Source organism: Mesoplodon densirostris, chromosome 4 (genome assembly GCF_025265405.1).
Source record: "Mesoplodon densirostris isolate mMesDen1 chromosome 4, mMesDen1 primary haplotype, whole genome shotgun sequence".
Taxonomy (NCBI): Eukaryota; Metazoa; Chordata; class Mammalia; order Artiodactyla; family Ziphiidae; genus Mesoplodon; species Mesoplodon densirostris.
The window spans coordinates 124,700,248-124,844,426 of NC_082664.1; the positions used below are offsets into that span (position 1 = coordinate 124,700,248).

The window sequence follows — 144,179 nt, forward strand, 5'->3', positions numbered from 1 at the left end:
TTCATTCCCACATCCCTGGCCCTTAGCAAAGTAAGTGCCCCAGATTTGCCCAGCAGAAAGTAAGAGACATGTAGAACTCCCTGAAAGTAAGCTCTGTGAGAGGAGGGCCTGTAGGTGCTCATTCGAATGAGTTGAATGAATGAAGTTCAAACTGCCATGTAAATAATCATAGCTCCATTTCTTGAGCCTCCAGCAGGAGTCAGGCACATTTACATACTAGCGGCCCATTTAATACAGTAAGTAGTTTCAATTTACTTAACTTGCCCAAGGTCACTAAGCTGGAATCCACACCCAGCCTGCCTGACTGCCCAGTGCACTTTCCCCCTAAGCCAGGCAGCTTCTCATTAGGGGAGCCAGAGAGGGCAGCTGTCCAAGATCTTCCACAGGCAGGAAACCCACGCTCTCCCTTCCAGGTGAGGGATTACAGATACCACATCAGAGGGGCTCTGAGTAAAGGGGGGGATAAAGGTGAAATCACAGGCACTCTTCCTCTTATCCTGCCTACAACCTCCCTCAGGCTCTACATCAGCACCTTCCTCCCTCCCTCCCTTCCTTTCTGCCACACTTACTGAGCACCTACTGTGTGCCAGGCCCTGTGCTAGGACCAAAGTGAACACAATAGACACAAAAATCCTGCCTTCATGCAGGTTAGGCTCAAGTGGTGAACACAGGAGACAGTCATTAATCAAGTGACTACGTAATCAGGAGTGGAAGGGATGGTGGAGATATTCACACGAGCTTGCTCTCCCTGCGGCAGACACTGCCCCCAGCACCAGAGGAAGCCCAGCGTTGGCGAGTTCTGTTCCCAGAGGCCTTTGTGTTGCTGGGTGAGCCTGAGCTGCAGGCTGCTGTTGCCAAGCACCCAGAAGACACCCCTCCCCTTCCTGGCTTTTGTTTTGTGAAAACACGTTTCCTTCGGAGGAATTATGCTGCATTGTCTGAGACAGGGAGGGCTGGGAGGGGGCAAGATAGAAGCAGCTGGAATAGAGAATTGGGGAGCTTCTCCCAACCAGAAAAGGGGGCAGGTTTGGGAGGTGGGGACTGTGCCCTGGGGGGACCTTGGACAGGAGTGGCCTTTGGGCACCCTACTTGTCACGCAGGCTCCCAAGCTTCGCAAAGATGCAAATAGTCCCCTACACACACACACACACACACACACACACACACACACACACACACGCTTGGCAGGGACATCCTAGAGATTCCAGTCTTCAGGGTCTAGGAAATCTGGACACAGCCATTACCTGTGGCTTCCAGGGTAGAACACAGACCAGAGGACCTAGCCTGACCAATGTGGATTCTCTAGGCCCCCTTGAGACGCTTGAGTGGGGAGGAGCCCCAGTGTCCAATGAGATGGAGTTTCTCGCGCCCGAGATCACCCCCGGCTCCCCACCTGGTTCTCCCCACTTCATGTTCAAACTCTTACCTGACCTCTGGACAGTCTTATTTCGTCTAACCTTCCTCACTGATCCTCCATCCATTCCCTAACTCCAGGGTTGACCTCAGTCCAGAATCCATGTCTGCTTTTCCAGCATCTTCCCCCATGTCTGAATCACGGTAGACAGGGGTGACACTCTGGGAGCAATGGGGGTGGGAGAATAGCGCTACACGTGGGGAGGTTGGGAGGATTCAATGAGACGATCCACATGCAGCATGTCGTGCTGTGCCTGGTCCGTGGAAAGTGCCCCCCAAAACGTGAACTATTGTTACTAACGATCTCTCCAGGCAGAGGGAAACAGGCATGCAGGCGCACAGGCGTGGAAAGGCATGGCATGTTCAAACCGTTTTATGACAAACGGTGCGGTGCTGGACTCACGTGAAGGTAGCCAAAGAAGGAAGGGACCTACCGTCTAGACCATGTACGTGACCACATGCACCATGCTAAGGGGTTTGCAATCTATTCCAGCGGGCCATGGGAGGTACTGGTGTCTTTTAGGCAGGGATGTGTATTTTAGAGGGCCCACTTGGCCACCGTGTGGAGGATGGATGTCACTGGGGAGAGACTCAAGGATGTGCCATTGCACACCACTGACCCTGGTTGATGAGGATGGCACTTCAGTCTCTGGGCAGGCAACATAAAGAGAAGGGGAGTCTAACCTATTTTCCAACAACGCCTCATTTTTAGTGAGTAAGCAACTTTAGAAGCATGTTAATTGTACTGTCAGGGAGGTGATACAGCAGGAGAGGGGAAAAAAACTGTAAAGAGATTGCAAAATAGAAAATCCACTGATGTGGCTCTGTAGGTGATACTGATTCAAGGACACAGAAGTGTCAAAGTTTCTGAAATCCTGACACCTCCCCTCCCATCCCATGCTCCACCCGCTGACCTGAGGAGGTCTATTCCTCAGCTCGTGTATTAATTAGGACTCTGCTTTGCAAGCAGCAAAACAAACAAAACTCTGCTCAAACTGACCTAAACAGTAAAGGGAAGTGATTGACTTGCATAACTGAAAAGCCTAGAAGTATGCTAGCTTCAGGTGAAGCTTGATCTAGTGGCTCAAACAATGTCATCTAAGACCTGGTCTCTCTCTGTCCTGCTACCTACAATTTAGGCTTCAAACTCAGGCCTCACTTAGAGGACCTCCAGCAGCTCCAGGCTTTCCCCTCACAATTTTAAATGGCTGCGTTGGGGCCTGACTTCACATCCTTACCCTACTCTTTCCAAGCCAAGGAGGAGTCTCTCTTCTGGTAGGAGAATTCCTCTTTCCCCCAAAGCCTGCCTTTCCCCCATGCCTCCTTGCTGTTGGCACTGAGAGCTTATACACCATCCCTAGACCAATCAAAGGAGGGGGGGCTGGGATACAAAGTTGCCTAAAGACCAAGCCCCTCCCACCCCAATCACTCAAAACCACATGAAAGACAAAGGAGGAACGGCGGCTTATCAAAGAAAACTGCCCTCAAGAAGTAGGGTATGGACATGGGGCCACCATGATATCACCTCCTCCATGTGTCCTCCTTACTTTCCATGCCCCCTCCTCTCAGACTCTGGGGCTCCCATCCTTTAAGTATAGGGGCCTCAGAATGCTGTCTTAGGTCTTCTCTCTCCCAAGCTGTCTCTTCCGCCTTCCCTGACCAACCATTTATTGATGACTACTGAATCCCCATGGCCAGTCCAGATGTCACTCCTGTGCCATGAAACCATAGCTCCAGCTGCTTCTGGGCCTGTCCACTTGGAGGTGGCCCAGAACCCCACATGTCTAAAACCCAACTCATTCTCACTTCCCCCAGCCCCACGGCCCCCCCACCTGATTCCCTGTTTGTGTTCTTCATCTCGGGTGGCCTCTGCCTGCAGTGGCTTGAAGCAGGATTTCGGTTCCCAGCCAGAGATTGAAGTCAGGCTGCAGCAATAAGAGCACTGAGTCCTAGTCACTAGACCAGTGGCCAGTGACAAGGCCCTGGTCCGTCAGCTCTGTAGAAATGAATTCCCACAAAGATGGAAAGTAGTGAAACAAGCAAAGTGTTTATGAGGAGGAAAAAGAGTACATGTGGATAGACACAAGGGCGGGCTGAGAGAGAGAGTCTTGGCCTCATGGTAGTTTGAATCATTTATATGGGGCATTTCTTCTGGGTTTCCTTTGGCCAATCATCTTGCTTTGCCTGGTTCTGTCTGTATTTGGTATATCTCGGGGTCCTCCCATGTGTGCGCACGCAAATCTTAGCCAAGATGGATTCCAGCGAAGAGGCCTATGGGTAGGTTGACATCACTTACTATGAGGTGAGGCCCCCTCCCTTTTGACCTCCAAGGAGACTTTCTGTGCATGTGTAGTCAGGAGGGTCTGCTTGACCTTGAGAATAAGAAATATGTGGTCTCTTATCTGGGCAGAGCTTAGCCCTTCCTCCTCTTCATCTTGGAGTATCTGCCCACCGAGGGCAGACTCCAGCTGTTCAGCCTGGGGCCCATCTATCTCCTGCATCGTTCTCACCATCACCACTGAGCTGGATCATCCCTGACTCCTTCCCTCCCTCACGCCCCAAATTTAATCAAGCCCCAGGCCATAAATCTCTCTGGACTCCATCTCCTTCGTTCTAGCCCTACCACCTTGCTCATGTTAGGTGCTCAGGAAGTCCTGGGTGACCATTGGTCTCTATTTTAGCCAAGGCACCATCCCCCATGCTGCAGGACCTTCTCACTGCTCCCTTCATCCTCTTTGTGAATGAAAACTATTGTCTACCATATCCGTAAACAAAGGATGTTGCAGCCATCAAGCCATCACATTACAGCTGCCCTGACGGTGCACCCTGAGGGGACTCAGGATGAGAAAGCACAGGATACTGGCCCCAGAGAGCTGAGGTGCACATCGAAGGAATGATGTCAGCCCAGACTCTTGCATCTTCCCATACATAGAAAAGCGCTAAATTCCTTAACTTGATATATCTGGTTTCTCTTAATTAACGGTAATTTTTTGATGTTCTGACTACTTGATCCCTGTTGCAAAAACTCCTATGTATCCTGGCTCCCTGCTTGCCTCTTCAGAGCCGTCCCTTAGAATTATCTGAGATGCTGTGTCCCAGGCTTAAGTCCTCAGTTTTGTCTACTGAATAAAACATAACTCTCAACTCTTAGGTTGTGCTTTTTTTTTTCAGTTCACACCTTGTGACTTTGTCCTGAGGGCAGGGTCTGTGTCATGGTCACTGCTGCACTGACCAGAGCCCAGGACTTAAAGATTTCCACCAAAATGTGTAGATAGAATAAATAAATGGATGAATGATAGAGAAAAAAGTGAGGGAACTCTTCTTAGGCAAAAGAGTCAACCTCCCTGTAGGCCTGGACAACAGGACGGGACTCTGACCGACAACCTGTGCAGTCTCCAGCGTTTGGACACCCCCTTACCCATGCTCATCATGCAGAGGGTTGCCCCCGATGGTCAGGGCATTGCAGAGAGGCTTCTGGTGAGAGGTGGCCACCCAAGCAGAGGATTCCTGAAGACCCTTCAAATCTCCAGATTCTGGAATTCCAAGACTTCAGCTTCTCCCGTCAGCTCAGTACAGTTTGTCCCAGTTACCTCTTGGAGCAGCTGTAAGCTGAATTTCTCCATTTCTTGTTCAAATTCACCAGAAAACTAGCATCTCTACAGGGGCCCTGGGAACTAAGTGTGCTTGTTTCTGTCCCACCCTAGTCACGGGTGGTGGGCATGTGAGCCAACGACACCTAGGATTTCAGCTGCTGCAGCAACATTAAAGTTGTGTCAGGGAGAAGGCAAAATGTGCCTGCTTGGCTCTCAGCAACTCACAAAGTTCATTAACCTTCTGTGACTTGGCAAAGACGGCAAGCTGGTGGCAGACACACAAATGTGGAAATAGGTATGTGACTTCGTGACTTGGTTTTCTCTATGAGGTTGCTGTACTTTTATAGGCAGAGACTTGCTCTTACCTCTCTCGTTAAACAGGGTGTCCTTCAGCCCTCGACAGGCTTGGAAAGAAAGGTAAGGAAGGAGAAGAAAACTTGGTTTTCTTCTGTTCCTGCCTGGGCTGGTCGCTGCACTGGGCTCTCCCAAACATTGTCTTATTTAAGCCTCATGGAAACCCCGAAAACGAACATCCTCGTCATCCTGATTTTACAGATGAAGAGACAAAGGCCCAGAGAAGTCCTCTGACTTACCCAGAGGTGGAATGATTAAGGAGTGGCAACACTGGGACCTGAATGCAAATCTGTTTTCCCCATAGCTCTAGAGGCACCAGGCTGACAACACAATCATGTTTAGATCTGAGGGCCTTGGTAACCCATGTCCTGGGGATTTATCACACTTCTTTTGACTGTCCCCCAAGGAAAAGCCTGAGTAGCAAATCTTATAGAACAGCCCAGTGCTTCCTGTTTGCAAGAAAATAATACATATTGGGTTGGCCAAAACGTTTGTTCGGGTTTTTCTGTAAGCTGTTATGGAAAAACTCGAACGAACATTTTGGCCAACCCAGTATATACCATACTAGATTCTCTCAGATTTCTCCCTATGTGGTCCACCTTTTATTGTGCTGGGTTTTTTTGGTTTTTTTTTAACAACATCTTTATTGGGGTATAATTGCTTTACAATGTTGTGTTAGTTTCTGCTGTATAACAAAGTGAAGCAACTATACTTATACATATATCCCCATATCCCCTCCCTCTTGCATCTCCCTCCCACCGTCCCTATCCCACCCCTCTGGTGGTCACAAAGCACAGAGCTGATCTCCCTGTGCTATGTGGCTGCTTCCCACTAGCTATCTATTTTACATTTGGTAGTGTATATAAGTCAATGCCACTCTCTCATGTCATCCCAGTTTACCCTCCCCCCCCCCATGTCCTCAAGTCCATTCTCTACGTCTGTATCTTTATTCCTGTCCTGCCCCTAGGTTCTTCAGAACCATTTTATTGTTTTAGATTCCATATATATGTGTTAGCATGCGGTATTTGTTTTTCTCTTTCTGACTTACTTCACTCTGTATGACAGACTCTAGGTCCATCCACCTCACTCAAAATAACTCAATTTCTTTTCTTTTTATGGCTGAGTAATATTCCATTGTATATATGTGCCACATCTTCTTTATCCATTCATCTGTCGATGGACACTTAGGTTGCTTCCATGTCCTGGCTATTGTAAATAGTGCTTCAATGAACATTGTGGTACATGACACTTTTTGAATTATGGTTTTCTCAGGGTATATGCCCACTAGTGGGATTGCTGGGTCATATGGTAGTTCTATTTTTAGTTTTGTTTTGTTTTGTTTTGTTTTGTTTTGTTTTGTTTTTTTGCATTACACGGGCCTCTCACTGCTATGGCCTCTCCCATTGCGGAGCACAGGCTCTGGATGCGCAGGCCCAGCGGCCATGGCTCACGGGCCTAGCCGCTCCACGGCATGTGGGATCTTCCCGGACCGGGGCACGAACCCGTGTCCCCTGCATCGGCAGGCGGACTCTCAACCACTGCGCCACCAGGGAAGCCCCTATTTTTAGTTTTTTAAGGAACCTCCATACTGTTCTCCACAGTGGCTGTATCAATTTACATTCCCACCAACAGTGCAAAAGTGTTCCCTTTTCTCCACACCCTCTCCTATGCTGGGTTTTTTGTTTTTTTTTATAATGCAAAGAGGTACCAAGAAACAAACCAAACATGAGTTATAACCTCCTTGGTCAAATTAGCCTTTGTTGACATTAAAAAAATTATTAACTATACTTATTTCATCATTTTATAATATATACATGTACCAAATCATCATGTTATATATCTAAAACTAATACAATGTTACATGTCAATTATATATCAATAAAACTGGAAAATAATTTAAATTTAGAAAATTCAAACAGCAGGAAATTTAAAAAATTAAATGCCACTCCCCTCTATTCCTCTCCTAAAGGCAATCTTTCTAACATTTTCTTGGGATTCCTTCCAGTAAAAAAGAACATATGTAATATGATATGGATGACTCAGTTTTGTTTTTCACACAAATGGGATCGTATGATACTCCTGCAGCTTATTCTTTTTCACCCAGTAACACATTTGAGAGAATCTTTCCATTTCAGCACAAAGCCATCTGCCTTTCTTTTCCTTGAACACATAGCATTCATCATATTCTTTGCTCATTGAGAAATCTGGTTTAGGATCTTTTTCTTACCAAACTCTTTATATATTAATCAGTTCTTGGTCAACTTTATGGGTTCTAAATATGTTTTCCTTGTTTTTTACTGTTTAATTTCAAATACATGTTGGCATTTCTTGTTTCTAGAGGTAGGTCAAACGATTGCCTCACAGGGACTGCAAGGGCTGTATTGGTTTTCTGTTGCTGCAGTAACAAACTTCCACAAACTTAGTGGCTTAAAACAAATCAAATGCACTATCTTACAGTTCAGGACATTGGCCGTCTAAGACGGATGGGCGGGGCTGCATTCCTCCCTGAGGCTTTGGATGTGGTGCGGAGAATCCACTCCCTCACCTCTTCCAGCTTCCAGGGATCACCTTGGCTCGTGGTCCCTTCCTCCACCTTCAAACCCAACAGTGCAGCATCTTCTTCCCTCTCTGGCCTCTGTTTCCACCCTCACATCTTTTCTCTCTTTCTGAGCCTCCTGATTCCCTCTTATAAGGACCCCTACCCCTGCATTGGGCCTATCCAGATCATCCAGGATAATCTCCCCATCTCAAAATCTTTAATTTAATCACATATTCACAAATTCCAGGCATTAGGACAGGGAATCTGTGTGTGTGTGTGTGTAGGGGGGGCATTATTCAGGGAAGAATTGGAGGAGGGGCAATAGTATGGCTCCAAAGAAAAAGCATAGCCATCCCTCCATCTCTAGAACTCTGGAATGCTCTACACTTCGTGTGACCTAAGCCTCATCACAGACCTCTTCTTGCAACCCCACCTAAAAGGCGACATCCTTGCTCTTCAAGGCCTGTCACATCGCCATGTGTGTTTCATATTTGCCTCCCCGCCATAGGGCACAGGAACAGCTTACGGAAATCAGGCACCTGTGCTAGGAAATTAACACTCCCGCGTGGGTCTTCCCTCCTCACCAGGTTATAACCTCCTGGAAGCCAGGGGCCAAGACCTAGGCTTCCATTGGTGTTGTAGTCCACTCAACATGCCTGGCACAGCACCTCATGCGATTGCTGAGAAAAGGAAGGAAGGAAAAAAGGAAGCGAGGGAAGCAGCTGCTTCGCGCAGGCCCAGCAGCTCTCCTTGCTGAGTCCTGGGCAAATTGTGCTCCCTCCCTCCTCACCTGGGCTCCCCCTGCCCTGGGGCCCAGCTTGACTCCACTTCCCCCTAGGGTGACTGGGTCTTCTCAGAGGACACTGCCCACAGGCAGGTCCTAGAGCCACCTGGGAGCAAAGACTCTGCAGGAAGATCATGCTCTATTTTCTATTTAAGAGAATGCTGGAAACATGAGAGTGATAAAGACATTTACCATGAAGTTGAACCTCTTTGGGGCTTCTGCTGGAGCTGAAGGATGAGGGGGACAAGGGGCAGTTTCTGACACGGGGAAGAGGTCCAGCTATTGTGTCTTCTTCAGTTCCTTCATCTCAGAGGCAGGGGAATGGACTGGATGACTTCGCAATATTCTTTCCACCCTGACATGGTCCATATCCCCACCCCTGCAAAGCTGCCTCAGGCTTCTTACTCTGAAACCTCCAGCCTTGAGACCTTCCTGGGAAAATGGCCATGACATTTTTTCCCTCCTGATTGTAAAAATAGCACTTATCTCTTATTACCAAAAAAAAAAAAAAAAAAGACTAATTTTGAAAAGCTTAAATAAACAGGAAGATATAATAGCCATAATCCAGATATTCAGAGGGAACCATGGTTAGCATTTAAGCCTATTTCCTTTTGTGCAATTGTGACTCCTGTGAAAGCCTTCTTTCTGGGGTCTTCTGGGGAAAGGGTGTCAAGAGATCAACTTGCTACCTCTGCGTGTCCCCAGTGAGCGCATGCTATGCATGACCCATGTTGCTTCGGCCCAGGGCTTTGTCCAAGCCCAACCTTTCTCCAAGGTGCCCCAGGGATCTTAAGAAAGACTTCAGTTCCACACTGAATGAGAACAGATCTGGGGTCCTATTTGGCGGGGATGGGAGGGAAGGTGGAGTAGGTTGTTTCATGAACCTCCCCAAGGTCTCCTACTGGGACCTCTTGCCCCCTCTCCTCTCTTCCAGTTGCCCCTCTGACTCTTCACCTCTTTCTGCTCAGAAATCCAGCTCACCCGCTTCTGGAACCGACCTCTCTCCCTCAAACAAATGAGGAATTCTTGAAACGACTCCTATGCCTCCCGCATTCCCAGCCTCTGGCTTTGAATGGCCATGTCTTTTTCCTATGCCGAAAGCTGCTGCTGCTCCAGCAGAGGAGAAGCAGGTTTTCTGGGGAGGTAGGGTGCAGGGGGGGAAAGGGGAAGCACTGTGCTCTGGGGTACAAATGTGGGAGGCGGGGAATGGGGGGCGTCTTCCACGTAAATGGCAACTGCTTCACCCAACAGTGCATCTAAAACAGAACCTACCTTGCTACCCCAAGATTAATTTCTTCCAGGGGGAAAAAAAAACCCCACAACCATACAAATAATATTTGACCCGCATAAGAAATTAATATTCTTCCTACCACTGTACTTGTAACTCTATTTCCTGTGAGCAAACACCCTGACCTTACTGGTGGAAAGAACATTTACCTCCTCTCTGTCAAGGTTAGATGACAAGATATCCTTCATTAACTTGACAAAAAAGCATATGGCTTTAATTGCTTGGAAGGGATATAGGGGTGGGTGTGGGGTAGCAGGGAGGGCAGGGTGAGAAGCCTCTTTTCACTCTATCACACATAGTTTTTAATGTACTTGAAATTGTACAATTTTGTAGCCTGCTTTTTTCACAATATGGTAAGCATTCTCTCAAGTTTTAAAACCCTCCCTAAACACCGTGTCTTATATAAGCCCCATTTTATTTTATTTTTTAATTTTTTTTGGTGGTACGCGGGCCTCTCACTGTTGTGGCCTCTCCCGTTGCGGAGCACAGGCTCCGGACATGCAGGCTCAGCGGCCATGGCTCACGGGCCCAGCCGCTCCACGGCATGTGGGATCCTCCCGGACCGGGGCATGAACCCGTGTCCCCTGCATCGGCAGGCAGATTCTCAACCACTGCGCCACCAGGGAAGCCCCTATAAGCCCCATTTTAAATGATTGTATAACATTCCATTGTAGAGCAGAGCGCAGCCTGGGATTTTTAGGGGCAGAAAGTCAATGTTCCAGGATTATTCTTGCTAAAGTAAATCCTTATGAGGCTTAATAACCAGCTTAGGAACTGCTGAAGACTTGCCAAAGAAACTGCTAACAGGCAACAGCCTTTTTAGGTTGGGAATGAGGCTCTAAGTTACTGAACTGTGTGCAGAAGGTGTTGATGCCAGCCCTGCTGTAACACGTGAGCCAGGTCAAGAAACATACCATAGGTGGAGCCAAGGTAAAAGTGTAAAACACAAAAACAAAAACAGATACAAAAGACACATTACCTGGGTGATTGTGTCAACAGCCATCAATCTGTCCCCAGGGACTAGAACTGGAGCCATTTCATCTCGGACACAGGCAGACAGCTGTGTTACTGGATAGGAGTGGACAGGCCTGGGGCCAGCAAATTCCTAACTTTGAATGAACTCTGACCATCTCTGAGACTGTGTAGCACTTAGTTCTCAACCCTGACCACATTAAGGGAAAAAAACAAAGGAAATTCCCAGGACTTATCACATTCTGATTAAGGAAAAAAATCTGATCTTTTTGCTCTGGAGAATCCTAGAGAAAGACAATGCTCTCTGTTCATTTTTTCCAGTTTCAATAACTGAGAAAGCATTTCTGGAGGCAGGAGACGGGGTGGGCTCTAGGACCTCTAATTGGCTCCCACCCTCACCCACCAGAAGTTAGGAATCTATGTTCCTTAGTCAGAGCTTGGCAGGAAACACTGGGATATCAAAAATTTTACAGAGCATTTTATGCCCAGTTTTTTTTTTTTTAATCTTGCAAGCCCTATTTTCAGGTCTCATCATCAGGGAGACTGGGTTAATAGGACAGAAATTTTGGAATGGCAAGGAACTCTGCTTCTGATTGCCTCAGGTCTTCTCGGAGGTCTCCATCAGAGTTTCATACAGATATCTGCAGGGGACCTCCCAGGGAACGGGTGGGAAGCTCACTGTCCCATTAGGACCCTCCTACACTCTTCCCAGAGGGCCCAGCCTAAACAGAGTTGGTTTGGAACTTGGCAGGAAGCTGCAGAAGAGGAAGCCCAGCTCCATGTTACATCACAAGCAGCTTCCAGCAGCCTGCCTTAAAATAGTCCACCTCCTTCTGGTCCACACCCCCTACCCTCACTCAAACATCTAATCAGCCAGTCAAAGTTATCAATGCACCTCCTAAGTCTGTCTTGGGTCCACTTCTCTTCCTCGCCAACATCAACTCCCAATGCAGGAGCAATCTCCTCTGTGGTCTACCAGCCTGCCATCTTTCTGCCTCAGTCTGTCTCACTGCCACAGCCAACATGGTCTTTCTAAGCTGAGAACTTCTCAATCGAAGATGGTGTAAAGTTAGCAATCCCCTTTTCTTTTACTGGAAATAATCTAAAACTGAAAAGAAATTGAGTAATTAAAAACTCCATTTTTAGTGAAAGTAGGAGATGCTTAAAACACAAAATAGGTAGAAGAGTTGCCTCCAAAGCAGAGACACTCAGGGAATTCCCTGGCAGTCCAGTGGTTAGGACTCTATGCTTTCAGTGGATTCAATCCCTGGTTGGGGAACTCGGATACTGAAAGCAGGGAGAAAAAAAAAAAAACGCAGCAGAGGCACTCATAGGAGGAAGGTGGAGTGAGGACAATTTACTGCAGAGTCTCAGGGACAACCTGCAAAACGCTCACCACAGGGCGAGGGGCACACCTAGAGGTGCAATACAGAAAACCCTTGTTTACAACAGCAGGAAGCAGGCACACATGCTGGTGGCATGATTTCTGCTGGACCAGGACTAAATGAGGCATCACCCAAACAAGCCATATTTGTAGGAAGTGGTCTGTTTCTGTGGCAACAGGGGAGGAGAGACTTTGCACTGGAAAAAGCATCACCATTGGCTGGAGACAATTCAAGGCTAAGTGCGCTTATATTAACCCTGGGTCATAAGGAAAATTTAGACCACCTGGAAGGCAACCTTGGCCACTCTCATACAGGAGGTCCATGGGCAAGGAAAAAAATAAATCACCAGCTTCAATGATGAATCATCTATACAGAGATTTGACAAGAAAAAAGGAGGGAAAAAAAAAAAGCAACAACAGGCAAAGGCACATCAAAAAAATGTTGCCACAGAACACATGAAACTTCTAACCAGAAAATTAAGAAAACATAGTGAGGAGACCTCAGGGAAGAGGTCATGAAATAATAGGAGGAAAAGAATCCTGAGCAGGCAGGGCTCAGGGAAGAAGTGGAAGAAAAAAAGAGAACTGTTTAACCTTCATTCTTAAAATGAAGTCTAAAATCTGAAGGAGAAGAAACAGAAATTCAGGAGAAAGCAAGAGAAATAAGGGAAGTCAGAAAATTAAATGAAAATTAAAAAAGGATTAGAGAGAAAATGATAGAAACAAAAGACAAAGAAGATCTGTTTGTATGTGCATTAAATATCTCTGAAAAGACACACAAGAAATTGGTAACATGGTTTGCTTCTAGGGAGGGAAATTAGGTCGTAGGGGCCAGTGGGTCGGTCGATGGGAGGAGGGCAGGGGTGGAAGGGAGAATTCTCAGTCTTTTAACATTTTGACCTGTATGAACATGTTAGCTCTTCAAAAAAATTATCATTAAGCAATCCTCACAACCCCCCCGACACACACACGCACACATTCACAAATCTGATTGTGTTGCTCTCCTCACTTAAAACCCTGCAATCTTTATCATCGCTGTCAGGATAAAGAGCGTCTCAAAATGGCTTATTAGTAGGGCAACAATAGAACCTACTGCCCAACAGGGCACTTCTGAGGTTGAAAGGAGGTGGGACAGATGTAACCCGAGACTAAGGTCACTTACACGGCGGGTCACAATGTGGCGCTTGCTGCCCACTCTAGCCTTACCTCCCACCTTCCAGCCCATGGGCTCTCAACCCAGCCATACTCCAGACCTCCCCGCACATGCTGCTCCCTCTGCGGTAGTCTCTCCTGCAGTCCTCCACACTGTCTCAGGGAGGGATGTGCGGAAATCAAAATTAGGAACTTCCTGCCCTCAGGCTATCCTCCCCCCACCCAGGAATCAGGAACTGAGCTCTAGCGTACAGCTGCCTGCCTGTGTCCAAGATGAAATGTCTTCGGATCTCCACCCAGGGACAGGCTGATAGCTAGCGCGGGGACGGTGTCTTTTGCATCTGGTTTTATACTTTTACCTTGACTCCTGCTTGCCTCTACTTCCTGTGCAGAGCCAAGTCTGCAAGGGGACCCCTCCTATACCATCTCCATCGTGCCTGGCCTCAATACCTTCTGTGCACAGCTGTGAGAACCTGGAGCAACATTTCCAATCTCCCAGCACAAGCCACTCTCTATTAGCAATTTCTCTGGAAATTGTGTAATTCCCAGTGTGTAATTTCTATTAGTAACTTCATTTTGCAATCCCATCAAGTTACCAGGTGCTATCCCAGCATCCCAATAGGCAAACACCCTAACAGCTCCCCCTTTAAAAGAAAAGAAAAGAGTGTCCTCCTTCAGCTCAAAATTTCCAAAATCGTTACATCCCTACATGTGGTCTCAGGAGAATTGAAGAGGGAGAAGAGAAGATTAGGGTCCTAGGAGCACAGCTCTCCTCTTTTCCTGTGACTGGCCTCTGAAGCCCCACCTGCTCAGAGAAGTTGAAAGGAAGACCCCCAACTGCCTCAGCTGGAGCTGTGTGACCCCTGTGAGCCTCAGCTCTCCATCGGTCAGTGATATCGTGAGGATCAGAGGCGACATAACTGAAGCCACACGTCCTGCACATTGCACATAGTAGGCAGCTGTGATGGCTATTCCTTCCCTTCTGCTTTCTGGTGTTTCTTGTCTAGAGAACTTGATTGTGTTGGGACTTTTCTACAGCATTGCTCAATGAGCCGGAAATGGCAGCCCTGCTGATTGGGATGCTGGTTTGCTGGGAACAGAGTGGTAGTGTTGACATTTGCAGAAAGCTTTCTTGCTAAACTTTAAACACTTTGCAGATCTAATCCCGCTGGCATTGCCTGCTAGTGATATTTCTATGGCTATGATGGACATGCTGAGTTCAATCAGACACCTGTGGAGAGGGCAGGATAATTGGTTTCCTTTAGGGTTCCAGCAAAGTTAGGTGGACACCAAGTCCATTTTAGTATGAGGAAACTTGACATATATTGACCCTTATCTGTCTGGCACATGGGAGGAGTTCAGTAAACATTGACAAGCTGAATAATGTGAAGCAATAAATGAATTAATTGCACAGGCCAGAATAAATTATGCAGTTCTACTTTGTACTGTATGTTTTGCTAGGTATGAGTGGCTAATTTCAAATGTTTATATATTTATTTGGGCACAGTGGTGTGTCAGGCCCTGCCCTAGGTTCTGGGGACATAACTATAAGCAAAACCAAGTCTCTCTGCCTTCTGAGACCTCTCAGTGCAGAGAGGGTGACAGAGAAGAAATGGGAGTATTACCTATATTAGTCTTCTGGGGCTGCCATAACAAAATACCATAGACTGGGCAACTTGAACAACAGACATTTATTTTCCTGTAGTTATGGAAGCTGAAAGTCCAAGATCAAGGTTCAGCCAGTTTGGTTTCTAGTGAGCACTCTCTTCCTGGCTTGCAGATGGCTGCCTTGTCGCTATGTCCTCATATGGCCTTTCCTCAATGTGTGCAAGAGAGAGAGTTCTCTGATGTCTCAACATCACTCCTCCTCAAACTCTTACAAAAATTTGAGGAGAAGGGAATACTTCCAAACTCATTCTATGAGGCCAGGGTTACCCTGAAACCAATGCCACGTAAGGACACCACAAGAAATGAAAACTATAGATCAATATACCTGATGAATATAGGAACAAAAAGTCTCAACAAGGTAGCAGCAAACTGAATTCAAGAACACTTAAGAAGGATTATACACCATGACCAAGTGGAATTTGTACCTTGTATGCAAGGATGGTTCAACATATGCAAATCAATAAATGCAGTACATATTAATAAAATGAAAGGTAAAAATCACATGATAATCTCAATAGATACAGAAAAACCATTTGACAACATACAACATCGTTTCATGATAAAAACCCTTAGCAGGTTGGGTATAGAAGGAACATACCCAAACATGATAAACGTCATGTATAACAAATGCACAGCTAACATTATACTCAATGGAGAAAGATTGAAAGCTTTTCTTCTAAGATCAGAAATAAGACAAGGATTTCCACTCTCACCATTTTTATTCAATATAGTATTGGAAGCCCTAGTTAGAGTAATTAGGCAAGACAAAGAAATAATAGGCATCCAAATTGGGAAAGAGTAAGTAAAACTTATTCTTCCTGTATGTAGAAATGCAGGTGATATGATCCTGTATATAGAACACCCCAAAGACTCTACCAAAAAATGGTTGAAACTAATCAGTGATGTCAGTACAATATCAACATACAGAAATTAGTTGCGTATCTATACACTAAGGATAAAACATATGAAAAAGAAATAAAAATATCCCATTCACAACAGAATCAAAACAATAAAATGCTTAGGAATAAATTTAACCAAGGAAGTGAAAGATCTGTACAACAAAAACTATAAGACTTCTGAAAGAAATCAAACAAGACAAAACAAATGGAAAAATATCTGTGCTCATGGATCAGAAGAATTAATATTGCTAAAATGTCTGTAATACTCAAGACCATCTATAGATTCAATGTGATCACCATCAAAATATCAATAGTATTCTTCACAGAAATAGAAAAAAAATCCTAAAATTTATATGGAACCACAGAAGACCCCCAAATAGCCAAAGTAATCTTGAGGAAAAAGAACAAAGCTGGAGGTGTCACACACTTCCTGATTTCAAACTGTACTACAAAGCTACAGTAATAAAAACAGTATGGTACTGGCACAAAAATAGACACATAGACCAAGAACAGAATAAAGAGCCCAGAATTAACCCCAGCTTATACTGTCAACTTATATTCAACAAGAGAGCCAAGAGCACTCAATGTGGAAAAGATAGTTTCTTCAATAAATGGTGTTGGGAAAAACTGGATAAACACATGTAGAAGAATGAAATTGGACTCCTATCTTACACCACTCACAAAAACAAACTCAAAATGGATTAAAGACCTACATGTAAGACCTGATACTATAAAACTCTTAGTGGAAAACATAAGCAGAACACTCTTTGACATAAATTGCAGCAATATCTTTACTCTCCTAGAGTAATGGAAAAAACAACAAAAATAAACAAATGGAACCTAATTAAACTGAAAAGCTTTTGCACATCAAAGGAAACCATAAACAAAATGAAAAGACAACCCACAGAATAGGGGGAACTATTTGCAAATGATGCGACCAACAAGGGCTTAATTTCCAAAATATAAAAACAGCTCATACAACTCAACAACAAAAAACAACCCAATCAAAAAATGGGCAGGGGCTTCCCTGGTGACGCAGTGATTGAGAGCCCGCCTGCCAATGCAGGGGACGTGGGTTCGAGCCCTGGTCCGGGAAGATCCCACATGTCGTGGAGAAGCTGGGCCCATGCGCCACAGCTGCTGAGCCTGCGCTCTGGAGCCTGCGAGCCACAACTACTGAGCCCACATGCCACAACTACGGAAGCCCGTGTGCCTAGAACCCGTGCTCCACAACAAGAGAAGCCACCACAATGAGAAGCCCGCACACCACAACAAAGAGTAGTCCCCGCTTGCTGCAACTAGAGAAAGCCCACAAGCAGCAATGAAGACCCAGTGCAGCCAAAAATAAATAAATAAAATAAATAAATTTATTAAAAAAAAAAAAACATGGGCAGAAGGCATAAATACATCTCCAGAGAAGGCATACAAATGGCCAAGAGGCACATGAAAAGATTCTTAACATTGTTAGTTACTAGAGAAATGCAAATCAAAATTACAATGAGATATCACTTTGCACTGGTCAGAATAGCCCTCATCAAACAGTCTACAAACAATAAATGCTGGAGAGGGTGTGGAGAAAAGGGAACCCTCCCTACACTGTTGGTGGTAATGTTAATTGCTACAGCCACTATGGAGAACAGTATGGAAGTTCCTTAAAAAACTAAAAATAGAGCTACCATAGGATGCAGCAATCCCATGCCTGGGCATATATCCAGAGAAAACCATGGTTTGATAGGATACATGCACCCCAATGTTCATTGCAGTACTGTTTACAATAGCCAAGACATGGAAGCAACCTAAATGTCCATTGACAGGTGAATGGATAAAGAAGATGTGGTACATACATAAAATGTAATATTACTCAGCCATTAAAAAGAATGAAATAATGCTATTTGCAGCAACATGGATGGACTTGGAAATTAGCATACTAAGTGAAGTAAGTCAGACAGAGAAAGACAAATATCATATGATAGCACTTACATGGGGAATCAAAAAAAAAATGATACAAGTGAACCTACTTACAAAACAGAAACAGACTCAGACCCACAGACTCCAAAAACAAACTTATGGTTACCAAAGGTTAACCAAAGGGAAAGATAAATTGGGAGTTTGGGATTGACATATACACACTACAATATTTAAAACAGATAACCAACAAGGACCTACTGTACAGCACAGGGAACTCTGCTCACTATTCTGTAATAACCTAAATGGGAAAAGAATTTGAAAAAGAATAGATACATGTATATGTATCACTGAATCACTTTGCTGTACAGCTGAAACTAACATGACATTCTTAGTCAACTATACTCCACCCAAGCACCCTGGACGGGGGACAGCACCCTTCCCGGGCTGATTTAAGGGGACTGATTGAATCAAAGGCAATCATGTGATTTAAGGGGGCTTATTGTTTTAAGGGTGGTCAGGAGATTAAGAAGGCCCATTGATTTAATGGGGTACAGGAGAATTAAGAAGGCAGAATGGGGACTTCCCTGGTGGCTCAGTGGTTAAGAATCTCCCTGCCGATGCAGGGGACATGGGTTGGAGCCCTGGTCTGGGAAGATCCCACATGCCGCAGAGTAACTAAGCCCACGAGCCACAACTACTGAGCCCACATGCCACAACTACTGAAGCCCACGCGCCTAGAACCCATGCTCCACAACAAGAGAAGCCACTGCAATGAGAAGCCTGCGCATTCACCGCGAGGAAGAGTAGCCCCCCTGCTGCAACCAGAAGAAAGCCTGAGTACAGCAACAAAGACCCAATGCAGCCAAAAAAAAAAAAGAAGTAGAATGACTTAATGGGTGTCTGGAGAATTAAGAAGGAAGATTGATTTAATGGGGGTCAGGAAAAGTAAGGGGTTTGATTGGTATAATGGGTGTCAGGAGATTTAAGAAGGATGGTTGATTTAATGGGGGTCAGGATATTTAACAGGGCTGATTTAATCAAGGGGAGTCATGTGATTTAGGGGGCCAGTTTAATATATGGGTGTCATGTGATACAAGCATGCTGATTGAATCAATGGGAGTCACCTGATTTACGGGGACTGATTTAACAATAGGAGTCACATGATCCAAGGGGCTGATTGAATCAGCCCAAGCACCCTCCCAAGGAGGACAGCACCTATGTACACAACTGTGTGTATAATATGTGTCCACAAAGGAACTTTGGGTACTCAATGCATATATACAACTGTGTATATACTAAGTGTCCACAAAAGGCACTTTGGGTACACAATGCATATACACAACTGTGTACATACTATGTTTCCACAAAGGAACTTTGGGTACACAATACATATACAAAACTGTGTACCACAGGGAGTGCATCTGGGGCCTCCAAGCACCCTCCCTGACCTCTCATCACAGACATTTCTGGTATTTCTAACTTTTTTTGCTATTACAAGCAAGGAAACAATGTCTATTGTATTAGTTATTTACTGCTGCCTAACACATTACCCCAAAACTTTGTGGGTTAAAACTATAATAAATATTTAATATGGCTCACAGTTTTTGCCAGACAGGAATTTGGGAGCGGCTTGGCTGGATGGCTTCCGGCTCACTGTTTTTCACTGGGTTGCAGTCAGAAGGTTGGCTAGGGCTACAATCACTGAGGTTTGACTAGGCTGGAGGGTGTACTTGCTCCAGGGCTGGCAAGTGGATGATAGCTGATGGTGCAGAGCCCTAGTTCCTAGTTCCCCATGTAGCCCTCTCCATGAGGCTGATTGAGTGTCCTCACAACATGGTGGCAGGTTTCCCCCAGAGTGAGTTATTCAAGAGAGAGTAAGCAGAAGCAGCAATGCCCTTTATGACCCAGCCTCAGAAGTCACACACTGTTACCTCTGCCACATTCATCAGAAGTGAGTCACCAAGTCCAGCCCCTTTGAAGGGAGGAGTGTCAAAGAGTTTGCAAACATATTTGAAAGCCCTCAGTACTAACCTTATACATAATCTTTATGTACTTGTGTGAATATTTCCTTAGATTTTTTTTGAACTAGAATTGCCAGATCAGGTGATATGTAGACTTTTAATTTGGGTAATTCCTGTATGTGTCAAAACTGCTTATTTTCTCCCAGTAAATATTTTCTCACTTCTTCCTTTAGCAATGAATCTCCTGAGTTCTAGCTGGGCACAGCTTGAGAATGGATTTCCCAGGCTCCCTTGCTGCATGGGGACAGGTAACTAAGTTCTGGCCAATGGGAAGTATTGTGTGAAATTCCTGGGTCATGCTCTTAAAAGAAGCTGTCGGCCTACTTCCTCTTTCTCCATGCAGAAGGCTGTTTGGATATCTGATGTGGTGGCAGTGAGAACGAGCTTCCACCAGGTGATGAAAACAGTACTTTTGGGGATGGTGGGGTGACGTATAGAAAGAACCTGGGCGTCTGGATAACCCCATGCAGCCAAGCCACCCTTCTTCTCAGGACTTCCTACCGGCTTAGATTTTTTTTTTTTTTTCCGGTACGCGGGCCTCTCACTGTTGTGGCCTCTCCCGTTGCGGAGCACAGGCTCCGGACGCACAGGCTCAGCGGCCATGGCTCACGGGCCCAGCCGCTCCGCGGCATGTGGGATCTTCCCGGACCGGGGCACGAACCCGTGTCCCCTGCATCGGCAGGCGGACTCTCAACCACTGCGCCACCAGGGAAGCCCACCAGCTTAGATTTTTGAAGAAAAATAAAACTTCTGTCTTGTTTAAGTCACTGTTGTTTACTGATGATTTGCCTTCTAAAAAGGCCTCACCAACAGTATATGAGTATCCATTCCCCCATCCTTGCCCACACACAGTATTATCAATCTTTAAAATTTTACCAATCTGATGGACTTCCCCCTTTTCTTACAACTTTATCAGCTCCCTCCTTTGCTGCTGGACCAAATACTAGGAACAGGAGGAGGGATACTGATCAGAAAGCTCACCACAATCTGGGTTAATAGAAAACACAAAGATACAATGTTACTCTCGAAAAAGATCCTCCTACAACTCTAAAAGTACACAATCAACAAAAAATGCCTCCGCGGAGATGCTATGCCTGCCCTCAAAGGCATTACAGCGGTACTGGGGAGAGGAAGCACCTGGAAAGAGACAACTAGCTGTGCAAAGTGGAAGGGTCTGGCTGTCCATTTATCGGGGCTGACCCAGGGACCTCGGGGAGGGAGCTGTGATGGAGGACGTTAGCCTCCCCCGGGCCGGGCCGTGGTTCACGAATTTCTCATGCTACTCTGGCCAGAAGTGGGGAGGAGGGAGTGGGTTACCTGGGGGAAAGTTACGGCAAACAGCGAAGAGCACGGGTTCTGGATTTAGAGCGCCTGCATCACGTCCCATGCCTGGCCCTTCACTCTGTGGACAGGGATGCACCGAGTGCCTCCTGAGACCCAGGCACTGTTGGAGGTGCTGGGAGTCCCATGAGAAACTCTGCCGTATCCAGAGCTTACCTTTAGAGTGCTGAGACGGACAAGCCAGGCTGGGCCACGGCTCCCTCACCTGCAGAGTGAGAGGGCTGCTGGGAAGACTGAATGAAATAACACGTGTGTTAGATTGTGCCCACAGCACCTGTGTAGCAAAGGCTCAGTATGGGCAGCTGCTATAATTAAGAAAAGCTGTGAAATATCATATGCTATCACATATCTTGAATCTAAAAAAATTATACAAATGAACTTATTTACAAAACAGAAATAGACTCACGGACATAGAAAACAAACTTATGCTTACCAAAGGGGGAAGCAGGGGGAGGGATAAATTAGGAGTTTGGGATTAATATATACATACTATTATATATAAAATAGATAACCAGCAAGGACCTACTGTATAGCACAGGGAACTATACTCAATATTTTGTAATAACCTATAAAAGAAAAGAATCTGCAAAAGAATATATATCTATACATATATATGTATAGATATATGTCTGAATCACTTTGCTGTACACCTGAAGCTAACACAACATTGTAAATCAACTATACTTCAATTTTTTTTTTAAAGTCATGAAGGAGAGAACCCTTCCATGAAGTCTCCAGGACCCCCAAATTTCCTCTCTGTGACCTTTCGTTCCCTCACTGGTGACTCCTGTAAACTTTGCATTAATGCCCATCCCTGCCTAGGAAAAAGAAAAAAAACAACCACCCTGCTTTCATAAAACATCTTTCTCACTGAGAAACAGTTGGTGTGGTTTTATGCACTGATCCTGTTACATTTACACTTTAGTGGGGGACATGCTGTGTTTGATTAAACCAGAGGAATGAAAGTCTAATTATGAAAATTTTGGCATCAGTCAAGCTAAATGGGGACACCTGGCCCAATTGGAGGTGCTTCACTGATGCTGTTGAAATCATAACGTTTAGGAGATGGCCCCGACCTCCTTTCCTCTCCTCTCCTCCTCTCTCTTCTGCTCCCCTCTCTCCTTCTCTCCTCTGTCTCCTGTCTTTTTCTTGCCTAAATGGCCATCTGGGTCTCTGATGATTCAGTGTGATGGCGTTTCCATAGGCAGGTGTGTGTCTTGTTTAGTCACATTAAAAATAAATCACTTGGCCACACACAGTCAATCTGTTACTCTTCTCTGCTTTCCAGGAACAGACTGCTCAAAAAGCACAGGACCGTTGGATGAAATGCGAGCAGGGAAAGGAGTGAGGTGGAGTGGACAGAGCCCTTCCAAGCCGGCCATCTGACTTCACATCTTATCAGAGAGTGAATCAGTTATGCCTGCAATTATGCCAACAACTCAGCGTCGTGGCTGCTGCTGGGGACCCAGGATGGCGAGCTGTGGAAGAAATAGGTTTGGGGTGGAGAGGTGGCGCTCATATGTTACTGAATACCTACCGTGTGCCGGGCCCCGTGTTTACTGGACACCTACTATGTACCAGGCCCTGTGCTTGCTTTTGCATCTGTTTTCTTCCAAGGGAGGATCAGGATCCTGGTTGAGGGACCCTGGCCAATTTCACCTTTCAGGGTCTTGTTTCTGCAGACTAGAAACATTACATCATTCTCTAATGATTCTATTTGGTATGATGGAAGGGTCTTGGGGTTAGACAGACATAACTCCACCACTGTGAGCAGATGACCTAACACTTCTGAGCCTCAGTTTCTTCATCTCTAAAATGGGGATGAAGATCAGGATTGAATGAAATAATATTTAAGACACCTCATAAATAGGCAGCTAAAAATGATAGTGTTTAATCTCTCCTTCATAACATACAACTTCACCCTCTTAGAGATTTTTATTTTTACATGTTAGGGTGGCAATGTTCCCAGAGCTCTGTGTGTGTGCGTTTCTTATTCTTGATAAAAAGACAGTCTGAGGGAGAGAGAGCTGAGTCTTTTGTAGCAATCTTGGTGCTTTAGAAAACCAGACCCCCGCCTCGATGAAATGCCATTGGGCATTCCGTCAGCAGGCAGAGTGTCCAAGACACCTCCCAGTGAACCAGGCCTCCCCATGGTCACGCCCTGCATGGTGTCCTTCCACATTGGATCTGGGCTGGTCTGTGACTTGCTTTGAACAATAAAATATGGTGGAAGTGACACTGGGCCTAAGCCTTAAGAAGCACTGGAAGCTTCCACCTTTGTGCTCTGGGGGAGGCCTTGAGCCAATGTATAAGAAATTTGGTCTCTCTGTACTGTGGAGATGTTAGGCCAAACCAACCAAAATGTCGCAGTTTGGAGCAGAGAAAGGTTTATTGCAGGGCCATGCAAGGAGATGGGTGGCTCATGCTCTGGGCAGCTCAGGCCCCCCAAAACCCCCGAGCTCCCCAAAGAGACTCCCCTAAGGGGCAAAGCATTTTTAAAGGCCAGGTGAGGGAGGGGCGTTGCAAGGTATGTGATCAACTCATGCACAATTCTCTGATTGGTTGATGGTGAGGTAACAGGGAGTTGTCACAGGGGTTAACATCATCAATCCTTAGGTTCCAGGAGGCCTGGGCCATCAAGTAGTTAACATCTTCCATTTAGTGGGTGTTTTTCACATCTGTAAAACAACTCGGGAAATGTACATTAAATACTGTTATCTAGGTACTGAAGTACCTGGAGAGGAGCTAAAGCAGAGGATATGGGGGAAGGCCGGTCCCGGGAAGGTCCCATAGGGTCCTGCTCCATTACAGAGACAGTATAGAGAGCTGGTGGAAAAGGAGAGACCCTGAGAATCTATGGGAGGAGAGAAAGAAAGAGAGGAAGGAAGAGAGAGAGAGAGAGAGAGAGAGAGGGAGAGGCCCAGCGGTCCCAGCTGAGGCGGGCCTTCCAGCCACCCCTCTGTCGACTTAAAAAATATCCACAACCTAAAAGTTGAGAGTTATGTTTTACTTGGAGGAAATTTTTAGGACTTTGAGCCACGTAGGCAGCATCTGCAGTAACCCTGAGAGAACTGCTCCGAGGAGGTGAGGGAGCAGCAAAGTTATATAGGAGTTTTGCAACAAAAGGCAGGTAGTCTGAATATCAAAAGATTATTGTTAATTAAAGAAAACCAGATATCTCAAGTTAAGAAATTTAGCGCTTTTCTATGCATGGGAAAATGCAAGAGTCTGGGCTCACTGAAATCATTCCTTTGATACGCACCTCAGCTCTCTGGGGCCAGTGTCCTGTGTTTTCATATCCTGAGTTTCCTCAAGGCTCACCGAAATCATTCCTTTGATACGCACCTCAGCTCTCTGGGGCCAGTGTCCTGTGTTTTCATATCCTGAGTTTCCTCAAGGCTCACCGTGGGGAGCGACTGCAGTTTGATGGCTGCGAGAGGGCAGGTATTCTTTGTTTCCTTCCTGAGTTCCCTCAGGGCTCACAAGCTCATGCAATCTCTGATGACTGTGACATCCTTTCTTTACTGATGTGGCAGGCAATATTCCATTTCTCACCTCCAAGGCACCAGCCACGTGAGTGACCCATCTTGGATGCCCCAGCCCAGTCCAGCCCCCAGATGGCTGCAGTCCCAGCCGATATCGTATGCAACAGAACTACCCTGCGATCCCAGTCAACCTATGAACTCATGAGAGACAATGAAATGGTTGTCTAAGCCATTGACTTCTGGAGTGGTGAATTACACAGCACTAGATAATTGAAGCAATCAGCGAAAATTTTGAACTTTCACTATGTACTACACCTGGTGTCTCACTATGAGAGATACAGAGAAATCACCCTCAGGAACTTAGTTTGGGCAAGAAGATGGCGCATAGGCGAGTATAAAGATTTGAAGCATTTACTAATCCACACTCAAATGTGTGCTTAGAAACATGATGCAAACAGACTATTTGATGAGAGGGCTGGGAGGCTGAGGAAGGTAATATTTCTGAGAGAAAAATATTTTGAGCTGGATTTTGAAGGAAAGGGCAGATGACATTAGATGACATTACAGAGAATGGGGGGAGAGCGGGGCATTTATAGTAACGTGGCAAGAAAATAAACTGGGAGCCCCAGGAGGAGAAGTAGAGAAGCTTAAAGTTTGATATTAGCTGTGAAACTGCACAGCTCAGATTGGGACTTGAACCCACCGTCTTTTAATTGAGATCACACACCTGGTCTCAGGACTTAATGAAGCTCAGCTTCCTGATGTCTCATCTCAGAAAGAATTCAGTGAGAGACAAAGCAAAATGTAAGAAGTGGATTTATTTAGAGAGAAACACACTCCACCAGCAGAGTGTGGCAAGAGGCCCTGAAATAAGAGGTGGTTAGTATTTATGGGCTGGGTAATTTCTTAGGCTAATGAGTGGGAGGATTATTCCAACTATTTTTTGGGGGGGGTGGATTTCCAGGAATTGGGCCACTGCCCACTTTTTGACCTTTTATGGTTGGCCTCAGAACTGTCAATGGGTGTGTCATTTAGCATATGCTGATGTATTACAATGAGTGTATAATGAGGCTCAAGGTCTACTGGAAGTCAGATATTCTGCCATCTTTGACCTAGTTGGTTCTAACCAGTTTTTGTCGTGTCCTATGCCTGTGTCATTCCTTTAAAGGTTGTGCCCTGCTCCCTTCCCTCCTGTTTCAGCTGGGTATAAAAATAATGGGGCTATTACAAAGCCAGGTTTTAGGTCTGCAGTGAGGACCTCAGAAAAGCTGGTCATCTCATGATCTTTACTTTTTCCTACCCATTTGGCAGAAATACAACTTGCTTCCCTGCTGACTTATAAATGCTCGTGATTGTGGAGTCTCTTGGGGGAAGTTCTCTTCAGCACCCATTGGAGTGGGTGCAGGAGGATGTTCAGAACCTGTCTGCAGAGGGCCCTTTTAGGTGCCCCCCAAGAACAGCTTATGGGGGGTGGGAATTGAGGTTGTCAGGGCCCTTTGTGTACTGAGGAGGAGCAAGGCTTAAAAGACTGTGGAAGCAGCAACCTCACCAGAGCTAATTGGTTGGTAATCAGCAGGTTAATGGCTCACATCGGGGATAATGCAAGGCTGGAGCCATGGGGCAGGAAATGACTCTAAAGCCTCCCCCCTGCTTTGCTCCCCTCCCCTCTAATGTTTGGTGGGGCTTTGAGGTCTCCTACCTGGGAAGGGCTGGGTCCTCTTTGCCTCCTCGGCTCTGGGGGTCGGGACAAGGCCAGAAGGTGATGTGTAGCACCAAGACACTGACTCACAAAACAATGAGTGACTGCCCTTCCCTTGAAGAAAAGGAGGGGTGCAAGTGCAGGTTGGAGGGGGGAGAGGGGTAAGTGGTCCCCACTCTAGGCAGAGAAAGGTTGAGGGCCAGGGAGCCAGCTGGCTCATCAAAGCATCTTTTTTTCAAATTTTAGGGTGCCACCTGAGATTGTGGGTCCACCCAGCCTACTCCATTGATAATCTTAGCAGACACAGATTTTTACAGATACTGAATCAGTTAGGAATATGTTTAGTTGTAAGTAACACAACTCCTAACAGTGACCTTAAAAATAAAGACATTCCCTCAATCCACAGAGAACTATTGAGAGGTGACCTCATGTGCAGCACTGTTCTAGGAGTTGGGGACACAGCAGAGTAAAGCAAACTTCCTGTCCTAGAGCAAGAAGGCACTGGGTGAGGGCAGAGGCTTGACACTGCCTGGAGTGCCCAGGGCTCTCTACCTTTGTCCTCCATTCACCCTGTGTATTGGTTTCTGCCTCCTGGTCATAGGATCCCTCGGATGTCCAGGAATCTCGGCCAAGACAGGAAGTAGGAGATAGAGGGGGCACGAGCCTCTCCTGTTCCTTTTATCAGGAAAATGAAAACTTTCCCCAAACCCCCAGCAGATTCTCACCATCATTGGGGAGAACAGGCACATGGCTACATGAATTCTCAGGACTAATTAATCTGGTCGTTATTTTCACCTGCGGTTGCCCAGAACACCATCAGGGGTCAGTTTGCAGAGAAGAGGGAAGGATGTCGGGGTCAGGTTGTTCACGGGCCTCGCTGTTCACGGGGCGAGGCCCTGACAAAGGGACAAATATCCTATTGCAAATCTTAAGTAAATAGTAAAACAATTAAAAATGACATTGGATGCAATCCAAGATCAGGCAAAAAGTCTTTATTTATTGCTGTTTACTAAGCTCTTTTCCAAGTGCTCTGTAGGAAATGTGAGGGGTGGGAGAGAAAGGATCCAGCCTCAGGGAGCTTTCAGGCTAGCTGGAGATGACAACCACACAGACGAAACAACCTGGGACCACGAGAGAGTGAAAAGGCTTTGGTTGGGTCTGAATGCACAGTATCGAATAGAGGCACAAGTAAATGCCGTCACGGTAGGAAGCACGATCACCGCCTGCCCTGCCCACACCCCTTCTGGGGAACCTGTCACAGCTCCTAACCGTGCAGTCCTATGACGTCCAGGCCCCTCCCCAGGCCCAGCCATGGCTGATGGGACCAGATGTGGACCCTGAGCCCAAGGCAGCCAATCCACTGCCTGGCAGCAGGGACATGTGAGCTGAGTCACGCAGATGTTCCCTCTTGAGAATCTGAAGTAAGAGATGCAGAGACTACTGCCCAGGGTGAGAAGTCCTGACACCCGGCAGGACGTGTCAAGAGACCACAAAGGACCTCAAGAAGGGAAGGGCAGGGACTTCCCTGGCGGTCCAGTGGTTAAGACTTCACCTTCCAATGCAGTGGGTGTGGGTTTGATCCCTGGTCGGGGAGCTAAGATCCCACATGCCTCGTGACCAAAACATAAAACAGAAGCAGTATTGTCACAAATTCAATAAAGACTTTAAAAAAATGGTTCACGTCAAAAAATGTTAAAAAAAAAAAAAAAAAAAGGAAAGGGCAGCCTCACTCCTGACTTGCGTCCATCCTGAACTGGAGTTGGTGTTGCCCATTCCATCCTGACCATCAACATTCCTTTTACTAGGGCTGCTTTGAACAGGTTTTGTGTCTCGACTTGAATGGTACGGTGTGGGAAGGCTTTGTCCTCAACCCTCATCCCTGCATCCCCCTCTTACCCATTCCCCAATCCATCCCCCGCCTCTGCCTTAGTCCAGGTGCTCTTCCACCAGCTGCTCCCCCTGCATTTGCTCTCCCCTTCATTTCATTGTCCACACTGTGGACAGTGGTCTTTCCAACATGACCCTGTCATGCCCTTGCTTTACATCTGTGGCTCCTCATAGCTCAGCCTCCAGGCCTGTCTCCACTGTGCACTCCCTCCCTGGTTAAGTTCCTGACCCACCCTCCAGCCACCCTGAGATTAGACAGTCACACCTCTGTGCCTTTGCACATGCCCAGCCTTGTGTGTACAAATACACCCTCCACCCCTGCTTCCCATGTCTCCTCCAAGATCAAGGTCAGGGGACATCTCACCCCCACCCTGACCTTGATTCCCCTCTCCTTTGGCCATGACAGCAGTTCATGAGGCCCTGTGCTGGCATCTACTTCATTGTGTTAGCACCACACTTTGTGTCCTTGTCACCTGGCACTGTGCTTGTGGGGTGGATGAATGAATCAATGAATGAATGAGTGATTCTCTAATAATAAACCTCAGCTGACTTGATAGGATTTTGTTGGGAGATTCGGGTGTGAGGAGGGGGCTTTCCTTCCTGGGAGATTAGCCTCGGTCTAGCCTGGATGGGGGAGTCAGGTTGCTTTTTGAGGCCCTCCTGCCCTTAAAGACCATCCCACCTGCCTGCTCCCCTGGTGACGTGGGGACAGCCTCACTGAAACTGGCCTTATTGTCCTCAACACTGAACAGAAATTCCCCTGGAGCACTTCTCTGTTTTCCTCTTCTCGAGAAGAGGCACACAGACAGAGCCAAAGAGCAGAGGGCGACGAACCCCTCAGATTTGAGAAACAGGCAGGAGATTTCAGAAGCTATCAGGGGAGAAAAGAACCTACATTATCCCCCAAATTCACAATGCAGCCCTAACAAGCTGGAGCGCCTGTGATTTGATCTTCCCATCTTCCCGTGTCTCCTGCAGCCCAGGATTAGCCAGTTTGGGAAAAGATGCAGTGATGTCCACACAGCTAGCCAGGGCTTCCCCGGGGACGTGTGAGGGCGATGTATGGGGACTCCTGGGAGCCGGGTGGTCTTTCCTGGGAGGGGAGGGCATTTATCAGGCCCCCAAATATGTCTGGTCATAAAGGACCTGAAGATAAAGGGCTGCAGAGCCCTTCTGATGGCAGAGGGGCAACTTGGAAGAGAGTCCTCACCAGAACCCGACCACACTGGCCCCCTGATCTCAGACTGCAGCCTCCTGAACTGTGAGAAATAAATCCTGTTGTTTATGAGCCCCCCATTCTATGGTATCAGGCTATAGTAGTCCCAACGGACTAAGACAGAAATAACCAGCATCTGTTAAAACTTACTACCTGCCGAGCACTGTCTTAAGGATCTCATGCACATTTATTTATTTATTTAATCATTTTACCATTTCTCTATCTAATAGATACCATTGTTCTTGTTGTCCCCATTTTACAGATGAGGAAACTGAGAGCAGGGACTTTGACTCTTTTGTCCACTGTTCAACTCCAGCACCCAGAACGGCAGGAATTCAACAAACTCATCCACTAAACAGCATCAAAATGTGCTCTAATGTGGAGCCTGGGGGCCAACAATCTCCCAGATGATGATGTCGTGGGACCTTGGAGATGCACGGAGGCTCTGCCCCTCCCTCCTGCCCTCTTTCCTTCCATACTTATTTTTCAAGGGCTTCCTATATGTAGAACTTGTGCACAGAGAGGAATCAGATTTCCCTTCTGCCCCCAAGTGGGTTATAATTACAGTGTAATAAGCAGCAATAACCTATGCAGAAAAATTCCAGTAAAGTAATAAAAAACACAAAGAGAAGCAAACAATGTGCTGTAACAAGTTTGTCATCCATCCATCCATCCATTCACTCATCCAAGGAGAATGCATTGAGCTAAGCCCTGGGATGCAGGGATGAATGTGATTTAGGTCCCCCTTCTGGTGGGTGAGGCCGTGGCTGCCTCCCTCAGGGAAGCAGAGGCTTGGGGAGAGCAGGCTCCAGGCTTGAGGTCCGCCCCCTCCATCTAGCTCTGCTCTGCCCCAAGGGGTGCTTTCCCCAGAGCTGGCCCAGCCCAGAGTGCCGGCTCCAGGGCTGTGGCCTGTCGAGAAAAGCAGGTCAGTAAGACTTGTCCCCAGGCTTCAGGCTGACTGTCCCCTTTCAGTGTCCCTCTGGGCTCCCTCCCTCCCTCCCTGTGGTGCCTGGCAGAGGGCCTCAGGCTCCCGGCTGGGCTACTCACTCACGCACTGAGCCATCCGCACACAGATCGGCCATCTCCCCCCACTGGCCCCCAGAGCTCTGCGGGGTGATTGATGGGGCTACTCTGTTCCTGGTCCCAGAGAGCTCCTTTGAATAATAACTTGGCAAATTTACTCTCTCTCTCTCTTTTTTTTTCTTTCCCTATTTTCTGATTCATTGGCTCTAAGTCATTCATCTCTTTTGAATTAGAGGAAGAAAGAAGAAGAATGAGGAAGAGGAGAAGGACGTGTCCCAGAGGTACAAGGGACCCTGAGCCCCACCTCCTCATTCTACAGGGGGAGCTGGAGGTGGAGCCCACCTCTGCCGTTAGGATTTCTATATTAATCCTGAGCTCCGCTTGTAGAAGAGAAGCAAGTGTGGGAGGGATGGGAGGTGGGGGAGGCAGGGATCTTTCTAGGGCCCCTGAAGTTGCACCTTGAAGGCAGCTGCCCACTCTATCTACATGTAAGGCTGGTCCAGTCTGCCTGCAGGGATATTGCAGTTTGCTCATCCTTGAGGGGGCACAGGCAGAGCAGGTAGGGAAAGGAAGGAGACACGGGGGTTCGTTCAAGTGAGTTATGTCAGCTCATCAACACCAACGCTTGATCACCTACTATGTGCTAGGCACGGGGGAGACAAAGATGCCTAAACCCTGTTCCTGCTCTCAAGGAGTTCACAGACATGCATAGGTAAAGCCAATGCCTGCAACAGATGCTCTCGTGGAAATAGGTCCCATGCAATCACACCGAGGAGGCTGTTCTTCTGCACTGAGAGGGATCAGCAAGGAAGTCTTCACAGATGAGCTGATAAAGTGTTCTGAGATCTCAATCTGAAGGCGGGGAAGCGTGCTCCAAATGTTAGGCACCGCAGAAGCAAAGGCTTGAAGGTGTGAAATTTCATGGTGGTCGGGGAAACTCTGAGTTATATGGCATTTTTAGAGTATGAAGGTGAGATGGATGTTGGCAAGACACAGGAGGAAGGGCCAGTAATGATACCGGCTGCAGATCTTAATCGAGTGCTCATGCGGGGAGGCCTGTGTGCAGGTCTCAGGAGTTCGATGATTGCGATAGGACAGTTATGCAACAGGAAGGGGTGCAATCAGATCTGCAACAGTGTGGAGGATGGATCAGACCCAGAGAGACTGAAGAAAGGAAGACAGCCAGGAGGTGAATGTAATAGTCCAGGCAAGAGGCAATTGAAGGACTGAACCAAGGCCAGGTCGATGCAGGAGGGAATGGATTTTTGAGAAACATGTTGACAGTGCTTGGTGGTTGGCTGAGGCTGAGGATGGGGAGATAGAGGAGTCAAGGGTACCTCATGGGCCACCAGCTGAAACAGGGATCATAGCACAGAAACATTCACGAACAACTGCCAAGCACCTATTAGATGGTAGCTCTATTCCCGGCACAGAGGCACAGAGACAAATAATTCATGTCCCTTGGATGTACACTTCACGGTTTTTTAAAGACAAGCTTAATCTGTATACACAGACATCCAACCAAGTTTGGGGGAATCTCAGAACTTTTTTCTTTTACCAGAAAAATAATGCACCCTTTCCCCTCCACCACACTGAAAATCCCTCCCTATTTTATTTTGCTTTCTCCAAGAGGTGACACTCACAGAATTGGGATGATTCCAGGTGGCCCCATTTGTCCCGGGGTAGGATCAGGGCAGCTCATTTGGGGCCACTGCCACGTGGCTGAGGTTGGGAGCGGGAAGCTTCCTTGAGAGTCGAGTCTTTCTCTAGCTATCTCTGCCTTTCAGCTGGAGCCTTCTTCCCCCTGGGATGGATTTCCCCATAAAATAAATGTCTTGTCTGAATTAATCTTATTTTTAAAAGGAGAAAGTCATCATATCGTAAAGACAGATCATAAAAAGACGCATCAGTCTGTCAGGAAGACTGGTTAATATGAATATTTGTTTAGCAGAGACAGTGCACCCGAGGCAGCCTTTCTGGACCAGCCCTGGGCCTGGAAGGGGCCTTTTATTTGAATACTTAGAGCATCTAGGGCTGGCAGCTTTGCATTCTGAATATGGGCACTGTAGCAGCCACACTCTGCAGAAGAGTCCGGGAGAGGCCCCCCAGCTGGAGGGATGGCTCCCTCAGTCCCAGCCATGCCCCAAACACTTCCATTAGAGAACTAATCAATATGAGGGATCTTTAGAAGACACCTCAGACAATCTCTCCATTTTGTTTCATTCTTTAAGAAAATGACATAGGCCATCACATAAGTATGTACATAAAAAACGAGTAATATATGAAGTGCATGGTATAAAAATTCTATGCTGTGAAACATTACCTGGGTAACACATAAACACACGAAACAGAACAGAGAAAACCACAAAAGTGCTTTTGCCTTCTCCACAGTTGACCACTGTGAACTGTTTGGTGTGCACCTTTCTCAACGTCTTCCAATACATTTCTATCTATTTGTCTCCTGCATGATACACATACTGTTTGGTTTTTGTTAGATGGAATAGAAACATATCAAAACTCGGTACTTGAATTTTTTTTTAAATTAACATTCTACTTTGGGTTTCTTTTTAAAAATAAAGCTATAAAACGAATACTTGTTTATCATAGAAACTTCAAAATCGATAGAGGGGTAGAAAATAAAAAGTAAGAAAGAACCCTAAAACCCCAAAAAGAAAATCTTTTCCTTCCTTTCTCTTCATTTCCACTCCCCAGAGCAAACAGATAAAATATATTTGTGTGTATCTTTTTGGAAATGACTATGCATGTACAGGCGTTTAAACACACACATCCTCCATCTGTTCATTGAGGAAGTGAGAGCTCGGAGAGGTCACGGGGCAGATCCAAGGTCACACAGCTGACTGGGGCAGAAGCAAATGCAGAGCCGGGCGCCCCAACTTCAGAGGGCAAAGGCCTTTCCACGGCACATCTCCAGGGAGTTTGCCCAGAGCCAGTCTCAGCTGGTGTGGCTAATCCTAACCTCCACCTTGTCTGCCAGGTGGTGACGCTTCTCCATACCACCCACGTCCCCCCGGCCCGTCCCCCCAGCACTGCTGCGTCGCAGTGTATTAACGGACTGCACTTGTGGGGCTTGTCCGGGGCGGGGGCCTAACGGTTTGTTTCACTAACTCTGCTGTCTCTGCCAGAGCTGTCGTCACAGCAGAACAGCGTCGTGGAGCCTCCTGGCAAAGCGATTCGTTCAGTGGGCTTGTGCCTGCGCTTTTGTTCCCCAGATTACAAGTGACAGTTACAGGCAGAAGACCCTTCCCGAGGATGATTCCATTTAAGTAACCCCTTGCCCTGGTGGGAGCCGGTATCCGGTTAGGGCTCTTGCCCCTCCCTCTACAGGAGGCTATGGGGCCACAGGCCTGACCCCCAGGAGCTCACAGCTTGGTGGAGGAGGGCAGCACACACCCTGATACACCCACCGCTGATCTGCAGTTCGCCTGTGTTCCCGCTGTGTTCTGTGTGTGTGTGTGTGTGTGTGTCGACCTTGGCCATCTTGGGCCCAGATGTGCCTACAGCATTGCCAACATCTGGGTGGAAGGAGAAAAGTCAGCCAGCCATCGGGATGCATTTGTTTCTGGTTGACGGCAGGATGGCTCCCATCTGGGCATCTAGGAAACATCCAGACGGACAGCCCGAGTAATCTGTATACCCACATATTTGATCCTGCCACCTGTGACAATGTGAGGTGGCAGAGCCTGGACCAACAAACTCCATCCCTCCAGCCAAGCCAGGCCTGTTCTGACCTTGCAGACAGAAAAGAGGGAAGCCCAGAACCCGGACACTGGGTACAGGGATGGGAGGTAGGGTGTGTGTGTGTGCGTGTGCGTGTGCGTGTGTGTGTGTGTGTGTGTGTGGGCAGGGCAGGGGGTTGGGAGAGGAGGGTTGTGTGTGCATTTGTGTGTTGGGGTAAGGGGCTGGCGGCTAGAGAAACCCTGATCTAGAAAATGAAGTCTCTGGACTTCACGGTTCCGCTCGAGTCTGGGGCTGGAGGTGTGGCCCGGGGCGGGAGCTTTGGGGTGGGGCACGGTCTTCCCTGGCTCTTCCTGATTCACTAAGGTTCAGCAACCAGTGTCCCTCCCAGCAAAACAAAACCTCCCGAGATCGCTGGTTCCGCAGTGCCCTCTAGTGGGCAAGAAGAATATGTCTGGAGAGAAAGCCTTCGCTACACGTGGTCACAAGTCACACGTGTGGATCCTTCAGGCATTTTAGAATCGAGGTGCAAGTTCCTCCACGTGCTTCCACACCCTTTGGAAGACAAGATTCTACATGAACAGTTGGCTGTTTGTATAGAGGAGTGGGAGAACGGTAGAAGTCTGTAAAGAGAGAGCAAGGGACTGAGGACTGGGGCACCCGTGTTTTAGGGCATTGTGGACAGAGACTGGGCAAAATGTAAAACAATGGTGACTCGTGTGTGTGTGTGTGTGTGTGTGTGTGTGTGTGTGTGTGTGTGTGTGTGTGTGTGTGAAGTCCTGTGCTAAACAGACTCTGCCCTGCCAACTCCCCCGTGACTTTGCTATATCCTCTTTAGATACCCCAGCCCATCAGGACCTCTTAGCTTACCTCTCTCTACCCTCCATAGAGTGAAGTTGTATTTTGTTCCTGTTCTTGTTTTTGTTTTTGTTTTTGCTTTTCCAAGCCTTCCCAAGTCTGATTACGAGGGGAAAACACAGACTCAACAGGAGGAAATGGGTTCCAAGAATGTTGCCAGTTAAGCTGGTGACAACTTCTCTTGGTCTGAGTTCCTCCACGTGAGTTGGGCGCCTATCCCAGGCTTGTTGAAAATTAAACACGATCATGCACAAGTGCCCCAACATAAGGCCTCCCAGATATGCTGGCTCCCAGCCCCAGGAGAGGCTCCTTGAGCCCAGTTCTCTGTCTTCCTGCCCTCCACACAGCACGTGGTTGCCTCCTTCACCACAGAGCTGACAGCTGGGTCCCAGTCTTCCTCTTGTATTCTTCCTCCAGCTCCTCCCACATCTTGGATATGACGTCCTGTGTCCCATCTTTTCTCTGTCTCAGTCCTCACTGTGCATTGCACCCTCTGCCCCAAGATGCATTTCAACATCCTCATCCACCATCCCCTTTTCTTGCTGCTTCTTTTTGAAAAGAACTTCTCCCACCGACTTTGTTTCATTGTCATCTGCAAGATGACTCCAAGGGTCCTCTCTGCTCGTCCTCTGCACTCCCCTCACTGGCTGCATCCCAGCCGCCCTCCCCCTTTGATGCCCAGCCCTTTACAACGGGTGTCACCATCATGGTTGTCACCAGCTTCTTTACCTGTTCTATGCCAAGTACTTCCAACCCACAGAAAAGAAAGGTACAATCTACAATCCCATTGAAAAGTGCCTGATTCCAACCCCCTGAAGGCAGTTTTGGGGAGAAGAGTTTAGGCTGTCACAGAAGAGATGGAACCCAGCAAGACCAGCTGCAAGGCAGAGGATGCCCGGGAACAGTGGGGTCACCAGGGGCTTGTAGTGTGGGGCAGAGAGAAAATGCCCAGCTCGGATCCGACAGGTGAGGCTAGCCCTCCTGTGCCTGCCTGACACCTAGGACCTCTCCTCCCCCAAGAGTCTCCTAGGGGGGCTTTTGTATTTTCTGTCCTTGCCATCCACTCCTACCCGGACAGTGACAGATGCAGACAGAGGCTGGAACACAGACCAGAGGGAGCTACGGTGCAGAGGGAAGATGCAGAGACTCAGATGCCTGGAGCAATAAAGAGCCACCCAGGGACGGAGGATGAATGTCCTGGGCACTAATGGTGGTATATCATTTCACCCTCAGCAACCGTGATCAGGGAGGACGGGGCACCGGGCCCATATACTCCAGATGAAGAAACAGGCTCAGAGAGGTTGCCAGGGCCACGTCATTGGGGCATGGCTGAACTGAGCGTCAAGTCACAACCTGCTAGATTCCTGGGCACAAGGCCTTTCTGTGACCCCCCATGGAGAGACACACACAGAGACGCTGTCTCCATACTGCTTCTCTAATGACTCAGTGTGTGCAGAGAAGGGAAAACCATCATGCAGAGCAAGGGAGGGACACACACAGGGGGGAGACACAGGGAGAAAGGCAGACAGAGATAAATAGGGAGAAAAGGGACACAGATAAATAGGGAGATGGGAAGACAATGACATAAGGAGAAGGGAAAATTAGCTGCTTATCTCTCCCTATGGGAATGGATTTGGGATAAAATACACATTCCAGGTCTCACCCCCTGATCTTCAGAATCAGAATTTCTGGGAGTGGGACCCAGGAATCTACATTTAAAGAAAGCTCCTCTGAGTAGCAAAGTATGCTTTGAAATGCATCAGATCAATGGGATAGATTTGTGGACGGCTAGAGGGAGGGATAGATGGAAAACACACAGTAAAGCAAATACAGCAAAATGTTAACTGAGGAATCTAGAAAGTGGGTAACACTGTCCACTGCACAATTGTTTTAACTTTCTGTATGTTTGAAAATTTTCATAATAACATGCTGAGTGTGTGGAAGTTCCTGAATGATCGTGATGATTAGGCAGGTCTGGGACTACTGTAGTAGGAAGGGAAGGCATCCTCAGAGGACTTCTAGAGAAGCTATTGCCCTGAGAAGGCCCCCTGCACTCCCCAACCATGTCCCCTCCATCCCCCGCCCCCAGTCTGACCAGTCCCACAGCAATCTCAGAACTCACAGCAGCACCGCACAAGGCCCTGCCCTTCTCCCTGGGCTCTGAAGGAAGTCCATCTGTCCCCTAGGGCCTCCTGTTCTGCACGTTAAGGAGGATTTTCTGGGTCATCTGAGGCTGGTCTCTGCAGGGCCCTGGTAGCAATCCGATCCGGCTGGCGGGCAGTGTGGGTTTGGGCAGAGCTTGGAGAGGCGGGGCTAGAAGTTCCCTTGGAAAAACTTGAAGCTGAACTGCTTACAATGGCCCTTGAGCACCTTGGCCAGAGCTGGGAAGCCACAGAAGAAGACCTGCTCCTTGCCCTTCTTCTCAGTGGCTAACTTCTGGAACACCTGGACTGCACACGGTTGGGGGAGAGCAGAGGGAGAAGAGGGGGGACCGTGGACCTGCCCAGTGACACACCCAGTGGAGCCGAAGACATGATGGGCCAGGATGGCTGTCCTCCCCATGAGGAGCCCCAAAGCACAGCTGCTTGGCTTCAGCTATTAGTTTAGGGGCCGTTTGCTCAGTGAGTAACCTGACTCTGACCCTAGGGAGAGGCTGGACCAGAAAAAAATAAGACCCAGGCCCTCGGTTCAAGGAGCTTCATCCATGGGGGAGATGTGCACTAAACCAGCTGCAGTGCTGTAGGGCGATGGCAGCGCCCAGAGGGCACACTGACCTCCAAAGCCCCAACCTCATGCTAGCCCACGGGCCTCCATCAAAATGCCGCTTTCCTGAAGGCAGGCTTTCTCCCCCAGCGAGGACCCTTTTCCACCCCAAGTTCTGCTTAAGAATTGCCTTTGCCTAAAGTTCTCTTGGTGCCGAAGCCCCACTGGCATCCCGTTCCCCCCAGGCTCTCACTATCTAAACATGGATCATCTATAGCAGTTTGAAAAGCAATACCTTCTGGTCACTTCAGGCAAACTCTGCACCCCAACTGTTAAGTGCTCAGGGAGGAAAAATAATAATAAAACCAATATGAGGAATAAAATAGAAAGACTGCAAACTATTCTGTGGCTCTGGGCCTCAGTTTCCCTGTTTGTACCAGGAAGGGATAAGACTTGATGCCTCCCCGGGGCTCTGTCCACTGGGGCCTTCAGACTCTGGTTTGTAGGGGGTCAGGGCTGGGAGAGGCCTTGGAGGTTATATGGGCAAACTTCCTCTGTGATCAGATGGGGAAACGGAGGCTAGGGGTGGAACAGAGGGAGCTAGTGATAGAGCCAGAATGTAGGTCCCCTGCCTCCAGTTCCAGCCCTGAGATCCTGGCTGGACTTGGATGCTGGCCTCAAGCTTTGCCCCTGCTTGTTTGGCCCTAATCTCACTGCTTCAGGCTCTCAAACCCACTAGTCCCTGCAGGCTTCAGGGCTCCAGGTGGCCTTTACCTTGTTCAATCTGGCCGCCCAGGCTGGCTGCGTGTCTGGAGGCCCGTGATGGAATCCTTCTTCTCCTTCTTGGCCTGGAGGTCGAGGGCCATCTGCAAACCAATGGCCTTCATGTCATTCTTGCCCAGCACGGAGGTCATATACATGCGCAGCTCCAGGAAACGGCCTACGTTGGGGAGGAGAGGGCAGGGTTGAGAGGCCAGCACCCATGATGGGGACAGGGCAGGATGCCAGCCACCTTGCCCTGTGACTTGAAGGGGGACTCACACTGTCAGCCAACCATATTCACCCAGTACCTCCATTTGACCAGTGCTGTAGAAAGGAAAGATGGCTATCTTGAGCTGCTCGAGCTGGGTAGGCCCTGTGCACGGCATAGATGAGTTATCGTATAGCCATTGTGTAATGTAAGTCTCACAACCACCCCAGGACCTGAACCTTATATTTACAGAAGGTAAATGAATCCCAGGGCAGCGTGGCTGTCCTTGGTCTCTGAACTCATGCCCTTCTGTGCCTCATGGTGTCTGCTCAGCCTAGTTGGGGAACACAAGCCATACACATATGGAAAGACCACTGGGACCAGAGAGTCAAGGGTTGAGTGAGTGGATCAGATGGCAAATGCTACTGATATACAGGGAAGGCTGGAGCGCACGCAGCCGCTTCCTGGGACAGTGGGGATTGGGCGAGGTCTTGGAAGAGGGCTGAGACTCAAAGGGGAGGTGAAGGAAGGCACCCTAAGAAGGGAGTAGCATGAGACAAAGGTGGGAGGCTGGAGTTTGTGGGGCATGATGTGACTGCCCAGCTGGAGCACAGCATCCTTGAATGGGTACAACAGCGGGTAGGACTGGATACACACGGAGGCCAGAATGTGAAGAATCTGGAATGCCCAGCTAGGGAACGGGGGCAGGGAGAGGGTACTGGAGCAGGGCATGATGAGATGAAAAGAGCATTTCAGGGAGGGGAGTCAGAGGACTGAAGGGACAGAGCAGAGACTGGCATCTAGGAGACGCATTAGGCCTGAGCATCCACAGCTCTGTGTCTGCAATGGGACAGGTTTGTGAGATACTGATCCCACCAGCTCTAGGGCAATTGGTACAACCAGGTGGGCACCTCTGTGCTCAAGCAGTTTCCTCCATTCTCCCAGAGGTGGCAAACAAATGTTGTCATTTTCCCGGTGTGCCATTACGGGGAGAAGACTGGCCAGTGCCGCCCCAAACCCCTGCCACAATGCAGGCCAGGAACGGCGGGGCCTGATCTACCATGTTGGATTCATGAGCTGACAATCCTTTATCCTTAAAGGATTCTCTCTCACTAAAGGATTCAGGCCATTCCAGCTTGTTCTCTATTGTTTCATATGCCACGATTAGCCCACTTTTCCTTTGGCTCAAGATCTCAGCCATTGTTAAAATGCAAATGGCCCTAGGAGGGACACCACATTTTATTTCACACATCACTGAACTTGAGTAGTGTGGTGGTGCAGGAGGGAAGAAGACATACCGTAAGGGATGCCCACCTGAGAGAGCCCTGGCCCTTCTCCCTCAGAGTCACTGCCCCCCACCCCCCGTTCCCCCACACAGGGGTAAGAAAGGAGAGAATGAGACATCAGAATGGGAGGGAGAAGGAGGCGCTGTAGAGGTTTTTGCTCTCTCCAAGACAGCGTGTTCCAGACAGTCCTCCCATTTCTGGGACACTCTCTTAAGGAAATCATCCAAAGGAAGGGGAAAACAAAACTATGTGCTCATGCATATTAATTGCAGCTTTACTTATGATAGTGGAGAATTAGGAATAAACAAAATGTTCAGTAGTAGGGGCATGGTTAAATAATTTACGGCAAACCACTGTATCATTCATTACATAGCCATTAAATACTACTAGTACTGGTACTACTATTACTATTAAATTTATGGAGCAATTACTACTACTACTATTACTACTTCTGCTACTACTATTACATTTATTGAGCAGTTACTACTACTAGTAGTACTACCACCTCTACTACTATTAGTACAACTTCTACTACTGGTAAATTTACTGAGCAGTTATTAAGCTCCAGGCCTTGTTCTAAGTGCTGTACAGATGATCTCTCACCCAATCCTCACAGCAATCCTACGAGGTAGGTACTTAGTAGTATCCATATTTTTCAGATGAGAAGATAGAGGCAAAGCAATGTGCCCAAGGTTCTATAGCTATTATGGGATAGAGTAAAAGACTCAACTCAAACAGCACAATTGAAGCTTAAGCTATAGAAATTAAAAATTATAAACCACAAATTATTTGACTCAAACCTCGGTATATGATTAAAGTTGAAATCAGAGGCCATGTGCTTCAGCTGCAATGAGAAACCTTGGAAGAAATTTGAGGTAACAAAGCTGTTGACTCAAGTGGCTTTGAGAATGCAAAGCAGTGGATTGGCTGTTACCCTTTGCTTACACAGATTAGGAAGAAGCAAACCGCAAATATTTATATACCAGTAACTAGAAAATTTAAATTAAATCTAAACTTTTCCCTTAGGCTGTCATCATAAAAGCAAGTTTCTTATGAATTAATATACTTAAAAGCGTTTAGAACAAAGTCAATGCTATATAAATATTTGCTTTAATTGTTATTTACAAGAAAGAGCAAGAAGCTTTACTACAACATTCTAGGGTTTATTTGTTCTCTTCCAAAGACTGTTGACTGGTGCTTTAAGGCTTTGGATGTTTCTTATAGTAAACTATATGTGTTTGAATGTTTTTTGTGGAAAACTGTGTCTGATTACTTGAACTTATAAACTATGTTTAGCATAGGAATTTGAATTTACTCATGGCAACCTTGTGATAATTAACCAGCCAAATAAGATCTAGTTCCAGTGAACTCAACACTATAAAAAAACCTCACCAATTCTCTCGAAGTTAGAAACATATCTAGAGATATTCCTCCTTATATAAGATCTTCCGTAAGTAAAACATAACAAAACAAAATAATGACTAACAGATTAACTTTAAACATAGTACCAAACCTCAGTATTCCACAAAGATGTCCCTTGAGGACTATTAAATAACCCAGAGAAACATGTTATCATGCAATGCTTAGTAAAAAATGTAGTATACAACACTTGCTGGGCGGGGAGGGGAGGCTGCAGGGACTGGGGGGAGGACATTTAAACATTCCAGTTTAATGAATGCATAAAAGAAGGGACCATCAGCAAAAGAATTCATACATGCCAAGCTGTATAATTTTTATCTTAGACTACTTTCTAAACTTTTTGATTGCTACCTCATCAGGAAACATATTGAGCACACCCCCCCCAATAAATATATACGTTTGTTCACATGTTCGTTTCTACTTACAGATTACGTCTATTAAAAATTTATGCTTGAGTAAAAAGAACCATATTACTCTCTCACCTTGAACAACTAGAAAAATAAGCAAGATATATAAAACAATGGTTTCCAGACATTGGTCAACAGGTCATGTAGGACTGTCATTACTGAGGGAGGAAACACTGAAGTGAGCCTTACGATTGCCTGGTGTCGGCCTCACTGAATTGAGGAGACAGAAATTGGAGATCAGGGAGCCAGGACAGCTAGAACGTGCCAGGCACAAAACTAGAAAAAGGGCAACTGCAGAGAGGAAGAGAGACCGAAGGAAGAAGAGAAAGAGGAAGGGAGGATGAGGGCTCACTAGCTCTGGAAATCTGCATAAAGTTCCCCCTCAGTCTTTGGCTCAGTGTTAATCTGTACACATGTGAAAGAAAATTACCAGAAAACATGAGGTTTCACAGTACCTGGAGCTCAAAACAGAGCTGGCAATAGTTTGTGTTCCACCATCAAGAGTGCAGAGACCTTCTAATATACAAGGCAGTAGGATGAGTCCTCAGAGGTGCAGCACCTCAGCCCTGGGGCTGAATTAGCCCCACAATAAAGGCTGCTCTGGACTCATCCTAACAAAACTTAAAAGCAAGTCTTGAAAGTATCCAAACCATCCTAAACAATGTCACTGTGCACCAAAGCAAAGTACAGTACTATTTAAAGAAATACCACAAAATCCAGAACACAACATGAAATTCACAGTACTCGCCATCCAGTAAAAAATTATCAAGCATGTAAAGAAACAGGAACATATGATTCATAACTAGGAGAAAATTAGTAATTAGAAACAGATGCAGAAATGACAGAGATGATGGACTTAGACAAAGATGTTAGAGCAAATATTATAAATGTGCTTGAGAATGTAAAAACAAAACAAAGCAGCTATGATGAGAAGAGGAATGGAAAACATAAAAGATACCCAAATGGAACTTCTAGAGAAGAACAACACAATAAGAGAAATGAAAAATACAATGGATAGGATTAATAGCTATTCTAGGTCCTTTGGTTTTTCCCTATAAATTTTAGAATAAGCTTCTTGATATCTATTTTTAAAAACCTGCTGGGACTTTTATTAGGATGGGAAGGATAGATAAGTTACTGCAGAAGAAAAGATGAGTGAACTTGAAGACATAGCAATAGAAACTATCTGATATGAGGCACAGATTGAGAGGAAAAAACAACAACCATACTCACAATAACCTGTGAGATATCAAACAGTCTAAGATCTGTGTAATTGAAGTGACAGGAAGGAGAAGGGGAGACAGAAAAAAAATATGTAAAGAAAGAATGGCTGAAATTTATCCAAATTTGATGGAAACTATAAGCCCAGATGTCCAAGAAGTTCAATGAACTTCAAGTAAAAGAAATATAAAAAAACAGTTTCTCAGAAATGTTTTGTAGTTTTTAGTATACAGATCTTGCCCATATTTTGCTAAATTTATCCTTAAGTATTTCATGGTTCTTAAAATACTATTTAAAGATTTTCAAATACTAATTATTTGTTGTTTGTAAATAGAAATAGAATTGACTTTTGCATATTCACCTTATAACCTGGACCTTGTTGAACTCACTATGAGACTGATCTAAATAAAGAGCTAAAACTATAAAACTTCTGGGAGAAAACCTAAGAGTAAATGCTCATGAATTTGGGTGAGGCAAAGGTTTTAGTTAGGACACAAAAAGCATGAAGAATAAGAGAAAGAAATCTGATAAACTGGACATTATTAAAATTTCAAAATTTTGTTCTTCAAAAGACAGTTTAAGTAAATGAAAAGACAAACCACAGACTGGGAGAATATATTTATAAAATGTACACCTGGTAATGGACCTGTTTCCATAATATATGAAGAACTCTTACAATTTAATAAAAGGAAGAAAAATACCTGGATTTAAAGAGCAGACAAAATATTTGAACAGACACTTTACAAAGAAGGCATACAAACAGCAAATAAGACCATGAAAATATCTTCAACATCATAATTAATTAGGGAACTGCAAATTAAGAACATATTGAGATATCCCTATACACCCACTAGAATGGTTAAAATTAGAAAGACTGCCAACATCAAGTGTTGATGACTTGGTGCTTTGTGACCACCTAGAGGGGTGGGATAGGGAGGATGGGAGGGAGGCTCAAGAGGGAGGGAATATGGGGATATATGTATATGTATAGCTGATTCACTTTGTTATATAGCAGAAACTAACACACCATTGTAAAGCAATTATACTCCAATAAAGATGTAAAGAAAAAATGTTGATGAGGTTATGGAGCAACTGGGACTCCACTGCTGATGGAAATACAAAGTGGTACAGTCATTTGGGAAAAATAATTTGACAGTTTTTAAAACTTAGCACATACCATACGACCCAGCAATCCCAATGCTAAGTATTTACCCAAGAGAAGAGGAAACATATGTCCACACAGAGACTTTCATAGTCAAAAATGGATAAAAAGTGGAAATAACTCTAACATCCATCAGCAACTGAGTGGAAAAAGATTGTGGTATATACAGAAAATGGAACACTTCTCAGCAACAAAAAGGAATTAACTACTTACTTTAATTTAACATGCAACAGCATGAATAAATCTCAAAGGTATTACGTTTAGTGAAAGACGTTAGAAAAGACTACATACATATTATATGATTCCATTTTTATGAAATTCTAGAAAAGGAAAAACTATAGTGATCGAAAGCAGATCAGAGGTTGCCAGGAGCTGCAAGTGGAGAAAGGGTATTGATGCAAAGTGAGATGAGGGAGCTTTTGGGGGTAATAGAAATGTCCCATGTTTTGATTATGGTGATGGTTATACAACTGGACACACTTGTCAAAATGCCATTGTCTTTATTGGACACTTAAGTTGATGAATTTTATTGTATGTAAATTATCCCTCAAAAAAACTTTAAAAAAAAAGTGTGAATACAAATCGTCTGAGAATTGTGTTAAAATGTACCTTCCCGGGCCCTATTCCCAGACAATTGGACTTGGAAGGTCTGGAATGAGGCCTGGTAATCTAACTTTTTAATAAGTCCTCATTTTGAATAAAAAGAAATGCCATAAAAAAGAGAAATGGGGTGGGGGAGGCTATACATTTTTATAAAATATGAATAAGAAAAAATATCAGAAGGAAATCCTTTAAAATGCCTGGATACCTGGATGGGATTATAAATTTTTTTTCTCTTCTCTCTTTTAAGTTTCACAAAATATTACATTTTATTGGGGGAAAAGAGCAGCCCCCTCTCCCCCACATTTTTGATAGAATAATCTAAACACTTTCTTAAAGAGACCCTGAACCCCGCTGCCCCACCTCCATCATCCTCAGGCCCCGCCCCTCTCCTACCCTCCTGAGTCTCCTCGGCCTGGTCCATCTCCAGTCTGGTCAGCAGGCTCACAAACCACTCGAAAGACCGCTAGTCTCGGTTGATCCAGATGAAGTCCACCTACGGAGAAGGGTCCAGTTCAGAGGGGGGCCTACCTCATTCACTCGTATCTGTGATCCCCAGGGCTCTGGTGTAACCACCCTGCTGTTAGCAGGGCACACGTTATCGCCCCCATTTAAGGGAGGGGGAGACCGAGGCTCGCAGAGGTGAGGAACATTGCCCAGGCCACAGAGCAGCATGGGATCAGAGCTCGGGGTCCTGACAGCCAGGTCAGGATTTTCTCTAATAATCTATTGTTTACAGCAAGCAGTATTCTGAGATCTTAAGTTTAGGACAGCCAGAAAAACATTATTTCATTATTTTTTTTTAGAAAGTCTTTGAAGTGGCCTACACAGAATAATAAATTGTCAAACGGCAAACATTTTCATTTTTAAAACCACCATCAGGTCACGACTAGCAAGCGTCATGGCTGTAACTGAATTCCGGCTGCCTGATTTTCAGGCTCCGTGTTCTTTAATGAGATGCCCGCCTTTAGGGCCCAGAATGTCTCTCTGGGGGAGCCCTGAACACAGAGACTAATGGATACAAGCCGGGGAGAGGTCATCTATCCTTCCCCTGCCTCTGCACAGGGGGCACCTAGCTCTGGTGTCTGGGGAGCTCCCCAGTCCTTCCTGCAGGAGGCGATGCTCACTCACCTTGTGGAATTTCATGTCAGCATCCTGCACACCCTCCCTCCCAGAGTGCTGGCAGTTGGGGCAGATGGGCGTTCTCTTCTGGTGCCTGAGGGGAGAAGAGAGGAGGGGCTTTTGAGTTTGGGGTGAGTATGAGATTTCTCAGGACCCCAGAGAACAGTGCAGGGCACAGGGAGGGAGGTGGGGTGGCAGGGCCCACCCCATGAGGAGGGGGAGGGGTGAGACCCGAAAAAGAGCAGGAGAGGAAAGAGAAAAGGGGAGGGAGCCAGGTGAAAGGAGGGAGAAGGCAGGGCGGGGAGGGGAGGCCGTCTCTCAGGACTCTGCCCTGGGATGCAGGCAGGGCCACAGCCTGTCCACCCACCTGTACAAGATGCTCTGCAGGATGGAAGCAAAGGGGGTGATGCCGACGCCTGCCCCGTCGAGCACAGCATGCTCGGAGGTGAAGATCCTGCGGTTGGGGGTCCTGTAAGGGCCATCGATGTAGCACTGCATGCAGGAGGGGTTAGAGGAAAGACAGGGTGGGTGGGTGAGGGAGAAGTGGACCCCGACGCTTCAGGACCTCCCTTTATATGCAGGCAGTTATCTCCTGGGCTGGAACCCAGGAGTAAGTGGCTCCCACTCAGAGCACATTCTACACGCTGTGGTCTGAGCCCGAGTCTGGGAGAGCCCTAGAATGTTCGCGTGCAGAGCTGGTGAGAGCAGGGCCCAGGCAGCATGCCCCGTGTGCCCTGCGAGGGCAGGGGTTTGGTTCTGTTATCTGGAGACCTGGGAGTCAGACCGTGGGGACTGTGAAACCCGGGCACCAAGAGCCACAGCAAGCCCTCCCCGTGGGCAGAGGCTTCGATTCCTCTGCTTGGGGCCACCCCCTTGAGCCTCTCCCCTTGATGTTACAGAGCCGGTGGTTCTCAGAGGACACCTCGGAGACCTGCGGGGACTAGAGCAGAGAAGGTGGGTCTCTGGGAGTGGGCGGGCCAGGCATTTCTCAGAGGCGTCCTCGACCTTGCCCATCTGAGCAACCTTACGAAAAGGGAATTGCCTTTTCTGCCCCAACCATTCCAGGGAGCATGGGGCACTTTTGAGGGAGAACATCAGTGGTGTGATGGTACACGGACTCCTCAGAAAAAGAAAGCACCACCACCAGCAATGACAAACTCCTGATTTTTAGTGTCTAGATTTCCGGTGTAAACACTGCCGTCATGGCTCTCACCAATGACTGTGCTTAATAACTGGCTCTCAAAATTCCTGAAAATGTAACAATCACTCTAGAGGTCCAGCACAAGTCAGCTTCAGGGTGTGATGGTAGAACACTCACCCCAGCCGCCTCTTGGGCTCAGCCACTCCCGATAGCTTTCATGTTTCTAGACAGCCCCGGCCTTGAACGTTCTTTCCCTGCGCCTAGAGCTCGCTCTCCTCTTGCCCAGCTGGCAAATTCCTGTGCCTCCTTCAGTGTGCAGCTCACTTGGAGTGGCTGCTCCTCCTGGAAGCTTTGCCCAGCTGCTCCAGGCAGAAAAGCCACGCATGGGCCTGGTTCAGAGTTTGCCCCTGCCCTTGGGACCCTGCTCTGGGCTTGCTGACAGGGAGCTGCCTGAGGGCAGGGAGCAGGCCTCCTCTGCTCTGCCTAACTCCTCCAGCCCCCGAGGACAGGCAGACCAGATTCCCTGAGGTCAAAGTGCTTCCTTCCTGAAGATGAAGGAAACAGGACCCCCCCCCCCCCAAAAGGGCTGCAGGGGCCTGTGATAGTTTCTCTCTGGTGAGGAGTGACCTTCACAATCATCCAGGCAAATCCCTTATTTCACAGAGAGAAGCCAAAACAGGAGAGTGTGGAAATGACTCGCCCAAGTTCCCATAGAGCTCTGGGTGGAGCCTGGGTCTCCAGCTGCCCATCCTGCGCTCACCACGTCACATCACGTTGCTTCTTTGGGGGCAACCGAATTCTGTGTCCTCCACAGTGCTGGATGTGAACTGCTTGTGAGGATTATTTTAGGAAGTACACTGTGAGAGGGATACTTCTCTTACAATTTTTTAAAATCCTTCTGATTGCAAGGAGGAAGCCTCACATCATGGTTATTGTATCTTTAATCTCTCTAACACTTACTAATCCCTCCTCCTTCTTTTCTTTTAACAATCTGAGAAAGAAAGAGATGGAGAGCATGACAGAGAGAGAGAGAGAGAGGGAACAAGCAGTGGATGCAGCTCAGGCTCAGAGCCTCACTTAGCAGGCAAGAATTTAATTACATTGTTTTTGCTTTCAGAGTTATCTTCTGTTTATGGCACATGATAACTGGTTCTTCATTAAACATGGCAATCTAAAGAGTCCTTTTAAAATACGATTAAGTTGAAAGTAATGTTGGGATGTAAGGAGAAAGATTCAGTAGGAAATATTACCTGTGGGAAGTAAATATGGCAAAAGTTATGAAGGTGCCATGCAGGTGACTGGCTACAGAAACACCACATGGTGTGTGGTCCTTCCTGAATGTGGCCTGCCCTTGAGGCCTTCTCTTCCAACTTCCAAGGACCCACCCACCGTTCCTGGGAAGAAATATCATTGGCTCTCCAGGCCCTAGTCCCAGCTTCCTCAGGCTTACCCAGCCCAGGTCCTCAGCTGCAGCTTCCCACTGTGCCTGAACCCCGTCCTTTGTCCCCACGTACACCAGGCCTTCATCCCCCTGCTGTGGAGTTCCCTTGGGCCTGTAGGGCATCATCTCCACAGAGACATCCTTGTTGGAGGCCACTGCACCTTGTGCCAAGGCTCCAAAGTGGATGGGCTGGGGCTGCAAACCCTGTTTGGTTTCAAAAAAAAACAGTGCTTTATGATTAAAACCACAAGATCAGTATGTGTTAGTTTTTTTAAAGATTCAGAAACTACAGAACTTTAAAGAATAATGTAAAAAAGTACCCTGAATTGGAAGACACAACTTCTCTAAACATTTTCTCTGTCCTTCCAGATCTTTTTCACACACACACACACACACACACACACACACACATACACACACTTTCACATAAATGGAACGTACTGCTTTGTAACTTGCCTTTTCCACTTACTACATCTTGACCAGCTTTACGTGCTAATGCATATACATTCACATAGTCTTTTTTAGGCAACTTACTATTCTATTAGATGGGCGATCAGTAATTTCTTTAACTGCTTCCCTATTGTTGGGCATTTTGGTTATCCTCATTTTCTCATTCTTGTTAACAACCACAATATATTATATAAATTAGCTCTTTCCCTTTATCCTAACTGATTTTCTTCATAGCGTTTATTACCACGTGACACATTTTGTATCTATTTGTGCATTTACTGTCTATCTCCCCCTCCAGAAGGACAGCAGTGCCAATGGCTATTTTGCTTATTGACATATCTCCAGCATCTAAAACAGTACCTGGAAAACAGTAGATCCTGTGCTCAATAAATATTTGCTAAATGAATGAATGAACAAGGTGGTTAATGTACTTCTTGTGTACGTGTCCAATTAGCTTTTTAGGCTAAATCCCTAAAAATGGCATTGCTGGGCCATTGGGTATAGATATTAAAACGCTGACACATATAGCCAGACTGCCCACCAGAAAGATTGTGCCAATTTATTCTCTGGCAGCGGTGCTTAAGACCCCAAGGAAACGCCGCTTTTAGTGTATCTACCCACCAATCTCAGTGTGCCAAGACTTGCCCAGTTTTGAAAATCAGCTTTCTCCTTTGGGAGGTTTCCCCTGATTAACAGGAAAGAACACTCTGCTTGTTTCTAGCTACCTCTCCATTTCCCGGAGCTTTGCTCTTGGCACTGTTCTAGAAGGTCCCTCTGGTCTGACCAGGCAGGATTCCACATGGTTTTCTCCCCTGGACTTTAAATTCCACAGGGGCAAGGCAGGGCTGGGCCAGGCCTGGGGGCTTTCTTCCTTTGACCTTCAACAGGGTTTCCACATATTAACCTGTCTCCCGGCTTAGTGGTACAGCCTACTAAGTGTTCAGGAATCCTCAGCCTCCTACATCTATCCCTGCTTCCTCAGGTGCTGCTCTGATCTCTCTGTATTCCTCCCAAACCTCCCAGAACCTGTATTCACTCCAGGCACTGGCAGATTGTCAATTTTGTGCAGTTCATCAGGGCTCAAAAGATAACAATGCTGATGGTGATGGTGATGATGATGGTGATAGTGATGGTGACGGCGATGATGATGATGATGTGATGATGGTAATATGGTGGCGGTGATGATGGTGATGGTGATAATGAATGATCCCTCTGGACCACGTTGCTCAGTTCACTCAATACTTGACATGCATTCATTCCATTGGTCCTTAGAAGAATCACGTGTAAAAGGAAAGTCAACGGTGGGAAGCACGTCCAGTTTGTAGATGAACAACTCGAGGCTCAGCAAGGCTAAAAGATGTGCCCAAGGCCATACAGTTAGAAAGCGTTAGAGAGCAGAGAGGTGGGGGTGGGTTTTTCTCATCTCAATTTCTCCGTCTTTGCATTGTCCCCTTCTTTCTAACAGAGCACACTGGAGGGGGGAGGATCTGGCGTGGTCAGGCTTCGAGGAGGCTCTTGGACCACACAGTCTGTAGTCGCCTCGCCCTGTGTGCCACCATCCAGCCGGTGTACACGACAGCTGCTCAGTGGTTGCCAACTAAGAAGGCAACTTGGTCCCCATGGGTTTGTCACCATGGTGGAGACTTACTTCCCTGCAGTCACTTCCCTGCGGCTTCCTCTGACTCCTTCTCATCTTCAAACTCCTTGAGAGCCTCTCGGAACCACAGCCCACTGGGTCTGATTTCTTGAAGGACTCATACAGCCTGTTTGTCCACTGGCCCTGGGACTGGGTATGTAGCCAGATGGTGTCTGAGCAAGAGACAGGGAGGGAGAAAAGGGTTCAGCACTGTTCTCCAGCAGGGACAGGCCCGTCTCACTTGGAGGGATTGGGACTGCGCGTCTGCCCCTTAAGTCCTCCTTTGAATGTCCTTCCTCAGGCCCAAACTAGCAGCCACAGTCATGGGACTTGGAGAGCCGAGCTCTCTGTGCAGACCTGGCAATCTTGCTCAGTGAGGTCAACCTAAGGGTTCAGTCTCCTTTGCCAAGGCAGGGGTCAGAGTGGACCTGAGCACACTGGGAGCTCCCTAGGGGTGAGGGCCAGGCCTCCTCCATCAAGCCAGGGTCTCACCAAGGTGGGGACCCTCTCCCTCCCACATTCAACCGGGTGCCTGACAACGGCTCTGCACACAGTAGGTGCTCAATCAATGGTGGGAACAACAGCTTGCACTGCCCTCAGTGTCTGGGACGCAGGGGCTGCTTACTAAGGTTCTCTGTTGAGTGGATGACTGATGGAAAAGCCTGTGGGGGCTATCCCTCTGTTGAGGGGTACCAGAAAGAACCCACATGAGAGTAAGGAGGCCCCTAAGAGATCTCCTGGTCTGGGGTTCTCATCCTTTTTCTTTTATTTTAAACCATGGACTCTTTTGGCAGTTGTATGAAGGAAATGGATAGACTCCTTCTCAGAATATGGTTTTTAAATACATTGAATAACATATGTAGAAATTACAAATGAAACCAATTATAATGAGACAGTTATCAAAATATATTTTTTAAAATTTTGATTTAAGAATACATGTGCATTTTTGTTAATACATGAAATAACGAGATGCAGCAGGAGTCACATGGCCACTGGAAACGTGAATTGGCAATGAGCATGAATGATAACCCAAAGTATGGACAGCAACCGTAATGTGATATGAAGAAGAATCCATGGTTTTCATTTTGAAAAAGGCACACGGATTGGTAATGCTACTATGGTTTGTTACCTGCATTCACACCTGAAGAAAATGCTAAATTTTAGTTAGCTGTTAGTGAAAACAAAGATGTCACATTTTTCTGTCCACCTAAGTTCCTGAATGAACTGGTTGGACCCTGTGTTTACAGAGAGGTGAGGCATGCTCTCCCAGCTTTGTGAGGAGGGGACTGAAAAGTCACGTGCTTGGATCCCTACTCCCACGCTCCTTCCTGGAGCTTCCTCACCCTTCAGAGTGCAAAGAGGCAGGAGGGCTGGGCTATGCCCTGTTGCACAGATGCACGCTGAACTGCCTCACACAGTGACTCATATGGAGAAGGCCTCTTAAATGTCAGCTGAATTCAATCAGCCACACCTGCCAGCCTGAGTCCCACTCCTTATTCTGTAAGCCAGCTCTGCAAACAAAGTTGGAGGATTTACCAGCCCCCGTATAGACTCACTCAGCTCACTGCAGGGGACTCAGGCCCAAGATGTGGGCAGATTCCAAGCTGAGACCCTGAAGAAACCCCTTCAAGAACTGGTCAAATAAATAACACATCTGTAAAATAAACATGGTCATTATAATATTAGTATTGATACACTGGAATAGTATGCAGCCATAAAAAGGAAAAGTTCTTCTTTTAAAAGAACTGACATGCAAAGATTTTCATGACATACTATTCACGGAGAAAAAGTGGGCTTCAAGACAGTGTGAACAGTGATCCCTTGCATGCAGAATTACCTCTACTTCTGATTATCCATGGAGATGTATCGAGATCTGGAAGGCAATGGTTTTTTTTTTTTTCCTTTTAAAATTTTATTGGAGTATAGTTGCTTTACAATGTTGTGTTAGTTTCTACCGTACAGAAAAGTGAATCACTATACATATACGTATATCCCTCTTTTTTGGATTTCCTTCCCATTTTGTTCACCACAGAGCATTGAGTAGAGTTCCCTGTGCTATACAGTAGGTTCTCATTATGGAATCTATTTTATACATAGTATCAAGAGTGTATATATGTTGGGCTTCCATGGTGGCGCAGTGGTTGAGAGTCCGCCTGCCGATGCAGGGGACACTGGTTCATGCCCCGGTCCCGGAGGATCCCACATGCCGCGGAGCGGCTGGGCCCGCGAGCCGTGGCCGCGGAGCCTGTGTGTCCGGAGCCTGTGCTCCGCAACGGGAGAGGCCACAGCAGTGAGAGGCCCGCATACAGCAAAAAAAAAAAAAAAAAAAAAAGAGTGTATATATGTCAATCCCAATCTCCCAATTCACCCCATCGCCCCTTTCCCCCTTGGGACAATGGATTTCTTTGGGTGGAATTACTTGAGGGATTTTAATTTTCTTCGGGACATGTTTCTATACTGTCTGAATTTTCTGGAAGCATATCTGTTCTTTACAAAACAGCAAAGGAAAGAAAAATAGGAAGAAGATAACCCACCCTCTCTAACCCACACCCTCACCCCATTGTACATCCAGGCCACCACTCACATGATTCCAGGGCGGGTGTTGTGCAGCTTCGGGTGGGGAACCCTGGACTTGGGTCTGCGCCCTGAGCTGAGGGAGATGGGCCAGGGGGTGGGAGGCATCCTGAGTGAAGCTACAGCTTTTAATGGGGGTGGGTCAGAGAACCCTGGCAACCAGAAGCCTTTACTCCTCATGAAGCCGAGCAAGGGTCTCGCTGTAACAGGCCATGCAAGACCTCCTCTGTCAGAAGCACCGCTTGAGGTGGGAGGGCCAATGCCCGGCCAGGAGGTCAGAGGTCCAGCTTGTGGCCCAACCAACAACTCAGGACCAGAAGGCAGGCCCACACATGGTTGCGAGTCAGAGGACAGCTGGGCAAAGGGAGGGTCAGCTGAGCAGTTCTATGGGTGCTGGGTATCCAGAGGGAATAGGGGTGGTCCAGGGATAGGTGAGAAGGGTGCCAGGGCTTCTGCTGTCTTGGCACCCCACAGGGCTCATGCCCACATGGAGTGTGGAAGCCTGGCTTCCTGTCACAGTCCCGTTGGAAACGACCTGGTCCCCTCTCCTCTGAGCCACTGTTCCTCCACGTAAGACCCCTGCGGGCTCCCAACCACCTGCGCCATCCTGCGTTCCACTCTGTGTTCAAAGTCTTTCACAGTCCCACCCTGGTTCTCGTCGACTTTGTCAGCCACTGCTGTCTGCCTTTGGTCCCTTCTCTGACCCTCTCTCCCGCTCCCACTGCCCCTACTTCCTTCCTCCCTACTCCACCCAACCCTCAGCCCAAACTACATCAGACCCTCCTACGTTTCCACGTTTTCATGCTTCTCCCTCCGCCTCCACCCCCTCGTCCTTCCCTACCTAGGAAACTCCTATGAACCCTTCAAAGTTCAGCTGAAATGCCACCCTGCCCACTTCCCCCACCAGGCCAGGCCCTCCCCTGTGACCCTCACGGCAGCCGGTACAGCCCCAAACACCCCATTCGGTCAGCTTCCGCACGTCTGCCTGTGTGTTCCAGAGGGAGCTTTGGGAGGTCGACTTTGTGTGTCTGGTCTTGTTCACCTCTGTGTTCCTGGTTCCCAGCCTTGCCTGGCACTCGGCAAGGAGTCAGTAATACCTGCTGAGTGACCGGTGGGGCTGCCGCAGGCCTACCTCTCTGCTCGGGAGTGCTGCTGATGGTGGAGGGGTACCACTCATGGTGCGCGATGGTGGGGATGTTCAGATACAAGTAGTCACCAGGCCTGTAGTGGAAGGAGGGGGCTTCTTGATGAGGAGATGAGTGACCTGGGGAGAGAAGAAAGAGACCAGGGTCATCTGTGCAGGCCCAGAGCTGCCGGGGGCCCCAAGGCCAGAGGATGGAGGCTGGGCCGTCTTTCTCCACCATAAGCCAGGCTGGCCCCAGACATGGGACTCTTCTGTGCCTGTGAGTGGGGTCTCGCCCCTGCAGCACATCTGCCAACCAGGGGGTGGGCAGTGATCAGAGAAGGGAAGTCAGGCTGTGTCTGAAGTGGGGCTCATGGTGTGATCCCACTTCTTGTGGTGTAAATACTGCTTCTCAGTGGCCCTCCCCCTCTGTGAAGCCCCTGACTGCTCCAGCCCCTTTCTTGGAACTTCTGTGGTACTTGGGTGGTATTCCAACCGTGAACGGGCATCTCCCCAGGATATAATTGCCTCCTGGATAGTAGCTTTGGTTTATTGAGCACTTACTGGGTGCCAGAGCTGTGTGGAGCTCTTCTAGTGCTATCTCTAGTCCTCACAGAGACTCTCTGAGATGAATGTCATTCTTTCTCTACTTTACGCAGGAGAGGCTGAGGCTCAGAGAAGTTAAATGACTTGCTCAAGGCCACCAGCTAAGAAACCACGGGATTTGAATCCAACCACTCTGTCTGATGTCGGGGTCTAGACAGTAACGTCGGCCTCTTAGTCAGCTTCCGTGTCCTCACTCTCAAGCTGTCCAGAGTCAAACCCACCCAGAACTGCCTTCCTTTTCTCCAAAAATGGCCCCAGTTACTCAGGCAGCTGCAAGACAGCCTAGAGGCCTTCCCCACCTCAGCCGCAAATGCAGCCAGTTACCTCTTGAGTCTTTCTGTGACATGCCCCCTCCCCACCCAGTTCAAGGTCAAGGCTTTTGTGAGCTCTCATCTACATGTATGCAACAGCCTCCCCAGTGGTCCCCTCCAAGCCATCTTCTACAGAGAGAGTAAAGAAATGCAGCTGGAGTATAAAGCAGCTCAATACCACCGCCCGCCCGTCCCCCACCCTGCTCAAGGGTTCCCCGTGGCCTGCAGAGTGAGGCCACTCACCCTTAGGCCCTGCCCACCCCTCCAGCTTCTCCCTGGCACCTTGGCTCCAGCTGTGCCAAATTACTTGTAGTCCCCCAAGCACAGTATGCTCTTTCATAACTCTGTGCCTTTGCCCATGCTGTTCCTTACCCAAGCAAACCCTTCCCTGTCTTGTCTATCCAACAAACTCCTATTCATCTTTCAAAACCCTGAAAAGGAAGCTCCCCTCTCATTCTGAAGATTCTCTGATCTCTAAAAGACAGAGTTTTAACACCTCCTGGGATTCTTCTTCTCTTACCAACACAGCCCTGCACTGTAATGGAAGGGCTGACTCTCCTAATAGCCTGTGTGCCCGTGGAGAGTGGGACAGTGCCTGAGCCTTCTCTGCATCTCTGTCACCTAGTGCAGGGCCTGCCAACTTGTAGACACTAATATATACTTACTGAAGGTATTCTGTGCACACTGGCCTTTAGTGGTACCCTGCCTACCTGTCATTCCCCTTCCAGAAGTGTCACTCCCGGAGGGCTGGATCGAGTCTTGCACTTTGCTTATCTTCTCCACCGTGATGGGGTGCCCCATTTCCTTGGGGGCGGGGGTCTAACAGAGTACTCAGCTGCTGCACCCCACCACCTGTGACTCCCCTTGGCTCATCAGGCCCCCTTTGAACCTTGGAAGGGAGGAGATTGACTTCCATGATGCACGGGGCCTCCATGAGGGATGCGGCCAGGCTGACGGCCTTCTCCAGGAAGAACAAGGTGCCAGGGACCAGCAGCCACTTCCAGAAGTTGGGCCCATGCAGACATGGGAGGTAGGACAGGTGGGTCCAACAGAACACCTGTGGGGGTGGGGAGTAAGTTGCCAGAGTCAAGGCCTGGGGGTGGAACAGAGCCAAGGTTCACGGCCATCCTTAAAGCCAGGACTGTGCCCAGAGCCTTGGCCACACACAGCCTCTCCTGGGAACAGGCTTGGGTAGGAGATTGGGGGTGGGAAGCTTCGTTGCCTCTCTGTTCTGGGGGCTTGGTCCAGAAAGTCTGTAAGGGAAGATTCTTGGCGCTACTGGCAAACATCTGGAACATCTGCCTGGGGGTCTTCTGGGCAGAGTGAACTGCCCCCTCTGATGGGCTCATGAGCATCAGTGTCTCAGCCCACTGACCCTTTCTCAGCGGGAAGGACGGAAAGACAGCAATGGTGTTCTGGGAGTGGAGGAGAAAGAGTAAAGCCCTGAGGTTTTTTTTTTTTTTTTTTGCGGTACACGGGCCTCTCACTGTTGTGGCCTCTCCTGTTGCGGAGCACAGGCTCCGGATGCGCAGGCTCAGCGGCCATGCCTCACGGGCCCAGCCACTCCATGGCACGTGGGATCTTCCCAGACCGGAGCACGAACCCGTGTCCCCTGTATCGGCAGGCGGACCCCCAACCACTGCGCCACCAGGGAAGCCCAGCCCTGAGTTTTAATACCTGCTCTGCTACTAGCTGTGGGACCTTGGCCTCGTAAGTTACTTTTCTGAGAGTCAGATTCCTCATGGGTCAAATGAGGATGCTGATTCTGACTTCAAAGGATCATTGCTGGCCCCAAGTAGGTGCTGTGTATATATATAATATATATATATATTTCTGATGTGACCAGATCAGTCCAAGGGACAGTTCGGGTCTCCCAACCAAATCCTCTGTGACCTCTTGTATCTCGAGGAGGCTAGAGAGAGGAAAGCAAAGCTAGACCTAATACTTTTGGACTGACCATGTGGCAGGTGTGTGTAGTTATTGGCTTCACATGTATTATCTCATTTAATTCCTAAAATATTAATAACTTCAAAGGTAGAGAATTATAGCTCCGTTTTACAGATGAGGACAATGAGTGACCCGTAAGTAGTGGGGTGGGGATTAGAATCCCGAAAGCCGGTGTTCCTTCCCCTCCCTGTGCCCAGTTTAATCCAATTAGAGCAAGGGGATAAGCCAGCAAAAAAGCCAGAAGAATCTTCTAGAGCAGAACATTTTCACTCAGCAGACATAAACTACAGCCCAATGGCAGAACCCCAAATCACATGTCCATAGTATGCAGACCGCCTGGAGCTTCCTGGGCTCTGGAGTAATTTAGAGGGAACGCAGCATGAAATGAAGTTGGGAGCCCAGGATGGGACAGGCAAAGGGGTAAGGGCTGGGGCACCTCACAGTGGCCGCTCCTGCGGACACAGGAGCTGGAGCAGGCGGACATGAGAAGCAGCAGTAGCAGCAGGGCCACACCAGTCAGGGAGGCCGAGCCGTGGACCTAGCCAATGCCAGGTCTCGTGGTGAGCAGCAGTTCCCAAAACTGGAAGGGGCTGGCCTTGGACTGAGCCCGGAGTGCTGGAGACGAGCACAAGACAAGCTCTGCCCACTGCACTTTCCCTGTGGGGTTCCCACCCCTCCCCCTTCTCTGCCCATCAGGCTGGCAGGACACACAGGGGCAGGATAACCGAGTGGTTTGTGGAAAGCCCAGGTGCCCCCCCCCACCCAGCCTCAGGCTACTCACCGAAGTTCACCACATGGGCCACGGTGTGGACGAGGGAGAGCCCGACCACCATAGCCCATAAGCTGGTGGAACTGGAGGTTGTGGTGCAGCAGCAGGACCTGAGCCAGCCACGTGGCCTGCAGTCACGTGAGGCAGTGCCTAAGCATCAGCACCTGGCTGGGCAAAGCGGTAGAGAGCCCCACCTGGCTCGCTCTCCACCCTGTCCTCTGCTCCCCAGCGGCTGTTTCCCTACCCTGAGCCTGTTGTGCTTCCTAAACGGGGCCCTGTCACCACCTCCCCTGCCCCCAAGCCTCCGCTGCTCCCCTAAGTCCAAAGCTAGGGGTCTGCAAAGTATGATCTCCAGAATTGGCGAAGAAAAAATGTTACAGAATGTCTGCTAGTATCACTTTTATCTCAACACGTGGGAAGCACATAAGCTTTTACTAATATTTAGTATCTGTGTAGACATGGTGCCCTTATTTAGTCATATGTCAGACTGGCACCATGTCACATGTGGTTCTCGAGATGTCCTGGGGGCAGATGGGGCTTTTTAAGGGGTTTATGATGAAGGTCCCCTCACTTGCTCGTTTACTTCAATGTATTTATGCATGCCCTGATACGTGGATTTGCAGATTACACTAACTGCTTTTAACTTAAGTAAGCTAACCATCCCTCAACAGGGACAAGTAGCTTAAAAAGATTCCCTACAGAGAAAATGCAGACTGAAAATAGTGTTAATAAGGCAAGAGCAAATGACCACAAAAATGAGTCACATGTCTCCCACCCCTGGTGTGAATTCTTTGTAGCCAGTTATGAGGTTATAAATAAAACCCACTCTAATAAGAAGCTGATATTGTCAGGAGGAGTATTTGGACTAGAGATGTACATCCCTGATCATTAAGAATGAACCTTGGGACTTCCTTGGCGGTCTAGTGGTTAAGACTTCGCCTTCCAATGCAAGGGGTGAGGGTTCGATCCCTGGTCGGGGAGCTAAGAACCCACATGCCTCGCGGCCAAAAAACCAAAACATAAAACAGAAGCAATCTTGTAAAAAATTCAGTAAAGACTTTAAAAAATGGTCCACATCAAGAAAATCTTAAAAAAAGAAAGAAAAGGATGAAGCTTGCCTTATAGTTATATTGTGCCATAAACCTATTGGCTAATGATAATAGGGCATGCATATAATTATAAGTAAGTGAGCATATACTGGGTAATTGGGAGGGGGTTTTGTATTCTGTTTATTTTTGTTGTGTTTTATTCGTTCCAGTTGCTGAAGTGTGTCATCAAATACACTTGGAGACCTCAGTCTCTGGTCCCCAGGATCACATTCTGGCATTCAAGTCCTCTGGAAGTATTCTCTTTCTGGTTGGAGCTCTGCACAGGAGCCAGCCCACCTCCTCTGGGTCCACCATAGGGTTATTGTGAGGATCAGATGGAAAGTGCTTAGCACTGTGACTTGTACATAGTAGCACACAAAAGTGCCAGCTATGTCATTTACCTGCTGTGTGACTATGGACAGTTCAGTGCCCCCTCTGAGCCTTAGTCCCCACCACTGAGTGTTGGCCCAGTTGAGTTCTAAGGTGCCATCCTACCCTGACACTGCAGGTGTCCACATGTGGGTCATTTTGTCTAAGAGGAGCCTACATCAGTCCCACTACCCGCTTCCCTGCATTGTGCCCGCAGAAACCTACCGCGATGAAGCTGCAGTCAAAGTTGAGGCATTGGCCACAGTCCTTAACCACCATGACACTGGCGCTGAGGGCCCGGTGCGCACTAGCTGCCAGGGCAAAGAGCAGCACGTGGAGGCCCACGTAGGCGGCCAGGCAGGGCAGGTGGCTGTCGTGGTTGTGCCAGTAGGCAGAGGTCAGCTGGCGAGGACGGTGTCGGGGCAGCCCGGCGGCGCAAGGAGTCAGCCAGTGGGCAGCACTGTGAGAGAGAGTTCCACTCAGAAGGCCGCGGTGTGGCGGGGACCACCAGAGTCTGAACCTAAAGATCCCATTCCCTCTTCAGCCCACTAACCCTCGGGGAGCCTCGTGGCAAACAGGCCGGCTTTCTTTTACACCAGGAAACAGAGAGGTCAAGTGACTTGCTTATAGTCACACAGCTAGGTGGAACTGGGATGAATCTCTGGTCTTTCGGATGCCATACGCACGACTTTTTTTTTTTTAACTACCTCTCCTTACTTCCCAACTGGGGGCGGGGCAGGGGAGGTAATCGAAAAGGATGGAAGAATCTGAGACATTTTGTGATAACCCACAAGAAAGTTAATACACAAAAAGAATGAACTACAAAACTGGCACTATTTGGAGCTTGGAGTCAGACAAACGTGGGTCTGTTGTTACACCCTTTTTATATTATTTTCTCCACAGCGCTTATCAAATTTGTACTTATCTAGTTTATGTACTTGTTTATTGGTATCATTTACCTGTCCCTCAGTCTGGAACTAGCCCCAGCAGAGCTTTGCCATTACTGAGAACAAGGCTTGGTACACAGTAGCTGCTCAACCAAGTTGAATAAATAACTGTCTTTGCTAACTATCTGTGTGATCCTAGGCATGTTACCTCAGGTGAAGTAACTTTAATGTCCTTTTGGAACTTCATTCCTTTTGTAACTTTAATTTCCTTTTCCATGCTATGCACTGGTATATTTGTAAAAATGCCCAGCACTTAATATTGTGAGTTGATTCTAAAGAAACACTGTAGAAAATGGACACATGACAACAGCTGCCCTGCACTACAGACCTTTGTCCCCAAGAGAAAGCAGGTAGAGGGGAGGGGCTGGGCGTGGCTTATCTGGGGCGGGGCCGACCTGAGGGCTCCTCCGTGTGTTCAGGCCACACTTCACACCTGGTGTCTAATCCCAGCACTGGCAGTGCCCCTGCGCGAGACAGGGCAGTACCTGATGGTCAGGTTCTCCATAACCCCGGGGAAGCGCTGCAGCTGGTCTCGAAGCTCATTGAAGGTGATGGCGCCCCTGCAGTCCTTGTCCGCCAGCTTGAAGAGCGCCAGCGTCAGCTGGTCCAGCTTCTCCTCGGGCAGCGAGATGGCGCTGTCACGCACGCACGACTGCAGTGCGATGCGCAGCTCGTCCACGTTGATGGAGCCGCTCCCTGGCCCAAGTGAGGATGAAGCCGAGTGGGGGCCTGCCCCCAGACCTCGCTCTGTACTTGCAGACTCGCCCTGTCTTGCACAACCATTGCATCAGTGGTTCGTTCATCTTCATCTTTCTGCCAACCAACTCTCTTTAGGAGCATAGACCAGGCAATCGAAGGACATATGGCACCTTCCGCTCACAAACCTTCCATGGCTCCCTACTGCCGAGCTCAACAGAGGTGAACATTTCCCCAAGCATGGAGAATCTTTGGATTCAGTGCATGCCTTCCTCCAGAATCTGCAGCCTCCTCTCTAAGTACCACTCAACTTCCAAGATCATCTGCCCAGAAGATACACTTGCTTACTTAATCTATAAGGAGCTACGTGCCCAGAGCTTCAATTATCCAGAGGCGAACTGTATATGAGGTGGTGGTGAAGAAGTTCCCTGTTGTTCCCCGACTTGTAGCAAAATTTGCTCATCCATGTTGTCCTGAGAGGCTGCAGCTGGGCCCTCAAGTCCAGCCTTGTGGCCTTATGTGAACATGAGTGGCTAAGAGTGATGTGAAAAGGAAGCCAGAAGTACTGTCGACCCTCCGAAAGGTTGCGTTCTGCATCCGGGGATACCACCTGCGGTTGATTGAATCGGTGGATGTGGAACACACGGATACTGAGGGCCGACTGTATGACTCCCTTTTATCTAAGGGACTTGAGCATACACGGATTTTGGTATCCACTGGGGTCCTAGAACCAATCAGAGAAACTACTGTACCAACAGAGATGGAATCTGGGGCACTTTTTTTTCCTGTATATATTTTCATTCTTCATGAGCAGTAGGACTCGTGATTAGTGATTTCTTGGCCTGTTTTGGATATAGACACACCTGAGGTAGCAACATGCTTCTGCCCCTTACTGTGTGATGGTGGGCTATAAGTCCCTTAGAGTATTGCACCTTACTTTGCTCATCTCTAAAATGGGGCTAATTATTCCTCCCTTTCAGAATTGGTTCAAGGATAATAGATAATTAATTATAAAGCACTTAATGCGGTATATGGAAGACGGTAGTTGCATATAAATGAAAAGTCTTATTGGTATTGTGATCATCACTTGGGCCAAAGTCAAAGTCTGTAATCACGTACAGAGTCTAATATGCCACTCTCCAGCCACACCTCCCTTCAGTTTTCCTAGTCAAGAGCCAGCATGAAGCATACTTTAAAGAAAACCTTAGCAAAGCTCTGCCAAGAAACTCATGCACCCTGGGCCAACTTGCTTCCTATTGCACTCTTCAGGGTCCGTGTAGCCCCCAGGAGTGGTCTGAGACTTAGCCCATTTGAAATGACCTATGGGAGGCCTTTTCTTACTACTGACATTCTACTGGATGAGGACATGAACCAGGCCCTGAGATATATTATTAATCTAGGACAAGTTCAGAAGGTAATCCAGGACTATGCCCACAAGACGCTGCCAGCTCCCACTAAAAATACAGAGGAAGGAGCAGTTCCTTCACAAATAAACCCCGGGGATCAAGTTCTTCTTCAAACCTGGAAAGAGGGGGTCCCCCCAAGACCAACTATTGCACAGGATGGGTTGAACCCTTTGCCACCCAATTGGAAAGGGCTATGGAAGTCTTTAAGTCCCTTTTAAAAGAAATACTTCCTCGGTTTGGACTTCCAAAGTCCCTGCAGAGTGATAACAGGCCTTCTTTTTATAGCCAAAATCACACAGGGGTTCACAACAGCCTGTGGGCGCTCTGACCACATCCAGAGCGCCCATCCCTCCCCGCCCCCTTCACACCCTCTCACCCATTCAGCTTTATACTCTCCTTAGCCAATTTCAAATCCAGGGTTCTCCTTCACAATTATTGTTGTGCACATTTTTATTCCTTATCCCTCTGTCCTTCTATTGCACTGACCCTAAAAATATCTCATCCCTAGGTGAATCCAAGTACCTGTTTTCTCCTTTCCTGCACCAGGGCAGCTAAGTGAACATTGCTGAAGAAAAGCACCCAAGAGAGCAGGAAGGGTCTGATCCCAGCCATGGCAAGGCCTTCAACTTGCCCGCAGTCATCTCATGCTTCTCTAGCAAGGTCACGGTCCCGCTGTCTGCCGAGACCACTTCTCACCTCCATGCCCATCTAGTCCCTGCCTGGCTCTCAGAGAAAACTGGAACCCCTGGAAGCGAGTGCCCTCTAGTTCCTGCCTTGAAACTACAAACCTCCTCTCACCTGCTGTCTTCTTCCCCACCTCTGTCTGCAAGGAGGAGGTGAGTGTGCTGCTTCCTCCTGTCACAGGCCAACCTCTCCATCTGAGGTTGTTGATAAGCCCCAGGTGTGGGCCAAGCTTGGTGGTCAGAAAGCAGTCAGTGAAGAGGGTCCCATGGAGATTGGGGTGGGGTCTGAGGAAGATGCTCAGGAAGCAGGGTCAGTCAACTGCCCATGTAGTGGTGGTGGTGTGGGTCAACTTGGGAAGTGGGTTCCAAGAATGAGGTCTGGCTAGACTGTCAGGCAGGAATGGGAGATAGAGAAACCCCATAGGCCAGAGGGCCTTGCCCAGGAGCAAATCTGCAGCTGGGTTGAGTTTTCAGGATGCATATCCAGCCCTGTGACTCCCCTGCTCAATGCTCTTCAATGGATCCCCATTGCTCGTTGTACTGAGACTCCAAACCATGGCCCCTGGGGCCTGCCCCGTCTGGCCTCACCAACTACCCCAGTCTCACTGGGTGCCTTTTTCCCACTTCAGCCTCCCTTCCTTTGATGATTCTGGGTCTTTAGACACCCTTTAAGCCACAAAGTTGCCGAAGAATGAAGGTCATTGCAGTGTCACTTACAATGCCAAAAAACGGAGGGGGGAACAATGAAATTCTCCCTTTTGGAAATGGGGTTTGAGTAAATAGTAATAAATAATAGCTGACACCTGTAAACATGGTACCCCAAACTAGGCACTTTACTGAGTTTACATAAGTTAACTAATTTAATCCTCCTAGCAACCTCACGAGTATGTGCTATTATTATGGTCATTATTTTTATGTGACACGTGAAGAAATTAAAGCAGGGAGAAGTTAAGTAACTTGCCCAGGGTCACATGATTAATAACTGGTGGAGCTGAGATTTGAACCTGGGTAACCTGGCCTCAGAATCAGAGACCTTAGAGTATATACTAGATGATTCTATTTATTTGAAATTCTAGAAATGGTATGGTCATAGAAAGTGGTGGAGTGGGAGACATTGATAGCAAAAGGGGAGGGAACATTTCAGGCTAATAAATATGTTTTCTTTCTTGATTGCAGTGGTTGTGGTTTATACAGATGTATGAATTTGTCAAAGCTCATTGAACTCAACTCAAAATATTGTATTAAATATTTCAACAAAGTTAATTTTACAAAAAAAAAAAGAAAAGAATCAGAGATCTTAACTATTAGGCTGTGCTGCATGGAACATAGGACACAGACATACAGTGGAATATGATGCAGCCACTACAGATGAGGCTATAACAACATTGAGTTACCACTTCACACCCATTGGGATGGCTATTATCAAAAAAACAGAAAATAACAAGTGTTGGAGAAATTGGAACCCTTATGCATTGCTGGTGTGAATGTAAAATGGCATAACCACTGTAGAAAAAGAGTATGGCAGTTCCTCAATAAAAAGAATTACCCTATGATCCAGTAATTCCACTTCTGGGTATATGCCCAAAAGAATTGAAAGCAGGGTCTTGAAGAGATATTTGTACACCCATATTTATAGCAGCATTATTCATAATAGCCAAGAGATGGAAGCAACCCAAGTGTCCACTGAAAAATGAATGGATAAACAAAATGTGTTATATACATACAATGGATAATATTCAGTCTTAAAAAAGAATGAAAGCCTGTCATATGGTACAACATGGGTGAAACTTGAGCACATTATGCTAAGTGAAATAAGCTAGTTACAAAAGGACAACTATTATATAATTTCACTTATATAATTTACCTACAGTAGTCAAATTCTTGGAGGAGGGGGAATAGGGAGTTATGATTAGTTGGTACAGTGTCAGTTTGGAAGAATGAAAAAGTTCTGGAGATGGATAGTGGTGATGGTTGCCCAACAATGTGAATTTACTTGATGCTTCTGAACTATACACTTAAAAATTGGTTAAAGTGGTAAATTTAATATTATGTATATTTTACTACAATAAAAATGATATTATAAAGCAATAGTCTTACATGAACAATTGTTTATATTGTTTAGTGAAAAAAAGCAGTGTGTATAGTATAATCCCATTTTGTTTTTTTAAAAAAAGTGGATAGTGAGTGTATGTTATCAGAAGAGAGTATAGAAAAATGTTATGGGTGATTTTTGTCATAGTGGGCTATTATGATGATTATTAAAAAGCAATAAAACAATTTCTTTTTTTAAACATACAAAAGAACAAAGGAAAGTTCTGGCTTCTGCTGAGTTGAATCAAGGGCATTTGTCTCCCTGCCAGGGACCCACCTTCTCCCCCAACAAAAGGGAAGCAGAGACCAGAGACAGGGCAGGGAACCCACAGTGAGACAGAGAGAGAGAGCTGTCAGCCTCACCTGGAGAAAACAGCCCCATGCTGGGCAATCACTGAGATAGGCCGATTCCCTTTGTCCCCCCTACTGAGTCCTGCCCCCCACCTCACAAAGGGCCTTTACCGTCAACATGCCGTGGATGAGCAGGGTCCACACCTCCTGCAGCTCCTGAAACGTGATGGTGCCACTTCCATCCGAGTCAAACAGAATGAAGAATCTCTTGGCAAAGAAGGACTGTGACCAGAAGGGGGCGGGAGACGGGCACAAGTATGGCCACAGGGCCCAGGCTTTGAATTCATTCACTGCATCTGCGTGTGTGTGTGTACACACTGTGGGGTGGTGGGAATCAGGGAGGACCCAGGTGCCTGAACACAGTGTGTGATCTGCCCACGAGGCCACACCAGGGGACAGTGTCCATGGCCCATCTGGCCAGCTGAGAGCAAGTTCGGGGTCTGGTGAGAGAACTGTTCAGCTGTAGAGAGGATGGGCTTCTGTCTGGGCCTCTGGCCCCCTTCTGGCCCCTGGGCCTGGTAATTTGCATAGGCTCTCCGTCCCCACAGTCCATCGCCCCCATCAGCCTTGCAGTCCAGACCTCTGGTGGCCCCTTACTCAACATGGGAAAAGGGTCAGATCGAGGGTCCCTCAAAGGCTCCTCCCAGGTCCTGTCTCATTCCCCTTGGGGTCACCCCAAGGGATAGTGAAGCCAGGAAGGACTTAGAAAATAGATGCCACTTGAGTACCTGTGTCTTTGCCTTTACCTGTTGTTTGGGCTGCCTACAGCCTACATTTAAGTGTTCTTAACGTAGACTTGTTCTGAACAGCACCTGTTCTCAATTGCCGATTTACTCACTCCATTCATCATTCATCCATTCATTCATTCAACAATCATGTCTGTGCAGCCTCTGTTTTCCAGGTCTGTGTTAGGCACTGGAAACACAGAAATTAAGAAAACAGGCTGGGTCAGTGTCACAGATATGCCAGGCCTGGAGGCTCCCCTTGAGGCAGGGAGAGGAGCCTAAGGGCTTTGGTGTCTGACCTCAGTTCAGAAGCAGGAAGTCTACTGTAGGCAGTCCAGCCCCGCCTTGGCTTCACTCTTTTTCCCCTCGGTCCCTCGAGTAAGGCCTTTATCACTCTCTACCATCCCAAATGGCTTTATCTTAAGATATTTCACAGCCCCTGTTAGGCAGAAGATCTTTCTTTCCTTCCCCATATTAACTATGAAAGGAGGCAGAGCATTTAGAGTTCTAAGTAGTATCTCCGTTACCAGCAAATGAGGGGCTCTCCCATCAAAACAGGGGCATTCAAGTGCTCATTGGCTTGCACCCATCGAGGACACAGGCCACCATGAGATGCCAGCCCAGAGGACACCTGGGGCGAGACTCACTCCTTCCGCCTCTCTGCTAACGTCTCCGCTGTTTGTCGGGCATGCAGGCTGTTATGGGGATGGGCAGAGGACCTATGAAACCAAGAGAGAGGACTGGGGATGGCGTGGCCGTGCAAATGGGCCTTTAATGGATACAAATCATGGAAAAGTTTATTTTGTGGCAGGAGGCTTAAGTCATAGCATCACCTTTGCCCGTGAGGCTAGCAGTAACTGTGAGGGCAATAATGTTTCTTAAGATTTGACAAGCTACTGATTTCCAACTTCACGTGTTGTTTGAAAGACCCCAGGAGGCCATGGCTACCATGAGGGAAGGAAGGACCCCAGTAGCAGAGACAGAAACATCCTCTGGCCCTGCTTAGAAGTGGAGCCTCAAGCCCAGAGAAACCCAGGGAGCAACGTTTCCCTCCTTGTGAGGTACTGTGTCCTGCAAAGCAGATTACTCTTCCTCTACAAAATATGAGTGCAGGGTCCCCATTTCTGGAGTTGACACTTGCCTCTTTCACATTCAGGGCTCTTTTGAGATCTTGCAGGTTGATTTCCCTGTTTTCTCCTGCAATGGTCTCAAACTGGTGTGTCACCCACTGAAGCCACTTGGCGTCCTCCTCGGCACTCACAGTGCTGGCAGACAAAAGAGACAGGTTTGTTGGTTTGAGGTGGCCAAGGACTCAGGAGGACTCATGATGGCCCCAGGACTTCTGTCTTCCCCCAATTAGGGCCTCGGACCTCCCATGGGGTTGAACCAGCTTCAGGGCGGAAGCAGTGCTTCCCCACACCTGCTTCTTTACGTCTCTAAGTCCCCGCTTCTTCCTTCCATCTGGCATTGGCCGGTCCAGGCTTAAGTCTCTTTAGCTTCTGGAATGACAGGGCCCCAGTGAGATGGACCCCAGACTGTGGTCAGAGAATGGCCTGCTCCAGGGGTGCTATTAATACAATGACAGTGACTGTCCCACCTCACATTTTCATGGCTCTTTACTGTTTTCAAAATCCTTCCCACGCACTATTTCCTCTGGTCTCTGTTACCAAATGTAAAATATTCAACTTCTCTGAGCCTATTTCCTCCCTATGATATTTTACAGAGAGGAAACAGGCTCAGAGCGCTTGAGTTACTTAGCAGAATTTATTCAGCAGGTTAGAGACAGAGCTCAACTCTGAGGCCAGTGCTTTTTCCATCACGCCCCAGAGCCTCCACCCTCTGCCTGAACACTTCAGGTACAAGCCATGCCAGGACTGAGGCCTCAGGGCTTGACTCTCCAGGTCCAGGGCATATTCTACAATGTCACAAGGGCATCAGCCATCTAAAACCCTCACAGATGGGCTAGCTATACTGTGATCGGAACAGAGGTTAGTGATGAAACGAGGACAGCACTTTCTGTGGCATCAGGACCCAGCAATACAAAATTGAGTCAATAAGTGAGAATTTGTAGCATTTTATTCTATAAATTTCCTCTGTGAGAATGGCTTTCGTCTGTATCCCATGAGTTTAATATAACCTTAAATGATTTAGCTACAATCAATCTTCATTATTTGCAGATTCCACAATTGCGAATTCACCTACTTGCTAAAATTTATTTGTAACCTTCAAATCAATACTTGCAGCATTTTTGAAGTCATTGTGGACATGGGTAAAGTGGGAATACATTTGAGTCTACTGATGTGCATGTTCCCACCTGAGGTCAAACATAGCAATGATCTGCCTACTTGTCTCAGCTCTCAGACTGTAAACAAATGTCCTTCCCAAGATCTATTTAGTGCTGTGTGTTTCACATTCTTGTGCTCTTCATTGGTGATTTTGCTCTTTAAAATGGCCCCCAGGAGTAATGCTGAAGTACTGTCCAGTGTTCCTAAGCACAAAAAGGCTGTGATCTGCCTTATGGAGAAATTACATGTGTTAGATAAGCTTTGTTTGGACATGAGTTCTAGTGCTGTTGACCATAAGGTCTATGTTAACGAATCAACAATTTCTGCTTTTAAAGGAGTCTTTAAACAGAAACACACATAAAACAAAATTATGTATTGATTATTATTTGAAAAATTTGTGCCCATAGGCTGGCAGTAACCAAACCCTGTATTTATTTTCCCTAGGAGTAAAGGTTCAGAATTTCCTCATTCAGGGTTTGTGGTGACTTTATAGAAAACAACTATCATGAAAAATGAAAATTAACTGTATTTATAAATAAAGATTAAAAATAAATGAGCTAAAGTGAAATCAATCAGAGAAAGACAAATACTTTATAATATCACTTATATGTGGAATCTGAAAAATAAAACATACTAGTGAACATAACAGAAAAGAAACAGACCCACAGATATAGAGAACAAACTAGTGGTTACCAGTAGGGAGAGGACAGGGAGAGAGGAGAGATAGAGGTAAGGGATTAAGAGGTACAAACTATTATGTATAAAATAAGCTACAAGGATATATTGTACAACACAGGGAAGGTAGCCAATATTTTATAATAACTATAAGTGGAGTATAACCTTTAAAAAATAAAATAAAATAAATGAGCTAGCTTCCATTTAAGTAACTAGAAAAAGAATAAAATACACGCATACACAAATAGAAGGAGAGATTCTTAAATATAAGATCTGAAATTAAGGAACTAAAAAGCTAAAACAGGTCAAAATGGTAAATTGATTTTAATTATGACGATGGTTTTACAGATGCATGCATATGTCAATACTCATCAAATTGTTCATTTAAATTACTGTATGTCAATTATGCCTCAATATAGTGAAAAAAACAATTTGCTTCTTTGAAAATACCAAGTGAAAAGCATGATTAAAGAAAAAAAGTGAAACAATATAACATTAATATTGAGAAAGGCAATAGAATCAAGAAAAGGGAAGGGCTACAGAAATATAAGAGTATTGTGTGCAAATGCTTGGTGAACTTAGAGACATGAATTAATTTCAAGAAGTAACCACCTGAACAGACCAATAATCACTTAAGAAATTAGAAAGGGGGTTAAATGTCAACCATTTAAAATAATGTCAGGCAGTCCCTCCCATCAGGAAGCTTGCACAAGCCTCTTAGATAGCCTCATCCACCAAAGGGAAGACAGCAGAAGCAAGAAGAACTAAAATCCTGCAGGCTGTGGAATGAAAACCACAATCACAGAAAGAGACAAAATGAAAAGTCAGAGTATGATGTCCCAGATGAAGGAACAAGATAAAACCCCAGAAAAACAATTAAATGGAGATAAGCAACCTTCCAGAAAAATAATTCAGAATAATGATAGGGAAGATGACCCAGGACCTCAGAAGAAGAATGGAGGTAAGGATCAAGAAGATGCAAGAAATGCTTAACAAAGATATAGAAGAATTAAAGAACAAACAAACAGAGATGAACAATACAATAACTGAAATGAAAAATGCACTAGAAGGAATCAGTAGCAGAAAAACTGAGGCAGAAGAATGGATAAGTGACCTGGAAGACAGAATGGCGGAATTCACTGCTGTGGAACAGAATAAAGAAAAAAGAATGAAAAGAAATGAAGACAGCCTAAGAGACCTCTGGGACAACATTAAACGCAAAAACATTCACATTATAGGGGTCCCAGAAGGAGAAGAGAGAGAGAAAGGACCTGAGAAAATATTTGAAGAGATTATAGTCAAAAATTTCCCTAACATGGGAAAGGAAATAGCTACCCAAGTTCCAGAAGCACAGAGAGTCCCATACAGGATAAACCCCAGGAGAAACATGCCAGACACATAGTAATCAAATTGGCAAAAATTAAAGACAAAGAAAAATTATTGAAAGCAGCAAGGGAAAAATGACAAATAACATAAAAGGGAACTCCCATAAGGTTAACAGCTGATTTCTCAGCAGAAACTCTACAAGCCAGAAGGGAGTGGCATGATATACTTAAAGTGATGAAAGGAAAGAACTTACAACCAAGATTACTCTACCCAGCAAGGATCTCATTCAGATTTGATGGAGAAATCAAAAGCTTTACAGACAAGCAAAAGCTAAGAGAAGTCAGCACCACCAAACCAGCTCTACAACAAATGCTAAAGGAACTTCTGTAAGTGGGAAACACAAGAGAAGAAAAGGACCTACATAAACAAACCCCCCAAAATTAAGAAAATGGTAATTGGAACATACATATCAATAATTACCTTAAATGTGAATGGATTAAATGCTCCAAACAAAAGACACAGGCTTGCTGAATGGATACGAAAACAAGACCCATCTATATGGTGCCTACAAGAGACCCACTTCAGACCTTAGGACACATACAGACTGAAAGCGAGGAGATGGAAAAAGATATTCCATGCAAATGGAAATCAAAAGAAAGCTGGAGTAGCAATACTCATATCAGATAAAATAGACTTTAAAGAATGTTACAAGAGACAAGGAAGGACACTACATAATGATCAAGGGATCAATCCAAGAAGAAGATATAACAATTATAAATATATATGCACCCAACATAGGAGCACCTCAATACATAAGGCAACTGCTAATAGCTATAAAAGAGGATATCAACAGTAACACAGTAATAGTGGGGGACTTTAACACCTCACTTACACCAATGGACAGATCATCCAAAATGAAAATAAATAAGGAAACAGAAGCTTTAATGACACAGTAGACCAGATACATTTAATTGATATTTATAGGACATTCCATCCGAAAACAACAGATTACACTTTCTTCTCAAGTGTGCATGGAACATTCTCCAGGATAGATCACATCTTGGGTCACAAATCAAGCCTCAGTAAATTTAAGAAAACTGAAATCATATCAAGCATCTTTTCTGACCACAACACTATGAGATTAGAAATCAATTACAGGGGGAAAAAAACGTAAAAAACACAAACACATGGAGGCTAAACAATACATTACTAAATAACGAAGAGATCACTGAAGAAATCAAAGAGGAAATCAAAAAATACCTAGAGACAAATGACAATGAAAACACGATGATCCAAAACCTATGGGATGCATCAAAAGCAGTTCTAAGAGGGACGTTTATAGCCATACAAGCCTACCTCAAGAAACAAGAAAAATCTCAAATAAACAATCTAACATTACACCTAAAGGAACTAGAGAAAAAAGAAAAAACAAAACCCAAAGTTAGCAGAAGGAAAGAAATCATAAAGATCAGAGCAGAAATAAATGAAATAGAAACAAAGAAAAAAATAGCAAAGATCAATAAAACTAAAAGCTGGTTCTCTGAGAAGATAAACAATATTGATAAACCATTAGCCAGACTCATCAAGAAAAAGAGGGAGAAGACTCAAATCAATAAAATTAGAAATGAAAAAGGAGAAGTTACAACAGACACTGCAAAAATACAATGCATCCTAAGAGACTACTACAAGCAACTCTCTGCCAATAAAATGGATGACCTGGAAGAAATGGACAAATTCTTAAAAAGGTATAACCTTCCAAGACTGAACCAGGAATAGAAAATATGAACAGACCAATCACAAGTAATGAAATTGAAACTGTGATTAAAAATCTTCCAACAAACAAAAGTCCAGGACCAGATGGCTTCACAGGTGAATTCTATCAAACATTTAGAGATGAGCTAACACCCTTCCTTTTCAAACTCTTACAAAAAATTGCAGAGGAAGGAAAACTCCCAAGCTCATACTATGAGGCCACCATCACCCTGACACCAAAACCAGACAAAGATACTACAAAAAAAGAAAATTAAAGACCAATATCACTCATGATTATAGATGCAAAAATCCTCAACAAAATACTAGCAAACAAAATCCAACAACATATTAAAAGGATCATATACCATGATCAAGTGGGATTTATCCCAGAGATGCAAGGATACTTCAATATATGCAAATCAATCAATGTGATACACCATATTAACAAATTGAAGAATAAAAACCGTATGATCATCTCAATAGATGCAGAAAAAGCTTTTGACAAAATTCAACACCCATTTATGATAAAAACTCTCAAGAAAGTGGGCATACAGGGAACCTACTTCACCATAATAAAGGCCATATATGACAAACCCACAGCAAACATCATTCTCCATGGTGAAAAACTGAAAGCATTTCCTCTAAGATCAGGAACAAGACAAGGTTGCCCACTCTCACCACTATTATTCAACATAGTTTTGGAAGTCCTAGCCACGGCAATCAGAGAAGGAAAAGAAATAAAAGGAATCCAAATTGGAAAAGAAGAAGTAAAACTCTCACTGTTCACAGATGACATGATACTATACATAGAAAATCCTAAAGATGCCACCAGAAAACTACTAGAGCTAATCAATGAATTTGGTAAAGTTGCAGGATACAAAATTAATGCACAGAAATCTCTTGCATTCCTATACACTAATGATGAAAAATCTGAAAGAGAATTTAAGGAAACACTCCCATTTACCATTGCAACAAAAAGAATAAAATACCTAGGAATAAACCTACCTAGGGAGACAAAAGACCTGTATGCATTAAACTATAAGACACTGATGAAAGAAATTAAAGATGATACCAACAGATGGAGAGATATACCATTTTCTTGGATTGAAAGAATCAATATTGCGAAAGTGACTATACTGTCCAAAGCAATGTACAGATTCAATGCAATCCCTATCAAATTACCAATGGCATTTTTTACAGAACTAGAACAAAAAATCTTTAAATTTGTATGGAGACATAAAAGACCCCGAATAGCCAAAGCAGTCTTGAGGGAAAAAAACGGAGCTGGAGGAATCAGACTCCCTGACTTCAGACTGTACTACAAAGCTACAGTCATCAAGACAATATGGTACTGGCACAAAAACAGAAATATAGATCAATGGAACAGGATAGGAAGCCCAGAGATAAACCCACACACACCTATGGTCAACTAATCTATGACAAAGGAGGCAAGGTTATACAATGGAGAAAAGACAGCCTCTTCAATAAGTGGTGCTGGGAAAACTGGACAGCTACATGTAAAAGAATGAAATTAGAACACTCGCTAACGCCATACACAAAAATAAACTCAAAATGGATTAGAGACCTAAACGTAAGACTGGACACTATAAAACTCTTAGAGGAAAACATAGGAAGAACACTCTTTGACATAACTCACAGCAAGATCTTTCTTGATCCACCTCCTAGAGTAATGGAAATAAAAATAAACAAATGGGACCTAATGAAACTTAAAAGCTTTTGCACAGCAAAGGAAACCCTAAACAAGATGAAAAGACAACCCTCAGAATGGGAGAATATATTTTCAAATGAATCATCAGGCAAAGGAGTAATCTCCAAAATATATAAACAGCTCATGCAGCTCAGTATTAAAAAAACAAACAACCCAATCCAAAAATGGGCAGAAAACCTAAACAGATATTTCTCCATAGAAGACATACAGATGGCCAAGAAGCACATGAAAAGCTACTCAACATCACTAATTATTAGAGAAATGCAAATCAAAACTACAATGAGATATCACCTCACACAGGTCAGAGTGGTCATCATCAAAAAATCTACAAACAATACATGCTGGAGAGGGTGTGGAGAAAAGGGAACCCTCCTGCACTGTTTGTGGGAATGTAAATTGATACAGCCACTATGGAGAACAATATGGAGATTCCTTAAAAAACTAAAAATAGAACTACCATATGACCCAGCAATCCCACTACTGGGCATATACCCTGAGAAAACCATAATTCAAAAAGATACACATACCACAATATTCATTGCAGCACTATTTACAATCGCCAGGACATGGAAGAAACCGAAATGTCCCCAATAATATTGTTGCATGATTACAAAATTATAAACATTAACTGTAGAGAATTAGAAAAATACCTAAAAGCACACACATACTTTAAAAAAGATTTTTTAAAAAATCACTATAATCTACCTACCCAAATAAAATCACTGCTAATGTTGAGCATTTATTTCTAGTCACATGCAGAAGGTAGCCCAGCCTGGGATTCAGAGGGGGGTTGTGTTTGATGGACTCATTCACGTGAGCTGGTTTTGAGGTAGGAGATAAATGGGTCCCTGGGCTGGACAGCTGGTATGTGTCAAGTGGAGGAAAACTGAAGCTTTGCTCTCATCCAGATGCTCCAAGGACAAAGCTAGTGGCAGAAGATGAGCTCTGCTGAAGTAAAGAGATAAGATGACCACTCCTGAGGTCAAGGAAAACTTCCCTGTCTGCACATGGGCGGGAAGGCTCCTTGGGGGTCAAAAAGGGAGGGGGCTCCACCCCATAATAGGTGTGGGACATACCGCCACAGGCCTCTGCGGTGGGATCCATCTTAGCAAAAAGTTGGCAGGCGTGTTGGGGAGGGTCCTGGGCAGGTCAGGTGTGGAAAAAGAAACCAGATAATTGGCCAGAGGTAAACAAAGACCAGGAAGAACTGTCCTATGTAAGTGATTTAAATCACCTCTTTCCTGCGCTCCTCCTCATTAGGAAGGACAGCTATACCCTTTCTCCCTGGGTGTGTATTTCTGCCTTGCTTCTGACTTAAATAAATACACTCTTTCTCTGTGTGCTCTCCCATACATTGGGCTGTCTCTGGTAATAAACTTTGTACCTATTTTGCAGTTTTTGCCTCCTTGAAACATTCTTGATTTCAATGGGGGAGAGACAGAGGCACTTTGCTTCTAGCCTCTAGACCCTGGTGGACTAACTGGCTTGGATTCCTGGTTTTCATCCAGGCTACCCAGGTTCAATTCCTGGGCAGGGGAACTAAGATCTCTCTCAGGACCGCTCACTGCTGTCTCCTAGAGATCAGTGTCACCTGTGTGAAAGGGACCACTGAGGAGAACATTGTAAGTGGAGGGCTTGGGGGTGAAACCTGGGAAGAAGGAGAGGGAAGCACGGGTCTGTTCTTCAGCTCTGCCCTTGAACTCTGGTCTGAGTTCTCTGAAGAGATAGGGAAGGCAGGGAATTCTTTGCAGGGACGGCAGGAGACTCCAGTACTGTTTGGACTCGGGGGTCTTGAATGTTTGGAAGTCCAGGAGATCACCCTTCTACTGGGAGGTGCTAGGGCAGTACAGCCAGTAGGAGGGCTGCCAGGTAGTAGACAGCTCCAGGAGCACCAGATTGGTGGGATTTGAGCAGGCTGGCTCGTGAGCACATGTGAGACACCCAAGTACCTGGGGAAAATTGGGAGTGGAGTAAGCAAAGCAGTTAGCAAAAGGTGGGCATAATTGCTAATGACACTTCTTCATAGCCACAAGCCAGAGTCAGAAAAGTAAGAAGCTGAGACTTGGGACTTCTGGTTAAGATGGTATTACATTCACTCTTTGAGGCCCCCTCATCTGTACCACACACAAAGCAATGATAGATAAAAAAATTTTTTTTTTAGTTTAAAAGACCAACTGATCTCAAATAAGATAAACATCTCTGTTGACCAGAGATGAAGCAGAAACATGCCATGCCCCTGCTTATGGGAGAGGGCTGGAAAAAGCTGTGTCTGACCATTGCCTGGGACTGTGATTTATATTTTGTACTTAGCCTCCTAGCCAAGAGCTGGACCACAACAACTGCTGCTTGGTGACTGGACCCATGGCATCCTCAGCTCTCCCTGGATGGGAGCCCCAGGCCACCAAGGTAAGGCTAATATTGAACTGAGGGGACCAGGAAGCTGGGTGGAAGCAACGCAGAACTTCTAGAGAAGGGTTGAACACAAACACAACACAACACACACACGTACACACACACACCATTCAAGATGAGTCAACAAGCTGGTATTCCAAAAGACCTCAAAAGAATGACTGCAAAGAAGACAGCCAATCAAACCAATAGTAGGGGGAATTCATTTTGTAAGAAGTGAAAATAATAGACATTAAGCATATTTAGAATTCTCAAAGAAGGAAAGGAAAGAAAAACATTCATAAAAAAAGAATAAGAACTTAAATAAAAATGGGCAGAAATGAAACCAGCCCAGCTGGTATGAAGAAAATGCTACTAGAAATATGGAGAAACATATGGTTATTAAAATTTTAAATAATTCAATACATAATTTTTAGTCTAGACCTAATTGAAGAGTGGATGTACAATCCCTAAGATGGGATTGAATAATTCACTTGGAATAATTTTGTAACTTTTTTTCACTTACCAACATATGTTAAACATTTCTCTATATTATTAAATATGAATGTGTCAAAAATGTTGTAAACTAGTCTTCTATGTTTGGACAGTTAACTTTCTTATATTTATTCCATTACCATAAACAAGTTTTTGAGAAATCTTGTTATTAAATCTTTGTCCAAGTTTCCAATGGTTTCTCTAGGCTGGATTCCCAAAAGAGAAATTACTGAGCCCAAGAAGTATGAAATTTCCTAAGTCTTTTGGTTACAGCCAATAGCCAAACTGCTTCTCAAAGATCTTGAACCAATTTTTCACTCCCACCATGTTTTAAGAAATGCCTGTTTAACAGAACATTTTTGAATACTAAGAATTATCCCTTAAAATATTTGTCCACTTGCGTCTCCCTCCCACCCTCCCTATCCCACCCCTCTAGGTGGTCACAAAGCACGGAGACCAAGAGGCAAGAGATATGGGAACATATGTATATGTATAACTGATTCACTTTGTTATAAAGCAGAAACTAACACAGCATTGTAAAGCAATTATACTCCAATAAAGATGTTAAAAAAAATGAGATAACAAGACAAAAAAATATATAGTTGGGGCTTCCCTGGTGGCGCAGTGGTTGAGAGTCTGCCTGCCGATGCAGGGGACATGGGTTCGAGCCCCGGTCGGGGAAGATCCCACATGCCACGGAGCGGCTAGGCCCATGAGCCATGGCCGCTGAGCCTGCGCGTCAGGAGCCTGTGCTCCGCAACGGGAGAGGCCACAACAGTGAGAGGCCCGCGTACAGCAAGAAAAAAAAATGTCCATTTGGCAAAAAATGATATCTTCAATTTTTATTTGCCTTAGTCTGATTAGTAACAAAGTGAAACATCATCATGGAAGGAAAAATAGCAAAAACCTCCTTTCCTCATTTCTTGGGTAAAGTAGGACATATTTTACTGTAGAGGGGATACAGAGCTTCGTTACATGACATACTCCCAACTGGTTGTTTTTTGGCTTAAAACACTTTTCTTCTACATTTTTTTTTTTTTTTTGTCATAAGCATGATGTCTTCACTCCAGCCCTACAACATATTATTTGTTGATTCTTTGGGCTGATTTTAAGACCTGAGTCTGTAGCCCATGGATTTGCTCTGCTTGCTGTAGGGTGGGAACACTGCTAAGGCCACTTTCCTCTGCCAGGATGAGTCCAGAAAGGCATCTGAGAGGCGGACAAGCCATAGGGAAAATGATGGCTCACCTGCATGTGCTCCTCCCTGCGGCTGCCTCGCCCCCTGTGCCCTGGAGTCCTCATCCTCTCACCCACTCAAGGATTGTGACCTGCAATTATCTCCTTGCTTTCTGCATCATTTTCCTCTTCTCTTTCCTCTAGCTATTGCCCAGTTTCTCCTTAATAGCAAAACCTCCTGAAAGAGTTGCTTATATTCAGTCTCCACTTCATCATTTCCCTTTTTTTTTTTTTTTGGAACCCACTCCAATCAGACTTCTATCGCCCAAGGAAAACTTTCTTAATAAGATGAACAACAACGTCCTCATGGCCAAGCCAAGGGGTCATTCTCAGCCCTTAGCAGTGTTTGACGAAGGTGAATTTTCTTTCCTTCTTGAACCTCTGTCTTCTCTTGACTTCCAGAATCCCACCCTCTCCTGGTCTCCTTCTAACTCACTGTCTCCTTCTCAGTGTCCTGACTTATGGATAGTTCCTGTTCTTTTATCTGGCCTTTATAAGTTGGGCTCAGCCTATCTTTTCTATCTAAACAAAATTCCTTGTCAACTAGCTCATCAACAAGTGCATGTCTCCATTCCCAACCTTGGCCCTGAACTGTGGTCCAGTAATTCCAACGGCCAGTTAACATCTTCACTTGGATGTCAATATGCATCTCAAACTTAACACGTCCAAAACTGGACTCACAGTACCTCTAACTCTGAGCCACCCGCTGTTCCCATCTCAGTAAAAGACCCCTTACCCATTCACCTCAGAACTATGGAGTACTCATCTATTCCTTTCTTTCCCACATATCTGACATCCAAACCACAAGCAAATCTTGCTGCTTCTACTTCTACATTAGAAATAGATATAGAATCTGACTGCCCCTCCGCAGGTCCCACCCTAGCCAGAGGGACCATCGCAGCTCACCTGGACAGCCTCCTAACTCACCCTCTGTTCCACCTTCATCCCCTTATAGTCTGTTCTCTATTCAGCTGCCCTGGAGATCCTGTTCAATTGTAAATTAGATGGGTCACTCCCCGGCTTAAAACCTTTTGATGGTTTCTCATCCCACTTAGAATAACCACAAAGCCCTCCATACTCCCCCCATGACATGGCCCCATGACCTGTGTGCCCTCATCTTGGGCTCTCCCCTTGCTCACTCAGCTCCAGCCACACTGGCCTCCTCAGTATTTCTTGAACATACCAGGCACACTTCTGCCCCAGGGCCTTTGCACTGACCATTCCCTCTGCCTGGAACATTCTTCTTCCAGAGATCTACCTGGCTAACTCCCTCCCCTCCTTCAAGCTTTTGCTCATCTCACACCTTCTTAATGAAGTCTACCCTGAGCACCCTGTCTTAAAGGTGGCTCTCACCCACCCCAAACTACTGATAACCCCATTATCCTGCTCTAGTCCCTTCTTTCCACAGCACGTATCATCTTCTAATGTGCTATATAATGTGCTTCCTTATTGTTTTTTGTCTGCCTCTTCCCCCACTAGAATGTAAGCTCCATGAGGATGGGGACTTGTGTCTGTTTTATTCTCGAATGAATCTCAACACTAGAGCAGTGCCTGGATTATAATAGTTACTCAGTTGATATTTAGTGAATGACTGTAGTAGACTAGCCACATCAGCATCCCACAGAGGAATCTCCCCACTCCAGTCAACCATTCCCAATGCCCAACTCCAGTTCTAAGCAGGGCCGGCAGGAACCAAAACAGCCCCAGGCGTTAATCAGGAGAGGGGGCTTCTATGCCCAGGCTAACTTACTGTCTGGCCTGGGAAAGTCACCTCCCCTGTTCAGGATCCAGTCCCTCCTCTGCCCAGTGGAGATCTTCTCCTGTTCTCCCTGCCTTGGCACACAGTGTAAGAGCAGACACAGGGGTATACATTTTTTTTTTTTTTGCGGTACGTGGGCCTCTCACTGCTGTGGCCTCTCCCGCTGCAGAGCACAGGCTCCGGATGCACAGGCTCAGTGGCCATGGCTCACGGGCCCAGCCACTCCGCGGCACGTGGGATCCTCCCGGACCGGGGCATGAACCCGCGTCCCCCTCATCAGCAGGTGGACTCTCAACCACTGCACCACCAGGGAAGCCCTATACATTTTTAGAACCATCAAAGTTGACCTCACCCACAGTATGTACCTTGTGTCTGGGAGAGAGGCTCACAAGAAGCTGTTCCCTGGGGCCAAGAAAAGGAAGCAGAGGCTCTGTTTTCCTGTTGATATCACTAGGGCTCATGCTAATGAGATGGAATATGGCCTATCACCCCACCCCAGTCTCACACCTTTGGGGTTGAAATGACCTTCTCATGGAAAACAGGGCAGTTAAGTTGACCTAATATCATTCCAGCAAGTTCTATTATCATTTTCAGCTGATACACAAAATCTCAGTTTTCACCCGCTTTTCTTATCTCCTTTTTAAGCCCTGGATGGCTGGCACCCGTCTTCCTCCTCTAGTATCCCCTGTGGGGCTCCACCCACAGTAGCAGCTCTATAAAAGGTTACTGATTTGGTCAGTGTTTGTTTCCTGGGCCTTGAGTCGCCGTCCCTCAGCTTGAGGAAAACACAGAGAGAACAAACACTGCCTGCCTTGAGCGACAGGTTTCACTTGGGATTACAGTGAGTATTTGCAAAACATTTCTCAGACCGCAGAATGCTTGTGCAAACACATGCCAGGAAATCCCAACAAGATCCCAGTGGGGTAGACATTCTGACCTCCATCTGTCAGACAGACAAACTGAGGGGCAGAGCCTGGGCCAGAACACTCTGAGCCCCACCAGTCCTGTCCAGTCTCCCTTCTCTCCATAGCAGAGACACATCCTCTGTTGGAGAGCTTGAGCAGGTTTTGCTCATTTCCAACACGGAAACTTTGCAGGAACTGCCTCTTCAGGGCAAGCATATGGGGGCTCCACACCCCTCAAGCCGGACTCACCCCTCAAGGCCCAGCCCAAAGTCCAACTTCTTCTAGAGGCTCTTCCTGCTCTCCTCAGCCCAGAATTAGTTACACTGTGTTCCTGCACCACAAACGCTGTCTTGCAACATGTCATACCATTGCTTTGCATGGTAACTTGGTCCTTAGATCATTATTTAACTTTTTGTGTATATATCTCTTCTCTCCCCAACGAGCCTATCAGCTCTAGGTAGGAATCACCTCTGCTCATTCACTATTTCATTCAAACATTCCTTCAAGAAATATTCTATGCTATCTAAGAGATACATAGATGATCAATGGTTCCTGCCCTCACAGAACTTATATTCCTTATTTCTTCTTTATGGCATAGAAATATTCTATGCCCTCCAAGAGATACATAGATGATCAATGGTTCCTGCCCTCACAGAACTTATATTCATTATTTCTTTTTTATGTCCCCACAGGACTTGCTATATTCCACCTGTAACCAGCGGGCAAGAGTTAACAGTGACAGCCTCTGGCCAGTAAGTTCCAGCAGTGTGTTCCTTTGATCTAGTCAAAGCTGAGTGAGGACTATTTTTAAGTAGAAAAGCAGCAAGGGCCACAGAGATGGTGTCTCTGTGTGGCTGCCTCTGGATGGCAAACCTAGAAAGGGATTCCTTCTGGGCCCTGCTCCTGGGAGAGATTGGAAGCTCCACCCATAAAGGGTCAGGGGTCATGGGCTCTGAAGAGGGCTTAAGGCTCACCAAAGGCACCCTCATGGCATAGATGGGGAAACTGAAGCATGCAGTGGGCTTGTGCTTGCTCCAGTACTAGACTCCCAGCACAGTTCTCCTTTCCTAGGACCCCACTGAGGTATAGTTTCCTGCTAAAGGGAAAGACTTGTTTTCCCTTTAGCTGTTGGAAGCCTTTCTGGCACATAGGAGCACACAGGTGGAAAGAGGGGTGCGGGAGAGCAGTTCACAACAGTGGCTTCAAACACTTTAAAATAGGCTGGAAAACACTCATGCTCTGGTTCTGAGCATCTCCTCCGTACCCAGCACTGGGTCAGGGACAGGAGGGAGGGGCTGACTGTACTCATGGAACTCACATGGGACAATCAGCTGTTTGGCAAGTCTGGCCAGCGGGCCCCCTGATGGGAACAAGACCTGTGAGTGAGAGGGGCTGGCCTTGGATGGAGCTCTGCCCTCCCTGGCAGCCCCCTCACCCTCTCTGAGTTCTCTGTGGGGGGTGAGGGGTGTCTTCCCCAAATACCAAAGCACATGGTTGTGAGGATTCAATGAAACACCACATGAGGAAGCACCTGACCCAGAAGAGACAGTTCATTTTCACTCATTCAGAAGGTCGTTTTGATTATTCTCAACCACCTGCTTTGTTTCCCAAGTCCCAGAAAAAGAATCCTGACTAGTCTTCTTGAAGCAGAAATAGGTGAGTTCATGTGGCCCCAACTGCCTACCCAGGGGTCATGGTCCTGATGCTCCCGCTCACCCCACTGCCCCCAGAATCAGCACTTTGGACTCACCACTTGTTGCCTGAGGCCAGTGTGCTTCCTCTCCCTGTTCCCCACTTTTCTTACCCGTAAAAACGGACTGCTCCTGAAACAGGGAAGAACAAATCTGACTCCATGCTGGGATGGTGCTTTCACTTTAACCTTTGTATTGTATTCCTTCTGCTACAAGTTAATCACTAAAGGGATGTTGCCTAGAGCTTAAAGTATACATAACGGCCCATTCTCCAGGAACCCTGCCTCCCTTGCCTGAGTGTTAAGTTAAAATACCTTTGTTTAGCTCACAGGAACCGCCCCCCCCCCAAGGCCTACCTGTGAATGGCTGCAGGAAGGAAGAAATTAACACATCCCCTCTGGAGTCTGGCCAGAACAAGGAAATATTTCCAACAACCGATCGCCTTCTTTTTACTTTACCTCCTCACCTCCCCCTCTTTGTTCTATAAAAGGAACTAGCATCCAAACCTGGGCAAGATGGTTCTTTGGGACACGAGTCCACCATCTCCTCATCTGCTGGCTTTCTGAATAAAATCGCTGTTCCTTGCCCCAACACCTCGCCTCTCAATTGACTGGCCTGTCGTGCAGCAAGCAGTATGAGCTTGGACTCAGTAACACTCAGACTTACCCCCATGAGGTTGTGTGACTCCACTGAGACACTGCAAGGACACACTCCAGTGGGTCACACTGGATACATGATCTGTGCCCCTTGCCTTCTCCTTCCTGGCGTGGTCTGTTCTCCAGAGAGCATGGGGCAGGGCTTGGAGGCTGGGCAAGAACCTCTCCTCCTCAGCCACCCCACTCCCCTCCCACCCCCTTCTGCATCCTTAGCACAGGAGACCCCCTCACTGCTCCAGCCATCAGAAACATGTGCAGCAAGAGCCAGTTGCCAGTGCCACCACCATTCAGCCCAGGAGACAGGTGACATGTGTGAGACACAGTCCTTTATTAAAAGAGGTCAATGGTGGGAGGGTTGCTACGGGCACCTGGCTGAAGCCAAACCACCTCCCTCCTCCCCACTCTACTTCCACTTTTGAGCCTGGAGAAGTCTAGAGACTTACAGAAATTAGGTCTGGGTACAGCCTTGAAGATGATTTATTCCAGTGGCTTCCAAACACTTTAATTTTCAGTTATGTGGGTAAAATTTTAACTGACTCCCCTCCTTAAAAAATGGGTTATGCAGATTTTTTTCTATGAAAGATCTAGTACAACATTTCCTTTCTAGATGGGGAAACTGAGGCCCATGGAGTGGATGTGGTCTCCTGGCGGTATCTCAGGAGTTGGTGGAGTTGGGACTAGAGCCCTGGTCCCCTAATGCGGCTCTTTCCACCAGCCTCCACACTGAGGGGGTGACTGCAAAACCCAAGGCTGGGCTCTGCATCTCAGACGCAAAGAAGAAGAAGGCAGATGTGGCATAAGTGGAAAAAGAATCCTGGGCCGATCCAGGAACTCTGTAAATTTATGTCCTAATCCAATTTCCTACGAATTGGTTCTTGGAATAAGGCTAGTAGCTATAATGCAGACTTTCTGTTGGAGAAAATTAAAATATTATTTTTGCCTTTTGTTTTTGAGAAGTGCCAAGAACCATCAGGCTTTGGGAGTCCCAGAGTAAGGAAATGTGAGCCTTGAACAATCAGGCCTTGGAGGATGTCTGTGAATCATGTTCCCACTGTGAGTCGTGGCCTGAGACCTTCCCCAAAGCAAACTTGCCTGGCCTTTCCTGCTTTCTCCACCTTGCCTTGCCTTTCTTTTTTCCCCAGTCTTTTAACCCTGTCTAGTTTGCACCCACAGAAATCACAGCATGAATGGTAAGGTCTTACTTTAGGGCAGCAGTCCCGGCCTGTTCCCAGGACACTGGTTCCACAGGAGAAGTGCAGTATCTGGCAATTCGGTCCACATCGGCGTATTACAGGCTCCATCTGGACTGAACATGTCCTGGCCAGCTGACAAGACAGCATCGCCTCTCTCCAGGCTCTAAGTTCACCGGAACATATGCCTTCAGTCCTGGAGATAGAGAGGGGTCGGGGCCATGGCAGCATGGAATAGTTCAGAAAATCTCTGGTCAGAGTCAGGTCCCTGGTTTTAGCACCAAGCATATGATAGCTCGCCTTCTCATTTCTTCACCTGGTGAACTCCTACCCAACCTTCAAGGGCCACCACAAAAATTCCCTTCCCCAGCCCACTCCTCCCCAAGAGAGCTAATTTAGTTCTCTCCTCTAGTTCTCACTGCATTTTACTTTTATTCTATCAACACACACTTGAATTGAAGCAGAAGAACCTATTGGGAATTTAATGTATCACAATAGTTTATTAAGAAATTAATTTATGTCATTTATTGCCCTTGTTGACTCACCAGAAGAGAACAAAAGCTGTCTTGACATGAGCCCCACTCACTGGAAGGTAGCTCGATTTTCTTCTTGTGGTCAATAAGGGTTCTCCAGCCCCTTAAGAAGCAATAAACAATTCTCCCTGTTTCTGGGTCTGAGAGAGGAAGTTGAATGGGCTGGGAGGGGACCCTGGTGTGAGAATGGGCTGCCTCCAAGACAACCAGAGGCTAAACCAGACTCTGTGTTTAGAAACCAGTAGAGGCAGTTAAACCAGATTATCCCAGCGGGGAGAAGAATGGGTCTTGGTGCTCCGAGGTAGAGGTAAAGATGTTTTTAGGTAAAGAACATTTGTCTTTAGAAAGCGTACACCATGCAGTGCAGACCACTGAACGCAGTGTCTTCCTGAAATCACACAGCCAACTCATCACACGCTAGCACTGATAGAGACATCTTTTTTTAACATCCGGTACCCAGGGTGGTGTGGAGGTTCCAAGCCCCCTGCTCACAGGGCTGGGAGGGCCAGGCCTGCATCTTGTGTCACCAGGAGCAACAGCTACCATGGCAACTAGAGGCTGCACAACCCCCTTTTTAGATTGCTAAGTCCCTAGAGGGCCTTTTGCAAACCCAAGGGAGAGGAGAAAGCAAGGATATGGCGATATGAAGATACAAATATACAGGATACGTTCCTCCTTGCTTAAGGAGGGTCCAAAATGATTCCATTTCCTTTTAATAAAAGCAAGTCACGCACGCAGTGAAAACTGAAATAGCACGAGAGTAGACAAGGAGACGAGCATCCCTCCCTCCTCAGCCGCTGGTCTCACTTTCCACAGGTGATACCATTAGTGGTGTTTGTTTGTGTATGTACACATGACATCTGATTACAGAGCTTCCACACACACACACACACACACACACACACACACACAAGTCAGAATGTACCGTTCTGTCCTTTGCCTTCCGTCGTCTGCTTTGAAGGTTGTTCTACGTCAGCTAACTCAGTGCGACCTCATTCTTTTTAATGGCTGAAACCACCCCATTTCTGGTCCCCTTTCAATGGATTCAATGTGACTTAGACACCCTCAGGAGTGTGACATTAACTGCACCCAAATGCCATGGTATTATTTCATTCCTATACTTATATAGGCATTTACTATTCCTCGTATTGCCAAGATTTGTATCTGAATCTCTCTCCCTCCGAAGAGGTGAGCCCCCTAAAAGCAAGGTCTGAGATGGAAAGTAGTTTAGCAGTGGCCTAGGAGTGGGGGGGTGGGGTGTTCACAACTATGAAGGGGACACAGAGGGAGCTCCTTTGCAGTGACAGAAAAGCTCCATGTCGCGATTGTATGATGGGCACACAAATCTATACCTGTGATAGCAGTACATAGAACTATGCACACACACACACACACACACACACACACATACCCCTGTACACACATTAATTAGTACATGTAAACACTGTGTGCTTGTACCAATGTCAGTTTCCTGGTTTTAATATTACACTGTAATTTTATTCCAGATGTTGCCACTGGGGAAAACTGTGTGAAGAGCACTTGGAACCTTTCTGTACCATATTTACAACTTCTTGTGACTCTATAATTATTTCAAGGTGAAAAGCTAAAAGGTCGGAGTCTGTGGCATCCTGGTATTCTGTTCCCAGGCTCTGGTGCAAGCCCTGGCACAGAGAGGTGCTGGGTAAATATAAGCTAAAGGAGTGGAGAGTCCCTCCTTTCTAGGCCTCAGTTTCCCATCTGTACAATGAGGCCTGTGGACTAAACAGTCTTCACATTTCCAGTCCCCACATTCTGTTCTGTGCAGCGGCATGTGGTCCTGCCTGTGAAACCAGTCAGCTGACTCTCTGAGCACTGACCCCTCACACTCTCCCTGCTCTCCCTCCCACCCCACAGGCCCCATAGGCGGATACCCAACATGTCTCCAGCAGAATATAATAGTAGTGTGACAAAATTAGTAGTCAAACTAAAATCGAAGGTGTAGCACTTTTTGAAAACTGATCTTTCTGCATACCTCTGACGCGAGCAGTGGAAGAATGTGTCAGATGTGTGTAACTAAGCCTGGTTTGCCCTATAGGCTGAAAGCACACGGCCAAGTAAAAGAATTGTGTGATAATTAAGTCTGGGGTCTCTGGACGCCAAGGCTCACCTTCCTCCAAACGAGGCTGCCTTTCCATTACCTCTGTCGACCAAGCCCTGGACTTGCTGGGATTTGAAGGAGACACTGGCTTGTCATGGACAGTGTTGATGCTGCATCCAGAGCACCTTTCATCATTGCTGGGCCCCTGTCCACCTCCCACAGCAGCACTCCCACCTCTTCTGGGGGAGCTGCCCTTGGCTGCTGGAGTGAAGAATGCAGGGCGTGCCTGGAAGTAGGCATCCTCCTCCTCTCCCAGCGGGTGGTGGGCCACAGCATGGAAGCCCAACTCAGCTTGGGACATCTGAGGTGTTCTTCCCACTCCAGACTTCCCTGCGGGATCGGCAGAAGCTGCCCTCATAGGCCTTTGTCTGTCCAGACTTTGTCCTGCTTCCCCATCCCCTTACCTATGTCCCCTAAGAGCTTAATAAATGGCTTGCTACAAATTCATGCCTCACTATCTGCTTCAGGGCAACCCATTTGAGCAATGCTATCCCTCAACAGTTCTAGCCATTGAGAATTTTCTCAATGCCACTCCTAAAGGAAGGGAGTTTGCCCTTCCCAGACTGAGGCTCAGTGAGTAAAAGATGGTTAGAGGAGCAGAGAGCTAGGCCTAAAGAGGAAGAAGAAGTAGTTTCTCCATCAAAGCTAACATCAGCTACAAGTTTAACTTGCTATTGACAAACCACGACCCAGAAAGATGTCTAGGACCCTCCAGAAGAGCTGGGTAGAGGAGCCTCGGTTTGCCTCTCTTGGCCAGTCTGGCCTCTACATGAAGCTGGCCTGTTGACCTTTGCCCCCCACTCTGTTTCATCTTCCACTCCCCTCCCTGCCGCCCCCCAGCTTTAGGCACCAGGGCTCTCTCCAGACTATACTATTTAAATAGTGCTATTAAGGTAAGAATACATATAATGAACTACAATTATTTCAAATGTGCAATTTGATATGCTTTGACATATGTAGAGATCCATGAAACTGTCACCACAATGAAGACAGTGAACCTATCCATCACCCCCAAAAGTGCCCACTGGCTTTGAATCTTGAGTCAGTGTCAGAAAGACCCAGCAGGCTGGCGGCAGGAAGAGAGCCTGAAGGGGTTAGTGCACCACGGCTAGCCCGGAGGGAGTCCGGGGAAAGGGTCTGGAGCTGCTGAAGAGGCAAGAGACTTTTTTCACTTTTGTTTCCTGGTGTGCGAGGAGAGGGCATTAAGAGGGCTGCTTAGGGAAGCGCCGGAGACAGGCGCGAGCCGCGGGTAAGGCGTGGACCTCGGAGACGGGCGTGGGCCGCCGCCGCCGCCCACCGCCCGCCGCGGCCCGCCGCGGGCCGCCGCCCGCCGCCGCCGCGGCCCGCCGCCGCCCCCGCGGCCCGCCCCCGCCGCCGCCTGCCGCCGCCCGCCGCCGCCGCAGCCGCGGGGCCTGTGTGCGAGCGCGGGTCACTGTCCGCCCCGCCTTCCGGGGGACCTGTGCACCCCGCCACTGCCGGGGTCCCGAGACCCGGGGACGGCTTTCCCGGGAAAGCGCACGGAGCGCCACGGGCTGCTGCAACGTCACGCCGGCCTCTGCCGCCGCAGGCCCGCCCCACACTGCGCGCCCCTCCCTCCCCTCTGCCTGAGTGAGCCAGAGCCCCCGAATCAGCGGCTCCTTTAAACCCGTCCTGTCTGAGCGAAGAACGGACGCCCTCCGGCGACCTACGCACAGAGGCGGGGCCAGGTCCAAGGCTGAGACCCGGGAGCTGTGAGAGCAGAGTCAGGGAAATCTCTCTGTGCAGCCTCGGAGGTAGCGGATTAAAGCTCCACGGTCCATTTGATGTGCCCTGCGTCTGTGGAGTACATGAATGGACAGCGAATCATCCCAAATTGAGGAAGTGGACTTTGAGGACAGGATTTAAGACTTTCCCCCCTTTTCCTCTTTTTACAACGAATTATTCCAAAGTAAGGAGGTGGACTTAGAGAGCAAGATTTCAGACTTCTTGCCCTTTTCCTCTTTTTACAACGAATTATCCCAAATTGAGGAGGTGGGCTTGGAGAGCAAGATTTTTGATTTTTCCCCCTGCTCTCTTTTTGTGAATGTGTATGTGTAATCTTCTGTGTAAGATTCTCTCTGTATAGCTTTGCTTCCACCATATGTCCCAGGGTTCTATCGGTCTGTTTTTTTTTTTTTCCAATAATTACTTTCTAATTTTAATAACGCTACTATATTTCATACTTTATTCTATTTTACTTTACCTGCTCTTTCTTTTTTTCCTACCTTCCCTTCCTCCCTCCCTCCCTCCGCTCTTCCTTTCCTTCTTTCTTTTTCTTTCCTCCCTCCCTCCCACCCTTCTTCTTTCCACTTTCTTTTTCTTTCCTTCCTCCCTCCCTCCCTCCTGTCTTTCTTTCTTTCTTTCCTTCCTCCCTCCCTCCCTTCTTCCATTCACTCTTCCTTTTGCTTTCATTGCTCCCTCCCTCCCTCCTTTCTTTCCTTCTTTCTTTCCATCCTTCCTCACTCCCTCCCTCCATTCTTTCTTTCTTCCTTCCTTCCTTCCTTTCTTCCCTTCTTCCTTTCTTTCCCTCTCTCTTTCTTTCTTCTACTAATTCTTTCTTTCTGCTTTTTCTCCCTGTTATTCTGAGCCGGGTGGATGAAAGGCTCTTGGTGCTGCAGCCAGGAGCCAGTGCTGTGCCTCTGAAGTGGGAGAGCCAACTCCAGGACCCGGGTCCACAAGAGACCTCCCAGCTCCACATAATATCAAGCAGCGAAAATCTCCCAGAGATCTCCATCCCAACACCAGCACCCAGCTTCAGTCAACGACCAGCAAGCTACAGTGCTGGTCACCCTATGCCAAGCAACTAGCAAGGCAGGAACACAACCCCACCAATTAGCAGAGAAGCTACCTAAAAACATAATAAGGCCATAGGCACCCCAAAACACACCACCAGACGTGGACCTGTCCACCAGAAAGACAAGATCGAGCCTCAACCAACAGAACACAGGCATTAGTCCCCCCCACCAGGAAGCCTACACAACCTACTGAAACAACCTTAGCCACTGGGGTCAGACACGAAAAACAACGGGAACTACGAATCTGCAGCCTGCAAAAAGGAGACCCCAAACACAGTAACATAAGCAAAATGAGAAGACAGAAAAACACACAGCAGGTGAAGGAGCAAGATAAAAACCTACCAGGCCTAACAAATGAAGAGGTAATAGGCAGTCTACCTGAAAAAGAATTCAGAATAATGATGGTAAAGATGATCCAAAATCTTGGAAATAGAATAGACAAAATGCAAGAAACAGTTAACAAGGACCTAGAAGAACTAAAGATGAATCAAGCATCGATTAAAAACACAATACATGAAATAAAAATACTCTAGATGGGATCAATAGCAGAATAACTGAGGCAGAAGAACGGATAAGTGAGGTGGAAGATAAAATAGTGGAAATAACTGATGCAGAGCAAAATAAAGAAAAAAGAATGAAAAGAACAGAGGACAGTCTCAGAGACCTCTGGGACAACATTAAACGCACCAACATTCGAATTATAGGGGTTCCAGAAGAAGAAGAGAAAAAGAAAGGGACTGAGAAAATATTTGAAGAGATTATAGTTGAAAACTTCCCCAATATGGGAAAGGAAATAGTTAATCAACTCCAGGAGGCACAGAGAGTCCCATACAGAATAAATCCAAGGAGAAATACACCAAGACACATATTAATCAAACTGTCAAAAATTAAACACAAGGAAATCATATTAAAAGCAGCAAGGGAAAAACAACAAATAACACACAAGGGAATCCCCATCAGGTTAACAGCTGATCTCTCAGCAGAAACTCTACAAGCCAGAAGGGAGTGGCAGGACATAATTAAAGTGATGAAGGAGAGAAACCTGCAGCCAAGATTACTCTACCCAGCAAGAATCTCATTCAGATTTGATGGAGAAATTAAAACCTTTACAGACAAGCAAAAGCTGAGAGAGTTCAGCACCACCAAACCAGCTTTACAACAAATGCTAAAGGAACTTCTCTAGGCAAGAAACACAAGAGAAGGAATATACCTACAATAACGAACCCAAAGCAATTAAGGAAATGGGAATAGGAACATACATATCAATAATTACCTTAAATGTAAATGGACTAAATGCTCCCACCAAAAGACACAGAGTGGCTGAATGGATACAACAACAAGACCCATATATATGCTGTCTACAAGAGACCCACTTCAGACCTAAAGACACATACAGATTGAAAGTAAGGGGATGGAAAAAGATATTCCATGCAAATGGAAATCAAAAGAAAGCTGGAGTAGCAATTCTTATATCAGACAAAATAGACTTTAAAATAAAGACTATTAGAAGAGACAAAGAAGGACACTACATAATGATCAAGGGATCGATCCAAGAAGAAGATATAACAATTGTAAATATTTATGCACCCAACATAGGAGCACCTCAATACATAAGGCAAATACTAACAGCCATAAAAGGGGAAATCGACAGTTACACAATCATAGTAGGGGACTTTAACACCCCACTTTCACCAATGGACAGATCGTCCAAAATGAAAATAAATAAGGAAACACAAGCTTTAAATGATACATTAAACAAGATGGACTTAGTTGATATTTATAGGACATTTCATCCAAAAACAACAGAATACACATTTTTCTCAAGTGCTCATGGAACATTCTCCAGGATAGATCATATCTTGGGTCACAAATCAAGCCTTGGTAAATTTAAGAAAATTGAAATTGTATCAAGTATCTTTTCCGACCACAATGCTATGAGACTAGACATCAATTACAGGAAAAGATCTGTAAAAAATACAAACACATGGAGGCTAAACAATACACTACTCAATAACGAAGTGATCACTGAAGAAATCAAAGAGGAAATTAAAAAATACCTAGAAACAAATGACAATGGAGACACGACAACCCAAAACCTATGGGATGCAGCAAAAGCAGTTCTAAGGGGGAAGTTTATAGCAATACAATCCCACCTTAAGAAACAGGAAACATTTCGAGTAAACAACCTGACCCTGCACCTAAAGCAATTAGAGAAAGAAGAACAAAAAACCCCCAAAGCTAGCAGAAGGAAAGAAATCATAAAGATCAGATCAGAAATAAATGAAAAAGAAATGAAGGAAACGATAGCAAAGATCAACCAAACTAAAAGCTGGTTCTTTGAGAAGATAAACAAAATTGACAAACCATTAGCCAGACTCATCAAGAAAAGAAGGGAGAAGACTCAAATCAATAGAATTAGAAATGAAAAAGGAGAAGTAACAACTGACACTGCAGAAATACAAAAGATCATGAGAGATTACTACAAGCAACTCTATGCCAATAAAATGGACAACCTGGAAGAAATGGACAAATTCTTAGAAATGCACAACCTGCCAAGACTGACTCAGGAAGAAATAGAAAATATGAATAGACCAATCACAAGCACTGAAATTGAAACTGTGATTAAAAATCTTCCATCAAACAAAAGCCCAGGACCAGATGGCTTCACAGGCGAATTCTATCAAACATTTAGAGAAGAGCTAACACCCATCCTTCTCAAACTCTTCCAAACAATTTCAGAGGAAGGAACACTCCCAAACTCATTCTACGAGGCCACCATCACCTTGATACCAAAACCAGACAAGGATGTCACAAAGAAAGAAAACTACAGGCCAATATCACTGATGAACATAGATGCAAAAATCCTCAACAAAATACTAGCAAACAGAATCCAACAGCACATTAAAAGGATCATACACCATGATCAAGTGGGGTTTATTCCAGGAATGCAAGGATTCTTCAATATACGCAAATCAATCAACGTGATACACCATATTAACAAACTGAAGGAGAAAAACCATATGATCATCTCAATAGATGCAGAGAAAGCTTTTGACAAAATTCAACACCCATTTATGATAAAAACCCTGCAGAAAGTAGGCATAGAGGGATCTTTCCTCAACATAATAAAGGCCATATATGACAAACCCACAGCCAACATTGTCCTCAATGGTGAAAAACTGAAACCATTTCCACTAAGATCAGGAACAAGACAAGGCTGCCCACTCTCACCACTCTTATTCAACCTAGTTTTGGAAGTTTTAGCCACAGCAATCAGAGAAGAAAAGGAAATAAAAGGAATCCAAATCGGAAAAGAAGAAGTAAAGCTGTCACTGTTTGCAGATGACATGATACTATACATAGAGAATCCTAAAGATGCTACCGAAAAACTACTAGAGCTAATCAATGAATTTGGTAAAGTAGCAGGTTACAAAATTAATGTACAGAAATCTCTGGCATTCCTGTACACTAATGATGAAAAATCTGAAAATGAAATCAAGAAAACACTCCCATTTACCATTGCAACAAAAAGAATAAAATATCTAGGAATAAACCTACCTAAGGAGACAAAAGACCTGTATGCAGAAAATTATAAGACACTGATGAAAGAAATTAAAGATGATACAAATAGATGGAGAGATATACCATGCTCCTGGATTGGAAGAATCAATATTGTGAAAATGACTCTACTACCCAAAGCAATCTACAGATTCAATGCAATCCCTATCAAACTACCACTGGCATTTTTCACAGAACTAGAACAAAAAATTTCACAATTTGTTTGGAAAAACAAAAGACCCCGAATAGCCAAAGCAATCTTGAGAACGAAAAAAGGAGCTGGAGGAATCAGGCTCCCTGACTTCAGACTATACTACAAAGCTACAGTAATTAAGACAGTGTGGTACTGGCATAAAAACAGAAAGATAGATCAGTGGATCAGGATAGAAAGCCCAGAGATAAACCCACGCACATATGGCCAACTTATCTTTGATAAAGGAGGCAGGAATGTACAGTGGAGAAAGGACAGCCTCTTCAATAAGTGGTGCTGGGAAAACTGGACAGGGACATGTAAAAGTATGAGATTAGATCATTCCCTAACACCATACACAAAAATAAGCTCAAAATGGATTAAAGACCTAAATGTAAGGCCAGAAACTATCAAACTCTTAGAGGAAAACACAGGCAGAACACTCTATGACATAAATCACAGCAAGATCCTTTTGGACCCACCTCCTAGAGAAATGGAAATAAAAACAAAGATAAACACATGGGACCTAATGAAACTTCAAAGCTTTTGCACAGCAAAGGAAACCATAAACAAGACCAAAAGACAACCCTCAGAATGGGAGAAAATATTTGCAAATGAAGCAACTGACAAAGGATTAATCTCCAAAATTTATAAACAGCTCATGCAGCTCAATAGCAAAAAAACAAACAACCCAATCCAAAAATGGGCAGAAGACTTAAATAGGCATTTCTCCAAAGAAGATATACAGACTGCCAACAAACACATGAAAGAATGCTCAACATCATTAATCATTAGAGAAATGCAAATCAAAACTACAATGAGATATCATCTCACACCAGTCAGAATGGCCATCATCAAAAAATCTAGAAACAATAAATGCTGGAGAGGGTGTGGAGAAAAGGGAACACTCTTGCACTGCTGGTGGGAATGTGAATTGGTACAGCCACTATGGAGAACAGTATGGAGGTTCCTTAAAAAACTACAAATAGAACTACCATATGACCCAGCAATCCCACTACTAGGCATATACCCTGAGAAAACCATAATTCAAAAAGAGACATGTACCAAAATGTTCATTGCAGCTCTATTCACAATAGCCCAGAGCTGGAAACAACCTAAGTGTCCATCATCGGATGAATGGATAAAGAAGATGTGGCACATATATACAATGGAATATTACTCAGCCATAAAAAGAAACGAAACTGAGCTATTTGTAATGAGGTGGATAGACCTAGAGTCTGTCATACAGAGTGAAGTAAGTCAGAAAGAGAAAGACAAATACCGTATGCTAACACATATATATGGAATATAAGAAAAAAAATGTCATGAAGAACCAAGGGGTAAAACGGGAATAAAGACACAGACCTACTTGAGAATGGACTTGAGGATATGGGGAGGGGGAAGGGTAAGCTGTGACAAAGCGAAAGAGAGGCATGGACATATATACACTACCAAACGTAGGGTAGATAGATAGTGGGAAGCAGCCGCAGAGCACAGGGAGATCAGCTCGGTGCTTTGTGACTGCCTGGAGGGGAGGGATGGGGAGGGTGGGAGGGAGGGAGATGCATGAGGGAGGGTATGTGGGAACAGATGTATATGTATGACTGATTTACTTTGTTATAAAGCAGAAACTAATTTAAAAAAATAGAAAAAAAATGACAAGAGATAAAAAAAAAAAAAAGAAAAGAAAAGAAAGACCCAGCAACGTGAGAGTATCAACAGTGAGAGTCCAGGGATGGGGTGCCAGGTTGCATCCTGATCACACTGTTCCTGAAGGTGAATTTGCTATGTTCCTAGCCACTAGTTTCCTCTTGGTGTGTAATGATTCTTACGCTGGCTTTCTAAGTTCTCTATCAATTCTGTTAATGTACCAGTAGTCTTCTAATCAGTGTTGCTTAAGTTACCCAGAGCTGGTGTCTGTTGCTCATAACCTAAAACCTTGACTGACAGATGGTGGGGGTAGAGGGTGATTGTAAACAGATCACTGGACAGAGAGTTCTAGGCAGGGGCTTCCCCAGGGCCCTTCAAATCCATCAAGACAGGTTGCTTCAGAAGGTTGCCTCCCACCTAGGGTCCAGCTCCTCCGTGAGCCCTTTATAGCTCTCAGGTGGGGCTGCTTAGGACCAGGACCAGAGACACAGCTCAGCTCTCCCACCTGACCTCTGCCCTCACATGGGAGCTTATGGAGACACCAGACTGCCCTGTCCCTGCCTGCTAATGTAATAATAATAATAAGGCATCTACTCAATAATAATTGAGGCAGATCAGAGTGGAGGTTGGGAGTGCAGCCTTTCAGATTGGCAAGCCTAAATTCCTAACCCTGCCTCTGTTATTTTAATTGTGTGTACTCAGGTCTCTGTTTCCTCATCTGCAAAATATAATAGCACCCACCTCACAGACTGTGCTGAGATTTAATGAGATGATCCATGTACAGTGAGTGCTCAGGTGTGTGCCTGACTATGATAAAGCTACCCGATATTTATTTTGTCAGGTAGGGTAAGATATGCAGACATAGAGACAACTGTCACAAAGGAAGAAGAGTGTTATACTCACAGATCCCTAGAAACAGGAGGCACCCCACGCCTCACAGGGCCACATGGGGTAACACCAGGGCCAGTCAGGACAGAGAGAGCAGAGGAAATTGGGCAAGAGCCTTTATTGCAGTTTCCATGGGAAGGATGGGTGAGGCAGGGTAAGCAGGCTTAGGACTGGCCAGTTTGAATAATTCTAGCAGGCTCTGGGGCACAGGGGCTGTCCCTAGCTATCTGGTACTTGCTCCTGGAATGATTAGGGCAGGGGGACAGATACAGCAATCCCTCAGCCACCAAAGGGCTACATGAGGACATCTGTGAGGCCAGCGAGGCTGTTAGGGCTGAAAGTCATCGCCCAAGAGACTCAGCTCCCTTTGTGGATCTGGAAGTCCAGTGGGGGCCATGGTCTGGACACAGGAGCAGCAAGGGTCAAGGACCTTCGGGGATGTGCAGGAGTTGGGGAGAGGCTGGCCGCATGTGCGTGCATATGCGTGTACGCATTGAGTGGTGGCAGGGGAGCAAGGGGCCTTGGAAGCAGATACATTAAATCGAGGACGCATTTCCAAATCCTTCCCCCACCGTGTTCTCCTGAAGAAAAGGTCTGATTTGTACATTCTGCAGGACCCCATAGATGGGCATCATTGGTCAACAGCAAACTTACCTGATAATGGGCTGTATCATTATTTTCTGGGGTTTCTCTTGTCTTGATGGAGCCTTGCCACCTTAGCTTAAACAGACATGCTCTTTCTCTGTTCTCTCCGTGTATGAGTCTCACTTCCCCACATCATCAGGCAGGTTGCTGAGGGCCAGCAAGGGCTTGCCTGGGCTTGCCTCTTGTCATCATTCACCTGGACAGGGACAGAGCTTTCAGGCTCAGGCAAAACCACTGTTCATACCCTCATCAGTTGAGAAAAATCAAGGGAGCCTTGAAAAATCAAGGGGCCTCAAATCCAAATCGGAAGTGAAAGGACCCCCTTTTGTCCTCTTGAGGCTGGACTGTCCCAGACACAGGGAGACCGGGACTTTCTCTGTTTAGCACTGAATGGCCTGTGCCCCGCAAAACTCCTGGACCCAGGCTAGCTGGGACAGTTGGTCCCCCTACTTGGACATTAGTTATCCTTGCCCTTCAAGCCTTTGCCCAGGACTTCTGAGGGCAACTGGCAGGGAACTGATCCTCCTGTGGGACCTGCTGTGTCTATACCGAGGTGTCCCAGGCACAAGTCCCACTCACAGCTCCCTGCCTGTTAGCTCTTGGCACCAGCAGCAGGTTCAGTTCCTCAGAACTCTGGGTTAGATCCCATCAGCTGGAGTGACTCAGAGGGCCACCAAGGGACCAGAAGATCATGCTGATGGAATGACATGAGGTCAGTAAGGAAACAGATTGAATGAGGTTCTGTTGAAAGGTGAGATCTTGGCTTGGGACAAGCAATGTGACAGGATGCTCCGGGAGACAGGAGGCTTGCATATGTGTGATGAAGACAGGAACAGACGACCTCCCCCACATGGCTAAGAGCTTATCAGACAGCTGCATGCTCAGGCAGTGGTCCATGAGCCAGGACTGCCAAATAAGACTTACCAGCAGACACAGTGCACTGCTAAAGTAAGATGGAAATGCTGTAAAGACTCTGGTTTCTGTAGAAAAATTAAAATGTCAGCTAAGAATTTGAAAGCAAGGGGGCAAAGATAAGGAAGATGGGTCTGAAAGAATTCAGAAGCAAGTCAGGAAAGCCCAGCCTGGTTTGAGCTGAACGAACAGAGGCGTAGGAGGAGAGAACAATGAGAAGGTAAGGCCCTGGGTCCTGGGAGAGGGACGTCTCCACCGAGGGGAGGGGCAACTCACTGAGAACCAAACGCCCACCTGGCCAAGGCCTAGCCCCAGTACAGAGCTTTCCAGTTAGAAGAAGCCTCCACAAGCATGTGGTCATTTGATTTGACCTTCACAGTGACCCTGTGATGTAGGAAGGCAGTGGTCACCCCACTTTATGGGTGACATCAAGATAAACACTCCCATAGCCGCAGTGATGAGCCTCATGAGACTTCAAATGCAGACGGAAAAGTTTGGAGAGATCACCGCCCACCTTGGCCACCAGTGTGTCAGCTCACATCTTCCGTTACACTGTGACGGTGGCTGGTCCAAGCTGCCTGGGTTTTCCATCCTCGTCTGCAAAATCTTCAAAAATCCACCCTACACTGTCCCTGATCCCTAAAGCAAAAAAAAAAAAAAAAAAAAAAAATCACTGAAGCATGTATAGCTCAGGTTCATGGAAGAACTGGGAACAGTTGGAACAAAATGAAAAGCAAGAGGTTCATTTCAGCCAAAAAAATCATTAAGGGCTTGGAAGCAAGCAGAGGACATGCTCTCGGCCTTTGTGTCAACAGATTTCTACAGATTGACTGGACACCGGCTACGAGCCAGACACTGGTCAGACACAGAACTGAGTAAGACACACATCATAACTGTGAGAATCTTCCTATCCAGAAGGGAGCAGACACAAAATGGACGAAGAGCAATCATCGTGGCTAAGATTATAGCTATTATCTGCTGAGCGTGAGCCCATGCCGGGTCAACACTTGGTGTTATCTCATTTAACTGCCACCACAAAGTGGTGGGACAGCACTGTGATCAGTTGAAACTGCATGTGAGGCACTGGGCCGGGGCAACAGTGAGCAGGTGATAAATACTAGCTACAGTTTAAAATAACTAATATTCCTGTTTTAGAGAAGAGAGAAATGAAGCTTAAAGGGGTTAAAATGATAGGCCCAGGATCCCACGCTCTGTACTGTTTGATTCCAAAGTCTCTTAATCTTGATACCATTGATACCAGTGGTTCTTTTTTTTTTAACTTTTTATTTTATATTGGAGTATAGTTGATTAACAATGTTGTGATAGTTTCAGGTATACAGCAAAGTGATTCAGTTACACATATATATGTATCTATTCTTTTTCAAATTCTTTACCCATTTAGGTTGTTACATAATATTGCGCAGAGTTCCCTGTGCTATACAGTAGGTCCTTGTTGGTTATCCATATTAAATACAGCAGTGTGTACATGTCAATGTCAAACTCCTGACACCAGTTGTTCTTAAATTTGTTTGTTAAAAATACTGTTTCTTGGGCTTCCCTGGTGGTGCAGTGGTTGAGAGTCCACCTGCCGATGCAGGGGACACAGGTTCGTGCCCCGGTCCGGGAAGATCCCACATGCCGCGGAGTGGCTGGGCCCGTGAGCCACGGCCGCTGAGCCTGCGTGTCTGGAGCCTGTGCTCCGCAGCGGGAGAGGCCACAGCAGTGAGAGGCCCGCGTACCATAAAAAAAAAAAAAAAAAAAAAAAATACTGTTTCTTGGCCTTCCTGTTGGAGGTTTAGATTTTGTCGGTTTGATGAGGGCAGGGTGGTCATGATGACAAGAAGAGGTATAACTGGTGTTTAAGAGCCAGGGCCTTGGTCTGAGAACCAACTCTGCTTCTTACTAGCCTTGTGACCTTGCTTAATCTCACCAAGACAGTTTCTTGGTCTGTAAAATGGGGTAGTAATTGTTATTCATTATGCTAATATCCCCTAAAGGCAGTTTAATAAAATGGTTGAGAGCATGAACTCCAGAGTCAAACTGCCCAAATTCAAATCTGGCTCCACCACTTACCAGCTCTATGACCTTGTGCTTTTCTGTGCCTCAGTTTCTTCATCTATAAGATGACAGTGATACTAGTATCTCCCTCAAAGGGCTGTTAGATTTTAAAGTGTTCATTCTCGTAAAGTTTAGAACAGGGCCTGGTGAGCAGTAAGGGCTCAATCAGTGTCAGCTGCTGTTATCATTAATATTATTATTACCATATCACCATCCTGGCAAGAGGACAAGAGGCTTTAACTAAGGCAGTGGTAGTAGGACTAGATAAGAAGGAACATGGGCACAGAATTCAAAAGATGAGCTCTGAGGAGAAGCAAGAATAAGAAAAGAAGAATGTGCTGACCTTCGTCCCCAAACTGGTGGTGAGGGCAGTGGGTGGACTTGGGGCAGTCCTGGTCGTGCCACTGGCTTTCAGGGTGACCCTGAGCAAGGCCTCCCCTCTTGTGACCTCTGTCTCATCATCTGTAAAGTGAGGGGCTGGGGTCAGCCTAGCTCGTAGATCTCCTCCAATTTTAACACACTGAGAGTCTAGGAAATTTCACAGTTTAAAACATTTTAATGTTTTTTAAAAATGATCTTGTGTGCTGGTGGGTTAGGGCATCCTCCTGTGTTCACAAGTTGTAATATTTTAGGCTTTCTGAAGGCCCCGTTGATTTTCAACACCACACGGGAACAGATCTATGAAACCTGGGCAGGGGAGGCTCTTTTGTGACTGAAAGTGAAGCCCAAAGGCTACTGGTTGACACATCCTCCAGACCCTATCTTGGTGACCCAGACCAGAAAACTCACCTGACAACCCCTGCCTCCTTCAAGAAATGTCAGTGACTGCTGGGAAGTTTGTAAGAAGTTTGGCCCTATCCCCATCTCCTGCCACCTACATAGGGACAAAGTACCCAGGATTGAGGAAGCCCAGTCAATGGAACTGGCCACCGGGGTTAGTTGCCTGCTCAGCTCACTCTTGCAGAGCTGAATATGGATGTAAGGAACCCCAACCCACTCTAGTAGAGACAAATCCAGAAGCCTGCCTCCAGACTCCTAGTCATTCGTGCAAAGCAACAACACAGAGATGTCCAGAGCAGCCGAGGTATTTGGCAGTTAACTCTGCCTTTGCTCCTGAGTGGGCTAATTTAGTATTAGTTTTCCCGCCGATGTTGAAATGGTAAAGTTGCTCACCCCTGCTATAGTTAGTGATGCAAATGGAAGACCAGGCCCTTCCCATGACTCATGGAACACGCTCCACAGAGAAGGAAAATTCTCTTTCCATAGTGGGAGAGGTACTCTGCCTAAAAGAATTATATTAAAAACCCAAAACCCCCCAAAATCTACAGAGCCAAAGCTACTGCCAGTTCTTTGTGCTGCTAAACACAGACCCTGAGGAGACTGACAAATATTTATCAGGGTCTCTTTATGCACTTTGACCTGTGAAGGACTCAGAGTTTGATGTAGAATTGGGTTGGAGAGCTGGAAGGTGCTGGAATTTTGGGTTGAAGTAGGCAGCTAAAAACAAAAGAGTTGTGGAGTAGATGTGGAGGATCCAAGATGATGGTGGCAAGCTGGCCAAAGAAGAGAAGTTTCTAAGTATGTTGGGGAATTTAGAAAATCACACACATACTCAGAAAAGACCTGAGAAGATCCTAAACCTCCACTTCTGGCTAATCTCTAGACTTGGTACAAGCAAGAAGCGAAGGCTAAGGCTAAACAGCTTGCCCCAGCACAGAGCTAATCTGTGAAGACTAGTAGAGGTGGTTTGCTTGTTTGTTTGTTTTTAGCTCCTAACATTCAAGGAAATCTCTGTCAAAACACTAGCTAACCATAAGCTAAAGGAATGTAGACTTCAACAACAAAACATGGCAAGGAATATAATCTTTGAAAAAATAATTTGGAAAAGTCACTAAACCATATGTGACTGAAGCTTCAAAGAGACAATCCAAAATGGCAAATCCTGGGGAAGAGGAGATTTAATTTCCAAAGTTTCCACATTGTAATATTCAAATGTTCAGTTTTCAACAAAAGTCACAAGACACACAAAGAAGCAGTAAATCCAGGCATTGGACAAAAAGACATAGACTTTATATCAATTATCTTTAATATGATCAGAGAGCTAAAGGAAACCATGGTCAAAGAACTAAAAGAAAGTAGGAAAATAAAGAACAAAATGGAATACCAAAGAAGAGATACAAATTATGAAAAGGAACCAAATAGAAATTCTGGAGCTGAAAGGTACGATACTTAAATGAGAAATTCACTAGAGAGGTTCAACAGATCTGAACAGGCAGAAGAATTAATGAACCTGAAGATAAGATTATTAAAATTATAAAGTCTGAAGAACAGAAATAAAAAGTATAAAGGAGGGCCTCCCTGGTGGCGCAAGTGGTTGAGAGTCCGCCTGCCGATGCAGGGGATACGGGTTCGTGCCCCGGTCTGGGAGGATCCCATATGCCGCGGAGCGGCTGGGCCCGTGAGCCATGGCCGCTGAGCCTGTGCGTCCGGAGCCTGCGCATCCGGAGCCTGTGCTCCGCAACGGGGGAGGCCACAACAGTGAGAGGCCCGCATACCGCAAAAAAAAAAAAAAAAAAAAAAAAAAAAAAAAAGTATAAAGGAAAGTGAACAAAGCCTAATGGACCCATGGGACACCATCAAATGTACCAACACACACATTTTGGGAGTCCTAGTAGGATGTGAGAAAAAGAAAGAAGTAGAAAGAATATTTGAAGAAATAATGGCTGAATACTTGCCAAATTTTATTAAAGACATGGATCTTCATATCCAAGCAGCTCAATGACCTCCAGGTATGATAAACTCAAAGAGATCCATACTAAGTGCTATAGATTGAATGTTTGTGTCCCCACCTTCTCCAAATTCATGTTGAAATCCTAACCCCCAATGTGATGGTATTAGGAGGTGGGGCCTATGGTAGGTGATTAAGTCATGAGAGCTTTTCCTTCATGAATGGGATTAATGCCCTTATAAAAGAGAACTCTGAGAACTCCCTTGCCTCTTCTGCCATGTGAGGACACAGTGAGAAGATGGCTGTCTATGAAGCGGAAGAAGACTCTCACCAGAGAGTGAATCTGCCAGCACTGTGATCTTGGACTTCCCAGCCTCCAGAACTGTGAGAAATAAATTTCTGTTGTTTTTAAGCCATGTAATCTATGGCATTCTGCTATAGCAGCCCAACAGATTAAGACACGGAGACATAATCAAACTGTTGAAAGACAAAGAGAGAATCTTAAAAGCAGCAAGAGAGAAGTGACTTATTATGTACAACTGATCCTGAATAAGATTAGCAGACTATTTCTTGTAAGGAACCATGGAGCCAAAGGTAGTGGGATGACATAATTAAGTACTGAAAGAAAAAGAGCTGTCAGTCGAGAATTCTACATGTGGCAAAATTATCCTTCAAAAATGAAGGAGAAATTAAGGCATTCACAGATAAAAGCTGAGGGAGTTCCTTATCAGTAGATGTGACTAACAAGAAATGCTAAAGGGAGTCTTTCAAGTTGAAATAAAAGGACAGTTGTTAGTAACACAAAGCTGTATGAAGAAACATAGGTCTCCAGTATAAGTAACTACATGGGTAAACATGAAAGCCAGCATTACTGTAGTTTTAGTTTCTAACTCCACTTTTTATTTCCTACATGATTAAAAGAAAATGCATTTTGAAAATTATAAATCTATTATTGAGCACACAGTGTATAAAGATGTGATTTGTAACAACATTAACATAAAGGGGTGAAGACAGAGCTCTATAAGAGCAGAGTTTTTGTATGCTGTTGAAGTTGGTATCAATTCAAACTAGATCATTATAAATTTAATATGTTATATGTAATCCCTTTTATAACTACTAAGAAAATATCTAAAAATTATACACAAAGGGAAATTAGAAGTGAATCAAAAAAGTTCACTACAAAAATCAACTAAACACAAAAGAAAAGAGTAGTAGAGGGAATGAGAGACAAAAATATATTAGACATAGAGAAAATAGCAAAATAGCAGAAGTAAGTCCTTCCTTATCAGTAATTGCTTTAAATGTAAGTGGATTATATTCTCCAACCAAAAGGCAGAGATTGGTAGAATGAGTGAAAACAAACAGGATCCAATTATATGCTGTCAAAAAAGATTCACTTTAGATCTAAAGGCATACATATGTTGAAAGTAAAAGAATATAAAAAGATATTCCATACAAATAGTAACCAAAAGAGATGTGGGCCCCTATCTGCTATCAGATAAAATAGACTTTATTGAAAAACTCTTACAAGAGAAAAAGCAGAACATATATTCACAAAAGGGTCAATTCGTCAAGAAGATATAACAGTTATAAATATATACACACAAAATACCAGAGCTCCCAAATATATGGTGAAAATGTTGAAGGAATAGAAGGAATAATAATAGAGACTTCAATATCCCACTTTCAATAATGTATTAAGCATCTAAATAGAAGATTAATAAGGAAATAGAACAGAAAGAAAATTGAACAACACTATAATCAAACTAGACTTAACAGACATATATAGGATATTCCACCCAACAGCAAAATACTTGTTCTTCTCAAGTGCACATAGAACACTCACCAAACTAGACAATATATCAGTCCACAAAAAAAGTCTCAGTAAATTTTAAAAGATTGAAATCATTCAAAATATTATCTCCAAACACAATAGAAAAGAACAAGAAATCAATAACAGAAGTAAAACTGGAAAATTCACCAATATGGGGAAATTATATTATGTACTTTCAAACAACCAATGGATCAAAGAAGAAATTACAAGGGAAATTAAAAAATACTTAGAGACAAATGAAAATGAACATACAATATACCCAAATGTCTTGGATGCCATGAAAGCAGTGCTGAGAGGGAAATTTATAGCAGTAAATGCCTACATTAAAAAGAAGAGGACTTCCCTGTTGGCGCAGTGGTTGAGGGTCCACCTGCCAGTGCAGGGAACGTGGGTTTGAGCCCTGCTCTGGACGGATCCCACATGCTGTGGAGCAACTGAACCCATGCACCACGGCTACTGAGCCTGCACTCTAAAGCCTGTGAGCCACAACTACTGAGTCCGTGTGCCACAACTACTGAAGCCCGCACACCTAGAGCCCATGCTCCACAACAAAGAGAAGCTACCACAATGAGAAGCCTGCGCACCGCAACAAAGAGTAGCCCCTGCTTGCCACAACTAGACAAAGCCTGTGCACAGCAACAAAGACCCAACGTGGCCAAAAATACAAATTAATTAATTAATAAAAAATAAAAAGAAGAAACATCTTAAATAAATAAGTTAGGGACTTCCCTGGTGCCCGTGCTTCCAATGCAGGGGACATGGGTTCCACCCCTGGTCGGGGAACTAGGATCCCACATGCCACGTGATGCGGCCAAAAAATAAAACATAATAATAATTATTTAACATTATACCTTAGCCCTTTCCTCAGCTGCCGCTAAGGTGCTCGGTCCTTCCAAGGAAGCTAAGGCTGTGTTGGGGTGAGGCCCTCACTTCATCCGGTGACTAGCACTGCACCTGGCAGCCCCTGCCTAGCACTGGCCCGCACCATGGCCTCCGTCTCAGAGCTCGTCTACATCTACTCAGCCCTCATCCTGCACGACTATGAGGTGACAGTCACAGAGGATAAGATCAATGCCCTCATTAAAGCAGCTGGTGTAAATGTTGAACCTTTCTGGTCAGGCTTGTTTTCAAAGGCTTTGGCCAATGTCAATATCGGGAGCCTCATCTGCAATGTGGGGGCAGGTGGACCTGCCCCAGCAGCTGGTGCTGCACTAGCAGGAGGTCCTGCCCCCTCCACTACTGCTGCCCCAGCTGAGGAGAGTAAGTGGAAGAAAAGAAAGAAGAATCTGAAGAGTCTGATGATGACATGGGCTTTGGTCTTTTTGACTAAACCTCTTTAGTAACATGTTCAATAAAAAGCTGAGCTCTTAAAAAAAAATTACACCTTAAAGAACTAGAAAGAGAACACGGTCAACACAAAGCTAAAAGGAGGAAGGAAATAATAAATATTAGAGTGAAGATAACAGACTTAGAGAATAGGAAAATAGAATCGATGAAAATAAAGTTAGTCCTTTGAAAAAATCAACAAAATTGACAAACCTTTAGCTAGAGTGACACAGAAAGAGAATGAGAAGATTCAAATAACTAAAATCAGAAATGAAAATAAGGACATTACTATCTACTTTACAGAAATAAAAATAATTATAAGAGAATGCTATGAACCATTGTATGCCAACAAATTAGACCTAGATGAAATGGACAAGTTCCTAGAAACACAGATACCAAAAACAGACTCAAGAAGAAATAGAAAATCTTGACAGACCTATAACCAATACAGATTTAATCAGTAATCAAAAACCTCCCAAGAAAGAAAAGTTCAGGACCAGATGGCTTCACGAGTGAATCTATGAAAGATTTAAAGAAAAATTAATGACAATCCTTCACAACTCTTCCAAAAAAAAGAAAAGGAGGGAATACCTCCTAATTCATTCTATGAGGTCAGATAAACACATTACAAGAAAAGAAATCATGGCTCAATATCCTTTATGAATGTAGGTGCAAAAATCCTTAACAAAATACTAGCAAACAGAATCCAGCAGCATGTTAAAAAGATTAGACACCATGTCCAAGCAGGATATATCCCAAGAATGCAAGTGTGGATCAATATAAGAAAATCAATCAGTGTGATACACCACATTAATAAAACAAATTTAAAAACCATATTATCATCTCAACTGATGCAGAAAAAGCATTTAACAAAACTCAAACACCCTTTCATGATAAAAACACTCAAAAACTAGAATTGATTGGAACTTTCTCAACATGATAAAGGGCATTTATAAAAACCCCACAACTAGCATCATACTCAATGGTGAAGCACTGAAAGCTTTCCCCCTAAGATCAGGGAGTAGATAAAGATGATCACTTCATCATCATCATCATCACCATTGCTATTCAACATTTACTGGAAGTTCTAGTCAGAGTAATTAAGCAAGAAAAAGAAATTAAATGCACCCAGAAGGAAAAGAAGTCAACCTATCTGTATTCGCAGATGACATGATCCTACATATAGAAATCTCAAATAATCCACAAAAGAGCTACTATAACTAACAAATAAATTCAGAAAAGTTGCACAGTAGAAGATCAACACCAACAAAATCAGTCGTGTTTCTATACATCAACGATGAACAAGTTGAAAACAAATCCATTTACAATAGCATTCAAAAGAATGAAGTACCTGGGAACAAATTTATCCAAAGAGGTGAAAGGCTTTCACACTAAAAAATACAAAACATTGTTAAAAGGCATTAAAGAAGACCTAAATAAAAAAAAATCATCCTTTTTTTTATGGAATATTGCTATTTTAAGACAGAAATACTACCCAAAGATATCTACAGATTCAATGCAATCCCTTTTAAAATTCAAACAGCCTTTTTTTTTCAGGAATGAAAAAGCCAGTTCTCAAATTCATATGGCATTACAAGGTGCCCTGAATAGCAAAAAACAATCTTAAAAAAGAAAAACAAAGTTGGGGGACTCACATTTCCCATTTCAAAACTTACTACAAATCTACAGTAACCAAAACAGTGTCATAATAGCATAGGAATAAACATATAGATCAATGGAATAGAATTGAGAGTCCAGAAATAAACTCATTTATCTATTGCCAGTTGATTTTCAACATTGGTGAAAGACCATTCATTGGGGAAAAATAGTCTCTTCAACAAATGGTGCTGGGACAACTGGATATCCACATGCAAAAGAATAAATTTCAACTCCTACCCCACACCACATACAAAAATTAACTCAAAATGGATCAGTGACCTAAATATAAGAGCTCATACTACAAAACTCTTAATAAAATTTACACTATCATATGCACCTTGGAAAGCAAGGACTAAAGAAAGAATTTTCAAATGAACAAACAAAAAGAGCTAACACTGGGACTTCCCTGGTTGTCCACTGGTTAAGACTCCAAGCTCCAAGCTTCCACTGCAGGGGGCACAGGTTTGATCCCTGGTCAGGGAACTAAGATCCCATATGTCATGTGGTGTGGCAAAAAAAAAAAAAAAAGTATATATATATACATATATATATTTCACCAAAATATGAACACATAAAACAGTATCTTAAAATGCCTTAATTCAATGTAAACATTTTCTCAAAATAGAGTTTCAAGCACTTTGCCAGAATATAAAGGAGATATTTTGAATGTTCTCAAATCACGCTATACGGCACTGGCCCAATATAACCATAGAAAACCTCTTTAAAGCTGCAAGTAACACAAAGCTATCATTTATTAAGCACTTAGTATGTACTAGTCCCTTCACATATGCTATTCCTTTTAAAACTTCTAACTCACTCAATATCAACAGGTATTCTACATCACTAAAAAAAAAAAAAATAGAAGCTACACTAAAAAAAATAGAAGCTACAATCCAGAATTCCCTCAGTTTTTTGCTACCGAACCTATAAGCCCACCTTTATCTCAACCCATTCTTTCTCCTTCCCTCCTATTGCAATAAAGGAGATGTTAAATCTTTTCATCTAAAGTAAAAATCCTCTACCAGTGCTCTGGATCTCATTTGCTCCATTAACTATCTTCAACCTCTCCTTTTCTACTGGCTCCTTCTCATCAGCTCCTAAACAAGACTTAGTCTCACCTATCTGAAAATAAAAAACAAACTAATAGTTTCCCTGGGTTTTACTTTCCCCTCCAGATATCATCTTTTTCTCTCATTCTAGTCAGTTAAATACTTCATGAATTGTCTACATTTTCTATTTCCATTTTCTTATCTCTATTTACTCTTCCAGTATGCCTTCCTCATCAACACCTCTACCACAACCATTTTTGCACTAATTGAGTAGATGATTTTCAGTCTTTATCTTGCTCAATTTCTCAGTTACAACAGTGTTAACTACTCCTTCTTTCTTTAAATATTTTTCCTTTGGCTTCTATTTAACTATACTTTTCCTAGTATACCTTCTACTTCTCTATTCTTACCCCCAGTTGCTTTAGGAGCTCCTTTTCCTTATTTGTCTCTTTAAATTAGAGTTCCTTAAGCCTTAGTTCTAGGCCTTCTTCTCTTCCCTATATACTATATAGAGAATCCCCCCACTTCAATGGCTTAAATTTCCATTTATATGCAGATAGCTCCCAAATACTTATTTACAGCTATTTCTTAAGCTCTAGACAAATATATCTAACTGGGACATGTCTCACAGGCATCTTAAATTTAATATATTCAAAAATGACATTCCCAAAATCATCTCACACATAAACATGCTTCCTCTTAAATATACTGTAATATGTTAATACTTACTGAACATATAATTATGGGCCAGGCATTGTGCTAAGTGCTAGGATTCCAGCAGTGAACAAAACTCTCATGGCCCCTGCTCTCCTAGACTTAGTCTGGTGAGGGGAGACAAACATTAAACAAATAATTATACAAATAACTATAAAATTATAATTATGATAAATGCTATTTAAAAAAACAAAGTACACTACCATGTACCCAATGGCTCAAGTCAGAAACATAGAAGTCATTCCTGACTCCTTGCTTTGTCTTGTACATCAATCACCAAATTCTATTGATTCCTAATTCCTAAATATCTCTCAAATTCAACTACTTATTTCTATTTCCTCTGTTACCATCCAAATCCAGAACATCATCATCTTTCACCAGATTCCTATAAGTCTCCTAACTGGTCTCTACTCCCAGTCTTGTTCCTTCCTATCCTTTATCTACACTGCAGCCACACAGAATGATTTGTTAAAAATGCTTAAAATCTTTTAAAATATTCTTATTGCCTTTAGGATAAAGTAAAAACTCTTAAACACAACTAAAATCCCTGGACATCATATATAAAACAGACATAAGTAGACTCTAAAAGGTGGACCAAAAAAGGCCTCAGAGGCTAAAGACCTCTGAACCCAAGAAATGACATGGTAGTGCATTCTCCAGATTTCTTTCTTTGCCTCATATATCCCAGAATTGGAGCTAAAGAAGCTGACAACCCAGAAACAGAAGAAGGCACATACATAAAAATCCCATAAAAGCCACTCTCTTTAGCCAAAGGATCTGGAAGGGGCAGGCTAGCAATGCAGAAAACTTTTAGCCAGTAACCACTCTATTCCAGCCAAATAGTACAGAAAAACTGTGATCTCCAGTCCAACTATCTCCACTAGCAAAAGCCAAATAGGGGTGCTGCCCTCACCAGCATGGTGTCAGAGAAGGCTGAGTAGGAAGCCAGAACTTTCATCCCTGTTGGGTGTACTGAATCCCCCACTACATGTTAGTGGAGACCATATGGAGAGCCTGGACTTCCATCTCCATTCAGCAGTAATAAGTCATCCTTCTTGCTCACCACTACCGTGGTATCAGAGGAGGCCTAGTGGAGAGTCAGAACTTTCACCACTATCCAGCAGGAATGATAATCAAATGATGTCAACACCAAGATAACAGAGATGTTAGAATTATATGATAAAGATGTTAAAGCAGTCATCATAAAAATGCTTCAATGAACATTATAAACATGATTGATATAAATGAAACAGTATAAAATATCCCCAAAGAAATAGAGAGTCTTAGCAAAGAATTAGAAGATATAAAGGAGTACCAAATGAAAATTATAGAATTGGAAAATAACTGAAACAAAAAGCTCTGTGAATGGTCTCAACAGAAGAATGTGGGGTGGGGGGTGAGGAACAGAGGAAAGAAAAAGTAAACTTGAAGGCAGAGTAATAGAAATTATCCAAATCTGAATGAGAAAGTAAACTGAAAAAATAAATGAAGAGAGCCCCAGGACCCATGGTACTATAATAGAAGATCTAGCATGCCTGTCTTTGGAGTCCTAGAAAGAGAGAAGAAGGTAGAGTTGAAAAAGTACTCAAAGAAATAATGAATGAAAAGTTCTCAAATTTGGCAAAACCCATAAACCTATAGATTCAATAATCTGAACAAATTCCAAACAGGATAAATCCAAAATAATCCACACAAAGACATATTATAGGCAAACTTATCAAAATTAAAGTCAGAGAAAAACCCTTGAAAGCAGTGAGAAAGAAGTGACATCTTACCCTAAGAAAAGACAAAACAAATGACAGTGGATTTCTCATCAAAAACCATGGAGGCAGGAAAAAAGCAGTACATTTTTCAAGTGATGAGAGAAAAAAAACTATCAATCCAGAAGCCTATATCCAACAAAATTATCCTTCAGAAATGAAGGGGAGGTTTCCCTGGTGGCACGGTGGTTAGGAATCTGCTTGCCAATGCAGGGGACATGGGTTTGATCCCAAGCCCGGGAAGATCCCACATGCCAGGAAGCCCACAACTACTGAAGCCCATGTGCCTAGAGCCTGTGCTCCACAACAGGGGAAGCCACAACAATGAGAAGCCCGCACACCACAGGGAAGAGTAGCCCCCAGTCGCTGCAATGAGAGAGAGCCTGTGCACAGCAACAAAGACCCAACACAGCCAAAAATAAAAACAAATAATAAATAAATTTAGGAAAAAAAGGAAAGGAAGGGGAAATGAAGATATTTTCAGACAATGGAAAACTAAGGGTACACTAGAGAATTCTACCAAATGTTGAAAGAATTAACACCAATTTACGCAATCTTTTCCAGAAAATAGAAGAGAGAGAAACACTCCCAACTCATTTGATGAAGCTAATATTACCCTGATACCAAAACTTGCAGACAAGGACAGTATGTACACACACACACACACACACGAAGAAAACTACAGGCCAATAGTTTTCATTAATATAGATGCAGAAATCCTTAATGAATATTATTAGCATATAGAATTAAGCAATATGTTAAAAAAAATTAGGGGGCTTCCCTGGTGGTGCAGTGGTTAAGAATCTGCCTGCCAATGCAGGGGACACAGGTTCAAGCCCTGGTCTGGGAAGATCCCACATGCCACGGAGCTACTAAGCCCGTGCGCCACAACTACTGAGCCTGCGCTCTAGAGCCCGCAGGTCACAACTACTGAGCCCACATGCCACAACCACTGAAGCCCACGCTCCTAGAGCCCATGCTCTGCAACAAGATAAGCCACCACAGTGAGAAGCCCGCGCACTGCAACGAAAAACAGCCCCCGCTCGCCGCAACTAGAGAAAGCCTGTGCGCAGAAACAAAGACCCAACGCGGCCAAGAATAAATAAATAAATTTATTATTTTTTTTAAATTAGGGACTTCCCTGGTGGTCCAGTGGTTAAGACTCCACACTTCCACTGCAGGGGGTGCAGGTTCAATCCCTGGTGGGGGGACCTAAGATCCCACATGCCCTGCAGCACAGCCAAAAAAAAAAAATTAAACACCTTGGCTATTTTAGTTTCCTAGGGCTGCTGTATTAAAGTATCACAAACTGGATGGTTTTAAACAACAGAAATTTATTCTCTCATGGTTTTGGAGATTACAATTCCAAAATCAAGGTGTTAGCAGGGCTATTCTCCCTCTGACACTCTGGGTAGACTCTTTCCTTTTTTCTTCCTTGCCTCCAGTGGTGCCTGTTGATCCTTGGCATTCTAATCTCTGCCTCTGTCATCACATGGTGTTCTCTCTGTGTCTCTGTTTTCACATGGCATTCTTATCTCTTTGTAACAGGACACCAGTCATACTGAATGGGGGACCTTGCATTTGGCAGTTGTTCCTTAGATATAACACCAAAGCACAAGTAGCAAAAGGAAATATAAATTTGACTATATCAAAATTTAAAACTTTTGTGCTGCAAAAAATACCATTTAAAAAGTGAAACTACAGGGTTTCCCTGGTGGCGCAGTGGTTGAGAAACTGCCTGCTAATGCAGGGGACACGGGTTCGAGCTCTGGTCTGGGAGGATCCCACATGCCACGGAGCAACTAGGCCTGCGAGCCACAACTACTGAGCCTGCGCGTCTGGAGCCTGTGCTCCGCAACAAGAGAGGTTGCGATAGTGAGAGGCCCATGCGCCACGATGAAGAGTAGCCCCCACTTGCCACAACTAGAGAAAGCCCTCGCACAGAAATGAAGACACAACACAGCAAAAATAAATAAGTAAATTAATAAACTCCTACCCCCAACATCTTCTTTAAAAAAAAAGTGAAAATACAACTGATAAAATGGAAGAAAATATTTTCAAATTATGTATCTAATAAGGAACTAGTATCCAAAATATATAAAGAAGTCTTACAACTCAATAATAAAAAGGCAAATAACCTAATTTTAAAGTTGTAAAGGATCTAAATAGACTTTCCTTCATAGATGATATACAAATGGCAAATAGACACATGAAAAGGTGCTTGACATCTAGGGGGAAAGTAAAATGGTTCACTCCTTTGGAGAACAGTTTGGAAGTCCCTCAAAAAGTTATACATAAAGTTACCATATGACCCAGCAATTCTGCTCCTAGGTATACACCCAAGAGAATTTAAAACATATGTCCACATGTACATATACAACAGCATTATTTCTAATAGCCAAAAAGTGAAAACAACCCAAATGTCCATCAACTAATGAATGTATAAACAAAATGTGGTATATCCACATAATGGAATATTATTCAGCCATAAGCAGTAATAATGTACTGGTACATGCTACAATATGGATGAACTTTGAAAACATTATGTTAAATGAAAGGATACATATTGTATGATTATATCAAGTATCCAGAATAGAAAAATCCATAGAGACATGACACAGATTAGTGCTTGCTAGGAGTTAGGGGAGAGACATAGGGTTTCCTTCTGGGGTAATGAAATTCTGGAACTAGATAGTGTGATGGTTGTCAGACTTTATGAATATACTAAAACCACTGATTTGTACACTTTAAAATAAACATTAAATAATAGTGATAACACAAAATGCCTACAAGGTTTCACAGAAACTCATATATTTCTGGTGGCTGTATGAAATGATACAGCCACTCTGGAAAAAAGTGGGGAGTTTCTTATAAAACTGAATACAGCACAGCAGTTTCATTCCTGGGCATTTATGCCAGAGAAATGAAAACTTATGTTCAAACAAAAACCTACTAATGAATGTTTATAGGAGCTTTGTTTGTAATAGCCAAAAACTGGAGAGGTGCTTGACCTGTTTAAGAACAAGAGGTGAATGGTTAAACAAACCATGGAGTGCTACTCAGCAATAAAAAGGAATTAATGGGGCTCCCTGGTGGCGCAGTGGTTGAGAGTCCGCCTGCCGATGCAGGAGACGAGGGTTCGTGCCCCGGTCCGGGAAGATCCCACATGCCGCGGAGCGGCTAGGCCCGTGAGCCATGGCCACTGAGCCTGCGCGTCCAGAGCCTGTGCTCCGCAACAGGAGAGGCCACAACAGTGAGAGGCCCGCGTACCACAAAAAAAAAAAAAAAAGGAATTAATGATACATGCAACAACCTTGATAAATCTCTGGAGAATTGAGTGAAAAAAGTCAATCCCAAAAGATTATGTACTGTTTGATTCTATTTATATAACGTTCTTAAAATGACAAAATTATCCAAATGGAGAAAAGAGTAGTGGTTAGGGAGAGGTGAAGGCAGGACGAAAGTGGGTGTGGCTATAAAGTGACTGTATGGGCAATATGAGGGATCATTGTGTTGATGGAAATATTCTGTATCTTGTATCAATATTTGTATCTTAGTTGTGATACTGTACTATAGTTTTTAAAGATATTACCGTAAGTGATATGAGTAAGGAATACATTAACTAGGTTTCTTTGTATTATTTCTTACAACTGCATGTTTATTTATACTTATCAAAAAATAAGAAGTTTAATTAAAAAATAATAGGTCACAACAATGAGACTACTACACACACCTATTAGAATGGTAAAAATCCAGAACACTGACAACACCAAATGCTGGTGAGGATGTGGAGAAACAGAAACACTCATTCACTGCTGGTGGGAATGCAAAATGGTACAGACACTTTGGAAGACAGTTTGTTAGCTTCCATAGAACTAAACATACTCTTACCATATGATCCAGCAGTTGTGCTCCCTGGTATTTACCCAAAGGAACTGAAAACTTGTGTCCACACAAACACTTGCATGTGGATGTTTACATAAACTTTATTCATAATTGCCAAAACTTGGAGGCAACCAAAATGTTCAATAGGCAAATGAATAAACTGGGATACATTCAGACAATGGAATATTATACAGAGCTAAATGTAAATGAGCTATCAAACCATGAAAAGACATGGAAGAACCTTAAATGCATACTACTAAGTGACACAAGCCAATCTGAAAAGGCTACAAGCTATATGATTCCAATATGACATCCTGAAAAAGGCAAAACTACGGAGAAGGTAAAAAAGATCAATGGTTGCCAGGGATTAGGGGGAGGGATGAATAGGCAGAACACAGAGGATATTTAGGGCACTGAAACTACTCTTTATGATACTATACACTTACCCAAACACAGAGAATGCACAATACCAAGAGTGAACTCAAATGTCAACTGTGGATTTTGGGTTATAATGATGTGTCAAAGTAGGCTCATCAATTGTAACAAATGTTCCCACTCTGGTGGGGGACACTGATATGGAGGAGGCTATGCCTGTATGGGGATAGGTGATATAAGGGAAATCTCTATCTTCTGTTTAATTTTGCCTAAAACTGCTCTGAAAAATAGTCTGATTTTCAAAAGGTAAAACCATTAAAACACTATAATAGAACAGGGGAATTTTGTAAAATCTCAGAGAGGGAAAGGCAAGACACAAAACATAAAGACACCCAAAGAAAAAATGTGTAAATTTGATTTATAAATGTTTTAAATTTCTACATGGAAACACCAAAATACAAATAATAAACTAGACAAAATATCTGTAAAACTATGACACAAAATACCAATTTTCTTATTTTATAAACAGGTTGTATGCATCACTAAGAAAGAGCAAACGAGTAGAGAAATAGAAATGAATAGATCATTTCTACAGATAAAAATATAAAGATGTCCAACTCATAATTAAGAAATATACACTAAAACAACAACTAGCTAGCATTTTTCATCAATCAGATTGGCCAAATGTAAAAGTTTTTTAAAGTATCGCCAAATGTAAAACTTTTTTAAAGTATCTCACTTTCAAAGTGTGAAAAAACTGGCACAACTGAAAATGTATGTCTACACAAAAACATGCACACAGATATTTATAGCAGCTTTATTCATAACTGTCAAATCTTGGAAGCAACCACGATGTCCTTCAATAGGTGAATTGATAAACTATGGTACATCTGTACAATGGAATGCTATCTAGTACTAAAAGACATGAGCTGTCAAGCAACAAAAAGACATGGAGGGATCTTAAATGCATGTTGCTAAGTGAAAGAAGCCAATCTGAAATGGTTATATACCATATGATTCTAACTATCTCACATTCTGGAAAAGGCAAAAGTATAGAGACAGTAAAAATATCCGTGTTGCCATGGGCTGGAGGGGTGGGGGAGAGAGAGATGAATAAGTGGAGCACAGGGCCTTTTAAGGACAGTGAAACCATTGTGTATGATATTGTAATGGTGAATACATGTCATTTTACATTTGTCAAAACTGATAGAATGTACAACACAAAGAGTAAAACTTAATGTAAACTATGGACTTCAGTAATGATAATGTATCAACATTGGTTCACCAATTGTAACAAAGGTACCACACTAACACAAGATATAAATAATAGGGGAAACTATGGGGGAAGAGAGGGAGGTATGTGGGAACTCTGTTCTTTTTAATTTTTCTGCAAGCCTACAACTGCTCTAACAGAATAAAGATCTAACTTTTAAAAACTGGGCACCATTGGAGGATTCTATGAACAAATTGTTTTGAAAACTGTTAAACACAGAGAAAGATTCAAGCATTTGATACCTTTCCAATACACACTGGACCACTGGGGACTCAAACAATATATGGGAGGAACTTTCTCTTTATAGACATATTCCAGCTAATAAAGGAAGGAATGATATCCCCTTCTTGTAACACTTGATCAATTTATCTACGTAATAATCATCAAAGGCTACTAATAATACAAAAAGAAACATACCAGATTGAAGAATACATCAATATCTTAACAAAAAACAAAAACAAACAAAAAAACCAACCTGACCCTGATAAAGCCTCTCTAGAGTCAACTACCAACTTACTGAAAACATACTAAATGGCACTATGGGGATATAATAAGCAAAATCTGTGCTGTGTAAAACCATAGGTCCAATGACCAATTTCTTTGACAAATAAATTTCAAGGGGAAAAAAAGAGGTGCAGTTTAAAAGAGACTTAACAAGTCAAATCAACCAATCTCAACGTGTAAACTTCATTTGGATTTATTTAGTTTGCTTCACTCAAACAAACTAAATTTTTTATATTATTAGACAATCAGAAATATGAACATTAACTAGATTTGATGATTTAAAGAATTATTAAATTTTTATGTGTGATATTATGGTAGTGGTTTTTTAAAAAGCTTATAGAGCTTCACACTGTTATACTTACAGATGAAATGAAAAAGTATCTGGCATTTAATCCAACATAAAATAGAAAAGAGGGAAAGCGGTTTAGGTGAAATAAGACTGGTCATTACTAGGTAATTGTTGAAACTGGATGATGGGTACATGGGTTTATTAATCTGTTTATTTTGCATATGTTTGAAATTTTCCATAGTAAAATTATTTTTTAAAAATAAGCAACAGGGGCTTCCCTGGTGGCGCAGTGGTTGAGAGTCCGCCTGCCGATGCAGGGGACACGGGTTCATGCCCCGGTCCGGGAGGATCCCACATGCCGCAGAGCGGCTGGCCCCGTGAGCCATGGCTGCGGGGCCTGCGCGTCCGGAGCCTGTGCTCTGCAACGGGAGAGGCCACAAAAGTGAGAGGCCCGCGTACCACACACAAAAAAAAGCAACAGTAGTAAACGGTAAAAGTGTTATTATGAAACAAAACCTTTGTAGTCCTTTTTGTAATATAGCTAATTGTGTGTGAATTATTTTTGATCCCTGCTACTCCCTCAGTCACCATATCCATTCAATCACCAAATCTTGTTGATTCTACCTCTTAACTTCCACTTCCTTCCATCTTAGTCCAAGCTAAATTTGGCCTGTGCACAGTACACTTCAACTTTTGCCTACTTTCAAAACCGTAGCCAGAGTGGGTTTTTTTTTTTTTTAACACAAATTTGATCATACCTAGCCTTTGCTTAAAATCTACTAATGGCTTCTCATTGATCATGGGATAAAGGCTAAAATCTTTAATATGCAATTTGAGGCCTTGCAAGATCTATTCCAACCCTGTGTACCTTACCAGCTCCATCTTAAGATGCTCTCCATTGCCCTTCTATACTCCAGCTACTTCTTGAACTTGCCATACTCATTCTCAACTCAGAGCACTCACACGTGCTGTTCTCTCTTTCTGGAATGCTCCCTTCTCCCTTACACACACCCTCATCCTTCAGATCTCACTTTAAATGCTACTTTCTCAGGATACCTTTCCCATTATTCTTGGTCTTGGTGAGGTCAAATTTCTCATACTTTTATAACAACCGAAATTTAAAAATTGTTGAAGTTATGTCTGTCTTTGCTTCTATACGATTTCAAAGAGAGAATGAACTAAGTATCCCCAAATCCAGCATTTTGTCCTGCACATAGTAAAAGGTCAATAAATATTTATTAAACTATAAATGACTGACTTGATAACTGAATAAATAAATGAATTTAAATATAATACCAGTCAAATCATGAAACACAATTACCTGTACCATAATTACAATATTACAGTTAACCTAAATGGTGTTAGTCATACTCCCAAATAAAAGATTTGCAAAGCTTCAGTGTATATGTATATAAACAAACAAAAAGAGAAAATAAGTGAGAATGATTTCATTACAAATCCCAGTTACAGTCCCTCACTGATACTCCAAAAGTAACAACAAAGGAACAGGGATGTATCTTAATTATCATCCACCTTTCAAAGGAGGCACATATATATTCAAATAAAAGTAGTTCTGATACATACTCCAACTATGCTATTCAGATAGAAAACTCAGATCCTCTGAAAGAGTAATAAAGACCACATATCCTAAAATTTTACATTTATATGCAATTATTTAAAACCAGTGACATATACAGACTGCACAAGTCTCTTAAGTCTTATAAAATGGATGAATTTACTAACCTATTCAAGTAAAATCAAAGCTTAAACATTTTATGGATTAGATCTTTATAACTTTTAAAATTAATGAGAAAAAACTACAAACTCCTGAACCAAAATTTTATTTTAAATTGTATATGTCATAATACATGACATATAAAGATGTTAGCACATTGAACTACAATAGAAAATATTTTTATACAACTTTTTTTTTTTGCGGAGCACAGGCTCCGGATGCGCAGGCTCAGCGGCCATGGCTCATGGGCCCAGCCGCTCCGCGGCATGTGGGATCTTCCCAGACTGGGGCACGAACCCGTGTTCCCTGCATCGGCAGGCGGACTCTTAACCACTGTGCCACCAGGGAAGCCCTTTATACAACTTTTGAATCACTAATATGCTTATTTCCCCTGTGAATGAATGCACAGTTAGCTTAGATCAACTTTGTCATGAATATCAAGTAGTTTTAAAAGTTTTATATTATTGTTTAATAACTTCCTAATGAGGTTTTGAGTTTCTCCTTGACTTACATATAATATATTTTTTTAATATATTGAATACTGCAGTAGCTTTTCCTCTCATCTCTGGTGGAACATATTTAATATCTAAATATTCAGGTAATTTAGATCTAGAATTATACAGCATGTTAATAACAGTTTCAGTGTCATCAACTCCATCACTGCTTTGTCCTAGTGGTAACATCAGGGATTTATACATTTTTTCTAATTTATGTTCTGCTGCTGCTGCTAGAGCAAGGCTTCGTTTTAGGTATTCTTTAGAGGCTCGAATGTCTGCTCTATATTCTGGCTTGAAACTCTCAGGAAGAGGTACCTGTTGCCCCTGTGAACCAGTATCTGCAATTTTTTTCGAAATGTCTTCATTATACAAATTGTGTGGTTCAGGATTTTCCATCTCATAGTTGCCTGAGAGCTGAGGAACATCTTCTTCTGTGGCAGTATCCAAGTCAGTGTTCTTACTTAAAGAGGTGACACCTTGACTTGTAAATGATTCAGTAACACTTGGCAATTGCCTTGGTGCCTCAGTTTGATTTACAGTTGGCTCTGGCTCTGGCTCTTCTTTCTCAATATAAGGTTCTTTTGCATGTAAAACAACAGAAATGTTATTTGGTTTAATTGACCAGAAAGCTGTACTTTTAGTATGTTTTTTCTTCTCTATTTCCAGTGTGAAGCCCCTAGTAGGGAAAGTTGTAGTTTCTTCACTGACAGGATTGATTAAAACATCATTCTCAGCTGGAGCTTCATCATGTGTAAACTTTACCTCCTTACATTTTGATACCCTCGATCCTACAGAATCAGCATTATTTGGAGACTTTGATCTTTCCTGACGACCTGGCTCCTTAGTGGGAACACTTAGTACTAGGTTCTGTAAAACTTGTACATAATGATTCAAGTTTTGTTCTTCATCAGGCGTCACAGTTACTCCTTAAGGGAAAAAACCAAACAATAAGTAACATTTATTATTATGTATGACATATTGACAGAATCTACTCACCTAAATTTACTTCATATGCCATCACTTAGAAGTTGAGATAAAGAACCAAGAAGTAAAGCACCTTTGACACAGTCAACTCTCATTTAAAGGAACAAAATTATTTTTTCAGATTCTTATTAAAACAGATGAGCAAAATTAGTGCAAAAGTTACATATTAACACAATTCTCTATATCTCTTTGTTTTTACTCTCCCATATAACTTATGATTCAGTAGTCAACTTATTAAAACAAAGTTCTTGGTTATGTTCTCTAACACAGTGGTGTGCCGTAGTAGGCTTACAGTGGCTCACCAGAGCCAATTATTAAATTTTTAGGAATTTTGTGTGCCAGATGGTAAACACAGACATTGTTAAAAATTAAATTAGGGCTTCCCTGGTGGCGCAGTGGTTGGGAGTCCGCCTGCCGATGCAGGGGACACGGGTTCGTGCCCCGATCCCGGAAGATCCCACATGCCGCGGAGCGGCTGGGCCCGCGAGCCATGGCCGCGGAGCCTGTGTGTCCGGAGCCTGTGCTCCGCAACGGGAGAGGCCACAGCAGTGAGAGGCCTGCGTACAGCAAAAAAAAAAAAAAAAAAAAAAAAATTAAATTATCTGAATTTACAATTAAGTAAATGTATTCAAACAAGGTAATATTCAAAACGTATCACTTTTATTTCATTTTACTATTATTTATGCTCTTGAGGTTATTTACATCTAGTATGTTATAAATGCTATATAATGGTATGCCATTGTTTATCTCTTTCACCTCCCTGATGAGTGATGTCAAGTAGGTAGTTTGAAATCAACCATGGTGAGAGTATCTGCCTCATGTAAATGGGCAAACACTATAAGTCAGGGTGTACCTACCTCTCGGAAAAGCCAGTTGTTAAACATTTACCGGTATACCACTGCCTTCAACTCAGCAAAACTCTAACTACAGCCTGTGGGTCACATCCACCCACATATTTTCATAAATAAAGCTTTTTTGGAACTCAGTCAGTCTTGCCCCTTTGTTTATGTATTGTGTATGGCTGCTTTTGGCTGCAGCAGTAGAGTTGAATAGTTGGAACAGAGATGATATGGCCTACGAAGCTGAAAATACTATCTGGCCCTTTACAGAAAAAGTTTACTGATTCCTGGTTTAAATCATCAACATTTTACTCTTACAACAAAATGGCGGTTCTATTTATACTGGTATTTTGCAGTATCTGAGTGGTGAAGTCTCTCATTTCCAATGTGGAAAACGGAAAAGATTATTGAATAATATATTCTGAAATTCTGCTCAACTCCCCAACTCCAGAGTCAGAAGTTCTTAATTTTAAGTGCTAGAATTTTGTGTTACATGTAAATTTGAATTGATTTCGCCACTATCATGGATACAAACTGATTTAATTCAAGGAAGTAAGTCACTTTTTCCCAAACACTAATGAATAACTTCTATCTGAACCCTCCCTCTGCAGGCAAAATGAAATAACAAACTTTCTGCTCAGGAGGCACTTTTATTCAGCTCTTTGGCAAGCACAAAATAGTCCAAAAACGATTTACCTCCTCTCTTCTTAACTCATCTGTTACAACTTAGAAAGACCAGATGGAATTTTAATCAAAATTGAAATTATATTTCTAAATTTTAAAAATCTTAACCAGAACAGTTTAGTGAGTCAATGTGATAGTGGAAAGACACTAGACTTGTCTATGAGATCTAGATTCTAAAAGGAGACTCTGCGTTTTATGTCATGTTCAGAAAAGTCTTGCATACCCCGAGATCCATTTGATGATGATGGGTGAAAAAAGAAAGATATAGAACATAAGGTAGATTTGTATATTATCCTTATAATTTTTTTTTTTTTTTTTTGCGGTACGCGGGCCTCTCACTGTTGTGGCCTCTCCCGTTGCGGAGCACAGGCTCCGGACGCGCAGGCTCAGTGGCCACGGCTCACGGGCCCAGCCTCTCCGTGGCATGTGGGATCTTCCCGGACCGGGGCACAAACCCATGACCCCTGCATCGGCAGGAGGACTCTCAACCACTGTGCCACCAGGGAAGCCCTATCCTTATAATTTTTATGAATCAGTGACATAGCATCATACATTTGTCTGTGAACTGAGAACTTTTTTAATGGATTAGAAGCATGACATACCAAATTCATGTGGGCATTTGCCCCAGAGGAGAGGGAATGGGACCGAAGTTGGTTATTAAAGGGGTCATTAGCTTCCCTGGTGGTGCAGTGGTTGAGAGTCCGCCTGCCGATGCAGGGGATACGGGTTCGTGCCCCGATCCGGGAAGATCCCACATGCCGCGGAGAGGCTGGGCCCGTGAGCCATGGCCACTGAGCCTGCGCGTCCGGAGCCTGTGCTCCGCAACGGGAGAGGCCACAACAGTGAGAGGCCTGCATACCGCAAAAAAAAAATAAAATAAAATAAAATAAAGGGGTCATTAGACTTATCTATAATGTTTTACTCTCTAAGCACACACACACACAATCACTTAACATAGTAAACCATTAAAAGTCACATTTTATTATTTATGTATTCTTATATTTATAAAATGCATTGTCCTGAATCTAGAGTTTTCCTGAAGGAAAATATTAAGTAAAATGAATTTGTAGCCTAGTGCAGTCAAAAAAACCCTTTCATTCTGGTCCTGGTTCTACCAGTTTCTAGCATCATGACCTTAGGTAACTACCTAATTTCTCTGAACATTTACTTAACTATGAAATTAAGATACTATATCTGCCCTTTTATCTCACAGAACTAAATAAATTAATTATTTGAAAACACTTGAAAAGCTACAGAGCACTACGTAAGATAATATTATTCTCTATGAAGGAAAAACTGGTTACATTTCTCATTTTAAAATATAAATTTAAATCCCTAAAAAGAAATAGGTTTTGGATTCTATTTAGTAAAAAAAACACTAGAAGCTCTCCTGCTAAAGATAAGGAACAAGATCAGAATACTAATATCTCCATTACTATTTAACATCATGTTGGAGGTATCAGTCAATGTAATTAGACAAGATAACTGGAAGCATGAGAATTGGGAAGAAAAAGATAAAACTATCTTTATATGCAGATGATATAATTATACATCGAGACAACACAAAAGAATCCATTGAAAAGTTACTACATGGAGTAAGAGAATTTAGTAAAGTAGCAAGTTATAAAATCAACATACAAAAATCAATATACAAAAATACAAACCAGTTAGAAGATAAAATGAGAAAGAAGATGCTATTATGATAGAAAAAATGAAAGAAAATATCAAATCATAAATTTAAAAAGACATGTCCAAAATTTATATGAGGAATTATACTAGGCTGAATATAGACATCCAGAGATCAGGTCCTAATCCCTGGAACCTGTAAATGTTACCTTACAAATAAACGAGTCACAGGTATGAAATATACAGTATGGAGAATATAGTTATAATTATGTAATATCTTTGTATGGTGACAGATGGTAACTAGACTCATGGTGGTGATCATTTTGAAATGTACAGAAATATCCAATCACTGTACTGTGTAACAGGAACTAACAGAGTGCTGTAGGTCAATTATACTTCAAAAACAAACAAACAAACAAACTCACAGAAAAAAGAGATTAGATCTATGGTTACCAGAGGTGGGGGTGGGGGGGAGGGGGAATTGGATGAAGACAGTCAAAAGGTACAAACTTCCAGTTATAAGATAAGGACTAGGGACGTAATGTACAATACGCTAAATATAACGCTGACGTACATTATATATGAAAGTTGTTAAGAGAGTAAATCCTAAGGGTTCTCATCACAAGGAAATTTTTTTTCTCTATTTCTTTAATTTGGTATCTATATGAGATGACAGATGTTCACTAAACTTACTGTGGTAATCATTTCATGATGTATGTAAGTCAAATCACTATTCTGTATACCTTAAACTTATACAGTGCTGTATGTCAATTATAACTCAATAAAACTGGTGGTGGGGGGGGGACAGAGAGGTAGATAAACAATAATTTCTTAAAAGAAAAGAAAAAAGGGTCCGTGCAGATGTGATTAAGTTAGAGATCTTGACAAAGGAGATTAACCTGGATTATCTGGGAGGGATCTAAATCCAGTGTTTTTATAAGAGAGAGAGAGATATTTGAAACACACACAGAAGAGGAGGAAGTAACACAGAAGAGGAGGCAGAGATTAGAGTGAAGCGGCCATAAGGTAAAGAATGAGAGACAAGGAAAATATTTTCTCCTAGAGCTTGCAGAGGGACCACAACTCTGCCCTACACCTTAATATTGTTTCAGTAAAGCTGATTTTAGATTTCTAGAACTGTGAGAGAATAAATTTCTGTTGTTTTGAGACACCAAGTTTGTGGTAATTTGTTATAGCAGTCACAGAAAACTGATACAGGAATATAATAAAATCTTCTGAAAGACATAATGTAAACTTCAACAAATAGACATACCACGTTCTAAGACAAGAAGATTCAAAATAAAGATGCTCAGATGTCAGACTCTCTGTTAATTTTACACTTAATATGCTCCTAGTAAAATATCATTACTATGTTAATAATATTAATGAAGTTATAAAAATAGATTATAAAGTTCACTTGAACAAAGAGTAAGAATAGCCAGAAAAACAAGAGGCTAGCCCTATTATATATTAAAATATATTACAAAGCCTCTATTATAAAAATAGTATAGCATTGTACATGAATAGACAGATGAATGGAACAGAAAATACAGAAATAGATGCAATTGCATATTGAAATACAGCTAAAGGTGAGGGAAGGTTTCAATTTATGAATTATTCCAGCTAATAAATGAAGAAGCCATTTATAATTAGAATATAATTATTTTGCAATGTATCAATGATTACTTATATCACAAAAGACACAATCAGACATATGCTTCCTGATAAAAGGACACAGTACCAGCTATGAAGTGGTCTTGCAAAAAAGGTCAAACCTGAGTCTAACAAGTTTTTCTAGATCTAACTAACAACGTATGGAAAGTACAAGAGACAACAAAAGAAAATATAAAGTACACCATGGGCATATACTCAGCAAAATCTAGACTACGGAAAACTATAGGACATATCATCCAATTTCCTCAACAACTGCAAGGGAAAAAATAGAGATGAAGGAGGAACTACAGATTAAAAGAGAATTAACAGACATATCAATGAGTTACATGCATGAATCTTATTTGAATCTGAATTCAATTAAACTGGAAAAGAGAGAATCAGGAAACTTTGAACACTGACCAGATATTTGATAATATTAAGAAATTATTATCTTTTTAGGTGTGAAATTCACATTGTTGTAGTTTTCTAAGGTACTTATATTTTAGTGCTTTATACTGAAATATTTACTGATAAAATTATGTGACGTCTAGAATTTGCTTCTAAATAATCCAAGTCTTAGGAGTTGGGGAGAGGGACCAAGCCTTGGGGAGAGGGATCAAGGAGGTAAGGTGGAAAGGAATGTGGGTGGAAATATCAATGAAACAAGATTAATTATAGGTTAATAATAGTTGAAACTGGTTATAGATATATGAAGATTATACCATTCTTTCTACTTGTGTATATATTTAAACTTCTCCATGATAAAATGTTTTTAAAAACCTGTTTTGGAAAAATTTCAATTCTGGGCAACTATTCATAAGCAAATCTAAAGTCTGCAACCAACAGCGGTTTAAATGCTTCTTAAAAGACATTGCTATTAGATTACAGTCTGCTAAACATTCAATTTTTAATTAACTTGTCTCTTCTCAAAGTAGTAAATAGGATACCCAGGTTACTATTAGGCAAATTAGATTGTCGAAGGACAGAAATAGGTGATACTTACTGCTAGTTGATTCCTAAAAGAACTGAAGTACTCATAATCCCTTTATAGTGAAACTCAGGCAACACTAAAAATCCTGTCCATGGCTGCCTAAAAACAGAGCACCCTACCTTCTACCTGCTTTTCCTCCCCTCTTCATGTACTCTTTGTCTATACGCTGTTCTATTGTTAAATCCATCCTCTCCGCACACACTTCCCACCTCCTGCTTTTTTCCTCCAAAAACATCTACATATTTCATATTGACTGCTCTTGCCAGTTAATTTGATCATTATAAAATTGTTCACAAAGCATCTGAAAAAGAACAGATATATGTATATGTATAACTGAATCACTTCGCTGTATACCTGAACCTAACACAACATTGTAAGTCAACTATACTCCAATATAAAATAAAAATTTTTTTAAATGTTCACAAAGCAAGGTAGTAAAAGATAATCAAGGCTCAAATATCCCTACAAATGGCCCTGGCCACTGTGAAAATCTGCTTTTCCTCATTCTTCAGGAGGTGCTAGAAAGATGAACAAAATTCAAATTCTTACAAAGACCAGACTACTCCTCTAGAAGTTTAGTTATTATACTTTGGATATTTGCAGTCTACACTGGTGTACTTTATAATATTCCCTCTATGTTCACCAGTTAGTGATCCAACCAAACACTGCAATGTCTTAGAATGTGGCTAAAGTAAGAATCTCTTCCACCCTGAGAAGCCATAATGCTGCCTGGAAAGCGCCTCAACTAAGCAGGATGGCTACCTGCTAATGCAGGCTTGAGGTTTAACAGGAATCACAGATATGGAGATTATATCAATAGCTGAGCTTGGGACTGCCTGCACTTTTCTTCTTGAAATAGTACAGGGAGAATTAGTCACACGACAGAAATAACAGAAAAGTAAACAAAATAGTAAAACTGTAGGAACAAAAGTAGCATGAAATCTGAAGGGGAAATTGGAAAACAGTGATTGAAAAGACCATAACAGCTCTGACTGATTGAGCGATTACTACGTGCCAGGCACTATACTAAAGGCTTTGGATGCGAAACGTTTTTGTAAATTAATTGATTGATTGATTGATTGATTGATTTATGGCTGCGTTGGCTCTTTGTTGCTGCGAGTGGGCTTTCTCTAGCTGCAGCGAACGGGGCTACTCTTCATTGCAGTGCACGGGCTTCTCATTGCAGTGGCTTCTCTTGTTGTGGAACACGGGCTCTAGAGCGCAGGCTCAGTAGTTGTGGCACACAGGCTTAGGTGCTCCACGGCATGTGGGATCTTCCCAGAGCAGGGCTCAAACCCGTGTCCCCTGCATTGGCAGGCGGGTTCTTAACCACTGAACCACCAGAGAAGTCCCGTGAAGTGTTTTTATAAAGAGGAAAAGGAGGACACCTAGAAAGGATAAGTAGTTTGCCTGATATTATATTTAATTTATAAGTGGTAATAAGGGATTCAAACACAGGCTGCCTTATTTCAAGCAGGTACACATAACAACTACACAATGTGGTCATAAAAAGATGACACTAGGATGCTGGCAAAATAGTAAAAGTATGATAATAAAATTGTTCTGAAGGAATACAGCTCTATTTTTAAATACATGTGAACACTAAAATATCATAAATAAATAGGTAAAATATACAAAATTTTGCTCTACTGTGAACTGGACCAAAATATATCCCTTTCATGTATTAAGATGTATTGGCAATATTAAAAATAATTGATCCAAATTTAACATGTTTTCTTTCTTTCTCTCCTTCCTTCTCTCTCTCTCTCTCTCTCTCTCTCCTTCCCACACCATGCTGTGGGATCTTACTTCCCTGACTAGGGATCAAACCTGCGCCCCCTGCAGTGAAAGCACAGTCTTAACCAGTGGACCACCAGGGAAGTTCCTAACGTTTTCTTAACACTAAGATGGGTAGGAACTGACAGTCAATGACTTACAAAGGAATATATTCACTTCACACAGAGGTAAAAAAGCAAATTAATTAATTTTGAGTTTATTCTGAGGAAAATAATAAAATCATGATTTAAAATGAGTAATGAAATATAAAACTTAATCAACAAACAATACATTCAAAACACACACTTCCTCCTCATAGAACAGTCAATTAAAGGAGGAAGAAGAGGGTTAAGGAATAACATAAAAGTCAATTAGCATGAAAACTTGCTAAAATTCACTGTTCATAAACAAATGCAAGTTAAAAACAATTTTTCTTTTACCAATTAGGCAAAAAAAAAATTTTAAACAATAAAACCTAGGATTGTCATGTGTGTATGTTACTTCTTTAGTAAAAGAAGTAACTTCCTTACTTTCTGATCCCCAGATTTTTCATTAGTCTCTCTCTAGCATGCTGGTCTTTTCTTTACAAAACTTCAGATAATTTTGACTATGTATATATTTAATGTTTGCTAACTGCTACATATTATAAGGTCTTTGAGAGCTGTGACCATATCTGCTTTGTTTTCTGTTTCCCCTGTTCTAACCAGTGCCTAGCACCACAGTAGACAGTCAAAAGGCATCTGTTAAATGAATGATTAAATGAATGAACCAAATGCTGGCAAGTATGTAAATTAATTGTACTTCCCATAATTTACCTTAAGGAAATAATCACACACAAAAAAATTTCTAAAGAATGCTGTAGAGGAAAACTAAACTCCATGTTATGTTTAAGATAAATCTGCTGGTCTAAAGACTATTTTTTATTGTTTCTTTGTTTTGGTTTGGTTTAAGTTTGCTTTTTGATTGTTTGCTTTTGGCTAATAGTCCAAAAATAATTAGGGAGAAAATCTGAACAAGTAAAAAAAGTTCTTATTTTAGGCAAAGCAGGCAGCTTTTTTTAAATAATAAAAGATACTGCTTTTACCATATTTTTCTGAATTTCTAAATCTGAAGTTTATCTAAAACAACATCATAAACATTGTCGTTAAGCAGTTCCAATTTTCAGGAAGCCCCCAAACTTCTAACTGGTTCTTACTAAAGGGCATAATATAAGTTGAGATCACATAAATTTAACTACATTTGTTTATGTTCTATTAATTTTCTTTTATTGCATTTTATCAATCTCTAAAATAACATCACATTAACATAACTTTAAGAAAATTATAATCTTAGGCAATGTTAAAATATCTTCATGGTTTATCTATTACATATTTTAAAGTATACAATTTAATGGTTTTTAGTATAGCCACAGTTGTGGAACCATTACCACAATCTAAATTTAAAACATCACCCCAAAAAGAAGCCCACCCCTACCCCTCAGCCCTAGGCAACCACTAATCCACTTTCTGTCTCTCTATGAAATGCCTATTCAAGACATTTCATATAAATGAAATAATAAAATATGTGTTCTTTTGTGACTAGCTTTTTTCACTTAGTATAATATTTTCAAGGTCATCCATGTTGTAGCATATATCAGTATGTCATTCATTTTTATGGCTAAATAATAGACCATTGTACTGATGTAACGCATTTTGTTTATTCATTCATCAGTTGATGGACATTTGGGTCATTTCTACTTTTTAGTGATTATAAGTAATGTTGCTATGAACATTCATGTACAAGTTTTTGTGTGGATGTATTAATACATTTTCATTTCTCTTGAGTACATGCCTAGGAGTGGAACTGACACTATGTTTAATCCTTTCAAGAACTACCAAAGCAGTTGCATTCTCACCAGCAGTATATGAGGGTTCTAATTTCTCCATACGATTCCAATACTTGTTATTGTCTGTCCTTTTGATATGGCCATCTCTGTGGGTGTGAAGTCCTATCTCACTGTGGTTTTGACTCATATTTCTCTAACAGCTAATGATATTAAGCATCTTTCCATGTGCCTGTTGACCATTTGCATATCTGTTTTAGAGAAATGTCTATTCTGATAGTTTCCCCAGCTTTTAATTGAGTTGCTTTATTATTATTGAATCGTAAGAATTCTTTATATATTCTGGAGACCAGTCCCTTATCATTTATATGATCTGAAAATATTTTCTCCTACTCTATGAGTTGTCTTTTTACTTTCTTAAAGTTATCATTTGTAGCACAGAAGTTTTAAATTTTGATATAGTTCAATTTATCTTTTTTTTTCTTTTGTTGCTTATGCTTCTGGTGTCATATCTAAGAAACCACTGCCAAATCCAAGGACACAAAGATCTACACCTACATTTTCATCTAAGAGTTTTATAGTTTTAGCTCTTACATTAGATCTATGATCCAGCTTGAGTTACTTTTTGTATATGGTTTGAGGTAAGGGTCTAACTTCATTTTCTTTTCCTGGTGTCCGAGCACCATTTGCTGAAAAGACTATTCTTTTCCCCACTGAACTGTCTTGGCATCCTTGTTGAAAATCAGTTGACCATAAGTATAAGAGTTCCTTTCTGGACTCTCAATTCAATCCCATTAATATATATGTCTATTCTTTTTTTTTTTAATGTGTGGCACACTTTTATATTCTATTCTCTTCTTTCTTTTTAAATTTAATTTTTATTTTATATTGGAGTATACTTGATTTACAATACTGTGTTAGTTTCCAGTATACAGCAAAGTGATTCAGTTATATGTATATATACACCTCTATTCTTTTTCAGATTCTTTTCCCATATAAGTCATTACAGAATATTGACTAGAGTTCCCTGTGCTATACAGTAGGTCCTTGTCAATTATCTATATTATATATAGTAGTGTGTATATGTTAATCCCAAACTTCTATATGTATATGTCTAATCTTATGCCAGTACTACACGGTCTTGATTACTGCAGCTGTAATACTAAATTTCGAAATCTCCTTGAACTTTGTTCTTTTTCAGGATTGTTATGGGTATCTGGGTCTCTTGCAATTCCATATGAATTTTAGTATCAGTTTGTTAATTTCTACAGAAAAAGCAGGCTAGGATTTTAATAGGGACTATGTTGAATGTGTAGATCAATTTGAGTATTGCCATGCTATATACATTTTCTAACATCCTTCAAGTTATGTATATTTACATAACTACAATCATACTATACATACTACTATACTTGATCAGTGTTTAAAAATTTTTTTATTAAGATATGCCTCATACATTTTTAAGTCATTAAATTTTCTTGGCCTTGAAACCACAAATCCAAGAATCTGGAACATTATTTTTCATCTGAAGAGTAAGCAACACAAATAAATTATTTTTCATTTTACCTCCTAAGACTAAATGTTGAAAATGAAATTTACAAAGTAAGATTACTTTGGACCAGGAAAGCAGAAGACCTGGTGTGTAAGTCCTTGGCTTCTAACATTGTCTTTGGGAATTTTTTTTTTTTGTGGTACGTGGGCCTCTCACTGTTGTGGCCTCTCCTGTTGCGGAGCACAGGCTCCGGACGCGCAGGCTCAGCAGCCATGGCTCACGGGCCCAGCCGCTCCGCGGCATGTGGGCTCCTCCCAGACCGGGGCACGAACCCGCATCCCCTGCATCGGCAGGCGGACTCTCAACAACTGCACCACCAGGGAAGCCCTTTGGGAATGTTTTTATCCACTCCATTCTTTTCAAGAACCACACAGGGCAAGAAGAGAATTTAAGGTAGCAACCAGCAACAACTGGTAAACCTACCAATAAGCAAATAAATTTAAGGAAAAAGTATAATTCTATATATATATATATATTAAGCACATTTAAAAGGTTAAATTCACTTGGCTTTGGAGCATCAAGTTCTCTTTATCTTGTTGTGGTATAGCCATCAGGATCAGTTGGGAGGGCTCCTTAGTGTGAATGGACCATCTTGACACATTTCATTGACTTCTGAAACAATACAGTAGCTTATCTTCTAATATGTGAATCCTGTTGGCAGGGGAGCCTCTGGGATAGCAGCAAAAGAATCATGAGCCTGTCTATAAATACTCTACAGGAAGAAAGTATGGTCTTTTTGTAAGCATTGATTTATATTCGCTTTTGTGTATGGAAACACTTTTGCTTACCTTAGGAACATAAATAAAATTAAATGTAAATAATATCTTTAAATATTAGAATAAAATTCACCTAAGTATTCATTATTTGAAAAAATAGTTCTTATATTTTTGAGTTTCATTATGACTCATAGGCTTTTTACAGTCTTAACTTATAATATTATCTTTTCTTTTTTTATGTTCAAATGGTCACAATTAAGCCAGTTGGAGCGACTGTAAGCTGCCTCTTGTGTCCTTTTGAGGGAGCCTCTGAATTTTCAAAACATCCTTGCTTGCTATCTGGCAGTTACTGCTGCCTGCCTCCCTCCCATCTACCCCAGTTCTACCCTTACCCCTCCAATCTGTACTTTATCTGCCTAAGTATAATCTGCCTAAGAAAATCAGGTATCCTTTCAAGAAGTCCTGGTTTCTTTTAGTGGAACACAATATTAGAGACAAAAGTCTGTGGGCTAGAGGTGCATTTCAAGATTGGCTTTATGGACTGACATTGTTCTTAGGCCATTTTAGTCAACAGAACTAGAAAATATATATGTAAAGACATAATTTTTACTGTTCTTTTCCAACTGAATTTTAACATTAAGGCATACCTACTTTAATTTTAAACCCCTTATCTAAATTATAACTGCATTCCTTTTTGTAACATGATAAACCATACAACTATTACTTTAGCTGAAAATCTTGTTTAAAACTGGTATAATTACTGGTTCTGTCAATAACAACTTATTAATGTTAAAACTTAGCATAAAAGTATTTACAGAATAACAAAATTAAGTATTACAATTGCCTTTGTATAATTTGACTACATTCTACTCCAATTAATGAACAGTCAAATTATCTTGTTTGGGGTTACTTGTAATTTTTTAAATTGTTTTGTTGTTAAATATACGGTTATCTGATGTATTCTCTATTCTAATTCTTTAATTTTAATTTGAGATTGTTGATGTTTTAACTGACAATTCTTTCTTGGTAGCAGCATTACAATACTAGAGTTTAAGGGAAGGCTGTTTTTTATTAGTATACTTTATCAGATGGATGAAAAATATAAGCAGTTTGATCTGTCACTGTCAAGAATTTTATTTGATTAACCTAATGACTCATGTGGTTATGTGCATAACCTTTCTATACAAGGTTATGCATGTACTACAAACCTTTCTTTTTTATACAAGTTCTTTCTGGTAAACCCAGTTTTGTATGTGCAAGAAATTTAGAAAATTCCAGTCATTTAAATTTCTATGCAAGATTTTATATATTTGCATACATTAAAATATAATGCTTGGGCTTCCCTGGTGGCGCAGTGGTTGAGAGTCCACCTGCTGATGCAGGGGACACAGGTTCGTGCCTCAGTCCGGGAAGATCCCACATGCTGCGGAGTGGCTGGGCCCGTGAGCCATAGCCGCTGAGCCTGCGCGTCCGGAGCCTGTGCTCCGCAACAGGAGAGGCCACAACAGTGAGAGGCCCGCGTACCGCAAAAAATATATATATATAGGGCTTCCCTGGTGGCGCAGTGGTTGAGAGTCCGCCTGCCGATGCAGGGGACACGGGTTCGTGCCCTGGTCCGGGAGGATCCCACATGCCGCGGAGTGGCTGGGCCCATGAGCCATAGCCGCTGAGCCTGCGCGTCCGGAGCCTGTGCTCCGCAACGGGAGAGGCCACAGCAGTGAGAGGCCCACGAACCGCAAAAACAAACAAACAAAAACAAACAAACAAATATATATATAATGCTTGTAAACTAGTTGGTAATATTTTGTTTCTTGGTTTAGGCACTGGTTACACAGGAGCATTAACAATAAAAATTCATTAAGCCATACATTGTGATGGTGCACTTTATTCTACATATATTATATATTTAAAATCTCATTTTTGTAACTGTTTCGCATTATAGTTACTAGACATTAACACAAAGATTTTAAAAAATCCTTTTTAAAGAACCAGAATTTATAAAATTCAATTTTATCAATAGATTTTATTTTCATTTTAGTTAGCAGAGCTAACTGAAGACATATATAAACCAAGAGTTATATTTACGTTTCATTATGCCATAACTTTTATCACTTTAAAGAGGAAGTTAATATAAAATTTCTTAAATTTAAGATTATGAATCTGTAAAAAGAACTCATAAGATTTTTTTTCTTCTACCAAAGAGTTAGGAGTGGTTTGGTTCCCCTATCATAGCTAAGAAACTATGGTTTTGTGACCAAAGATATTGTAAATTTTTTTAATTAAAAAATATGATTTTTAGGTTTAGTTACTCATTTTAAGCTATAAATAATGGTTTTAACACATGTAAATTAACTGGCTTATTTTATTTGCTCAAGAAACTGCATAAAAAACCACTCCAAGAAAACTTAGTGCTCTGTTATCTGTGCAAATATACTGTACACTAATCAAGTTTTGAAAATGATATTGGGAAGTCTCAAGTTCTTAAAAATGCACCATTAAGCACCAATTAAAATATCTAATTTTGGGCTTTCCTGGTGGCACAGTGGTTGAGAGTCTGCCTGCCGATGCAGGGGACATGGGTTCGTGCCCCGGTCCGGGAAGATCACACATGCCGTGGAGCGGCTGGGCCCGTGAGCCATGGCCGCTGAGCCTGCACGTCCGGAGCCTGTGCTCCGCAACGGGAGAGGCCACAACAGTGAGAGGCCCGCGTACCGCAAAAAAAAAAAAAAAAAAAAAAAATCTAATTTCATGAATATATCTAACTGAATAAAACTTCAATTGGTAATAGGTGTGAAAAAAAATTTCTTCTACAACATCTATTTAAAAGAATGGAAATATATAAATGTATTTTTTGTAAACATCCCGAAGGCTACACCTTTATCTGTTTCTGGAGAGATTTCCTAATCAGTAAAGCTAAAATGCGTTAAGTGTTTTAACTAACAATTTTTTCCAGAAAAACCTTACTCTCAAAAAGGGGTGGGGGGAGAGTTTTTATACTCCTAAAAATTGACAGCATGCCAAAAACTACAATAAAACGTAATGACAGTAATAAAATGCTAACATTAAAAAGCTTATTTAGAAACACACCTAGTTCCTTTGAGACTAAAATTTTAAAAAAGGAAAAAACATGTCACCCTAAATCTTGGCCAAAGAACCAATAGTTTCTAAGCCGAATAAAGGGGAAAACTAAACCACTCCCACTTCTTCTTTGGTTAAAAAAAGAGGGGGAAGTTGATTTCTTTTAAAAGATATATAACCTCAAATTTGGGAGCTTTAATATGAAAAATCTTTACTTCAAAGGGTAATAAAATATAGGGTAATAATAACAGTAGGTAATTTTAATATATCTTTGGGAAGTTCTTTATTTAATGTAACAATTTAAAATTTCAGAAGAATATTGGTCAATTTTAGGTCTTTTTAAAAATTTTACTTTTAAAAAAGTATTTTTATGTGTTTTACTTGTATGGTGATTGTGTAGTTATCACAGAATACAAAACTGGAAAGCAAATAGGGCACATCCAAATCTATGCAGAATTTGGGTTTTTGCACTTGAGGTCCATATAGCTAAACTTTTCAAGAACTGTATTGAACAACACATAAATAAAATGTGAATATGGGATTTCACTTGAAATGTGTTACAAACCAAACACTTGGTATCTTAAAAACTGGTTATTATAAAACCTATACAATACTGTAAAGTCACAAGGACCAACAGAATTCTTCCATTAAAATGTTCTATGTAGAGTCTTTACCTTTTATAGTCCTCTGATAATACTTAATATGAATTGTATTTTACTTTGACGTTAACTTGGTTATAATTACTGACATTCTTAATTATGAACCTGCAAACTAAAACAATTTTAGATTAATAGCATAGGTATTTATCTAAAGTTTTGTGTTTTTTTTGTTTTTTTTTTTTTTTATTGTGGTACGCGGGCCTCTCACTGTTGTGGCCTCTCCCGTTGCAGAGCACAGGCTCTGGACACACAGGCTCGGCGGCCATGGCTCACGGGCCCAGCCGCTCCGCGGCATGTGGGATCCTCCCGGACCAGGGCACGAACCCGTGTCCCCTGCATCGGCAGGCGGACTCTCAACCACTGCGCCACCAGGGAAGACCCTATCTAAAGATTTTTAAAAGAAAAAAATTTGAGGTTTGGCATCAAACTGATTTTAAAGTAAAAAGAATGTTGCTAGTAAAATAATGTACACTGGTTAATTGCCTATAATAATTAAAAATTAAAGGACAATTTTAGATAAACTCTCAAAATATTGAATTTATTTACAGTCTCTCTAAATTATTTAGAGTACTATGAATCACTACTCAGATAAAGTTCTATCTAAACAACTTAAATGGATATCTGATAGTCAATTAAGACTTCTCTCTCCTTTCCAACTAGTGCCTTATACACAAACTGGAAAATAATATAGACAAAAGCACTGTAAACTTAATTCCAACATATTTTGACCAAAATTAAAAATAAAAACAGGGGTTTCCCTGGTGGCTCAGTGGTTGAAAGTCCACCTGCCAATGCAGGGGACACGGGTTTGTGCCCCAGTCCGGGAAGATCCCACATGCCGCGGAGCGGCTAGGCCCGTAAGCCATGGCCGCTAGCCTGCGTGTCCGGAGCCTGTGCTCTGCAATGGGAGAGGGCACAACAGTGAGAGGCCTGCGCACCACAAAAAATAAAAATAAATAATAAAAAAAAAATAAAAACAGGTCATCACATAATTCCCATGCATGTCCTACTTAGGTACTCTTATTTACTTGTAAAACACACTGCCTCTTCCATAAGCCCCAAATAAAATGTTTTAAAACAATATATCTGGACTTCCACTTCCAAAAAGATAGAAAACATGTATTTTTCCCCATATCCTTACTACTAAGCACAGTTAAAACCCCTGAACATTATATGTAAGACAAGCATGAGATGAGAAGACTTGGAAAGGTGGAGAGAGGAAGAGAGACCAACTAGGGACTTCAGGAACTGAGTAATGACACAGCAGTGAATTCCCTGGGTTTTCTTTTTGCCACATATACCCTAGGCTGGGGACTGGAGATGCTGGCAATCCAGAAACACCAATGGACACAGACAAAAATAGCTCCAAGAAAAGACTGCTCTCTGCATAGCCAAAGGACCAGGAAAAGAATAGCTGAGCAAGACAGAAAATTTTTTAAGAAGCCGAAACCACAGAAAACATTGCAATCCTACCCCTCCACCAGCAAAGGCTGAGTGGAGAACATAGACTTTCACCCTCATCAAGCTTCACTGAGCTGCCCTGACCCCTCTGTCCTTATCCCTCAGAAATGCCACTGCAAGTGTGAATACCTCTTCTCTTCAAGTAGAGAAGACTAAGCAAGGAGCTAGGACTTTCTTCTCCACCCTGTGGTAACAAAGCAACACTCCCTATCTACCACTGAAGTGGTGTCAGAGGTCTATTTAAATCTGTAGCAGAAGAGCTAAAGAGATGTAAGAGATGATACAGATGTTTGAATTATCTGACAGGGATTTAGAAGTAGCCATCATAAAAATGCTTCAACAAGCAATTATGCACATGTTTGAAACAAATGAAAATTAGAAAGTCTTAGCAAATAAATAGAGAATCTCAGCAAAAAAATAAAATATATAAGGATGAATTCAGTTTTAGAACTGAACAACACAATAACTGAAATGAAAAACTCAATGGGTAGGCTCAACAGCAGAGAGAGGAAAGAAGCAGTGAAGTGGAAGACAGAACAATAGCAATTACCCAATCTGAATAACAGAGAGAAAATTTAAAAAAAAAATTGAACAGAGCCTCAGGGTCTTGTGAGACTGCAATGAAAAGATCTAACATTCATATCATCTGAGCCTTGAAAGCAAAAAAGAAAAAGGCTAAGTCTGAAAAAGCATTCAAAGACATAATAATGGCTGAAAATTTCCCAAATTTGGCAAAAGACATGAATTTACAGATTCAAGAAGCTGAGTGAATCTCAAACAGAATAAACCCAAAGAAATCTATGTCAAGACATATCATGGTCAAACTTCTGAAAACTCTAAAGACAAAGAAAAAAATCTTGAAAGAAGCAAGTTAAATGACAATTTAAATTCTCGTGAGAAATCATGAAGGTCAGAAGGAAATGGCATAATATTTCTCAAGTGTTAAAAGGAAAAGGACTGTCAACCTAGGAATTCTTTATCAAGGGAAAATGTCCTTCAGGAATGAAAGGATAATCAAGACCTCTCTGATGAAGGAAAATTAACATAAGTTGTGGCCAGAAGACATATCCTAAAAGAATGACTAAATGAAGCTCATTAAACAGAAAGGAAATGATAAAAGAAGGAATCCTGAACGTTGAAAAGGAAGAAAGAATAATGGAAGGAGGAAAAATATGGGTAAATTCAGTGAGCTTTTCTTTTCCTCTTGAGTTTTCCAAATTAAGTTTGAAAGTTGAAGCCAAAACTATAATACTATCTGATGTGGTTCTCAATGTATGCAAAAGAAATATATATGACAATTATATTATGAATGGGAGAGGGTAAAAGAACATAAAGGGAGGTAAGGTTTCTACATTTCACTGCAACTGGTAAAATGCTGATACCAATAGATTGTGATGTTATGTATACATAATGTAATACCTAGGCAGTACAAAGAAACACACTCAAAAACACTACAAGTCAAGATCGAATTCTAAAAAAACTGTATCTCTCAATATAAGATGGCTGCTATCTGATCATGTGCTTAAAATGCAATTTATGTTTTAGTAAAAAACTAAGGCCTTAAAGCCCAATAATATTGTTAATTTAAATTTAAAAATTGGTAGAACATTGAATACCTGGTAAGTTAAAAGTAGTAGCAAAATGTTCCATATAACTGGGGGAAACCTAGTAGCTCAGTAAAGAAGGAAAGATCAATTTTTAAACTTTTCACATAATGACAAAAAAAGTTAAAGTTCAATGGAATATGTCTGGTCATTGTGCTTTAAGAACTCATATGTTTTTACTTTGCCCTTGGCCTGTAATCTTGATACAGCAACTGGTGATTGCACCCAAAATTTAAACAAAATCATGGATGCTCATCTTTTAAAAGATTCACATATAACTAGGATTTTTATTACCACAAGAGTCAAAAGCAGAATGGCTTTATCAATAAAGAACTCATGTATATAAAGCTTAACATACACCCACACACTGAATCATTTATAGGTGGGCCAGACTCTGGCTGAATGTCTTAACTTCAGAGAACAAATTGCTTGTATTTTCCATCCATGTCATGAAATGGGCTCACAAAGAATAGACTTCCCATACTCTACAGAAGTGTTGCAAGTAAGAATTAATACCTAAAAGCTGTCATCATGTAAGAACTGCCAGCTAGAATGGATACAAAAACAAGACCCATATATATGCTGTCTACAAGAGACCCACTTCAGACCTAGAGACACATACAGACTGAAAGTAAGGGGATGGAAAAAGATATTCCATGCAAATGGAAACCAAAAGAAAGCTGGAAGAGCAATTCTCATATAAGACAAAATAGACTTTAAAATAAAGACTATTAGAAGAGACAAAGAAGGACTCTACATAATGATCAAGGGATCGATCCAAGAAGAAGATATAACAATTGTAAATATTTATGCACCCAACAAAAGAGCACCTCAATACATAAGGCAAATACTAACAGCCATAAAAGGGGAAATCAACAGTAACATATTCATAGTAGGGGACTTTACACCACAATTTCACCAATGGACAGATCATCCAAGATGAAAATAAATAAGGAAACACAAGCTTTAAATGATATATTAAACAAGATGGACTTAATTGATACTTACAGGACATTCCATCCAAAAACAACAGAATACACATTTTTCTCAAGTGCTCATGGAACATTCTCCAGGATAGATCATATCTTGGGTCACAAATCAAGCCTTGGTAATTTTAAGAAAATTGAAATTGTATCAAGTATCTTTTCTCACCACAACACTATGAGACTAGCTATCAATTACAGGAAAAGATCTGTAAAAAATACAAACACATGGAGGCTAAAGACTACACTACTTAATAACGAAGTGATCACTGAAGAAATCAAAGAGGAAATCAAAACATACCTAGAAACAAATGACAATGGAGACACGACGACCCAAAACCTATGGGATGCAGCAAAAGCAGTTCTAAGAGGGAAGTTTATAGCAATACAATCCTAACTTAAGAAACAGGAAACATCTAGAATAAACAACCTAACCTTGCACCTAAAGCAATTAGAGAAAGAAGAACAAAAAAACTCCAAAGTTAGCAGAAGTAAAGAAATCATAAAGATCAGATCAGAAATAAATGAAAAAGAAATGAAGGAAACGATAGCAAAGATCAATAAAACTAAAAGCTGGTTCTTTGAGAAGATAAACAAATTGATAAACCATTAGCCAGACTCATCAAGAAAAAAAGGGAGAGGACTCAAATCAATAGAATTAGAAATGAAAAAGGAGAAGTAACAACTGACACTGCAGAAATACAAAAGATCATGAGAGATTACTACAAGCAACTCTATGCCAATAAAATGGACAACCTGGAAGAAATGGACAAATTCTTAGAAATGCACAACCTGCCAAGACTGAATCAGGAAGAAATAGAAAATATGAACAGACCAATCACAAGCACTGAAATTGAAACTGTGATTAAAAATCTTCCAACAAACGAAAGCCCAGGACCAGACGGCTTCACAGGCGAATTCTATCAAACATTTAGAGAAGAGCTAACACCCAACCTTCTCAAACTCTTCCAAAATATAGCAGAGGGAGGAACACTCCCAAACTCATTCTACGAGGCCACCATCACCTTGATACCAAAACCAGACAAGGATGTCACAAAGAAAGAAAACTACAGGCCAATATCACTGATGAACATAGATGCAAAAATCCTCAACAAAATACTAGCAAACAGAATCCAACAGCACATTAAAAGGATCATACACCATGATCAAGTGGGGTTTATTCTAGGAATGCAAGGATTCTTCAATATATGCAAATCAATCAATGTGATACACCATATTAAAAAGTTGAAGGAGAAAAACCATATGATCATCTCAATAGATGCAGAGGAAGCTTTCGACAAAATTCAACACCCATTTATGATAAAGACCCTGCAGAAAGTAGGCATAGAAGGAACTTTCCTCAACATAATAAAGGCCATATATGACAAACCCACAGCCAACATCGTCCTCAATGGTGAAAAACTGAAAGCATTTCCACTAAGATCAGGAACAAGGCAAGGCTGCCCACTCTCACCACTCTTATTCAACATAGTTTTGGAAGTTTTAACCACAGCAATCAGAGAAGAAAAGGAAATAAAAGGAATCCAAATTGGAAAAGAAGAAGTAAAGCTGTCACTGTTTGCAGATGACATGATACTATGCATAGAGAATCCTAAAGATGCTACCAGAAAACTACTAGAGCTAATCAATGAATTTGGTAAAGTAGCAGGATACAAAATTAATGCACAGAAATCTCTGGCATTCCTATACACTAATGATGAAAAATCTGAAAGTGAAATCAAGAAAACACTCCCATTTACCATTGCAACAAAAAGAATAAAATATCTAGGAATAAACCTACCTAAGGAGACAAAAGACCTGTATGCAGAAAATTATAAGACACTGATGAAAGAAATTAAAGATGATACAAATAGATGGAGAGATATACCATGTTCTTGGATTGGAAGAATCAACAATGTGAAAATGACTCTACTACCCAAAGCAATCTACAGATTCAATGCAATCCCTATCAAACTACCACTGGCATTTTTCACAGAACTAGAACAAAAAATTTCACAATTTGTATGGAAACACAAAAGACCCTGAATAGCCAAAGCAATCTTGAGGACGAAAAACGGAGCTGGAGCAATCAGGCTCCCTGACTTCAGACTATACTACAAAGCTACAGTAATCAAGACAGTATGGTACTGGCACAAAAACAGAAATATAGATCAATGGAACAGGATAGAAAGCCCAGAGATAAACCCACGCACATATGGTCACCTTATCTTTGATAAAGGAAGCAGGAATGTACAGTGGAGAAAGGACAGTCTCTTCAATAAGTGGTGCTGGGAAAACTGGACAGCTACATGTAAAAGTATGAGATTAGAACACTCCCTAACACCATACACAAAAATAAGCTCAAAATGGATTAAAGACCTAAATGTAAGGCCAGAAACTATCAAACTCTTAGAGGAAAACATGGAGAACACTCTATGAGATAAATCGCAGCAAGATCCTTTTGGACCCACCTCCTAGAGAAATGGAAATAAAAACAAAAATAAACAGATGGGACCTAATGAAACTTAAAAGCTTTTGCACAGCAAAGGAAACCATAAACAAGACGAAAAGACAACCCTCAGAATGGGAGAAAATATTTGCAAATGAAGCAACTGACAAAGGATTAATCTCCAAAATTTATAAGCAGCTCATGCAGCTCAATAGCAAAAAAGCAAACAACCCAATCCAAAAATGGGCAGAAGACTTAAATAGGCATTTCTCCAAAGAAGGTATACAGACTGCCAACAAACACATGAAAGAATGCTCAACATCATTAATCATTAGAGAAATGCAAATCAAAACTACAATGAGATATCATCTCACACCAGTCAGAATGGCCATCATCAAAAAATCTAGAAACAATAAATGCTGGAGAGGGTGTGGAGAAAAGGGAACACTCTTGCACTGCTGGTGGGAATGTGAATTGGTACAGCCACTATGGAGAACAGTATGGAGGTTCCTTAAAAAACTACAAATAGAACTACCATATGACCCAGCAATCCCACTACTAGGCATATACCCTGAGAAAACCATAATTCAAAAAGAGTCATGTACCAAAATGTTCATTGCAGCTCTATTTACAATAGCCAGGAGATGCAAACAACCTAAGTGTCCATCATCGGATGAATGGGTAAAGAAGATGTAGCACATATATACAATGGAATATTACTCAGCCATAAAAAGAAATGAAACTGAGCTATTTGTAGTGAGGTGTATGGACCTAGAGTCTGTCAAACGGAGTGAAGTAAGTCAGAAAGAGAAAGACAAATACCATATGCTAACACATATATATGGAATTTAAGAAAAAAAAATGTGATGAAGACCCTAGGGGTAAGACGGGAATAAAGACACAGACCTAATAGAGAATGGACTTGAGGATATGGGGAGGGGGAAGGGTAAGCTGTGACAAAGTGAAAGAGTGGCAGGGACATATATACACTACCAAACGTAAAATAGATAGCTAGTGGGAAGCAGCCGCATAGCACAGGGAGATCAGCTCAGTGCTTTGTGACCACCTGGATGGGTGGGATAGGGAGGGTGGGAGGGAAGGAAAAAAAAAAAGAGGGCTCAGGACTCCCCTAAAAGAGACTTAGCAAGGAGAGATGCTCTCCCACTGGCCCTGAAGAATCAAAAAGCCACAATGAACTGCTTATGGAGTGGGCTGGTCTCTAGGAGTTGAGGGCCTCAGTCCTACAACTGTAAGGAACAGAAATCTGCCATTGTGAGTGTGCTTGAAGAGAGGGGACCCTGAGCTCCAGAAGAGTCCACAGCCTGGCCAACACCTTGATTGCAACCTTGTGAGCAGAGGACCAACCCATTTAGGCTGTGCCTGGACTCCTGACCGACAGAAACTGAGACATGATAAATGTGTGTTGTTTAAAAAAAAAAAAAAAAAGAACTGCCAGCTAAAACACCAATACCTTCAAATTAAAATAAACCTGAATAACTGAGCTGAAGTACTTCCAACTCAAATCAAAGTTGTAATAACTATGCTTCATTAGTGGTGTGTACTCAAAAAATGATCACAAAAAGAAACATTGCATCTTGTTATTCTTCCAGCAGTTTTCCTATAATTTGTTAACTCAAATTTTAATTTTTGCTGGCAGGTAAAACAAACAAGTAATTATGTTTATATTAATTAAATGTCCTTGTTAAAGAAACGTAACGTTAGGGTTGGGGATAGGGGCAATAGGGAGAGAGGCTGGTAAAAGGATACAAACTTTCAGTT

The 144,179-nt window shown here is 43.4% G+C and overlaps 2 protein-coding genes and 1 pseudogene across 2 annotated transcripts; 1 reads left to right on the plus strand and 2 right to left on the minus strand.

Moving 5' to 3' along the window:
* Positions 1-37,493: 37,493 nt before the first annotated feature.
* Positions 37,494-87,539, minus strand: NOX5 (NADPH oxidase 5). Its single transcript, XM_060096111.1, is given in 21 exon segments — positions 37,494-37,630; positions 38,668-38,823; positions 45,345-45,444; positions 46,080-46,164; positions 46,438-46,564; positions 46,959-47,001; positions 50,751-50,911; positions 54,445-54,546; positions 54,549-54,576; positions 56,242-56,409; positions 57,736-57,914; positions 58,081-58,130; positions 58,132-58,232; positions 59,751-59,985; positions 60,958-61,168; positions 61,214-61,232; positions 65,723-65,755; positions 65,757-65,921; positions 67,566-67,689; positions 68,285-68,339; positions 87,191-87,539. Coding segments are annotated over 21 exon segments (2,628 nt in total).
* A 17,877-nt stretch (positions 87,540-105,416) lies between these two features.
* On the plus strand, positions 105,417-105,793 carry LOC132487501 (large ribosomal subunit protein P1-like; annotated as a pseudogene).
* Positions 105,794-119,505: 13,712 nt separating this feature from the next.
* SPESP1 (sperm equatorial segment protein 1) lies at positions 119,506-126,487 on the minus strand. The gene is made up of 2 exons (XM_060096112.1): positions 126,427-126,487; positions 119,506-120,449 (listed from the first exon to the last, which is right to left on the minus strand). Exons 1-2 carry the CDS (start codon positions 126,485-126,487, stop codon positions 119,506-119,508), a joined length of 1,005 nt encoding a protein of 334 aa, XP_059952095.1.
* Between the last annotated feature and the right edge of the window lie 17,692 nt (positions 126,488-144,179).

Bases quoted from the DNA above. Each gene is read 5' to 3' on its own strand.
- SPESP1 (XM_060096112.1), bottom strand. From the start codon at position 126,487: ATGGATTTAACAATAGAACAGCGTATAGACAAAGAGTACATGAAGAGG. The intron at 120,450-126,426 runs GTAGAAGGTAGG...TTTTCCCTTAAG, and splicing joins GAAGAGGGGAGGAAAAGCAG to GAGTAACTGTGACGCCTGAT.